This window comes from Vipera ursinii (assembly GCF_947247035.1).
Source record: "Vipera ursinii genome assembly, chromosome: 2".
Taxonomy (NCBI): Eukaryota; Metazoa; Chordata; class Lepidosauria; order Squamata; family Viperidae; genus Vipera; species Vipera ursinii.
This window is the reverse complement of record NC_139513.1, coordinates 17,544,304-17,687,135: the sequence shown is the minus strand read 5'-3', so window position 1 is coordinate 17,687,135 and position 142,832 is coordinate 17,544,304. Positions and strand designations below refer to the sequence as shown.

General features: G+C 44.9%; 5 protein-coding genes across 5 annotated transcripts in view; 3 read left to right on the top strand and 2 right to left on the bottom strand.

Annotated features, from left to right (window-relative positions):
* AGPAT1 (1-acylglycerol-3-phosphate O-acyltransferase 1) overlaps positions 1-12,451 on the top strand; it is a 47,924-nt gene extending 35,473 nt beyond the window's left edge. The window contains exons 3-7 of the mRNA XM_083355683.1: positions 1-20; positions 3,235-3,410; positions 9,101-9,196; positions 11,024-11,096; positions 12,196-12,451. The exon at positions 1-20 is cut by the window's left edge and continues 114 nt beyond it. Coding sequence (XP_083211809.1) covers positions 1-20; positions 3,235-3,410; positions 9,101-9,196; positions 11,024-11,096; positions 12,196-12,338 — 508 coding nt within the window. The 3' untranslated portion in view covers positions 12,339-12,451. The remainder of the gene's footprint in view (positions 21-3,234; positions 3,411-9,100; positions 9,197-11,023; positions 11,097-12,195) is intronic.
* Positions 12,452-17,534: 5,083 nt separating this feature from the next.
* EGFL8 (EGF like domain multiple 8) lies at positions 17,535-37,677 on the bottom strand. Its single transcript, XM_083352906.1, has 9 exons — positions 37,609-37,677; positions 36,652-36,788; positions 33,485-33,604; positions 31,441-31,553; positions 30,137-30,232; positions 27,526-27,690; positions 21,677-21,753; positions 19,276-19,417; positions 17,535-18,301 (listed from the first exon to the last, which is right to left on the bottom strand). The coding sequence occupies exons 2-9, from the start codon at positions 36,750-36,752 to the stop codon at positions 18,252-18,254; spliced, it is 864 nt and encodes a 287-aa protein (XP_083209032.1). The 5' UTR covers positions 36,753-36,788; positions 37,609-37,677; the 3' UTR covers positions 17,535-18,251.
* A 3,992-nt stretch (positions 37,678-41,669) lies between these two features.
* GPSM3 (G protein signaling modulator 3) lies at positions 41,670-69,295 on the top strand. The gene is made up of 5 exons (XM_083355684.1): positions 41,670-41,787; positions 46,691-46,844; positions 49,825-49,972; positions 59,473-59,648; positions 66,644-69,295. Exons 2-5 carry the CDS (start codon positions 46,764-46,766, stop codon positions 66,821-66,823), a joined length of 585 nt encoding a protein of 194 aa, XP_083211810.1. The 5' UTR covers positions 41,670-41,787; positions 46,691-46,763; the 3' UTR covers positions 66,824-69,295.
* A 3,560-nt stretch (positions 69,296-72,855) lies between these two features.
* On the top strand, positions 72,856-79,913 carry LOC310633759 (vesicle-trafficking protein SEC22b-B-like). Its single transcript, XM_083351632.1, has 5 exons — positions 72,856-73,077; positions 73,880-73,989; positions 74,587-74,747; positions 78,077-78,223; positions 78,952-79,913. The coding sequence occupies exons 1-5, from the start codon at positions 73,003-73,005 to the stop codon at positions 79,107-79,109; spliced, it is 651 nt and encodes a 216-aa protein (XP_083207758.1). The 5' UTR covers positions 72,856-73,002; the 3' UTR covers positions 79,110-79,913.
* Positions 79,914-81,211: 1,298 nt separating this feature from the next.
* On the bottom strand, positions 81,212-141,016 carry NOTCH4 (notch receptor 4). The gene is made up of 26 exons (XM_083353287.1): positions 140,673-141,016; positions 133,335-133,410; positions 130,765-131,033; positions 127,203-127,583; positions 126,229-126,351; positions 124,647-124,802; positions 123,661-123,846; positions 121,055-121,162; positions 118,899-119,100; positions 117,030-117,175; positions 116,774-116,926; positions 115,796-115,944; positions 113,216-113,320; positions 112,089-112,176; positions 111,272-111,505; positions 109,299-109,411; positions 104,883-105,301; positions 103,199-103,525; positions 101,505-101,668; positions 100,723-100,948; positions 97,457-97,547; positions 97,234-97,363; positions 88,570-88,811; positions 86,166-86,313; positions 83,419-83,516; positions 81,212-82,536 (listed from the first exon to the last, which is right to left on the bottom strand). The coding sequence occupies exons 1-26, from the start codon at positions 140,713-140,715 to the stop codon at positions 82,189-82,191; spliced, it is 4,725 nt and encodes a 1,574-aa protein (XP_083209413.1). The 5' UTR covers positions 140,716-141,016; the 3' UTR covers positions 81,212-82,188.
* Positions 141,017-142,832: the final 1,816 nt, after the last annotated feature.

Below are 142,832 nucleotides of genomic sequence, written 5' to 3'. Positions count from 1 at the left end.
GAGCTCCCTTGACTTGCTTGGTAAGACCAGAAGGAAGGTGGGGAGGATGGGAAGGAGCTTAAGAATTTGTTCCGGGCTCTGCCAGTTCATTTCTTGCGGTTAAGTTTGCAAGTGGAGGTTGCCCAGAATCGTTGCATTACAGGATGGGCAGCAAATAAATTGGATGGATGGATGGATGGAGAGATGATAGATAGCAGTAGCGATTTATAGCTTTTATCCATGGGCTGTTAGGCTCTTGAACGGGAAATAATTTTATAAATTTTATGTATGATTGACTTAAGAGGCCGGTGTGTTGTGCAATTAGCTCACATGGTTTAATAAGATGGAGGGTTTGTTGTCACTGTGATTTGTGGGGGAGGCTCAGCCAATCTCAGTTTATACATGGTTGTACTTTGACAATAAAAGGTTCATTCATTCATTCATTATACTTATATACTGCTTCACAGTGCTTTACAGCCCTCTCTCTAAGCGGTTTACAGAGTCAGCATTTTGCTCCCCAACAATTTGGGTCCTCATTTTACCGACCTGGGAAGAATGGAAGGCTGAGTCAACTTTGAGCCAGTGAGATTCAAACTCAAATGCAGTACTGCATTCTAACCACTGCACCACGATGGCTCACAGATGGATGGATGGATGGATAGATAGATAAAAGATAGATAGATAGATAGATAGATAGATAGATAGATAGATAGATAGATAGATAGATAGATAGATAGATAGATAGATGATAGATAGATGATAGATAGATGATGGATGGATGGAGATTTAGGTAGATAGATATAGATCAGACATGTCAAACACAAGGCCCGGGGGCCGGATCCAGCCCATGAAGTGGTTTCATGCGGCCCGCAAAGCCATCCTGGAAACAGTGAGGGAACGCCCCCCACTGCCTTGCCCCTGGCCCAGAGACCCTCCTCCTGCCAGAGACCCTCAGATCTGTCCCACTCCTGCCCAGGCCCCCATAGGCACCCTTGATGAGAAGATGTAGAGCTCGCCACGCCCACCCAGTAGGCCACACGCACTCTAGCCATGCCCACCCAGTAGGCCACGCCCACCCTGGCCATACCCACCCGGCCCCCTGAGGGCAACTGCAATGCTGATGCGGCCCTCAATGAAATTGAGTTTGACACCCCTGATATAGATGATAGATAGGTGATAGAGATAGATGATAGATAGATAGATGATAGATAGATAGATAGATAGATAGATAGATAGATAGATAGATAGATAGATAGATAGATAGATGTATATATAGATGATATAGATAGATAGACAGATAGATAGATAGATAGATAGATAGATAGATAGATAGATAGATAGATAGATAGATAGATAGATAGATAGATGATAGATGATAGATGATAGATAGATGTATATATATAGATGATAGAGATAGATAGATAGATAGATAGATAGATAGATAGATAGATAGATAGATAGATAGATAGTCTGGCATTTTTCTACTGTTTCTTTTGTTTAAACTCCTCTAATAAGCATTAGTTAATAAAAAAAGTTGGTTTTCCACCACTTCCTAAATTGAAAATTGCCCAACTTAATCTAGGTAATTAAAAAAAGATATATACAGGTAGTCTTTGACTTACGACCACAATTGAGCCCAAAATTTATGTTGTTAAGTGAGACATTTGTTAAGTGAGTTTTAACGACTTTTCTTGCTCCATTTTACGACTTTTCTTGCCACAGTTGTTCAGTCAGTCACTGCAGTTGATAAGTTAGTTACCCGACTGTTAAGTGAATCTGGCTTCCCCTTTGCCTTTGCTTGTCAGAAGGTCACAAAAGGGATCACGCGATCCCTGGGGCACAGCAAAGGTCATAAATATGAACCAGCTGCCAAGCGTCTGAATTTTGATCATATGACCATGGGAGATGCTGCAAAGATCGTAACTATGAAAAACAGTCCTAAGTGACATTTTTCAGTGTTGTAACTTGGAATGGTCACTAAACGAACTGTTGTAAGTCAGGGACTACCTTTATTCTTTCTCCACTTTGTGGTTCCTTCACTTGAAGCCGTGGCCGTCTGGTTCAAGGCAAATATTTTTGACAGGGATGAGCAATTATGGCCCTTTTATGACTGTGACAGGAAATCTGGGAGTTGAAGTCCACAGGTCATAAAGGGGCCATGGTTACCCACCCCTGATCTATGACTTCTAGAGCAGGGCTTTTCAACCAGTGGTACGGGTACCACCTGTAGTACATTTATTTTATTATTTTAATTCCATTTATATCCCGCCCTTCTCCGAAGACTCAGGGCGGCTTACAAGCTTAGCAGTAGCCTTCATTCTATGTATATGCCTGCTTGTTAGGGCTTTCACACACACCCCAAGCGGCATTATTACAAAGTCAGCTTAATTGCCCCCAACAATCTGGGTCCTCATTTTACCTACCTCGGAAGGATGGAAGGCTGAGTCAACCTTGAGCCTGGTGGGATGCGAACCTGCACTAATTGCAGGCAGCTGGTGTTACTTAAGGAGGCATTAGCCTTGGCATCTAGCAGGTGGTATGTGACCATTCTAGAAAAGTGGTAGTAGGGGAGGGGAATGAGCTGGACCAGTGGCAGCACCACACAAGCCTGAGCGAGAGACGGTTGTCAGGGCTGTCAGGGCTCAGCGGAAGCGCCAGGATCAGTGCCAGGCTCCAGCTGGAGCTTGGCACTGATCCCGGTGCTTCTGCTGAGCCCAGAAGAAGTGCTGATCAGCCGGAATGTTGCAGCATCTCCAGGGTCTTGTGATTTACATTCAGATGCTTGGCAACTAATTCATATTCATGACGGTCACAGGGTCATGTGAAGTGACCAAAACCTGCTGCAACCACCCAGCAGACTGGGGGAGGGGAATAAAAACCAAACACCACCCCACCCCACCCCCACTGCCAATCCTCAACAGAAATGCTCACAACAATGAAAACCTCGGACAGGAGGAAGAGCGCAGCAGGGTGGGCAGCAGGTGTCTTGCTCGGCTGTGGCTTGGGGGGGGGCACTTTTTTCACTGCCATTGTAACTTCGAACAGTCACTAAGCGAACTGTTGTAAGTCGAGGACTACCTGTACTTCATCCCTTTTTTCCTTTTTTTTTGTCATCAAGTTTTTTGACACCTTGCTAGGCGACTGGTGGTACTCGGATGTTGCCATATCCTAAAAGTGGTACAATGAGTGAAAAAGGTTGAAAAGCCCTGTTGTAGAGTAGCATAGCTAATCCTTATTTTATTTTTTTCTGCACAGGTTTAATGGAGGTGTTGCCAGATCGGTGTGTGCCAATTGCCAAGAAGGAGCTGATGTATATGGGCACGGTGGGGTTGGCTTGCTGGCTGGGGGGCATCATTTTTATCAACCGCAAGAAAACCCACGATGCCATCAGCGTTATGTCTGAGGCTGCCCAAACTATGCTGAGCCAAGATGTGAGGGTCGTTGTTGTTTTTTTTTCGAAAGGGAATTGCAGAACTGATGAAATGGAGTGGGGAGGCTGGTGGGATGGAGTTGCGTTTGAGCTAGGGCAATGCCATATCCAGATGGCATTGAACATGGTGAATCGGGATTGAGAGATTGAGGAGTGGGGAAGGAGGGATTGGAGAAAGGGCAGAGAAGAGCAACCAAGATGATTAAAGGCCTGGATAAAACATAGGAAGAATGGTTGCAGGAATTGGGATATGTCTAATTTAATGAAAATGGGACGCGGTGGCTCAGTGGGTTAGGACGCTGAGCTTGTCGATCAGAAGGTCGGCAGTTTGACGGGTCGAATCCCGAGTGCCGCGTAGCAGAGTGAGCACCTGTTACTCTTCCCAGCTTCTGCCAACCTAGCAGTTTGAAAGCCCGTAAAAATGCAAGTAGAAAAATAGGGACCACTACGGTAACAGCGTTCCGTGCGCCTTTGGTGTCTAGTCATGCCGGCCACATGACCACGGAGACGTCCTCAGACAAACGCTGGCTCTTCGACTTTGAAATGGAGATGAGCACCGGCCCCTAGAGTTGGAAACGACTAGCACGCATGTGCGGGGGAACCTTTACCTTTACCTTTACTAATTTAATGAAGAGAACGACGAAGGGGGACATGATAGCAGTATTCCAGTATTTGAGGGGCTGCCACAAAGAGGAGGGGATCAACTTATTTTTCAAAGCTCCAGAGGGCAGGACAAGAAGCAACGGATGGGAATTAATCAAGGAGAAATGCAACCTGGAATTAAGGAGAAACTTCCTAAGAGTGAGAAACAATTAACCAGTGGAACAAATTGCCCCCAGAAGTTGTGAGTGGTCCATCACTGGAGGCTTTTGAGAATAGACTGGACGGTCACTTGTCTGGAATGGTATAGGGTCTCCTGCCTGAGCAGAGGGTCAGACTAGAAAACCTCCATGGTCCCTTCCAGCTCTATTCTGAAACTGAATTTGAGACACTTTTGCCAAATTCTTAGAAGGTTTGACTTGGGGATTTTTCCCCCCCTATTGAGAGTGTGAATTACCAAGTGTATTTTACGTACAGATAAGTCTTTACCTCACAACCATTGGTTTAGTGCAGGGGTAGGCAACCTCGGCTCTTTTATGACTCGTGGACTTCAACTCCCAGAATTCCTGAGTCAGCATGCTGACTCAGGAATTCTGGGAGTTGAAGTCCACGAGTCATAAAAGAGCCGAGGCTGCCTACCCCTGGTTTAGTGTCTGTTCAAAGTTACAATGGCGCAGGAAAAAAGGGACTTATGGACGTTCTTCACCCTTACAACCATTGCTGCATTCCATGGGTCACATGACAAAATCTGGACACTTGGCAGCTGGTTCATATTTATGATGGTTGCAGTGTCGCCGAGTTGTGGGGATCACCTTTTTTTGACTTTCCGATAAGCAAAGTCAGTAGAACGCTACTAACTTAACAATAGCAGCGAATCACTTAACAGCTGTAGCAATCCAGGCGGTAAAAATGGGAGAAAGCTCTCTTCACTGCCTCATTTAGCAAAGGAGATCTTGGACTCAATTGTGGTCGTAAAATGAGGACCACCTGTAGTGAATATGTTAAAACGAGGCCTCCCCGCAACGCCCCCTGGCCACAACTGGTGGATATTCGGCCAGTCCTTCCCTCTCAGCCCCACAGCCAATGTGGGATAGCAGTGAAATGCTGGGATTAGACTCCGACCAGCTTGTAGTCTACCCTCAGTCACAGAAGCCCCTCTCTTTCTGCCTACCCCACAGCTGTGTCGTCGTGTGGTTAAAATGAAATTAGATTCCCATGTAACCTGACTTGAATTCCTGGAGGAAAAGTCAGGTTATAGTTCCCCTTGCTGGCTGAGGAATTCTGGGAGTTGAAGTCCACACATCTTAAAATGGCCGAGGTTGTGAAACACTGGATTACACCCCTGTGGACCGTTTTGCCAAGCAGATCCAGGCAGTTTCAGGCTGAATACAGGTAATCTTCGACATGCAACAGTTTGTTCAGTGACGTATGACCGTTTTTCACACCTAATGACCGTTGCAGCATCCCCACGATTATGTGATCCAAATTCAGATGCTTGGCAATGGATTCATATTTACGACCGTCGCAGTGTCCTGGGGTCATGCGATCGATCACGTCTTGCAATCTTCTGACAGGCAAAGTCAGCGGGGAAGCCAGAGCCACTTAACAACCTTGTTACTAACTGAACGGCTGCATTGATTCGCTTAACAACTGTGGCAAGGTAGACGGGGCAAAATTCGCTTAACAAATGTCTCTCTTAGCAACAGAAATTTTGGGCTCAATTGTGGTCGTACATCGAAGACTATCTGTATTTGCTGGAAACTCCAAGGCTGAATCTACGAGTGGCTCAATTTCTGTCATTAGTTATTGCAATGAGGCAGCAACTTCTGACGGAAGGTCTCTTTCACAGGGAGGGCTATTTTGGGAAATTGGGTTGTATTTCTGTACTGCCTGTTTACTCGCGGCCAGATTTTCGTTGCATAATTCATAGAAGCAGAATTGGACAAGACCTCAGAAGTAACAGAATAACAGAGTTGGAGGGGACGTTGGAGATCTTCTAGCCCAACCCCCTGCTCAGGCAGGAAACACTATACCAAGTGATTGCAAACTTTTTAGAGACCACACCAAGTGCCCCAACTGCAACTCAAAACCCTCTTAGGTATCGTCGGGTGCCGGGTGGGCGTGGCCCATTAGGAGGGCGTGGCCCATTGGGTGGGTGTGGCTGCAGTGGTAATGGTAGACTGGGTGGGATTAAAAAGTTCAATCAATCAATCCCAACTTTGTAAGATCTTTTTTTTCCTGCGAGAAGTTGAAATTGATTGATTGATTGAACCTTTTTTAAAAAAGCAAAAAGGTTTTATGAAACCCAGCTGAAGACCTAGGACTGGGGCGATGGTGCGTGTGCCCACAGAGAGGGCTCTGCGTGCCACCTGTGGCACGCGTGCCATAGGTTCGCCGTCACAGCACTATACCATTTCAGACAAATGTTTGTTCAGTCTCTTCTTAAAAACTTCCAGTGTTGGAGCTTTCACAGCTTCTGGAGGCAGGTTGTTCCACTGGTTAATTGTTCTGTCAGGAAATTTCTCCTTATTTCTATTTTGCTTCTCTCCTTTGATTAGTTTCCATCCATTGTTTTTTTTCCTGCCTTCAGGCACTTTGGAGAATAGCTTGACTCCCTCTTCTTTGTGGCAACCCCTGAGATATTGGAAGACTGCTATCATGTCACCCCTCACCCTTCATTAGACTAGACGTACCCAATTCCAGCAACCGTTCCTTGTATGTTTTAGCCTCCAGTCCCCTAATCATCTTTGTTGCTCTTCTCTGTACTCTTTCTAGAGTCTCAACATCTTTTTTACATCGTGGTGACCAAAACTGGATGTAGTATTCCAAGTGTGGCCTTACCAAAGCATTGCAAAGTGGTATCAACACTTCACGTGAACTTGATTCTATCCCTCTGTTAATGCAGCCTAGCACTGTGTTGGCTTTTCTGGCAGCTGCAGCACACTGCTGGCTCATATCTAAGTGATTGTCCACTAGGCCTGTGAGATCCCTCTCACAGTTGCTACTATTGAGCCAGGTACTCAGTCACCCAGGCCAGTCCCCTGCTTGGTACAGAATCAGCTGAAATGTGTCAGACAATTGCTATCTGGACCTCCAGTGAAAGGGGCCATACCGGTTCTGCTGCTTGACAATTCCAGATCTCGGGACATTCTTCCCAAAAAAACTAAGCTGAATATGTTCCTCAGGAGTTTCAACCCTTTGTTCTGTCCTCCATTTGACATCTTCAAATATGTGAAGTCTGCTACGGTTATCTCACTTCAGTCTTCTCTTCTGTGGAGTAACATAGAAGGAGTCCTTGATTTATGACCCCAATTAAGCCCCAAATTTCTGTTGCTATGCAAGACAGTTGTTAAGTGATTTTTGCCCCATTTTATGACCTTTCCTGCCACAGTTGTAAAGCAAACTGCAGTTGTTGAATTAGTAACACAGTTGTTAAGTGAATCTGGCTTCCTTATTGGCCAAGAGCCTGCAATGCAACCGTGGAGCATGGCAACCAACTATAGCACACATAGTTCAATAATATCCCCTCAGGAAATCTCAAGGCACCTTCGATGATGTCACCTCAGCTACACCAGAAGTAGTTAGATGAGGGGTCTTCAAACTTGGCCCTTTTATGACTTGTGGACTTCAACTCCCAGAATTCCTCAGCCAGGCACGTTGGCTGAGGATTTCTGGGAATTGAAGTGCACAAGTCATAAAGGGGCCAAGTTTGAAGACCCCTGAGTTAGATGGTTAGCTTCCTTAGATAATGAGTTATAACATCTATCCCATTGCAGTTCTGTGGCCCCATATTATGATTCTTAATACTTTATCTCCAGTGTGTGTGTGTGTGTGTGTGTGTGTGTGTGTGTTTGTACACACAGGCATAAAAACGTTTATTGATGCCTTATTTAAACTACATTTGTATATCAGAGATTGCAAGACCTCTATAAATGCCATACACCCCATAAATAATAATTGACTTTGCTTGTCAGAAGGTTCCAATCGGTGATGACATGACCCTGGTGCACTGCAACCATCATAAATATGAGTCAGTTACCAAGCATCCAAATTTTGATCACTTGACCGTGGGGATGCCACAATGGTTGTAAGTGTGAAAAACGGTCATAGGTCACTTTTTTCATTGCCATTGTAACTGAACAGTTACTAAACGAATGGTTTAGATTCACTTTACAACTGTGGCTGCTAACTGAACAACTGCAGTGATTCAGTTAAAGGTGGCAAGATGGGTTGCCAAAATGGAGTCGCTTAACAACCATCTCGGCAACATAAATTGTGGGCTCAGTTGCGGTCGTAAGTCGAGGACTACCTGTAGCTGTAACGGTCTGTGAGAATGACCTTGGGAGACTAGTAGAAGAAAGCTGCGGCCTAGTCTGGCAGCCCTCAACCTTTTGGGCACCAGGGACCGGTTCCATGGAGAGAGGTTTTTTTTCTGCGGACTGGAAGGAGGTGTAGTTTCGTGTGCTGCCGGCATCCCTTTAGATCAGGGGTCCCCAACCCCTGGTCTGTGGACCGGGGCCAGGCCGTGGCCTGCTAGCAACCTGTGTGCAGAAAAAGCAAAGCCCCATCCCTAGGATGCAGGCAGCACACAAAACCAGGCACTCTCTAGTCCGTGGAAAAACCTTTCTCCATGAAACCGGTCCCTGGTGCCCAAAAGGTTGGGGACCTCTGCCTTAGATGGGGCATCGCTTGTTTGCGTGGGCCGGTCTCTGGCATGCCATGGACTGCTGCCAGTCCACAGACTGGAGGTTGGGGAGCCCTGGCCTAGTTGATGGTCTGATAAATGAAATCTTGAGTCTGAAGGAAGAACGAGGATGGAGAAAATGTCCCAGAAGCCAGTCTCTGGTTTTCACAAGAATAAAAGGAAGGTAGGGGAGAGAGCTTGCAAGGCTGTGTTACTGTAACTTTACAATAAGGGTAGTGTTGGCATTTCTTGACCGGACTACCTCGAGCGGCTGACCGGGACCCACTCTCGAAACACCCATTTCTCACGGGACTCTTTGCTTAACCCTTGTGCATCTTCATGTGAAGCCAGAGATCTTCAATAAAAGGGACTCAGTTCTTCTTCCTTTTCTTGGGCTCCCTTTGCAGGTTCGGGTCTGGGTGTTCCCCGAGGGTACCAGGAATCACAACGGCTCCATGCTGCCCTTCAAACGGGGCGCCTTCCATTTGGCAGTGCAAACCCAGGTAAGGGGTGCCCTTCTCTCCCCCTCGCCCAGGGGATGGCTGCCAGCTCCTTGACAGATACACCCAGCAAGGCTAAAATATTGGGGAGTTTGGGGTTCGTTGCTATTTGAGCCCTTGATACAAACCAGATTATCCCACTGAGCCTTTGGGTTGTTATATATTATGTCAAGGGATGCGGTGGCTCAGTGGGTTAGTATGCTGAGCTTGTCGATCAGATGGTCGGCATTTTGGCAGGTCGAATCCCGGGTGTCGCGTAACAGAGTGAGCGCCTGTTACTTGTCCCAGCTTCTGCCAACCTAGCAGTTTGAAAACACGTAAAAATGCAAGTAGAAAAATAGGGACCACTATGGTGGGAAGGTAACAGTGTTCCGTGCGCCTTTGGCGTCTAGTCATGCCGGCCACATGACCACGGAGACGTCCTCGGACAAGCGCTGGCTCTTCGGCTTCGAAACGGAGATGAGCACCGGCCCCTAGAGTTGGAAACGACTAGCACGCATGTGTGGGGGAACCTTTATCTTTTATATTGTGTCAAGACAACCATTGTATTTGATTACCTTGTATTTGGTTTAACCCAGTTAGGCCTTTTCTGTGGCCTGACCATTGTACTGATTATCCTGGTTAGTCAAGCTTTTGCAAGCTCAGAGCAGGATCTGAGGGTTTAGATTGCCACAACTCTTGTATGTCTCTCTCTGTGTGGTGTGTGTGTGTGTGAGAGAGAGAGAGAGAGAGAGAGAGAGAGAGAGAGACACTTTACAACAAGGTGGAACTCTGTCTTCATTTGGGGGGGGCCTATAGAGAAGAATGTCCCTGCCATTAGAAGCCCACCAGAGAAATGGTTTTTGAAATTCTTAGCGTGGGGAGAATTTTAATCCTCATTGTAAAAAAATAAATAAATAAAAATAAAATAGTTTTACCCTGAATGCAAACTTAAGTCCTCCAGAGCTGAAATTCCCAGATCAGCTGAAAAGGGAGTAGATACTTCATAAAAGACAGTGGCAGACAGTAGCAGATGACAACACAGAGTAAATTAGCCTTACTGTTAACTAGGAAAGGAGGGTTTTCGCGCCCTACATTCTTCCCATTTTTATCAGAGCTAAAATAAATTGGACGAAGCAGATTTGCAAAGGGTTTGGCACCCCTATGTGGTGCCGAGAGAAGAGAATATTTGTAACTCAAGAGTTGAACTGTGATGCTCTCTTGAGTTTGGCTGTTTGCTTGCAGACCATCTCATTACCCAACTAGGCCTCAAGGATTCCAGAGCAGATTTGCTTGATCTGATACGCTTGTTTAAAATAAAAAAACAACTCCGTGTAATATAAAAGAGAGTTTTGCCTTCAATTAGATACAACAGAATGGAGAGAAAAAGCTCTGACTTCACTGTCTTCCTTTAAAAAAAACAAAAATACAGGAACTTAAGCATTGTTTTGTGTGTTTTTTTAAAAAAAAAATCGTATCGCACCCTGAGATCTGTTGAAATAAGCTGTGTTATAAATGTGTTTACAACTGAGCAATAAAATAAGTGGCTTGAACCCCGTGCAAAATGAGTAGGCAGAGACAATGTCTTTAGAAATATTTTGCTGGAGGTGCATTAAAAATACAAAGCGGTTGGGGAGGTGGTTTTCCACCTTTAATGGCAGCTGGCAGTTGCTAGGCCCAGCCCAGCCTCTTGTTTCAGGGGCAAAATGGTTTAATAATTTAATATAATAATTTGATTTCTATACCGACCTTCTCCCGAAGGACTCAGGGCGGTGAATATGGTTGACACATATTGAGCAATTTCCAGCTGCTTCCGCCCTCTCTGTTTACTTTCTTCTCTCTCCTCACAAGGTTCCTCTCATTCCTGTTGTAATCTCATCGTATAGAGATTTCTACAGTAAGAAGGATAGGCGTTTCACTACAGGTAACTCCATTTCTGATTTCTCGTTTGTTTGTTTGTGGGGAGCAGAAAGACCTCCTTCTGATAACAATGAGCCTGGCTATTTTCTGGTACTTTCCATCATGGTTTACCTCAAGGTTTTACCCACAGGCATAGTGGAGACTATACAGGTAGTCCTCGGCTTAATGACCACAGTTGAGCCCAAAATTTCTCTAGAAAGAGAAGGCGATTCAGTGAAGCTTAAAAAGCTTTTTTAAAAAATAAAGATTTATTTGGACCGTCTGTGACCTTTCTAATCCAGCTGCTTCTCAAGGATTCCAGGAAAAGTTTAAAAAATAATCTAAATGTGACAAGTTAAAAAAAAAACAAAAAACCTGGTCCTGAAACATCGGTTAACAATCCAGTTTGTCAAAAGAGATAGGTAGTCCTCAGTTTACAACCACAACTGAGCCCAAAGTTTCTGTTGCTAAGCGAGTCATTTGTTAAGTGGATTTTGCCCCATTTTGCAACCTTTCTTGCCAAGGTCGTTAAGTGAATTGCTGCAGTTGTTAAGTTAGTAACAGAGTTAAGTGAATCTGGCTCCCTCATTGACTTTGCTTGTCAGAAGGCTGCCAAAGGGGATCACATGACCCCTCCAGGTCACTGTAGCCGTTATAAATATGAGTCAGTTGTCAAGGGTCCAAATTTTGATCATGTGACCATGCTGCAATGGTCATAAGTGTGAAAAAAAGTCATAAGTTGCTTTTTTCAATGCCGTTGTAACTTCGAATGGTGATTAAATGAATGGTTGTAAGTCAAGGACTACATCAGAGGTGGAGAACTATGGCCCCGTTACGATTTGGGACTTCCTGGCTCAGGAATTCTGGGGATTAAAGTCCCAAGTCAAAATGGGGCTATAGTTCTCCATCTCTGATGTAGTCCTTGACTTACAACCATTCATGTAATCGCCATTCAAAGTTATAATGACAGGAATTCTGGGAATTGAAGTCCACAAGTCATAATGGGGGGTCATAGTTCTCCACCCCTGGACTACATGTCCCTCTTGTGCGATTTGCTGAAGTGGGGAATGCCTTCGCTTACACTCTTGCTTTTTCAAACACCCTGCCTTTCTCTCCTCATGCAGGACGCTGCATTGTTCAGATCTTGTCCTCCGTGCCCACCAAGGGGCTGCGAGCCGACGACGTGCCGGCCCTGACGGATCGGGTGCGCCAAGCCATGTTGGTTGCGTTTGAGGGGCTTTCCGCAGAGCTGGGTTCCCCGCAGTGATCTCCACCGCCGCTTCCCCCCAAGGTCTGGCCCAGGAGCACTGCGGGGTGCGACTGGGAGCAGCTGACACCCACGGGCCATCAACCTGAAGATAACGGGACCAAGACAGAAGAGGGCAGCGCTTGGAGGGGAGGGGACAGGGGAAGAGGAATCGGAACCGGTTCTGGCAGAAGAGTGATGGGCACAGCACCTTGCAGCAAAGGAGGGGGGCTTGAAATGGGTGGGGAGGGGGCTGGATTCGGCTCCATGTACAAGGAGACCTGGGAGTGGAGTTGATCCCAGCCACCCTCATTGCCCTCTTTGCTTCTGGACCAGAGTTCTGACTCCCCCAGTAGAAGGTACAGTCCTATCCCAGCCTCCATCTCCTCCTTGCTCCCCCGTTTTGTTCATGTGGACTGTTCCATTTAAGTTTTTTGGACTTGGCCAGTGTGTGCTCCCCCTTCCAGGAAGTTTTTTTTCCCCGGGCTGAACCACGGACCCCCCCACAGCAACTGAGCCGCCCCTGGGAGCCTGCAGAGGGAGCCATGGACCAGGTTTACCCTCGCTTGCTTCAAGGACCAGGGGAATTTTGGCAAACTTCAAGCTCAGAGCAATGCAATGCCGTGGGCCGGCAATGCCCCAGCTGTTTGTGGGGCCTCTGCGTGCGAGAACTCCGGACCCGCCGTCGCCTGGGGAAGGAGGAAAAAGAGGGAGCCACTCTGGGGAGGAAATGCTAACCAATCCATCAGAACAATAGCAAAGGGCCTGGGCTGCTCAGCTTGACTCAGTTCCAATCATGGACCGGACCTGTTTCCTTGCAGGGAGGGGAAGGGAAGGAGAAAGGGAAGGGAATCACCCTCTTTTACTTCCACCCGACAGGTGAAAAAGGAGCCAAAGGGATCTTCTAGGAGACAAAGTAGAGTGAGATCGCTTGGTTGCTTGCGGGTTTGGGTGGAAGATGTAGAGGGGAGGAAAAAGGATGGATTTGGGTGGGGAACGGGCAGAGAGCAGGATATGGGGGCTCCGGTTGCTTGTCTGCCGTGCTTGGAAAGGCTGTTTCTCTCCCCCTCCCCCCTCCCATTCAGTGTTGGGAGAATACCTTAAACCCTCCTCTCCAAGGTGAAGATGGCCTAACCCTGAGAGCTGGATCAGTTTGCCAGACGGAAAATTGCAGGAAGGGGAGCTGGCATCATCGGCCTCCTGTCTCAGTCCCAATGGAAAGGGCAGGAAGCCTTGACTGGGGAGGGGAGGGGAAGGGAAGGGAAGGGCAGGGTGAGCAGGCAGGGCTTGTCCCCAGGTCAAATTAAGCAGCGAGGGTTGCAAAAAGCAGGGGGGTTTCCGGCCTCAGGCTGGGGCCTTTGAGCCAGGTATTATGGGACGGGATGGAATTAACACGGGGAGGGGTGGGGTGCCTCCTGCATATCTGATAAAGCTGGTGTGTGTGTGGGGGGCATTGGCATCCCAAGAGCAACTGGGGAGGGCGTTTGCAACAGGCCCTTTCGGGGAACCAGGAAGAAGAGGAAATTGTTGCCCCTTCCAGGACGAGAGATTGAGAGGTACAGAGGTGCTGAATCGGGGACGGCTAGTCTGGTTTGTGGGGTGGTGAGCTTTGCAGTTCCTTGAAATATTCCGTGTACTTCTCTTCTGCCTTCGGATTTTCCCGGAAGGCTTCTGTCCTCTCCCTCGGATGGTGGGTGACCCAGGGAGCTTGTTTTCCTCTTTCCAGACGCTCCTTGGGGGGAGGAGAAAAAAGAGTTTCGATCTGGGGAAGGGAGGGATGAAGAGTGAAGAGACGTTATCAAGTCCGTGTTCCCAAGACCTTCCTGCTTTTAATAAAAACCCTCGAAAATTAATCCCCTTCACACGTGCTGTCTTTTCCTCAGTCTTCGTAGCTGATTGGCAAGGTGTGTGTGTGTGTGTCTCTCTCTCTCTCTCTGTGTGTGTGTGTCCCCGCTACCATGCCTGCCCTTTCAGGAGCTCTTTAGAGCATTGTTTCTCAAATTTGGCAACTTGGAAGTCTTGTAACCTTCAAATCCCAGAATTCTGCAGCCAGGGAATTCTGGGAGTGGAAGTCCGCATGACTTATTATTACAACGTTTTTTTTTCCCTCAAACTGGTGTGTATTTCCAGTTTCTGGCAAAAAAAAAATCCTCCCTGGTGAACAATGGGTTTGTTTAACAACCACAGTATTTGCTTAACAACTGCTGCATTTCCGTTTAATTGTCAAAAACAAGGTCGTGAAATTGGGTGTGGTCACATGATAACCTCCTTAATGACCGTCACAACTTACAACCGTAATTGCAAGCTCAATTGCAGTTGCAGTCAGACACAATTTAGTACAATAAAATTAATTAAATTTTGGGAACAGATGGCAAACTATAATAAATCAAACGTGGGTGTGTTTTTTTTGGGATGATCTGATGGTACGTGGGCACTTGCATTTTTCAGTCCATAACTTGGAATATTCCAAATAATAGTTATTTTGAAGAAAGGCATGACTTGGATTCAACAGAACTAATGCCTCCTGAGATTTTGTCCTAATTGAAAGTGATCTTATCCCACTAGATTCCTTTTGTTGAAGTGGAAAAAACTTCTGCTTTAAAACTTCCTGTTCAGGAGCAGTATAGCTAGTATAACTACATCTGTGATTTGAGGACCATTGATGATCCATGAAGACATTGCAAATGGTCCTAGGGTGGGCACTAAAATAAAAAGATGAATGAAAGAGGCCAAAATCTCACAAGATAGTCTTGTTTCCAAAATTGCAGGAGATTTTGGTTGGAACACTAAAACCTCTTGAGATTTGATGATCCTAAATGTAATGATTCAGTCATTACATTTAGAAAAAAATAATAATTTTAGAGTCCTGTTTTGTTTCCTCAGAGTCAGCATATCGCCCTCAACAATCTGAGTCCTCATTTTACCGACCTCGGAAGTATGGAAGGCCGAGTCAACCTTGAGCTGGTCAGGATCAAACTGCTGGTAGTCGTCGGAGTTAGCCTGCAAAACTGCATTCTAACCACTGCGCCACCTTTGTAATGTAAATATAGAAAACTGGGGAACTGCTTAAGTATATCATAACTCATAGTTTACAAACTACAGTGAAAAAGCCCAAATCAAGTAAATATCATTAGATTTTAAGATAGCGCATTATGGACTTGATTATGTGACTTAACACATAACACAAATGCAGTTATTGTGGTTTGTTAACTGGTTCCTGGTTTAATGTCTTGTGTGAATACAGCCTCTATCTTAGGCTGTTATGTGCTATATGTGACCAATTTTTGTGCCGGATGCAGCATTAGCCAAGACATCTTGTTGGATTATGGGAGTTGAAGTCTTACACACCAAAAGCCAGCAGTGTGCAGCAGCCGCCAAAAAAAGCTAATACAATCCTGGGCTGTATAGAATCAAGATCATGCAAAGTATTAGTATTATATAAAAAACTAGTAAGACCACACCTGGAATACTGCAGCCAATTTTGGTCAGCATATCACAAAAAAGATTTTGAGAGTTTGGGAAAAATTCAGAGAAGAGCAACTAAGATGGATCAAAGGCCTGGAGACTAAAACATAATAACGACTGCAGGACTTGGGTCTGGCTAGTCTAAAGAAAAGAAGAAATAGGGGAGACATGATAGCAGTATTCCAGTACTGCCACAAAGAAGAGGTCACGTTATTCACCAAAGCTCCAGAGGGCAGGACAAGAAACAATGGTTGGAAACTGAACAAAGAGAGAAGCAACCTAGAATTAAGGAGAAACTTCCTGACAGTGAGGGGAATTAACCAGTGGAACAGCTTGCCTCCAGAAATCGTGGGCGCTCCATAACTGGAGATTTTTAGGAAGAGGCTAGATAGTCACTTCTCTGAGATGGTATAGGTCAGGGGTCAGCAACCTGAAACAGTGAAAGAGCCACTCGGAACTGGTTCCCTCACAAAAGGAAAAACTGGGAGCCGCAAAAAATGTGTGCACATGCACGTATATGTGCGCATGCGCAGAACAGGGTTTGACTGAAGAGTGGAGCCAAGGCGAGATATGCACCTACCCTGCATATTTGAATTGATTGGTTGAACTTTTTTAGTCCCAACTTTTTTTTTTTTTTTTTTTTGGACTGCACATGGCAGAGGCCTGGGAGCCGCAGGAGACGACTGAAAGAGCCGCATGTGGCTCCGGAGCCGTGGGTTGCAGACCTGTGGTATAGGTCCTCCTGCTTGAACGGAGGGCTAGACTAAAAGACCTTCAAGTTTCCTTCCAGCTCTATTGTATTCTAAAAAAAGGTACATGTTGAGGATAATCAATAATGTAGAAGACAATTGCCTGCAGTTGAAGAGAACAGTTGCAAATCACTGTCTAAAATAGGCTTTAATCTGGTGGTTTAAATATTAGGACTACAACTTCAAGAATTCTCAACCAACCCAGCAATAACAGTTCTGTGGTCAATAATAACACGAACTATCATGCAATCTTACGTTGTTAAATCCAGCAATTTTATTTATTTACTTGCATTTCTAATTTCCATTTTTTTATGGCTGCTCACCCACACTTGGCTTTAGGCAGTTTAAGAGTTAAAAACAAGTGAAAGAAGAACAAAAACAGCCCGCCAAGGTAACAAAGCCCATCACAACTCAAAAGTTGTTTGCCATCATAAGTCAACTGACTTGTTGGGTCTTTTTTTTAAAAAAAAATGATTTAGTAAGTCTAAAAAAACTAGTATCAGTGAATTCTAGCGTGACTGGAAAGAACAGGAACAGCAGGGAACTTCCTTATTAAAATTCAGTGTTCAGTAATCAAATAAAAATACGCAAAAAAAGATAGATCTTCGTAAGAATTGAGTCCTTTCAAACCCAAAGGAAGAAGTTTAGACGCACAAACAATTCCTTTAGAGCAGGGGTCTTCAAACTCGGCCCTTTTATGACTCATGGACTTCAACTCCCAGAATCCCTCAGCCAGCGTGCCTGGATGAGGAATTCTGGGAGTTGAAGTCCATGAGTCATAAAAGGGCCGAGTTTTCAGGGGTCTTCAAACTCGGCCCTTTTATGACTCATGGACTTCAACTCCCAGAATCCCTCAGCCAGCGTGCCTGGATGAGGAATTCTGGGAGTTGAAGTCCATGAGTCATAAAAGGGCCGAGTTTTCAGGGGTCTTCAAACTCGGCCCTTTTATGACTCATGGACTTCAACTCCCAGAATCCCTCAGCCAGCGTGCCTGGATGAGGAATTCTGGGAGTTGAAGTCCATGAGTCATAAAAGGGCCGAGTTTGAAGAGCCCTGCTTTAGAGTAACTGGCTGGGGATTTTTGTGAATTGTAATCCCACCCATCTTTCTGGAAGAGACAGAGGAGGGCAGAGGTCTGTTAGCACAAAGTGGTCTGTTTACACAACTCACCAGAAAGGAAGTCGAAAAAGATGACAAAAGAGGCACGGATCCCTCGCATGAATGGCATGTACATTTCAGTAAGGAAATGTAATGGGGAGAAAATTAAAAGAGGTATCAAAACTCTGTTGGCTTAACCTGGTTTCTTGAATCCATTTTGGAGCTCCCAACAGAACCCAAGGAGCCAGGCTTGCAGAATATACCAAATCTCCCAATTTCCCATCCCATCCTGAGATTAAACTTGCCAAAGTCTTTAAAACAATGTTTCTCTCTCCCACTAAAGCAGCCAAAAGGCTTAACTCTGGATGGACACCACCGGCTGTCCCGGGGGGGGGGAGCATCTGGAGGTTTCGGTGGGATTTGAAGGCAGCTTTTGTTCTGTAATTAATCCAGCAGAGTTGCAGCCCACTTGCGCTTGGTTTTCAATTAATAAGCCATGCCCGCTAGCATAAATAAAGGGAATTAATTTGAGCTTCAAACAACAAGAAGCACCAGCGCGGAGTAAGGAGGGAAAAGATACGCTGGTTTTCTGCCGATCCAGTTTCAGTCCAAGATTCGGGCATCACCGGGTGAGATCGTACCCAAAGCCATTTTTATCATTTTGACAGGCACCTGCGTGTAAGGACACCAAAGGAAACAATGAGGCCTAGGAACTGAAAATACTAGCTTAAGAATGAAACCAAACCAAGCTTTATTTTGAAGAGGGATTTGATCTACACCCGGGCTGTGCCTGCACCAGAACTACTATCAACACAGTACTGTAGTGACATGACTCCAATTGTTTAATAAAGCCACTCAAAGCTGTGGTTTCTGAAAGGCAAGTAATCTTTTGATGAACCAGAATGGACTTCACCAGACAGGTGAAGCGTTTGCCTTCGTCAGCCAGTCTAAGGTGAAGCCGAGCAATTGGGTAGGACAAGTGGACCCACACAATCTCAAGTGAGTCTTCTGCTCGTAATAGCAGTATACATAGTCCTCGACTTACAACAGTCTATTTCTCCTAGGATTGCCAGCCCTGTGACCCAACGGTCAAGGCAATGAGAGTCGGAGTCTTAACGTCAGCTGAATTATTGTTAAGTTTCCCTCCAAACCCAAATCAGGACTGTGTGTGTTTAAGGCTTGGGTTCTCTCGCAAAATTGCCAACCCGCAAGGCAGCTAACATAGGTTGTCCTCGACTTACAACCACAATTGGGACTGGTTCTACCGTCACCAAGGAAGGTAGTCATTAGGTGAGTCACGCTCAACTTTATGACCTATTTCGCTACACTCTTTAGGCAAGTCACTGCACTCATTAAATGAATCCGGCTTCCCCCATTCACTTTGCTTGTCAGAAACCAGCCGGAGAGTCACAAATGACGGTCAGGTGGCCCCGATATGGTGCAACCATCCTCAATACATGACGGTTGCCCAGTGCCCTAATTTTGCTCATGGAGCCACGGGGACACTGCAAATGGTGATGAATCTGAAGACTTATCTATTTTTTTTTTCTTCAGCGCCATGGTAACTTTGAACGGTCACTAAATGAATGATTGTTAAGTCGAGGGCTGTCTGTAATTATTTGTGGGTAGGGTGTTTCGATACTCACAGTCTCCCAGTTTCTCCTCCAGAAAAAGGAGCTGCTCGCTGAGGGATTCCACGTGGTCTAAATAACGAAGACGATTCCACATCTCCTTGATCTGGGTGGGCTCCACAGAAGTTGGCAAAATAGAGATGGCAAGCTCCAAGCGCTGAGAAAGGGGAAAGGCCCAAGTCACCTATTAAGAATCAGGTACTACCTTGGCTTGACAAGCTCCAGAGGAACTGTTCCTCTGATTTTTTTTCCACCTGCAACTCCACCTATGGAGTAGATAGGGTGGGTTGAGAATATGGTGCCGGATTTAGAGAGTTACCATGGCTTAGGATTGGTCTAGAACAGAGTTGGGGCACTCTGGCCTCCTTTATGGTTTGTGGACTTCAACTCCCAGAATACTTGAGCCAGCATGGCTGACTGAAGAATTCTGGGAGTTGAAGTCCACAAGTCATAATGGGGGGGCATAGTTCTCCACCCCTGGTCTACAACCTGCATCTTCCTACTTCTAGCTCAACCCCCTTCACTATTTCACCATACTGGTTCTGGGGTGAAAGAGAAATGGGGGGACTGGATAGGGAGATGGACAGCATATAAATTTAATACATAAATAAAATGATAAGAGAGTAGATCCTTGCTTCTAGAGCAGACATGTCAAACACAAGGCCCGGGGCCCAGATCCGGCCCGCGAAGTGGTTTCATGCGGCCCGCAAAGCCATCCTGGAAACAGTGAGGGAACGGCCCCCACTGCCTTGGCCCTGGCCCAGAGACCCTCCTTCTGCCAGAGACCCTCAGATCTGTCCCACTCCTGTCCAGGCCCCCATAGGCACACCCTTGATGCGAACGATGTAGAGCTGGCCATGCCCACCCAGTAGGCCATACACACTCTAGCCACGCCCACCCAATAGGCCACGCCCACCCAGGCCATACCCACCCGGCCCCCTGAGGGCAACTGCAATGCTGATGCAGCCCTCAATGAAATTGAGTTTGACACCCCTGTTCTAGAGGGATACCTTAGCCACTACACCACACTGCACCTTGGAAATGCATAATTCTCACCCTGAAATTCTACCACTTTTTAAATGCATTTATACCTACCCTTCTGTCTTTTTTCAACACATAAAACAGTTTCCAACAATGAAAAGTACTAAGGATCAAACAAACTAATAGTGGGTTATATATTCCTCCAGGCAAACGGAGGGGGGGGGGAGAGAGAGAGAATGAAAAATGGACACAGATGTTCACCAAAGATGATTAAATTCTAGGGGAAAAATGTGTTTTTTACTCTCTTCCTAAATACCAGAAAAGGGCAATACCTGTGCCACACCTGAGAGATCCACTGAAGTTCCTTTCCCACATATCCTTAATACTTATAGAGGCCTCTCCTGCCAATTAAAACAGGCTGGTTCTTGGCAGCAGAGGCAGTTCTGCCATACAGTAGACCAGGGGTCTTCAGACCTGGCCCTTTTATGACTTGTGGACTTCAACTCCCAGAATTCCTCAGCTAGTGTGCCTGGCTGTGGAATTCTGGGAGTTGAAGCCCACTAGTCATATAAAGTGACTAGTGGTTAGAAGACCCCTGCAATAGACCTTGGCTTATGACCAGTTGCTTAGCGACCCAAGTTACAACAGATCTACCTTGGGACTACTTACAACCCAGATTTAAATTTGCAATGGTTGTCCTCCCCCCTCCCCCCCACCATATTTTATGATGATTTTCCCCAAAAAACGGCATTTACTTCTACTTTACTTACTGTTTTCAGCCAAACCAAGCCCATAGCAAAACAGGAACGACCGCCACATACGTTTAACCACCCCAAAAAAGGTCATAAAATTTTGCAACCATCACCACTTACTAACCATGATGGGCAGGGCTCCGTTATGGTCATAAGTTGAAAACTACCTTTGTAGGAGGTTTTTATGAGGGTGTCAGATTAGCCTGTGGAGGCAAGTAATATAGCCAGTGCAGCCTATATATTTCGGTAAATTTGCAGTAGTTAGCAGTTTGGGCTGCTTCAGTTTGGGCCAATTGCAAATTCTGGACACTTCAAGAATAGCCTCTGGCAAAAGTCAAGCCTCTATTTATCTGGAAAACAAATGCAGTCTAAGAGTTTTAGAGCAAGACTGCCAAGCTTGGCAACTTTAATTCCTGTGGACTTCAACTCCCAGAATTCCCCAGCCAGCATGGCTGGCTGGGGAATTCTGAGAATTGAAGTTCACAGATTTTAAAGTCGCCAAGATTGGACATCTCTAGTTTAGAGCAATATTGTTCCATTTTGGTGTCTTTAAGATTGTGTGGACTTCAACTCCATGCTGGCTGGGGAATTCTGGGAGGAGAAGTCAGCACTTCTTAAAATTCTCAAAGCTGAGAAAAGCTGCTCCAGATAGTAATACAAATGTTTTAGAGAATAGGACTCACCTCTTCCAGCTGTTCTACTTTTGCTTGAAGTTCCTGGATCTCATTGGGAATTGTCTCCTGAATCCCTAAAGTTTGCACTGCAAGAGAAACATGAAGAAAATGTGAGTTGAGCTGTATCAAAGCAGATACATGGATTGTTTTATCTATGGATAATTGACAGATCTTAACCTGGTCTCAGGACCCTGCAAGTGTAATCCCATGTGAGCTTTATCAAACCTCAGACTGGCTGATCTAGGAGTGCTCCATTTTCTTGCAAATATACCGGTATCTAGAATTGCTTCTTTTTTCTTTTCTTTTTCTGCAAAGCAATTTTATTTCTCTCTCATTTTTATGCCCAAGCAGTGCCTTCACTTCCTTCTGAGAATCCAAAGCCTCCAGAGGAAAAGCAGACTAGAAACTTAACAAAATGAAAACGTATACACGAGCTTTGTGAAATCTTAGGGGGTAGAAACTTGTTTCCGCAAAAGAAAACAGGTTCTTCAACTACTACGCTCAACACCCAGTCAACCTTATTTATGCAGCAGTTGCAAATTACACAAGTCTAACAATATCCAACTGTAATGTGAAACTCTCGTCGCTGGGGAAGAGCATTTCCTCTTTCCATGGAGAAAGGTTGTGAAACTGAATGCATCACCTTCTCACCGCATTTCGGCCCTCATGATCTGCACCTCAGTGCAACCAAAGAATTGGGTATGTCTAGTCCAGGGGTCAGCAACCTGAAACAGTGAAAGAGCCACTCGGAACCGGTTCCCTCACAAAAGGAAAAACTGGGAGCCGCAAAAAATGTGTGCGCATGTGTGTACATGCATGCATGCGCAGAACAGGGTTTGACTGAAGAGTGGAGCCAAGGCGAGATATGCACCTACCCTGCATATTTGAATTGATTGGTTGAACTGTTTTAGTTCCACTTTTTTTTTTGGACTGCACATGGCAGAGGACTGGGAGCCTCAGGAGATGGCTGAGAGAGCCGCATGCGGCTCTGGAGCCGCGGGATGCAGATCTGTGGTCTAGTCTAATGAAGAGAAGGGCGAGGGGTGACAGGATAGCCGTGTTCCAATATCTCAGGGGCTGCCACAAAGAAGAGGGAGCCAAGCTATTCTCCAGAGCACCTGAGAGCAGGACAAGAAGCAACGGATGGAAACTAGTCAAGGAGAGAAGCAACCTAGAACTAAGGAGAAACTTCCTGACAGAACAATTAACCAGTGGAACAGCCTGCCTCCAGAAGTTGTGAATGCTCCAACACTGGAGGCTTTTAAGAAGAGACTGGACAGCCATTTGTCTGAAATGGTAAAGGGTTTCCTGCCTGAGCAGGGGGTTGGACTAGAAGACCTCCAAGGTCCCTTCAAACTATTATTATTATTATAAAACTTTTATTCGTAAAACATGAAACTCAGTCAACTGAACACTCAAATTGACTGGCACTAATGGTTGACACGGGTTGCTACCAGCATCCTAGATATCAACCAGGTATCTCTTTAAAATGTAAGATGTTCCGAGTAGCGCAGTTTTTTGTAGCTGGAGTTATTGCAGGAAGCTGCAATTTCTTGATGTATTTTGCAAAGTTTTTGGACATAGTTCTCAGTGCCCCGATGACAATGGGTCTAACTGTTACACGTTTCATCCATAATTGCGCAGTTTCAATGGCCAGGTCGCGGTATTTCATAATTTTTTTCAGTTCTTTTTCTTTGACTCTGGCATCTCCTGCTACAGTGATATCAATAAATTGTACGCTTCGGTTCTCTACAACTGTGATATCTCGCGCGTTGTGTTCCAAATGGTGATCTGTCTGTATTTGGATGTCCCATAAGATCTTCACCCTCTTATTCTCAACAACTTTTTCCACCCTATGTTCCCACGACTTTTTGGACACAGGCAAGTCGTATTTTTTTACACAATGCCCAGTGGATTAGTTCAGCAACTTGTTTATGTCTAGCTTTTTAATCATCATCATCATCATCATTATCGTTATCGTTATCAGTGTTGTTGTTATTATTATTATTATTATTATTATTATTATTATTATTATTATTATTATTATTATTATTATGCAACAGATGCAGCCTGGGCTGTCATAATTCTTGTTGTGCAGCTAAATGACACAGACTGGAGTATTTAAAACAAGAACAAGGTGATGCCTGCAGTGTCAAGGTTCCGACTGCCGAACCCAATCAAGCAAATACCTTTGAGACATTCCGATCTCTTAACGTAAAATTTTATTGAGTACATCACTTTGGCACTACTGAAAGCACAATTGCAAAGCTTTCTAGGGTTCGCCAATTTCTACCGCCAATTTATCCCAGAACTTTCAAAAACGAGCCCGGGGCTGGTGGTGGTAAACCCTGACCCAACAAGCCATTGAATTGGACATTGGAATGCCAAACAGCGTAAACAGATCGTGCCAAACTAATCTTATTTCATTCTTTGATAAAGTGACCAAATTAGTAGACCAGTGAAACGCTGTGGACATAGTATGCTTGGATTTCAGAAAGCCATTCAACAAAGTAGACCACAATCTACTGCTTGGTAAGCTACAAAAAGGTGGACTAGACAACATCACCACCAGATGGCTTTGTAGCTAGCTGACAGACTGTACTCAGCGAGTAGTCCTCAGTGGTACTACATCCACATGAAGTAAGCAGTGGAGTACCATAAGGCTCCGTCTTAGGCCCAGTACTCTTCAATATCTTCATCAATGAGTTAAATGAGGAAATTGAAGTGGAACTCATCAAATTTGCAGATGACACTAAACTGGCAGGAATAGCCAAAACCCCAGAAGAAAAGCTCAAGATTCAAAAAGATCTTGACAAATTGGAACAATGGGCCCCATCCAACAAAATGAGTTTTAATGTGGAGAAAAGCAAAGTTTTACATTTGGGCAGGAAAAATAAAAAGTATAAGTACAGGTTAGGCGAGACCTGACTCAAAAACAGTACTGTGAGAGGGGCCTTGGAGTCCTAGTGGACAATCACTTGACTATGAGCCAGCAATGTGCAGTAGCAGCCAAAAAAGCTAATACAATCCTGGGTTGTATAAACATAGCCACAGAATCAAGATCATGCAAAGTATTAGTACTGCTTTATAAACCCTAGTGAGACCACACCTGGAATACTGCAACCAATTTTTGTCACCATACTACAAAACAGATTTTGAGACCTTGGGAAAAGTTCAGAGAAGAGCAACTAAGATGATCCAATGGCTGCAGGACTTGGGTTTGGCAAGTCTAAAGAAGAAATAGGGGTGACATTATAGCAATATTCCAGTATTTGAGAGACTGCCACAAAGAAGAGGGGATCAAATTATTCTCCAAAGCACCAGAGGGCGGGACAAGAAACAATGGTTGGAAACTGAACAAAGAGAGAAGCAACCTAGAATTAAGGAGAAACTTCCTGACAGGACAATTAACCAGTGGAACAGCTTGCCTCCAGAAACCGTGGGCGTTCCATCACTGGAGATTCTTAAGAAGAGGCTGGATAGTCACTTGTCTGAGGTAGTAGACAGGTTCTCCTGCTTGAACAGGGGGTTGGACTAGAAGACCTCCAAGGTCCCTTCCAGCTCTATTCTATTCCTGAGACTGTTTGTTGGGGAGCATGTCCTAAAGCATGACATTCAAAGCCCTTTGAGATTCTCCCTTGTGCAGCTCCATGACAGCTCTGGGTGTTTGTGCCATTTCCTCCTGTGCCCTACCTCAACCAGGAGCTGTTTGCTGAGTCCAAAGGAAAGTCTCAGCTCTTGGGCGAGGTTCTGCTCTGCCGTGAGATGAGGATGTGAAAGTTGGTAGAAATATGAAAGAGGCACTACTAAGCAACTCAGCTGCTTCGGAGTTTCACTAACACTTCAGCCATGCAGAAAAGGAATTCAAAATACGTTCCCAAGGTCATCAGCTGGCTGTTGATGGCCCACATGAGACGGTTCTCGTAAAGCAGGGGTAGGCAACCTTTGGCTCTTTTATGACTTGTGGACTTCAACTCCCAGAATTCCTGAGCCACCATGGCTCAGCTTGGAAACCTCTCCCTTTTCCCTCAGCGTGGCTGGCTCAGGAATTCTGGGAGTTGAAGTCCACGAGTCATAAAAGAGCCAAGGTTGCCTACCCCTGTCCTAAAGCAAAGGTCAAGAGACACAAAATGGATGGACAGAAGCCATCTGGTTGGGCAGGGAACAAAAGTTTAATTTCAGCCATCGGGAATTATTAACATTAATAATTAGCAGAGGCATTAAATCAAGATCACGCGAGGTACTAATACCACTCTATAAAGCTTTAGTAGGACCACACCTAGAATACTGCATCTAGTTTTGGTCACCGCATTATAAAAAAAGAATGTTGAGACTCTAGAAAGAGTGTAAAGAAGAGTAACAAAGATGATTAGAGGCCTGGGGGCTAAAACATATGACTGCCAAAGCTGATCCTCTGTGAGGGGACTTTAAGGCATGGTAGAGCCGGCCCAGCCAGTCTCAGCCCTTGGCAACAACAACATAACAACAACAACAATAATGATGATGATGATGATGTTGGAAGGGACTTGGAGGTCATCTAGTCCAACACCCTGCTCAGGCAGGAAACCCAAATAAGCCCAGATTGCAGCTGACAAAGATTCCATACTACAAATTTGAAAGTGTCTAAAACAAGCAGAGCTAGCTTGGTGTCATGGTGTGTTCTGTACCAGCCTGCTACCGGCCCTGCAGAAAAGGCAGGGACAACCCCTTTACAAACGGCAGGAGGCTGGAATTACGCCTGCCAAATTTATAGCTACAAAAACAAACAAGACACGAACCAAGAAACAGGAGCTTTAAGAAACATGAACTATCCAAGCGGTTGCCTTCAGCAAACCAGCCCTCCCCACACATTCCCCTTATATAGAGTTCAGGGCGTGGCTTCTCTCTGCCTCCTTCTGAGAAGCCCCATTGCCTTCCTCTGTTTACTCCTAATTGACTGCCTCCTGCGTCGGGCGTCCTTGAACAGGGCCAGCTGTGGGTCATCTTCATCCACGCTGTCAGGCTCACACAGCTGGGTCTCCGTGGTGACCAAGTGGGAGGGGCCTGGCTGAGGGCTCTCATCAGCAAGATCTTCAACCCCCTCAGCAAGGTCTTCAACACCCCCCTCCTCCTCCTCTGAGTCATCCGACCCAACTGCCGAACCCACAGGCTGACCCTGAATCACAACATGGTGAAGGTCTCAGGGTCTAAAGTGGGAGACTGAGTTCTGGTCCCACTTGAGGCCCAAAGCCAGCTCGTGAACCTTGGGCCTGTACATCTCTCTCTCTCTCAGTCCTAGGAAAGAGCCAAAGGCAAACCACTTCTGAGGAACCTTGTCCCAGCTGTTTCCAAAAATCAGACACGACTAGATGGAAGGGAAAAAAATATATATGGAGAAATGGAAAACTTGACATGAGTCCATAGGTGGCTGTATAAGCCTTTTACTGGCCTTTAAAACTCTAAAGCAGGGGTTTCAAACTTGGCCCTGTTATGACTTGTGGACTTCAACTCCCAGAATTCCTCAGCCAGGCATGCTGGCTGAGGAATTCTGGGAGTTGAAGTCCACAAGTCATAAAAGGGCCAAGTTTGAAGACCTCCGCTCTAAAGGAACTTTCTCTAGGCTCAGTTTGCTGGGTTTGCAGATTTCAAGTCATCCAGTACAGGTAGTCCTTGATTTACAGCACTTCGTTTAGTGACCATTCAAAGTGGAAAACCTCCAGTGTTGGAGCAGCCACAACTTCTGAAGGCAAAGCTGTTCTACTGGTTAACTGTTCTCACTGTCAGGAAATTTCTCCTTAGTTCTAGGTCGGTTCTTTTCTTGGTTCATTTCCATCCATTGCCTTTTCACACTGCAAGCTCTCGGTCATCTTAATACCCACCTTTGGCGTCGAGCAGAGGGACAGCCTGGCCGGTGGGAAGCAGACGACAGCTCTTGCCATCTGGCTCCAGGGCGTACCCAGCCCGACACTGGCACTTGTAGCTGCCAGCAGTGTTAAGACAGTCTTGTGCGCAGCGAGCAAGCGGTGTGACACACTCGTCCACATCTAAACAAACCAGAACCACAAATTAAAGAGTGATCAGAATGGTGAGTTTTGATTGGGATATCCATATCTGGTCAAGTCTTGGTCAAATCTTTGCCTCCGGGGCGATATTCTTCCTGATACATGCACCATTCTGACCAAGAATGGTAACCATTGTATTTCACTAGTAGGCCTTGCAGGGGTAACAACCTTGGTCCTTTTATGACATGTGGACTTCAACTCCCAGAATTCCTGAGTCAGCATAGCTGGTTCAGGAATTCTGGGTGTTGAAGTCCACAAGTCATAAAGGAGCCAAGGTTGCCTACCTTTGGCTAGGGCATTAAGGTACCTTCACCAGATACCACCCCCATTCCCTAGAATGCCCTTGTTTTAACAACTGTACTGTTTTTAATCCTTGTTACAGGCAGCCCTCGACTTACAATCATTCGTTTAGTGACCGTTCGAAGTTAAACCGAAAAAAAGTGCCTTACAACCATTTTTCACATTTACCACCATTACAGCCTCCCCAGGGTCACATGATCCAAATTTGGAACCTTGACAACTGACTCACATTTATGACAGACGCAGTGTCCTGGGGGAGGGGGTTTCCTGTGATCCCCTCTTGCGACTTTCTGTCAAGCAAAGTGAATGGGGAAGCCGGATTCACTTCACAGCCGTGTGACTGACTTAACAACTGTGGCAAGAAAGATCATAAAATAGGGCAAAAGCAATAACTGTCTTGTTGAGCAACCGAAATGTTGGGCTCAATTCTAGACGTAAGTCGAGGACTACCTGTAGTTACCCAGAAACATAGACAAGTAGTGGCTGGAAAAATTGAACTGATTGAAAAGAAAAACACTTCATAATATCCGTTTTGACTGCAGGAAAAAAACAACCCCACCATGTCGTGATGGGTAAAGGGATTGTATGTCATTGCTCAAACAAAAACCACTTGTGGGAAGAATCCAGAGAAAGAAATATTTTGGGAAATATTAAAAAGACAGAATATATTTGCCCAAAGGATTTTAAAGGCAGAAACCAAACCCCCCCACCCCACCCCCAATCTCTCTGCCCCAGACAGAAACCAGGTCTGCAGAAATCCAGGCTCAAGGTTGACTCAGCCTTCCATCCTTCCGAGGTAGGTAAAATGAGGATCCAGATTGTTGGGGGCAATTAAGCTGACTTTGTAATAATGCCGATTGGGTGTGTGTGTGAAAGCCCTAATAAGCAGGCATATACATAGAATGAAGGCTACTGCTAAGCTTGTAAGCTGCCCTGAGTCTTCGGAGAAGGGCGGGATATAAATGGAATTAAAATAAAATAAATAAATAAAATAAATTATTATTATTATTATTATTATTATTAAAGCTGACTTTGTAATAATGCCGCTTGGGGTGTGTGTGTGTGAAAGCCCTAACAAGCAGGCATATACATAGAATGAAGGCTACTGCTAAGCTTGTAAGCCGCCCTGAGCCTTCGGAGAAGGGCGGGATATAAATGGAATTAAAATAAAATAAATAAATAAAATAAATTATTATTATTATTATTATTATTATTAAAGCTGACTTTGTAATAATGCCGCTTGGGGTGTGTGTGTGTGAAAGCCCTAACAAGCAGGCATATACATAGAATGAAGGCTACTGCTAAGCTTGTAAGCCGCCCTGAGCCTTCGGAGAAGGGCGGGATATAAATGGAATAAAAATAAAAATAAAATAAATAAAAATAATCTTCTCAGAAAGATTGGAGCCAGGAAGCTTGGATTAGAAAGACAAAGATCCCTAGAATCAACAATCCCTCACACCAAAAATCCAACAGTCATCAGCCCCAGCCCCAGGGAAGCAGGATATGACCTTTGGGACGTAGTAGGATTAGCCCACCACCACCATCAGAATACCAGAAAGGCACACTCAGACTCATGACACAGGAAATACAAAGCCTCAAACAGGAACAGGAAACAACCTCAAGAGCTCCAGAAGGTATAAACGCCCACCACTCTGCTCCAGGTGGTCTCTCTTTCCAGAGCCATTTTTCTGTCTGGCTCTCCTCTTCAATAAACTACAACCTTCTTTCTAAAGCAGTCTCCGTGTTGTTTATTCCCCGCTTGGACTGGACCCTGATGAAGTTTTTTTTTTCCCCCTTCAACACACTTTTACTCAATTTGGGGTAATTTACCCTGGTGGGGGAAGCACTGCGCTAAGGACTGTAGTTGTGCAAGAGGCACTCGATCCCTTCTACGCACGCTGGTTGTATCTTCCGATCATAAACCCTCAACCGTCATAAGGACTAGAAACCTTTTTTATTTTTTAATCCACCGCTCACTCGTCAGATTTTCACCCGCATGAAACTAGAAACCTGCCTATCAGCCTGGTATGAGAAGAAGGGAGACCCAGAAAAATCTGAGCAAAGAGAGAAGAAGCAGGACCAGAAACCAACCCCACCCCGCCAACCCCGACTCCTGCCTTCCACTCACCAATCTGGCAATACCGTCCACCCCAGCCGGGCGGACACTGGCACTTATTTGGTTGGATGCAGCTACCTCCATTCTGGCATGACTTGTGGCAAGTGGCTGGTGGGAGAAAGGAGAGGGGAAGGCTCAGCGCGTGCACAAAGCATATTCATTAGTCTCAAGAGATGTTGCTTTGTGTTCCTGTGTGGAGAGAGACTTTTTTTTTTGGAAAAATTAGTTGGCTAAGCTGCGGTACAGATAGTCCTTGATTTATGACCATAGTGGAGCCCGAAATTCGCGTTGTTAAGCTGAATCAAGGAACTAAGAAGAAAACCCTCAGCCGTTCTCTTCTAGTGCTGATGACGTTACCTAGTTTGGGTAGTGAAACGTTTGCAAGAAAACAACCAAGCTCAGAGAGCACCAAGGACCCCTCATTTCAACCAGGAGCTACAAATATTCTCTTTTTATTTAGCTGGGAACACCCAATGTTGAAAAGCTTGGATAGCTCCGATCAGCCAGCACCGAAGGGGTTTCTTTCTTCCTCCCTAATGGCGCGCTGGAAATTGTTCTTTTGTGTTTTTTACTTCGTTTTATCATACAAGGCAAAATACAAGCCAGAAAAGCAAACCAACAAAACAAAACAAAAACACACGTCCTGTGTTAACAACAATAACAAAATTGGTGTGCAAAAAAAAGAGAGAGAAAAAGGTAATCCAAATACCCCCAAAAATTAACATTTAACATATAGAATCCACCCAGGCTAGATGCTGAAAAAAACCCCAATAAATTTTCCCCTTTTACACACACACACACACACACACATATGAAGAAAGAACAGTCAACAGGTTAAGCTCATAGTGGCAAAACTATGGCATGGGTGCCACAGGTGGCACGCAGAGCCCTCTCTGTGGGCATGCACGCTGTCGCCCCAGTCCTAGGCCTTCAGCTGGGTTTTATAAAACCTTTTTGCTTTAGGCCTCCACTGACATGCGCAAAAAAAAGGTTCAATCAATCAATCAATTTCAACATTTTGTGGGGGGAAAAAGATCTTGCAAAGTTGAAATTGATTGATTGAACTTTTTAGTCCCACCCAGTCTGTTATTACCACCACAGCCACGCCCACCCAATGGGCCACGCCCACCCGGTACCTGACAATACATAGGGGGGGGTTGGGTTGTAGTTTGGGTACTCGGTCTCTAAAAGGTTCGCCATCACTGGGTAAAGCTAAACATTCCACTCATCTTCAAATCCCTCCGTTGACCATCTATTGTTTTATTTAGCACATAGAAAGTCCATTGGAAATTGTTCTCTGGGATTTGATCGCTCACCTTCCTCGCACTTCGTGTCCCCCAGGTGACGTTTCTTCCATCCTGGGCAGCAAATGATGTTGGCCTGTAGGATCTCTTTCCGCACCTGTCGCGTGGCTACCCGGTAGGTCGTCCTACAGAAGAGAAGCCATGTTCATTCTCCTGAGCAGAGTAGACAGAGCAATAGCAACAGCACTTAGACTTATATACCGCTTCACGGTGCTTTGCAGCCCTCTCCCTAAGCGGTTTACAGAGTCAGCATATTGCTTCCCCAAAACAATCTGGGTCCTCATTTTATCGACTTTGGAAAGATGGAGTTCGGTCAGGATCAAATTCCTGGCAGTCGGCAAGAGTTTGCCTGCAATACTGCATTCTAACCAATGCACCACCCAAGTCTCCTAAGGTCATTTTATGACACTTCTCTTTTTAGCCGCAGTTGTTAGGCAAATCCCCGTTGACTATGTTTGTTGGAAGGTGTTTTTTTTTAATCCCATTTATATCCCACCCTTCTCCGAAGACTCAGGGCGGCTTACAATTTAAAGCACAAATCAATGTGCTTAGCACCTTCAGCTAGGAAGGTCACAAATGTCAGAACATGTGACCCCAGCATACTGCAACCATCGTAAATACTCACTGGTTGTCAAGGGTCCAGGTTGCAGTCATGTTCCTGCTGGGACATTGCAATAGTCGATAGTTGTGAGTAATTTTTCCCCCATGCCATTGTAACCATTAACAGTCTCTAAACCAGGGGTAGGCAACCTTGGCTCTTTTATGACTCGTGGACTTCAACTCCCAGAATTCCTGAGCCAGCCAGCATGTCATAAAAGAGCCAAGGTTGCCTGCCCCGGCTCTAAACAAATAGCAATAGCACTTACACTTATATATCACTTCATAGTACTTTACAGCTCTCTCTAAGCGGTTTACAGAGTCAGCATATTGCCCCCAACAACCTGTGTCCTCATTCTACCGACATAGGAAGGATGGAAGGCTGAGTGAAACTTGAGCCAGTGAATCGAACTGCCGAATAGCTGGCAGCCGGCAGTCAGCAGAAGTAGCCTGCAGTACTGCACTCTAGCTACTGTGCCACCACGGCTCATATGGTAATAATGTCTGTCCAGATCAAGCAACCAGGATCATGGGACTCCCATTTCTGGGTTCTTAGCAATCATGCCACAATTGGCAAAGAGAGGGATATTTAATTGGTACCTTAAGCAATCCTATATAGAAGCACCACCTATTTACATCCAAACGAAAGTAGCACAGGTAGTTCTCAACTGGCAGCGGTTCATTCAGTGACCCTTCGAAGTTACAATGGCCCTGGGGAAAAAAGTGACTTATGACCGTTTTTCACACTTACGACCGTTGCAGCATGCCCATGGTCACATGATCAAAATTCAAACGCTTGGCAACTGCTTCCTATTGATGAGGCTTAGCTTGGGTCACGCAATCCCCTTGGGTAACCTTCTGAACAAGCGGAGTCAATGGGGAAGCCAGAGGCACTCGGCAACCAGGTCACCAAGTTAACAACTGCAGTGATTCACTTAACAACGGTGGCAAGAAAGGTCGTACGATGGAGCAAAGTTCACTTCACAACTGTCTCACTTCGCCACAGCATGGCCTCAACTGTGGTCGTAAGTCAAGGACTCCCTATATGTCTCTAAATGGATAAGATTTGAAAAAAGAGGCAGCAATTATTACGTCAGACACAAAACAGCATAGCTGGCTCGATAAGACTGCCTTCCTTGGCAACCTGAAACAGGCCCAGCACACTCCAAAATGTCTTTTCACTTTCAGATCCAAAACGTTGCTCAGTCCTTACATGCAATTCGGAGCCACTTTAGACTGCTCCCTCTTGAAACACCTGAAATCCATTTTTAATTGGAAATATTACTTGGGAGCGGCAGATGACAAACACCTAGACTTGACAAGCATCAGGGGGAGCTGATCTTAAAAAACTGCATTGAATAGGAATGCAGTGTTGTAGCTCTCCCTCTCCTCGGCCGTAGATTTAGGACCCACAGATCTTTCTGGCTCTTTGTCAGACCAAAACTTTGATCATTCATACCTGTAAGTACTGCACACTCGAGGTCCTGGGCACAGCGTCAAATATGGATGGTGTTGGGGCTTGGCGTACGTCTCATTGTAGGCTAAGGGGATCCTCAACATATTTCGGGCACACACTCGGCTGCGGGTAGAAACGGAAGGAAACTGAAAAAGCAAATTTGTCTCTTCTAATCCATGCAGAATTGACCAGAAAAAGCCTAGAGCAGCTGGAGTTGGTTTTATCCTTGGCTAATTTCTGTTGCGTAACCAGTCTGGTATAGTGGCGAAGCCACCAGCCTAGAAACCAGGAAACTGTGAGTTCTAGTCCTGGAAGGAGACTGTGAGTTCTAGTCCTGCCTTAGGCACAGTGCCAGCTGGGTGACCTTGGGCCAGTCAGCCCTTCTTAGCCCTACGAAGAAGGAGGGATGGGCATACCACTTCTGAAACCTTAGCAAGAAAACCGCAGGGGCTGGTGCACACAACCTCCAGGAGTCAACCTAGAAACAAACGAACAAAACCAAAACCACCCACCCTCTCCTCCAGCAATTCATCTTCTCTTTCCCACCTCAGCAAGATAAGGGGGACACTGAACCCAGGGGAGTGGTTTGGAGCAGAGAAAAGCAGGTACAGAAAGAGGAATAAAGTCTGCCATAAAAAAGACGGGAACAACCTATTCTCCAAAGCGCCCGAAGGCAGGACAAGAAGCAACGGATGGTGACTAATCAAGGAGAGAAGCAAGCTAGAACTAAGGAGAAACTTCCTGACAGTTAGAACAATTAATCAGTGGAACAGCTTTGCCTTCAGAAGTTGTGGGTGCTCCAACACTGGAGGTTTTTAAGAAGAGACTGGACAGCCATTTGTCCGAAATGGTATAGGGTTTCCTGCCTGAGCAGGGGGTTGGACTAGATGACCTCCAAAGCCCCTTCCAACTTTATTATTATTATTATTATTATTATTATTATTATTATTATTATTATTATTATTATTATTAAGAAAGTCCAATTGCCTCCTGAAAAAGCACCTTTGAGACAGTACTTCTATTTGCCACCTATGAAATAAAGCTTGATTAGTTACCACACATAAAGTTTATCAAAGTCTCTTGAAGAGGGGAAAAAATCCGTTTTCAACTTTAGGCAAACCAGCTGTCTTGATTTGTTCTTTTTTAAATATCCAGTTGCTTCGACTCAACTTTTTCGTAGCAAGTTGCAGTTTATGTATTTCCAACTACTTCTATTCTGATAAATCCATAACAGAGAAATAAATATTACTGTTACTCTATGAGCATCAGATGTGCTAATACGAAGTCAAATTAGTAGTTGTGGGTAATAGTCAACAGAGAACTAACATTTTTTTTTTGAGCAGAATTTTTTTTCTACCTTTAAATAGTTGCCTGCTGGGGAGCAAAGTAATATAGAGCAGTTTCCATGGGTATCATTACCCCAGGTAGTCCTCGACTTACAACAGTTCACTTAGTGACCATTCAAAGTTACAACAGCACTGAAAAAAGTGACTTATGACCATTTTTCACACTTACGACCTTTGCAGCATCCCCATGATTATGTGATCAAAATTCAGATGTTTGGCAACCGACTCATATTTACGACGGTTACCGTGTCCCTTCTGACAAGCAAAGTCAGCAGGGGAAGCCAGATTCACTTAACAATCGTGTTACTAATTTAAGAACTGCAGTGATTCACTTAACAACTGTGGCAATAAAAGGTCGTAACATGGGGCAAAGTTCGCTTGAGAAATAATTTTGGGCTCAGTCGTGGTCATAAGTCAAAGGCTACCTGGGTTTCCGAGAAAAAGTCTATCTATGGAGGCCACCAAGAGCTGACACCGATTTGATGGCACAGAATCAATAATAATAATAACAACAACAACAACAACAATAATAATAATAATAATAATAATAATAATAATAATAATAATAATAATAATTATTATTATTATTATTATTATTATTATTATTATTATTATTATTATTATTATTTTATTTATATACCGCCCTTCTCCCGGAGGACTCAGGGCGGTGAACAGGGCATTATTATTATTATTAATTATTAATCATTAACTTAAAAAATTACCACTGTAATGAAAGCCGTAATGGTGTACAGCATTGGTCCAAGTTGCTAGATTGAACAGTGAGCGATTGTGAGTTCAAGTCCTGCCTTAGGTAAAAGTCACCTGACTGACTTAGGGCCAATCACTCTTTCATCTCTGGGAAGAAGGCAAGGGCAAACCACTTTCAAAAAACTTTCCAAGAACACCATCAGTGGATTGTAATATTAACAATTATCACTACTACAGGTACTCCTCAAGTTATGGCCATAATGGACTCTACCCATCAAGGTCCTAACTCATGACAATTGTAAAGCAGACAAATAACTGACCTGATTTTTTTGCGATGGTCGCTATGCAAATCACCCCAGTCATTAAGCAAACAATGCAGTCCTTAAGCGGACTAATGGTTTGCTCTGGGTGTGAATTTGCCAAAACCAGAAGTAAAAGCCAATTTTTGTCAAAACTGTCATAAAACGTGATTACGTGACTGTCAGACACTGCAAACAGCTGTAAATGGAGGCTGGTTGCTGTGCACCCAGAGTGCGAGCACATGACTGCAGGCAGAGTTGTTCATAAAAACTTCAAATCTAGGTTTTACGTAACCTCCAGCTAGGTCCACAAGAACTTCAAATATTCGCCTAATTTGAGGACTACCTGTATTCAAAAAGCTGCAGAATTTAGCAAGAGCTGTGCCACGAGACGAAAAAAGAACAACTAAGAATTATCAGTACTTCTCCTATTTGATGAATCTTTTTTTAAAAAAAAAATAAACTGCTGCAATCCTCAGGATATTCTTGTGGCAATGAGTTCCACAGATACCATACTACGTAGTTCCTGTCAAAAAGCACAGGACTTCATTTTTATTTTATTTTTTGCATCTTCACTCTCATTCGCTGAGTTAGCACAGCGCACCGAGTTCAACCGTAGCCAACCACAGTGTTTAATTCAATCCAGGCTTGTGTTTTTACGCAAACATGTCTCTAGATTGTTTTGAAGGCATGACTAAATTTTTCAGATGCTTCCCAAGAACAAAAAAGAGGAACTGCTCAGTGCTTGAACCTTTTGACTGCGGCAGGAGCTCTGTATTGTTCACCATTTTGTTCCCTTCTTTCTAAATCGCCTTACCCCTCTCGTTGCTTGCTTTGGCTGAGCGTTTCCTTTAGAAGGAAAATTACAAGGAATTTCCCACAAAGCAGGACAATGGGAACGGTGGCTAGCTTCCCCATTTCCCAGCGCGCAGGAAAGCCTCCAGAGCCTAGGACCTGTGGGAGCGAAGAAGAAATGTTTAAGCAAGGCAACAATAAAATACAATAAAGTCAAAGGAGTGTGTGTGTGTGTGTATTTCCTGTGTGTATTTCCTGTCTCTTTGGACCCCTCCTAATGCTTGGCCAGCCGAAAGGGGTTCTCCTGGGACCCTCCCCCCCTCCATTCAGAAGGGCCTCCCAGTCATCCCTCGGCTTCTCCAGAAACCACAGCTCAGCAGTTGGGGGGAGGTGTGTGTGTGTGTGTCACAATTTGCAAAACATACCCAGGAAATTTGATGACAACACAGAGCATCCTCTGCAGGATCTTACTCAAAATTCACATGATGCAACCAGCTGAGATTTTCCCCATGCTACTGCATAGACAAAAGTTTTGCCATCCCTGATCTATGACTCAAATGCTGGCAACATGTATGCACATGCACACACAGACACAGACACAGACACACACACACACACACACACACACACACAAATAGAGCATAGGGTCTTCCTTCTGCAGCCAAGAATAAGCCCCCATTTCAAGCTCTCGAGCTCCCATTAAAGGCAGAATTGCGGAGAGGGCAGGAAAACAGGGCTGAGCTGCAAGGCTCTGGATGGCCCCTAGATGGCGCCACAGCCAGGGAGAGTACTCAAAAGTTGCTGCCCCCGCTGGTGATCCAGAGATTTGCAACTCAGATCCCTAAAACAGGAGCAGCTCCTACAGATTACAATTTTTCTGCCCTCTTCACAGTGCAGTATACATGCGTGATCAGGATCTATGTCCTAAAAGGCTGTCCAGCAGCTCATCCATGCTCGCAGACTCTCTTGCACTGGCTACCTGTTTCCGTGGCTCTCCGTATCCTCAGCCAGCCTGGAGACTCCAGAGCAGAAGCTGCTGATTGCAGTGAAGTTGTTGGCTCAGGCTGGCTTGGATGGTGGCGGGGTGTGTGTGTGTGTGTGTGAGAGAGAGAGAGAGAGAGAGAGATCTGGAGCTGCCAAGTCCCCACCTCTCTTGGATGGCTTCCACACACCCCTGCAGCATGGCAAAGCCCCCGTGCCCCCTGGCATTTCATCCCCTGGCATGAGTCACGGCCCTCCGACCCTGGTCCCGCCGAGGAGGCGAGTGGCCCAGACAGGGCCCCATTGTCCCCTCCGCCCCCTTTGAATTCCTCACCCCCCACGGAACACATGGGCCCATTGTCACGCTCGGGGGCTCAGGGAGGGGGTGGCAGGGCGTTCTGGGGGGGAAGGGAGCCCCCCCCAGGCCGAGATATTTGGGGTGTGAGGAGAGGGAGGTGCGAAATGGCATGGCAGGGCGTCACCAGTAAGAGACAAGGCCTTGCGAACTGCGGTGGCTTTCCACAATAGGACAAAAGCAGGAACCGGTTTCAGGCCCTGACGGAAAATATCACCCACAGATGTCGGATTTAAAAAAAAGAAAAAAGGAAAAAAGGAACCAGCAGATCTCAGGCCAGACGCTTTGACTCCCACGAGCCCTCCCAACACAAGAAACCGGGGGATGTCTGGGTGGGCCAAGCTGCTAAGCCTCAGCATGGCTTCAGGCTTCCTCTACCATTGCCTGGAATTGCCCTCTCGCCAACCCCCAGACCTGGCAGCACCCCAAAGCTGGACCATGAAGCCTTGGCTGGATTGGAGCAGCAAGAGGGACCGTATGGATTCTGAACCACGAGGAGGATCTGGAGACCTCAGTCGCCCAGGAGGCTGGCTCGAGTCCTGGGCATCTTCCAACTTCATCTCTGTTCTGCCAACTTTATGGAGAGTTTTGAAAATTTTGCACGGGGGTAAAGAAAAGAGATTGCACAGTTCGTTGTGGGTCTGAAGGAATTTTGCACCTGTTCCTTAAGGGGAAAAGGACAAGAGGGCCACCAAGAGAGAAAAGGGGGCACCTGGCCGGTTTTTGACCTCTACCCCCCCCCACCACCACCACCATGTGCCAGAATATTTTGTGTGGAAGCCAATGTTCAGATTTGCAACCCACACAACTCACCCCGCTCAAGCGTCAAGCTCTTGGGCTCAGCCCCAGGGCATTGTTTCATTCACACCCAGTGGTGTGTGTTTTGAGGGGCACATATGTGAAGCCTCTCTCCAGCCGTTTCCACACCCCCACGCACAGATGGCAGCCAGAAAAAACACAGCAGCCGGTTTGGGTGCTACGAGGCGTACATGTGTGGTGGCTGGCCAGCCTCATCTGCTTGACACCCTGTTGCCTTTCTCGAAATCGGGAGATGGAAAATCAGCACGAGAGTCACCCTCTGGGGAATGCAGAGAGGGGGATCTTCAGAGACCGTTAACCTGGGTTGTTTTGCTTCATTGGCCCAACAGCTGCTCAGAAGGCAGAAAGTCGATAGTTTCAGTGGTCGGCATCTAAGTTAATAGACAGACTAGGAGTGGGGAGACTCAAGATTGTGGGTCTCCACTTCACCCCTCGGAGCTGGCTGGGGTCCCTGCACCCGTTCCTAAGTTGTGGATGTCTTTGCCAGAAAAGAGGAGGAGGAGGAGGAGGAGGAGGAGTAGGAGTAAAGTTTACTACTTTGGTAGCTAACTATCTTGGTTGAGACCAGGAGAAGGAAGAAGGGTTCCCACTGCACTACTTTGCACTTCAAGCATACCTCAAAAATAAATAAGAGTGCATGAATGTGTGTCTGAGCGTGGGTTTGTTTTGCTCCCGTCTATTTTAAAGACCTCAAGTGAGGGAATGGGGGATAACTGGGAGTAAATGTGCAGGCTGGAATTTGAGAGTATTCAATGAATTTAGAGCAATCGATACAGTTATTTAATGAAGAGCCACTCCTCCTGCATTTATGAACTTCTGGGCAGCAAAACCTGTCAGGTGGTTGCATGACCCCGGGACATAAGTATGAGTCAATTCCAAGCCTCTGAATTTTGATCAGATGATCATGGGGATGTGTTACAACGGTCGTAAGTGTGAAGGATGGCCATAAGTCCCTTTTTTTAGTGCCGTTGTAATTGTGAACAGTCGCTAAACGACTGCTTGTAACTTGAGGACTACCTGTAGTGCATTTTAAGCAATGTTTGTAAACTGCCCAGAGTTGCCTTTGGTGAGCTGGGCAGCATACGTAAATAAACAAATCAAGTCACAACACTGATTTACATGACTGATATTAATGCATCAACTTAGTACTGAAAGACCAACGGCAGAGGATCAGAGTAAACATCTATTTCTCTTTTTTTTTTACTTCCTGGAATAACCAGAAATAGCAGAGATCACCCTGGACGCTAATGTCATGAGCATGGAAAGAGCTTAGCAATAGAAGTGACTAAAAAAGTTTCCTCTTTGACCTTTGCTTTTCTATGTTTTCTCTGCTGATACACTTCTGTGTTTTGCTAGGCTGTTTTCTCTTTTGGTACTATACCTTTAGCTGAAAAGTCCTCCTCCCCATCAAACTTTCTCGACTTCATGGTTGGCTGGGGAATTCTGGGAATTGAAGTCCACCCATCTTAAAAGTTGACAAAATTGAGAACTACTACTCCACACAATTAATCAGGCTTGCCTAATGGAAGCAGATGGGCTGTTTTCTGGCCCAGCTTTGGGGTGGGAGCTATAGTTTAAAATTCAGAATGTTTTCCTTTGTATATGTAATCAGAATAGACCTGGAAGGGACACTGGAGGTCTTATAGTCCAACCCCCTGCTCAAGCAGGAGAACCCTATACCAACCCTAATTTCCATCCATTGCTTCTGGTCCTGCCTTCAGGTGCTTTGGAGAATAGGTTGACCCCCCCTCCCCCTTCTTTGTGGCAGACCCTCAAATATTGGAACACTGCTATCATATCATTGATAGAAAGTCCACAAGTGGGTGGAAGGTGGCTGACTGTCCATCAGATCCATAAAAGCGAACTCTGTATTAAAAGGGGAGGCCTGGAGAAAGGCTTCCCTTGAAGACCACTCGGAGGCTCCAGCTGGTACAGAATGCAGCCGCGAGAGTTGTCTTGGGAGTTTCCCGGTACTCCCATGTTACACCTTTGCTCCGCGAGCTGCATTGGCTACCAGTTGTCTTCCGGGTGAGGTTCAAGGTTTTGGTAATGGTTTTCAAAGCCCTACATGGCATGGGTCCGGAGTACCTCGGGGATCACCTGCTGCCGGCGTCAACTTCCCTCCGCCCTGTGCGTTCCCACAGAGAGGGCCTCCTCAGGGTGCCACCGGTCAGAGAATGTCGGCTGGTGGCCCCCAGGGGGAGGGCCTTCTCTGTGGGCGCCCCGGCCTTATGGAATCAGCTGCCGGTTGAGCTCCGGATGGCACCTGACCTTAGCTCCTTCCGATGCGGTCTGAAGACCTACCTGTTTGAACAAGCCAGCCTGGCCTGATGGGGGATGGGCTGGGATTTTTATTTGGGATTTTTATATTTTTTACTGTTTTAGCTTGGGCTCTTATTTAATTCTTTTTTAATTTTTGTATTCTGTACTTTTATATGTGCCCTGTTCACCGCCCTGAGTCCTTCGGGAGAAGGGCGGTATACAAATATAATAAATGAAATGAAATAAAATGAAAAGGGGAGGCCTGGAGAAAGGAAAAAAAACAAAAACCAAAGCTCAAACTAAATCCAGCATGTTGCAGGTATGCCATAGGAAGGATGCAGACTCTCGCTAGCCATCTTCCCCCAGCTGTCTGCAACAGGGGAAGTGGTTGCAGAAACTGAAGGTTGAGCAAGTCAAGGGACGCACCTGTCTCTTTTCTTTGCTGCTCTAGCCAGCCAGGGCAGGGTAGGGGGTGGGGTGGGGGGTGAATAGGGAGGCACGAGAGATGGATGGCTGCCTGGAGCCGAGCAGCAAGCCAGAACAGGAAGCCTGTGGTTTCCCGTGTAGAAATCGAGGCGTAACCAGGCAAGGCTGAGAGAGAGGCAGCGGAAGCAGCCGTAAGAGAACGAGCTGAGATGGAAGAAGGCCAGACGCCAGCAAAGCCTGAGTGAGAGCGAAGGGGATGAGAAATGGGGTGCTGCCGGAAACTCCCAGCGGCCTGAAGGCAAGGGGACCTGAAAGGTGAGGGGTGGGGTGCCAGAAAGAGTTGCTTCATGAAGTTGATTTTGTTTAGAGACAAGGAAGTCTTCTGCGTAGGAGGTGGCTGTCCAAGTGAGAGGTTCTCAGTAGGCCTCCTGGCCTGGGACCTTAAACCAGGAGTTTCTCCACTTTGAAGATGGGTGGACTTCAACTCCCAGAATACCCCAGTCAGCATATGGGATTTGGGGAGTAGGTCCACCCATTTTCAAGCTGCCAAGACTGAGAAACGCTGCCTTAGATATTGCTCCAGCCTGCCATCTTCCAAATACTTTTTGGGTCCAACCCCATAACTCCAGGTCAAGACCCCAAACCTTCCAAACTAGTGAAGACTTGGGTTTTCCTGGGTAGGATAGGGGATGTGAGGATGTTTGATCTGATGCCTGGGGGAAAGGTACCTTTATTTCTAACCATGTTTTCAGGATTGTGGTGAACTGCCTAGAGTCCTTGTATGAGATAAGCAGCCATATAAGTCCTGTAAATAGATAATAAGTAGACAGAACCAGACCGTGGAAGACTGGCTGAAAGAGGGCTTTCTGGATAGGGCGGACTACAGAATTCCTAAGAAGGAGGCTGACTGGAAATTCTGGGAGTTGTACCCCAATATATGGTGGAGGAACAGACTGAGGAAAGACTGGCAGAGTCAGTCATAATGTACTGGAGGCTTTTATTGCAAACGCTGACACAGGGAATCAAAGAGATAGATGTGGGTTTTGGTTGTTGATAGCCATGGCTCCTTATTAACCAGGTTGCTAATATGAGGAAGGAGAAACTGGGACAAACTGGGAACATGGTACTAGACGTAGGAACTGGAAATCTTTGCCATGTTGTGACTTCCTCAAATCTAGGCTATTTCATGTCCTTAATTTATAAAGGAGAGCAAATGCCAGAGTATTGTAACATGCTAGCTGGGAGGAAGACTGGATTTGATCACGCTTAGGGCAGAGGAAATGGCTAGATATCTCCTCCCGTCGATATTGACCAAATGAGGGGCTCAATTATCATCTTCATTGCAACAAGGCCAAACAAGCCACTAAGATGTCCCCAGTAAAATTGTCACGGCTAGAACTTACTAAGTGGCAGGGCGGTTGTGAAGCCACCCTATTTTGAGAACGAAGCAAAGGGAAAATTCTGAACTCTAGGGTTCAAAAACCTGGCAGTTTATGCTGAATACCCTCTCAGCCAAGATCCCCTCTCAAAGGAGATGTTTGTGGCTGTTGTTAAGATCAAAGTGATTCCGATCATGTTCAGGAAACATTTCACTTTCATAAAAAATAAGGCAGTAAAAATGCAAATATTTCTTGCCGGGACGGTCTATATTTGTGGCTGTTTGGAGTATTTTAAAGAAAATCCAAACATTGGAATCTTTCTGGTCACCTACACAAACCTTGGTTTACAAGGAAATAAGCAACCTAGAATTATCAAAGGAGGGAAGCGATCTGGGATTAAAGAGAAACTTCCTAACAGTCAGGACAGTGGAACAGCTTTGCCTTCAGAAGTTGTGGGTGCTTCGTCACTGGAGGCTTTTAAGAAGAGACTGGACAGCCGCTTGTCTGAAATAATATAGGGTCTCCTGCTTGAGCAGGGGGTTGGACTAGAGGACCTCTAAGGTCCCTTCCAACTCTGTTATTCTGTTACACAGCCTGCATAGCCATTTGAATGAACATCATTGATGTTGTAGTCCAGCAGAGCCAGACAGGATTAGATTGAGGAAGACTGGCTTAACAAGGAACTCATTACATTTGAATGTGACTCCCTAATGTGGGCAAAACAACACAATCTAGGCCACAACAGCTGCTATTTTGGAGAGGAACTGAAGGTTTGCAGGACTAATTATCCATCTATAAAAAGGGAAGGCGAGAGAATTTAACCAGAAGAAAAATCATTTAAAAATCTTATTCTATTAAAACTAGTCTTAAACTAGCAAGAGGAAAAAAGAGAATTGAACAGATTAGCATGGAAGGGGATATTTTTCTGCAGTACTGCTGATTTTGCAACAATATTTTATACTGCAGGATCCAATCTAGGTTGGTTCACTGGAGCGAGAACTTTAGTCTCCTGAGCTTAGGGGATATTTTATACTGCAACGTGTTGTGGCTGTTCCCCTTTTTATGATATATTTCCATCCTTGTCACTGTCTGTATTGCATACAGCAATATCTGCATAAGTAAACAGGGTGAGAGAGAAGAAAGTAGGCAGTTTGCAGAGAACCATGTGTGGTGTTGTGTTCAGAATACAGTACTATAGTCTATAGCCTTTGTTTAATAATACTAATCAGGACCAGAAGCTTCATCATTAAGTAATGCAGTCATAAATTTAAAAATATGGCTGTACATACATAAAGGCAAAGGTAAAGGTTCCCCCGCACATGCGTGCTAGTCGTTTCCGACTCTAGGGGCCGGTGCTCATCTCCGTTTCAAAGCCGAAGAGCCAGCGCTTGTCCGAGGACGACTCCGTGGTCATGTGGCCGGCATGACTAGATGCCAAAGGCGCATGGAACGCTGTTACCTTCTTACCGTAGTGGTCCCTATTTTTCTACTTGCATTTTTACGTGCTTTTGAACTGCTAGGATGGCCAACCTAGTACATACATACATCTACACATATCTGCATACAGACACACACAGTGTTGTAACACAACCTACACTTACAGATGAATGAAACTCCTTGGACATATTTTACTCTTAACTAGAGAGAAGAGTCACGACAGGAATCAGGCTGAAAAACTGTAGTAGTAGGAGTCCAAGCAACAGCTAGACAAGCAGAATAACAGAGTTGGAAGGGACCTTGGAGGTCTTCTAGTCCAATCCCTTGCTCAGGCAGGAGACCCTATACTCAGGGGTCTTCAAACTTGGCACTTTAATGACTTATGGACTTCAGCTCCCAGAATTCCTCAGCCAGGCATGCCTGGCTGAGGAATTCTGGGAGTTGAAGTCCACAAGTCATAAAAGGGCCATGTTTGAAGACCCCTGCCCTATACCATTTCAGACAAATGGTTGTCCAGCCTCTTCTTAAAAACGTCCAGTGTTGGAGCATTCACAACTTGTGGAGGCAGGTTGTTCTACTGATTTAATTCTTCTAACTGTCAGGAAGTTTCTCCTTAGTTCTAGGTTGCTTCTCTCCTTGATTAGTTTCCATCCTTTGCTTCTTGTCCTGCCTTCAGGTGCTTTGGAGAATAGCTTGACTCTCTCTTTTTTATGGCAACCCCTGAGATATTGGAACACTGCTATCATGTCCCCCCTTGTCATTCTCTTCATTAAACTAGACATACCCAATTCCAGCAACTGTTCCTTATATGTTTTAGCCTCCAGTCCCCCAATCATCTTTGCTGCTCTTCTCTGCATTCTTTCCAGAGTCTCAACATCTTTTTTAATAACATGATGACCAAAACTGGATGCAGGATTCTGAGTGCTGTCTTACTTAGTTTGAACCCTTAGTAAAGCATTCCACTAATCTGGGATGCTTTATAGTACAGGTGTGAAAAAAAACAGTCATAAATCACTTTTTGCATAGCTGTTGTAACTTTGGTCACTAAACGAATGGTGGTATGTTGAGGACTACCTGTAGCAACTACCTGTAGCAACTTTAGATAGGCAGCTTTAACAGACAATACTTTTTTTTTTACACATGCTTCAAAAAAACTTGGCTGCTGCTGCTTTTCTCCCAAGTGAATCACTAATAAAGCCCCAGAAGCAGGAAATGACTTTTTTTTCCTTGCTAAATTGGCAGCCCAAATTCCATTTCTTTGCAGATTTGCCTCTCCCTTCCATTAATTGTCTAACTAATTGTTCCACTGGTAAATTTACAAGACAAGGAGCCAATTTCTTTGTGTATATTTCTCTCCCCCACCCTAAGCAGAGAATACGATTTCTGTTTATGTTTAAATGCCTAAGTGCTGATGGTAATATATATGCCTGAATTAAATGCACTTCAATACAGTTCTGATGTATTCAGAGCCCGCTTTATCTTACTTTTTTAAAAATGTATGTATTTATAGCCTGCCTTTCTCTACTCTGTAAATTTAATATATTTGTTAATTATTTTAATTAAAAATAATTTTAACTGCGTAATTTTTTTTTGATGATTTTCTCCACTCAGTCGAGTCTGACTCTTGGTGATTTTGTGGGCCAGGCCTCTCCACATCTTGCATTTCTTTGGGTTTTTTCCCTATGTTGGGTGTCCAGCCACTGCCTTCTTTGATGGCATGCTTTTCTTTTACCACTAACTCTTCCAAAAATAATTGCTTTCTCCGGTGAATTTCCACCAGATGACAAGGCCAAAATAAGCGAGACGTCATTTTGTGATTTTGCCTTCCAGTGACGTGTCTGGTGTTATGCGTACACATTATTGTTTGTTAGTTACCTTTGCAGTCCAAGTAATACACAGGGGCCTTTTCCAGCACCAGATGATCAAATGAGTCGATTTTCACTCAGAAGTCCTATTCCTGAAATTCTCAGAGGTGTCAACGCTGCTAACGTTGGATGTTTTTGCATCTGACAACAGATGGAAATGTAGCCATTTTTCCCCCTTTCCCTTTTAGAGTTAGAGGATGCTAGACATAACAACACTAAAACTTAACGTGAGAATCAAGGTTGTTGAACTCAGAGCTGATAAAGAATTGGCGGGCTGGAGAGCTGGAGAGGAAGCCCGGGCTTCAAGCTAATTGGGGAATGTGATTTATGACTGTTAATTGGAGGAGGGAATTGTGCTTTGATACTATGTGCCCAGGGGAGGGGAATTCAACTTTGAGCTTCAATTATGTCAGTGCCGATATTCTGCTACTCGAATAAAAAGATCCTTTAAGGTAAACAATGCCTTGAAATTCTTTTGAAGAGTTTCATCTGTCAGAACCCTGACAAGAGGACTGAATCTGTTTTTTTTTCTTGTAGCAAACCAGAAAATCCTTCCACATAGAAGAGTCTTCAGACAATCCATTTGGAGCAAGTTAAAAAACAAACAAACATGGAGCACGAAATGGATGTAATAGGAAAAGAACAGACACCAAAGAGTAATGCTTCAGATGCAGGAACAGCAGGAAAACAGGTAAGGGGCCTATCTATGAAGCAAAGGAACCATATGCATACATGGTCAGTCCCTATCACTTAGAGCAGACATGTCAAACTCTCCATGTCACATGACGTCGCGAACGTATTGGGACGGTTTTGCCATTGCCGGCAATGGGGTGGGCGGGGCTTCTGGATGAGGCATCCAGCCCGCGGGCCGGCAGTTCGACACCCCTGACTTAGAGGGAAGCTGTAAGCATAGGATCAACCCCAAGGATGCAAAAGCACAAATTAAAAACACACAAAGAAGGAACTTTTCTCTGAACAGTAGTTGGGAATGAGCCAAGTGGGAGAGATGGAATGCAGCTGGAAAAGCAGAAAGAGGAGGAGAATGAACTGGCCCTTTAAGAAAAAAACATAGAACGGCCTTCCTCAGTGCCATGCCTTCCAGATGTGGCCAAATGCAAATTCCTGTAATTCTTCAGTCATCTGGTGATATCAGCCCTAAAACATCTGGAGCAGTGTTTCCCAATCATGGCAATGTTAAGATGTGTGGACTTCAATTCCCAGAATTTCCCAGTCAGCATGCTCCTGGCGCAGCCTGGAAAAAAGAGGCACCTGTTTTAAAGAGGCTCAAGAGCTTATTAAAGCATCCGTATCTTTTTTTCAGACTGATGTAGAAAAGAGGTGTTGTGCTCCTAACAATGGTCTAAAGACTTCTCCCAAACTATTTTTAAAGCACACACAGCCCTGTAAATTGGGGGGGGGGGTCTGCAAAAGAGTTTATTTTTAGATTAGATTAGATAACCTTTATTGCCATTTCCCTCCCCGCCCCCCGCCCCCCGTGGGCACAACAGCACACATTAAAAATGAAATTTACTTGCTTGCTGTCAAAGTGTACAGATACATAACACACATTTAAAACGTACTATATGCAACATATCTATAGACCTACACCCTTACATATAAGTAACATATAAATAACACCTTTCCAAGTGCAAAGCCATGCAAGATCCTGAGCATTTTGGACGTGTTCCAGGCTCAAGCAGTTTTGCATGGTGAGTTAATTGAGTTTTTCACTCGCAGGGGTTCAGAATGATGCATCACCTACTACAATGATTAAGATTAGAGTTTTGTTTTGTTTTTTAAATCTGTTTTGTTGCTTCCAAAAATTGTGCCTTTAATAACAATACAGCAGATGGAACTGTTGCTGATTTGATTCTCAAGTGGTTTCTCCTTTATCTATTTTGAGAGGAGGAAGGAACCTGAGGCCTTCCGGGTGGGATTAAATGAGAAGTCCTAGCGGCTTGGTAGAACAGGATGATGGAACCTGTTGGAAGAGGTAGTTTGGGTCCCTGAGGGCTTGTAGGTTCCTGAGGAACCTCTCTTGCTAGTCACCCACCCATGTCTTTCCCGAGCCTCTGAGCTCCTTGGCTGAGGTGATAGGAATTGCAATGAAACACCATTGCAAGATGGCAGCTTCAGGAGAGCCTTAACCTTTTATATTTCCCTGTAGAAAGGATTAATCCAGGGGCCCTCAAATGTGGCCACTTTAAGACTTGTGGACTTCAACTTCCAGAATTCCCCAGCCACCCTGGCTGGGGAATTCTGGGAGTTGAAGTCCACAAGTCTTAAAGTGGCCAAGTTTGAGGACCCCAGGATTAAGCTATGGCAGAGATCCAAAGGCGGCTTTAACAGTTGTCTTCTTACATAGATATCTTTGCTTGTGCTCTTCCTGTTACAGAGCTAAACAGAAACCTTGTTTGCTCCAAGGGCCATTGATTGGGTGCTGGTCCTACACTTTGATGTGCACCCAGTAACAGTTGCTCTGTTTTTACCACATTCTTCCTTTAAGACAGGGGTGTCACTCAACTTCACTGAGGGCCACATCAGCATTGCGGTTGCCGTCAGGGGGCCGGGTGGGTATGGCCAGGGTGGGCGTGGCCTACTGGGTGGGCGTGGCTAAAGTGCATATGGCCTACTGGGTGGGCGTGACCAGCTCTACATCGTTGGCATCAAGGGTGCCTATGGGGGCCTGGGCAGGAGTGGGACAGATCTGAGGGTCTCTGGCAGGAGGAGGGTCTCTGGGCCAGGGCCAAGGCAGCGGGGGCCGTTCCCTCACTGTTTCCAGGATGGCTTCACGGGCCACATGAAACCACTTTGTGGGCCGGATCTGGCCCCCGGGCCTTGTGTTTGACATGTCTGCTTTAAGACGTTTAGAAAAGGACAGTTGAGGCTTTCTCAGCGCCCCCATCCCAACCTTCACCGAGGGCATATCTGCCTTTTTTTTTACTTTTAGGTTTTTGAAATGGGCGTCCTGCCTTTCCATACTAGATTTTTCCCAGGCACTAAGACTTGCTAGAAGACATACAGGTAGTTCTTGACTTACAGCCACAACTGAGCCCAAAATTTCTCTCGCTAAGCAAGACAGTTGTTAAGTGAATTTTTGCCCCATTTTTACAACCTTTCTTGCCACAGTTGTTAAATAGATAACACAGTTGTTAAGTGAATCTGGCTCCCCCATGGACTCTGTTTGTCAGAAGGGGATCCAATGACCCCAGGACATAGCGACGGTCATAAATATGAGTCAGTTGCCAAGCGTCTGAATTCTGATCACGTGACCATGGAGATGCTGCAATGGTTGTAAAGTGTGAAAAATGGTTATAAGTCACTTTTTACAGGGCTGTTTTGATTTCGAATGGACACTAAAAGAATGGTGGTAAGTCGAGGACCACCTGTAGTCCATCAAAATTCTAAAACAGTTAGAGCATACAACAATAGTCTAAATAAAATGCAACCCGTTAGAGCAGTGTTTTTCAACATTGGAAACTTTAAGATGCATGGACTTCAACTCCCAGAATTCCCCGGGTACCGCCATTCTGACTGAGGAATTCTGGGAGCTGAAGTCCACACGTCTTAAAGTTCCCAAGGGTGAGAGGCACTGTGCCGGACCCAATTCAGAAAAGCATCCCATTCCACTTGTGTATATTTTCCTTCTCCTGTTTTTCCCCCCCATCCAGAGCCTTCCTTCTCAAGTTGAATTCAGCGCTCTTCCAAGCCAGGGTCCTGTTCTGCGCTCAAAGCAACGAATTCCGAAGCACCTGCTTGTCCGTCCCTGGAAATCGCTGCCCCCTACTCCTTCGGGATTACTGGAAAAAGACCAGAAAGGTAAGAAAGATCAGCATACTTGCCCTCTCTTATTTCCTTATACAGGTAGTCCTCCACTTATAACATTTCATTTAGTGTCTGTACAACAGCACTAAAAAAAAGATGACTTATGACCATTTTTCACACGACTGCTGCAGTATCCCCACGGTCACGTGATCAAACTTCAGATGCTTGGCAACTGGCATGTATTTAGGACGGTTGCAGTGTCCCAGGATCATGTGATCCCCTTTTGCGACCTTCTGACAAGCAAAGTCAATGGAGAAGCCGGATTCATTTAACAACTGGGTTACCAACTTAAGAATTATAGAGTAGAATAGAATAGAATAGAATAGAATAGAATAGAATAGAATAGAATAGAATAGAATAGAATAGAATAGAATAGAATAGAATAGAATAGAATAGAATCTGGAAGGGACCTTGGAGGTCTTCTAGTCCAGCCCCCTGCTCAAGCAAGAGAACCTATACCATCTCAGAGAGGTGAATGTTTAGCGGTTCTAGCCTCTTCTTAAAAATCTGCAGTGATGGAGCACCGACGATTTCTGGGGGCAAGCTTTTCCACTGGTTAATTGTCCTCACTGTCAGGAAGTTTCTCCTTAATTCCAGGTTGCTTCTCTCTTTGATCAGTTTCCACCCATTGTTTCTCGTCCTCCCCTTTGGTGCTCTGGTGAACAACCTGGCCCCCTCTGCCTTGTGGCAGCCCCTCAGATACTGGAACACTGCTATCATCTCTCCCCTATTTCCTCTTGCAGTGATTCATGTAACAAGTGTGGCAGGACAGGTTGTAAAATGGGGGGAAACACACTTAACAACTGTCTCACTTAGCAACAAAAATGTTGTGCTCAGTTGTTAGGAGATGAACCAGCTGAGCCCAATGGGGAAGGGGTCAAAGACATCATAAGTCCCTGAGCGTCTGCAAGAGATCTAAGTCCAGCCCACCTTGAATGACTCTTTCCTATCACCCGCTCATTTTCCTTGACTGGTAGTAGCTCAGATTTTTGTAGAGAGCTTAAGCTTGCAATAAATCTTTATACTCGTTAGAACTGCCTGAATCTCCTGATTTCCCCAGGGTTTGCCAGTTGTGGTTGTAAGTCGAGGACTTATCAGGATTGCCATCAGTTGACAAATCTGAGCTATTTTTATATTATTTAGAATTAAAATATTATTACAGGCATCCCTCCAGTAATGATCAAAATTGAGATTGGCAATTACGGCCGCTAAGTCACAGCTGTTGTAAAGCAGTTCACTATACAACCTGATCTGATTTAATGACCTTTTGTTTTGGCGGTCACTAAGCGAATGTGGCCATTTTTAATGGAACCCATTGTTTCCTATGTTTTTCCTGGAAACCAGAAGTAAATACCAGTTTCAGGCAAAACCATAATAAATCATGGTCACCTGACAGTGGGGGTCACCTGACCTGCAAATGGACATAAATGCAGGCTGCTTGCTGAGCACCCAACATGCAATGTGATTTTGAGGGAGAGGGCCAATGTGGGAACTTCAAAACCAGATCATAAGTAATTTTGCACAGGTCAGTTGTAACTATGAATGATTGCTAAGTGACCAGTCGTACTTTGAGGGCTACCTGAACTATCATTTTATTATATGAATAAGAACTGGTAGGTCATATTAAGGCGGAAAACTGATTGCAGTAACGCGCATTCGAAGAATACGTCCCCTAATACTTATTCTGCTATTAAGTAAGAATTCCTAAGAAAAAAATAGAGTGGGTAAATAAAATGGCATTTTGGGGGGAAATGCCCAGGAAAAAAAAGACACAAAAATAAAAAGTTTTTATAGAGATGGCTAGATGGCTGGTTAGGGAGGTTGGGGAAAAAAAACCTGACCCATATGATTTCTGGATGTTTGGGGATTAGCTAGGCCCATTGTGACAGCCATTTTGTGAGTGTGCCCACAACGCAATCTCATCTCTCTCAAATAGGCCAGCTGGTTGCAAAAGTTTGCTTATCCTCGTTCTGTAGCCCTTCATAACACAAGCTTGCTATTCCTAATAGGTGGATGTTGCTTTGCGGGTTTGCTTGCAATTGAAAGACCTGCTTCAGGAACCATTGAAGCAGGAGAGGAAGTTATGTTACCTCTTTTTTCTTAACCAGTTGATGATAACAACAGCACTTAGACTTATATACCGCTTCATAGTATTTTATAGCCCTCTCTAAGCGGTCCCTAAATTATAAAGCTCTGGGATCAGAGGCTATTGTCCCAGGTGTATTTATTTAATTATATTTGACCGAATACAAGTAGCCATTGACTTATGACCCACAACTAAGCCAAAATTTCCATTGCTAAGCAAGATAGTTATTAAGTGGGTTTTGCCCCATTCTATGGCCTTTCTTGTCACAGTTGTTAAGTGAATCACTGCAGTTGTTAAGTTAGTAACACAGCTGCTAAGTGAATCTGGCTTCCCCATTGACTTCGCTTGCCAGAAGGTTCCAAAAAGTGATCACATGACCCCCTGGACCAGGGGTAGGCAACCTTGGCTCTTTTATGACTCGTGGACTTCAACTCCCAGAATTCCTGAGCCAGCATGTTGGCTCAGGAATTCTGGGAGTTGAAGTCCACGAGTCATAAAAGAGCCAAGGTTGCCTACCCCTGCCCTGGACGCTGCAACCATCATAAATACAGGCCAGTTGCCAGGTATCTGAATTTTGACCATCTGACCACGGGGAGGCTGCAATGAGTGTGAAAAACAGTCATGTTACTTTTTTTCAGGTCATTAAATGAATGGTTTAGTGCTGGCTGGGGAATTCTGGGAGTTGAAGTCCACACATCTTAAAGTTGCTGAGGTTGAGAAACACCGATTTATAGGTTGAAAAAGAAGTTTCTGGCGCTCTCTTAAGCAAAGGCTCTGTCCGTTAAATATACAGCAGTATACTTCCCCTATTGTAATTTTCACTTTTTTGTGGGGTTTACTGTGAAGTTTCAATAGTTTCTGTCTTATTCGTAATCCAATGTGTTTCACTAATTCTGAAAATGGCGGGATTCCAGAATTCAAGTTTATAGAGCAAAGGTCCAATCAGGGTGCTCTGTCCACTTATTTTATTTCTTTTTTCCCCTGTAGCAGAGAAAAAAAATCAGGGCACCCCCTTTGTTGAGTTCAGTAATTGATGCTATGGATGAGTATAGAAGTTTGACGCTACTTTAAAAATCATGAAACGGAAGGGTTGGAGTGATAAAATAGTGCTCGGTTTCCAAAGGCAGATAAATCTGGCATTCCTCACTCATTGGACCTTCTGTGTCATATCACAAGAACGAAGCATATAGAAAAGTTGTGTACTTAGGTTGTATAAGTCTATGGTGGTTCATTTATTTCCCCTAAGAAATTGAATGTCTGTTCAGCACTGCCCCCCTGTGGCAAAGAACAAGACCTCCCCCAAAGCTCAACTTTTAACCCAAACATACTAGATCAGGGCTTTTCAACCTTTCCACCCACTGTACCACTTTTAGGATATGGCAACATCCGAGTACCACCAGTTGCCTAGCAAGGTGTCAAAAACTTGATGACCAAAAAAAAAGTAAAAAAGTGATGAAGTACAGGTAATCCTCGACTTACAACAGCTCACTTAGTGACTGTTCAAAGTTACAATGGCACTGAAAAAAGTGCCCCCCAAGCCACAGCCGAGCAAGACACCTGCCTGCCCGCCCGGCGGTGCTCTTCCTCCTGTCCGAGGTTTTCATTGTTGTGAGCATTTCTGTTGAGGATTGGCAGCGGGGGTTGGGTGGAGTGTGTTTGGTTTTTATTCCTCCCGTCTGCTGGGTGGTTGCAGCAGGTTTTGGTCACTTCACATGACCCTGGGACCCTGTGACCATCATAAATATGAATCAGTTGCCAAGCATCTGAATGTAAATCACAAGACCCTGGAGATGCTGCAACATTCTAGCTCAGACATGTCAAACACAAGGCCCGGGGGCCGGATGCGGCCCGCGAAGTGGTTTCATGTGACCTGTGAAGCCATCCTGGAAACAGTGAGGGAACTGCCCCCACTGCCTTGGCCCTGGCCCAGAGACCCTCCTTCTGCCAGAGACCCTCAGATCTGTCCCCACTCCTGCCCGGGCCCCCATAGGCACCCTTAATGCGAATGATGTAGAGCTGGCCACACCCACCCAGTAGGCCATACGCACTCTAGCCATGCCCACCCAGTAGGCCACGCCCAGGCTGGCCATACCCACCCGGCCCCCTGAGGGCAACCGCAATGCTGATGCGGCCCTCAATGAAATTGAGTTTGACACCCCTGTTCTAGCTGATCGGCGCTTCTTCTGGGCTCAGAAGCACCAAGATCAGCATTGAGCTCCAGCTGGAGCCTGGCGCTGATCTTGGCACTTCCGCTGAGCCCTGACAGCTCTGCAGCTCCAGCCATCTCTTGTGCGGTGCTGCCACCAGTTCAGCTCATTCCCCTCCCGCTACCACCTTTCTAGAATGGTCATGTACCACCTGCCAGATGCTAATGTACCACAGGTGGTACCCGTACCACTAATAGTCTAGCCCTGTACTAGATCAGTGATGGCAAACCTTTTAGAGACCGAGTGCCCAAACTGCAACCCAAAACCCACTTATTTATCGCGAAGTGCCAACATGGCAATTTAATCTGAATACTGAGGTTTGAGTTTAGAAAAAAACAACTCATACATTAACATCTTTTGCCTTAAAAGAAAAACACAATAACGAAGCTTTCAATGATACAAACAACTTTTTACTGAAAGGTAAAAGTTTGCATTTGATGCCAAATGCTTTTGAACAATTAATGTGATTTTTGCTGTTGTATGCTTGCTGATAATTTGTCTTGGCTTATACCCTGGCTTATACTTTGTAAGTTTGAGAGCAATACATGCAGCACTCAGGTCATCTGTTTCTGGTGTCAGATTTGATATAATTCAAAGATGAAAAAAGTGCGCTCACTCTGGAGGCTTGTTTTGGCTAGGAAGGGGCTTGAGAAATGGTTTTTCCTGCGAAAACTTAGCCAAAGAGCGAGGCGCGCGTGCCCACAGAGAGGGCTCTGGGTGCCCCCCTCTGGCACGCTTGCCATAGGCTCACCACCACTGTATTAGATATTAAAACACCCAAGGAGTCAAAAAAGTCAAGATGGTGGTCATAACAGTGTTACAGAAGCCCCACCCCTTTTACGTGCATGATGGATTTCCTTTTGATTTTCGTTTTTGCATTTGGTATCTGACAGAAGCCAAAAGCCAACGGCCCGACAAAATAAGCCACAGTTATTTTCTTACTTCCTAATTATAGCATAAGCTCAGTTCATTTTTTTATTATTATTTTTTTTAAAAAAGAACTTTGGGGAACTCTCTTCAGTTGTGCAACAGAAGCTTCCAGCACTTGGTATGAAATGTGGACTAAGCCAAATTAGTTTAGAAGGGGCAGGGATTCAAATTTCCACACGATGCAACTTTTAGGCTAGTTTCAGCAATTGTTCTTGCACAATTGTTTTTCTCGAAAGAATGTGTTCATGTGCAACAAAGTAAGTGGGTGTTGTGATTCAGGGTCAGCCTGTGGGTTCGGCAGTTGGGTCGGACGACTCAGAGGAGGAGGAGGGGGGTGTTGAAGAGCTTGCTGAGGGGATTGGACAGCTTGATGAGAGCCCCCAGCCAGGCCCCTCTCATCTGGTCACGATGCAGACCCAGCTGTGTGAGCCTGACAGCGTGGATGAAGATGACCCACAGCTGGCCCTGTTCAAGGACGCCCGACGCAGGAGGCAGTCAGTCAGGAGTAAACAGAGGAAGGCAATGGGGCACCTCAGAAGGAGGCACAGAGAGGCCACGCCCTGAACTGTATTTAAGGGGAATGTGTGGGAGGGCTGGTTTGCTGAAGGCAACCGCTTGGATTGTTCCTGCTTCTTAGCTCGTGTTTTATGGTTGGTGTCTTGTCTTGCTCTGTTTTATGTGAATAAATTTGGCAGGCGTAATTCCAGCCTCTTGCCGTTTGTAAAGGGGTTGTCCCTGCCTTTTCTGCAGGGCCGGTAGCAGGCTGGTACAGAACAGTGGGTTTTTAGTGTCTGAGAGCTGTATTTAAGGCTTTGGGGTGGAGGTATCTCAGACATCTGGGGCTGAGATTGTAATTTATTTTTTTTGTCGTCGCAGGCAAGGCTTGTAGAAACATTATGATTTAAATCTTGAGATACGTCTTGGGGATCCGTGGCCGTGGTCTGTGGCCACTTTTTCACAAAAAAGTGAAAATTACAATATGGAAATGATACTGCTACATATTTAACTGACCCAACCCTTGCTTAAAAGGTATTTAAAGGGGGTCCATGTGAAGAAAAGGTTGAGAACCACTGACCTAGGTCAGGGGTCAGCAACCTGAAACAGGGAAAGAGCCACTCGGAACCGGTTCCCTCACAAAAGGAAAAACTGGGAGCTGCAAAAAAAAATGTGTGCACATACGCATACATGCACGCATGCGCAGAACAGGGTTGGACTGAAGAGTGGAGCCAAGGCGAGATGTGCACCTACCCTGCATATTTGAATTGATTGAACTTTTTTAGCCCCACTTTTTTTTTGGGGGGACTACACGTGGCAGAGGACTGGGAGCCACAGGAGATGGCTGAAAGAGCCGCATGCGGCTCCGGAGCCACAGGTTGCAGACCTGTGACCTAGCTAAAAGGGCCCAAAACATTTTTGAAGTCCAGAGCAACGAGATAACATTCAGAAACACCTCAAGCAGACACTTTCCTGATTCACAGGTGTATAAGAGGGACAGGAGGGATAACCCAGATACTATTATAGCCCATCTCAATAAAAACTAGTCGTAGCCTTCTTATTGATTTCCTGATCTGGTTTGCCTAGTAGGGCTGGCAGTTTGGTAGCTCAAAATGTAAAAAGCCAAGGATTTGATTTTTGACAATAGGATAGTGTAGAAAAAAAAATCTTCATCAGGGTCCAGTCCAAGCTGGGAATAAACAAAATGAGACTGCTTTAAAAAGAAGGTTGGAGTTTATTGAAGAGCAGAGCCAGACAGAAGCATGGCTCTGGGAAAGCTGGCCACATGTTGCTGGGAGTGGTGGATTTTATACCTTCTTGGGCTTTTGAGGTTGACTCCTCTTCCTGTTTGAGGCTTTGTATTTCCTGTGTCTTGTACTTTGACCCACGTCTGAGTGTGCCCTTTTAGTATTGGTGGGTTAATCCTATTATGTCCCCAAAGGTCATGTCTTTTAGAGTTTGGGTGGGGTATGTAGATTTTAGAGGTCTTTGTCTTCCTAATCTCATAGCTCCTAACTTCCTGGTCCCAACCTTCCTGAATGGATTATTGAATTTGCATTTCTAAAAGCTGGCCTCTGCTTAGTTTCTGCTTGGGGCTGTTAAGAAAACTGGGCTTGCTTTTCTGCCTTTAAGATCGTCTCCATTATTCCTTTGGATAAATATATTCTGCCTTTTTAATATTTCCCAAAATATTTCTTTCTCTAGATTCTTAATAGAATAGAATAGAATGGAATAGGAATAGGAATAGGAATAGGAATAGGAATAGAATACTTTATTTGGCCAAGTGCAAGGAATTTGCGTAGTCCAAAGTAATCCACAATAGTCCACAGAAGGAGTCCAGGACCACAGAAAAAGAACTCAGAGGGTGTATTCTCTGCCCCTCCCCCTAATATATTAGTAGGAATTTCTGAAATTAAAAGGAGAGGCTGTTTTTATTTCTAGTGCAATGGCATCTATGAGTTACAGGTAGTCTTCAACTTATGACCACATTGAGGCCAGGATTTCTTTTGCTAAGCGAGGCAAGTTGTTAAGTGAGTTGTGCTCAGGTTTATGATCTTTTTTGCCACAGTTAAGTGAATCACTGTGGTCGTACAGTGAATCATGCAGTCATTAAATGAATCCAGCTTCCTCCATTGACTTTGCTTGATCTTGTGGCAAGATCACAAGTGGCGATCACATGAACCCAGGATGCTATATAACCATCAAAAAAAATACATGCTGGTGCTAAACACCCAATGTTTGATCACGTGATTGTGGCGATGTTGTGTTGGTCTTAAATTTGAGGACTGGTCATAAATCACATTTTCCAGTGCCTTCATAACTCAAACCATTGCTAAATGAAAGGCTGTTAACTGAGGACTACCTGCATCTCTTTTAATAAGATATGTTGGTCTGAAAACTCTCCTGATTTTGGGGTACCACAGAGAAACACAACTCTTCTTTTATATAAATGTCTTACTTTTAATGCAAATTGTTCAAACAGGGTACAATTTTATTGATTGTGAATGCTCTTCACTGTAAATATCAACCTGGGCTCTGCAATAACCTTCAAGGATTTAATGGCAGTCACTTTAAGGGGCAGGTGAATGTTAGAAGCTCAGAGATGTCCAACTCACTCTTCCGTATTTCTTTCCAGAAATCATGCTGAGGAATAAAAGGTCATTTCCCTTGAAATGTCCTTCTCTTAGGAAGCCCGGAAATAGAGTGGACTCCCATTTTTCAAGGAGATGCTCTACACGCACACGCACCAAAAAACCCTCCCGCAGATACTATTTTTGTTGAAGGGGATTCTTTGAAAGGAGTTTGAAATCCTCACCTAGCGCCAGTTTGGCTTGGCTGCTAGTAGGTCAAATTCTTCTGTAGCAATAGCGTAAAATAAACTTGTAGTGCTTTGAACTCTGCTCCTGTTCCTAGTTATTCTCTCTCAGAGCCCCATGAAGGAGGAAATGGCAAACCCCTTCCGAAAAATCTTGCCAAGATCTCTGTGGGCCTTGCTGCCCCATCCTTGTAGGCCCAGCCAAGCGGCCTACAACTCGCTCAGTTCTGATAGAGTTTTGCAGGTGGTTGTGGTGTGCAGAGGGGACAAGCAGAATCGGGGTGGGGGCTGCTGGAGGTCCGCCCCCCTTCTTGGCTAGGGATGGGAAGGAGGAGTGTGGAGGAGAGAAAGGCAGGGGTGCTGTCGGAAAACTCTCCTCTGAGGGAGGGTCCCTCCTTGTGCACGGCTGTTCAGGAGAGCGGCTCTGATTCCCTGTCCAGGATTCCCTCAGGGTACAATTTCAGCTGTGTTGCCTACAACACAGAGAACTAGTTGGTTTTAACCTGGTTTGCTGCTTTGCTTTGTGTAATGTGCAGATCCAACCCTTTGGAGAAATGCTGGTTCAGGTGGGTTATGCAAAATCAGAAAAGGGGTGAACTTGATAATTGTGTGGCACGAATTCATGCAAGGTTGTTGTTTTTGTTTCCTCCTCTGCTTCTTCTTCCTCGTCTTCCTCCGTTTTCTCCTTCTTCTCTTCCTCTTCTTCCTCCTCCTCCTCCTCCTCCTCCATTTTCTCCTTCTCTTCCTCCTCCTCTTCCTCCGCTACCTCCTCTTCCTCCTCTGCTTCCTCCTCCTCTTCCTCCTCCTCCTCCATTTTCTCCTTCTCTTCCTCCTCCTCTTCCTCCGCTACCTCCTCTTCCTCCTCTGCTTCCTCCTCCTCCTCCTCCTCCTCCTCCTCCTCCTCCTCCTCCTCCTCCTCCTCCTCCTCCTCCTCCTCCTCCTCCTCCTTCGTTTTGCACAGTCTTTTTCTCTTCTCTGACTTCCCTCCAGGCTGAAGAGTTTTTTGACATGGTGGCCACAATCCAGGCCCGGAGGCTCAATGATCAGCGGGCTGATTTTGCAGGGCCTGAAGCTGCAAGTGAAGAGAATCCTGGGATATTGGAAGACCAACTCTATGACACTATTCTAGCTCACCAGGTACGTGCCATTGATCCTCCAACCTCCAGTCCTCCCGGAGGACTCTTTTAACTTTCTTGGGTCATCCTCCTCCCAAACACTCAAATTGTAGATTTAGGATTTAAGCTGTTGTAATGAGATGGTTTTACAGCTTTATAAATCCTAGTTTTATGGTTGCAATTCCCTTGTGAGTTTCTCCTTTAGAATTACCGTGGTGCAAAGCGAACTGCCACTTACGCATAAATAATAAAATCAATGAATAATAATTCCAGGGTCAGTATTTATTTAATCTATTTCTAAGGCTTCCCCCTCACCAATTACTCTGAGCAGTTTATGAAAGGATAAATTAAACTGACTGTAACAATACAAGGCATGCACTTTGGGAAGGAAAAGCAAAATCAATATAGAATGGTTAACAGTGACAACTACATAACTACCTAGCCCATTCAGGATGGAAATGCCATTGTTTATTTAAACAGAATTTGTGTGAGCAGGATCTATCAGGAGTATAGTTTCCGGAGATTTGGTGAAACTTCAAGTTTTGCAGAAAAACTGAAGAATTTTTGAGAGAGAAAAAAAACAAAAACAGCCAAAAGCTGATCCAAATGCCCAAATGAGGTGTATCTACTCAGCACTTTAAAGCATTCCTTAGGTTTTCATTTTATTGCAGTTTTCATTTTTTAAATTTATTTATTTATTTTATTTAATACTATTTCTATACCGCCCTTCTCCCGAAGGACTCAGGGCGGTGAACAGGGCAAGAATAAAAATACAGATTACAAAAGTTAAAACAAGATTAAATAAATGCCCACATACTAAAATACATCTTTAAAACTCAATAAAATAACCATAACAACCCCCCCCCCAATCCCTTCATCAGGCCAGGCCAGCTTGTTCAAAAAAGTATGTTTTTAGCTCGCGGCGAAAGGAGCGAAGGTCGGGCGCCGTCCGGAGCTCAACCGGTAGCTGATTCCATAGCTCCGGGGCGCCCACAGAGAAGGCTCTCCCCCTGGGGGCCACCAGTCGACATTCTCTGACCGGTGGCACCCTGAGGAGGCCCTCTCTGTGGAAACGCACAGGGCGGAGGGAAGTCGATGCCGGCAGCAGGTGTTCCCTCAGGTATGTCAGGAGTATATTAAGGGAGGCATTAACAGCGCAAATTAGAAAAGAAAAACATTGTCAATTGTTGCAGCAAGAGACAATGAATTTGCTGCAGGAAGTTTGAGAGCAGACTCTGCTTCTCTGATTATTATTATTGTGTGTGGGTAAGCTACAATTAGGGACGTGGTGGCTCAGTGGGTTAGGATGCTGAGCTTGTCGATCAGATGGTCAACAGTTTGGCGGGTTGAATCCCGAGTGCCGCGTAACAGAGTGAGCGCCTGTTACTCGTCCCAGCTTCTGCCAACCTAGCAGTTCGAAAGCATGTAAAAATGCAAGTAGAAAAATAGGGACCACTACGGTGGGAAGGTAACATTGTTCTGTGCGCCTTTGGCGTCTAGTCATGCCGGCCACATGACCACAGAGACGTCCTTGGACAAGCGCTGGCTCTTGGGCTTTGAAACGGAGATGAGCACCGGCCCCTAGAGTTGGAAACGACTAGCATGCATGTGCGGGGGAACCTTTACCTTTAAGCTACAATTAGAGTCACATCAATTAAGGGTGAAAACTTAATAATTCAAGTCCACTAAGGACCTAAGAATGACTAAGGTAGCAGCTGAGGTTCTAGCCCAGACATGTCAAATACAAGGCCCGGGGGCTAGATCCGGCCTGCGAAGTGGTTTCATGCGGCCCGCAAAGCCATCCTGGAAACAGGGAACGGCCCCCACTGCCTTGGCCCTGGCCCAGAGACCCTCCTCCTGCCAGAGACCCTCAGATCTGTCCCACTCCTTCCCAGGCCCCCATAGGCACCCTTGATGAGAACGATGTAGAGCTGGCCATGCCCACCCAGTAGGCCATATGCACTCTAGCCACGCCCACCCAGTAGGCCATGCCCACCCAGGCCACACCCGCCCGGCCCCCTGAGGGCAACCGCAATGCTGATGCGGCCCTCAATGAAATTGACACCCCTGTTCTAGCCAGTTCCAATCAGGGTAAATTTTGTTGTAAAATTAGGGTGTTTGTCTCTGGTAAATTCAACATTTCTCTCCAATATTAAACCTTTAGATATTTCTCCAAGGATTCTGATCATGATTGGTATAACAGAGAATTTATTTTTCCATAAAGTTTCATTATTATTAATCCCTAAGTATTTGGTCACACACTCAGCCAGTTTTTAGATGTCATTCATTCATCTGATGTTTTTACCATATGGCGTAAGGTAGGGATTTTCAAACTTTTTCAGGCCACAAAAAATTTAAGATAATAATAAATAATAATAATAATAATAATAATAATAATAATAATAATAATAATAATAATAATAATAATAATAATAATAAAAAACCCCAGTGAGGCACTACCTTGACATGGTTGTGGGGCTTGTGTACTCTGAGGAAGATGAGAGCTATGCCAGAGGTTCAACCATACTGAACAGGTCTCATCAGAGGAGTCAGACAAAGAGTGTCTCTCCCATAAAAAATATGGTGAGATGTAAATTTCAGAAAGCCATAGCGGCTCGGATGTTGCCCAGGTTAACAAGGTCCATACTAGATGCTGGAGTTCCTGGATATCTGGTGAAATGGGTTACAGGACTCAGAACTGTTGTGTTCTGTACCAGCCTGCTACCCGCCCTGCAGAAAAGGCAGGGACAACCCCTTTACAAACGGCAAGAGGCTGGAATTACGCCTGCCAAATTTATAGCTACAAAAACAAACAAGACACGAACCAAGAAACCGGAGCTTTAAGAAACACGAACTATCCAAGCGGTTGCCTTCAGCAAACCAGCCCTCCCCACACATTCCCCTTATATAGAGTTCAGGGCGTGGCTTCTCTCTGCCTCCTTCCGAGAAGCCCCATTGCCTTCCTCTGTCTACTCCTAATTGACTGCCTCCTGCGTCGGGCATCCTTGAACAGGGCCAGCTGTGGGTCATCTTCATCCACGCTGTCAGGCTCACACAGCTGGGTCTCTGTGGTGACCAAGTGGGAGGGGCCTGGCTGAGAGCTCTCATCAGCAAGATCTTCAACCCCCTCAGCAAGGTCTTCAACCCGCTCAGCAAGGTCTTCAACACCCCCTCCTCCTCCTCTGAGTCATCCGACCCAACTGCCGAACTCACAGGCTGACCCTGAATCACAACATGTTGGCTGAGCAACCAGCAGCTGCAGAACTACTGGAAGAAAGGTGTTATACCATCAAACATCCACATCTGCCTATCCCAGGTCCTTGGTAAGGACTCGATAGGTAGACAAAAATGCCAAATCCAGTCTGAACATCTGGCTGACTGTGCAATGGTTAATAATAATAATAATAAAAGATACAAGCAGTCTTCAACTTACAACCATAAGGGACCCTCCCCATTGCAGTCATAACTCGTGATGGACATAAAGTGGGTCAGACAAAGGACCAACCTTTTTTGTGGTGGCCACTCAGCGAGACTATTGTTTGCTATGGACTGCTTTTGATGAAAACCTAAAAACCTATAGATGACCATGGGGATGCTGCAACGGCCGTGTGAAAAATGGTCAAAAGTCACTTTTTTCAGTGCTGTTGTAACTTTCAACATATGTATGATTGTAAATTGTGGGTTTTATGAGTCTCTGTAATATTCTCCCACCTCTCTGGATTCCAGTTTCTGGTTCCGCTGATTTTTTTTTCTTACAAAAGCCTCTGGATTCCTTCTCTGAAGTCAACCCCTTGGCTCCCTACGCACAGTCAGAGTAACCCAATATAAACTATGTATGTCTGAAGCCCCACACAAGGTGGTGAATAAATTAAACTTATCTCACATCAATTTCTTCCTTGGGGAGGATTCACTAACCAATAAAATTAGTCGGGTGTGGGTTTTATTGGTTGAATTCATAGGCTGTGCAAATGTTTAGTTTTATGATTCAGTGGGCATGAGCTAGAAACGATTTCAGGGTCGTTGTCTTCATCTAATAGCAGTGAATTTTAGGAAACGAGAGGATAAGCTAAATGTAGCTGTATACAATAAATATAGCTACATAACGGTTAGAGGAGTTTACTGCTTCTTGGAGATTTATCTGTCTCGGATGCATATATCCACCTCTTTTAAGAAGCTTACAACTAACATGAATTGCACTTTGGGGACACTGTATGTTTCTCTCTCTCTCTCTCTCTCTCTCTCTCTCTCTCTCTCTCTCTCTCTCTCTCTCTCTCTCTCTCTCTCTCTCTCTCTCTCTCTCTCTCTCTCTCTCTCTCTTTCTCTCTCTGTGTGTGTCTGTGTGTGTGTGAGTGTAAAACACATATACATTCACCCCTGCGTTTCCCCCCTTCTTTTTCATCGGCTGAGGGCAGTCGGTGAGGGCTATGAGAAAAAGGCCACAAGAAGATGGAGACTCTTCTTACATTATCATCTAGATTAAGCCTGTGGGTGGCCCAGTTTAGGGACATTGCTGGAGGGGGTCAAAAAAAAGTCAAGAGGACAGCTTCGATCACGTGCTTGGGGCTGTCCACTGGATTTTATTTGCATCTACCTTGGAGGACAATCTTAGCCTGGTTCATCCCTTCGCTCATTTCCCAATTTAAAAAAAATCCCACAGTGAAATATCAGGGGTCCGAGTGGGACGGAGAGAAGGAAAAGGGACCTCAAAGAAGAGACAAACGGGTTGGTGGCTAAAAGGTTTGATGACCAACTTCTGTCCAAGCCCTTAGAGAGTTGTGTGAGAATTAGAGGTAGATCAATTATTCCCCTGGATCAAAAACGTAATGGGATCATTCGCTTCCCTTCCCCTGCAAGCCATTTTCTCCTCCAGGAACCAACATGCAGGAAGTCCTCAACTTACAACAGTTCGCTTAGTGACCATTCGAAGTTACAACCACCCTGAAAAAAGTTACTTATGATTATTTTTCACACTTAGAGCCATTGTAGCATTCCCATGGCCATGTGATCAAAATTCGGATGCCTGGCAACTGACTCATATTTATAATGGTTGCAGTGTCCCGGGAGGGACCTGTGATTACCTGTTGTCAGAAGGTCCCAAAAGGTGATCACATGACCACCGCCACCACCCCTCCTCTGGGACACTGCAACTGTCAATGGGGAAGCCACGTTCACATTACTAACTTAACAACTGCAGTAGTTCACTTAGCAACTGTGGCAACATGGGGCAAAATGAACTTCCAATAGCTCAGGGGTTGCCACAAAGCCAAACTATTCTATGGAGCACCTGAAGGCAGGACAAGAAGCCATGGATGAAAACCAACCAAGGAGAGAAGCAACCTAGAACTAAGGAGAAATTTCCTGACAGTTAGAACAGTTAATCGGTGGAACAACCTGCCTCCAGAAGCTGTGAATGCTCCGACACTGGAATTTTTTAAGAAGAGACTAGACAGCCATTTGTCTGAAATGGTATAGGGTTTCCTGCCTGAGTAGGAGGTTAGACTAGAAGACCTCCAAGTTCCCTTCCCATTATTATTATTATTATTATTATTATTATTATTATTATTATTATTATTATTATTATTATTATTAACCATTGCACAGTCAGCCAGATGTTCAGACTGGATTTGGCATTTTTGTCTACCTATCGAGTCCTTACCAAGGACCTGGAATAGGCAGATGTGGATGTTTGAATTGAAGGTGCAACAGATATCATCACAGGATGGAAGCTGTTCCTAGTAAAGCCACCTTTTGCAATTGACTGATGGTGAATTTGTCAATGCCAAGGGTGTCTAAGTGGTGCCCCAGTTGTTTTGGGATTGCACCCAAGGCGCCTATTACTATTGGTGCTACCTGTTGTGATTCAGCGTCAGCCTGTGGATTCGGCAGCTGAGTCGGACAATTCTGAAGAGGAGGAGGAGGAGGGGTTTGGAGAGCCTTTGGTGTCAGAGGAAGGTTCTGATGCACTGCAGAACTCTCAGCCTGGCCCCTCCCGTCTTGTTCCTCCTCAGACCCAGCTGTGTGAGCCTGAAAGATTGGAAGAAGACAATCCACAGCTGGCTCTGTTCAGGGACGCTAGGAGCAGGAGGCAATCCAGCAGAACTGAGCAAAGGAAAGCAGTGAGGCAACTTGAGAGAAGGCAATGAGAAGCCACGCCTTGATACTGCTGTTTAAAAGGGGAATGTGTGGGAGGTGCTGGTTGCTGAAGGCAACTGTTTGAAGAGCTTCTGATAAAGTCTTGGTCTGTATTTGTTTAACTTTTGTTTGAATTTTTTCGTTTAGCTTTTGCAAATAAATTTGGTTGGATTAGTTCCAGCCTATTGTTTATAAAAAGGGGTTGTCCCTGACATTCCAACAGGACCGGTCATAGGCTGGAACAGAACACTACCCTTGCTTGCCTTTGCCACAGTCTTTCTATTTCTATTTGTAGGTATTTGTATTGTGTAATCTTCTCCAGTTCTTTCTCGTCTATTCTGCTGTCTCCAGGCACTGCCACGTCCACTATCCAGAACTTTTTGTCTGTCTTATCAACAATTGTTAAGTATGGGGTGTGATGTTGCAGGTTTGAATTCTGAATTCCCAGAGCAATTTAACATTTTCATTTTCTATGACTTTCTCTATTTTATGGTCCCACCAGTTTTTGCTTGCAGGCAAATGATATTTCTTGCAGATCTTCCAATGCACCATTGTTGCTACTTTGTCATGCCGCTGCTTGTAGTCAGTCTGTGCGATCTTCTTGGAGCAACTTACCAGGTGGTCCGCTGTTTCTTCAGCTTCTTTGCATAGGCGTTTATTATTATTATTATTATTATTATTATTATTATTATTATTATTATTATTATTAGTAGTAGTAGTAGTAGTAGTAGTAGTATTTATTAGTATTATATTATTATTATTATTATTATTATTATTATTATTATTATTATTATTATTATTATTATTTCTTCATAAATGTCTAGCTTAGCAACAGAAATGTTGAGCTCAGTTTTGATCCTTTAACTCCTTCTCCCTCGTCTGCAGAGCCAGCGTCTTGAAGATCAGCGTACGGAGCCTCCTATCCCGGTTGGAATTCAGGGGCTGCTGGATTTGCTGCTCTCAGCTCAAGGAACCCGGATGGAAGACCAGCGCTCTGCACTTCCTCCGGGCCTCGCTGTCCCACCCTTGCTAGGAAGACAGCCCTCTTTTCTCCATGGAGTATGAAACTCCGCCTTCCTTCACCATTTGGGAGCTCAAAAGATTTTTTGACTTGGTCAGAAGCTGGAACGGGGTGGACCTCAAAGTATAGTTTCAAGGAGACTGAGAAGTCAAAACGGTGTTGGAATACTTTGTGCAGGACAGGTACCACGCTTTGCGAGAAAAGGATGAGCAAAGCTCATGCTCCAGCACAACCCAAGCTTTGCAAATGGCTAATTTTCACTGGCTATGACATGTATGAGGTTCTTGATGCTGTCTGAGCTTGGTGTCTTTCTGGCAGACGTTTCATTAACAAACTAGGTAACATCATCAGTGCTGGAAGGGAGCGGGGTTGAAAAGCTATCCTTTCCAATGCTTGGTGAAAACACCTTCCATCCTTCTCTGCCTCCTCCTTGCCAAAAGCCTATGGTGGTAGTACAGCTACTCTGCGACTTAGAACCATAATTGGGACCGAAGCTTCTGTCGCTAAGCGAAATGGTCATTTAAGTGAGTCGTGCTTGATTTTACCTTTTTTTGCCATAGTCATGAAGCAAATCACACGGTCACTAAGCAAATTTGGCTTTTTCCCATTGACTTTGCTAGCCAGACGTCCCCTGGGAAGGCAATCGTGTGACCCCAGGACTCTACAACTGTTGCAAAGGAATGGCTTGCCTTTAGATGTGTGGGTGCTCCATCACAGGAGGCTTTTAAAGAAGAGATTGGACAACCATTTGTCCGGAATAGTAAAGGGTTTCCTGCTTGACTAGAAGGGGGCTGGACTAGAAGACCTCCAAGGTCCCTTCCAACCTTATTACTCTGTATTCTGTAAACCTGTTGGTTCCTAAGCACCCCAAGGTTTGATCACATGACCACAGGGATGCTGCAATGGTCACGAGTCCTTTATCAACGTTGAATGGTCATAATCTAAAATGATTGCAAGTCGAGGACTACCTGTGTATTTAGAGGGACAATGAAAAGTCACAGCGGTGCCATGATTTTAACAGTTTAGGGGCAACGTTGAAAGGAAACTACTGCTGATAAAGAGCAAGGGAAAAATCTCTATTTGCAATATCCGACAGTCTTAAGAAGCTACAAGACTGGATTTAAGCTTAGCACGTTCATCCCAAAAGCACAATGCACGACGTCTCAGCTAACGCGTCCCTGCAGCGAAAGAGCTCTTAAGTTAGCACTTTTCCTAAATGATTTGATATATTAGTGCAATGTTTCTGAATCTGGAGCCCTCCAATTGTCCCGTGCAAAGCCATCCAAACTAAGAGTTAGAGAAAGAGTTCGATAGGTCTAGCAACTTAAGAGCTAGAGTTTATTTGAAAACGACAAAATAAATGTAGCTGCTTTCATTTTATTTTTGCAAAAAAGAGAGAGAAACAGGTTGATGGTCTTCTAATTCTTAAAATATTATGGATCCCGTTTTATTTAAGAACTGTGCTGTGCTGGATCCAGCCATCAACCCATGCAAACCTGCATTCTGAATCACATAGTGGCCTATTGACTATGTTGAGGAAGTTCACAAGCCTAGATTGGAGAGCCTTCTTCTCCTCTTTCTCCTTAGTCATGGGACTTTTCAGACCTTGGGCCCCATGGCAGTCTCTCACACAATGTCTAGGTACGGAGTCCCTGCTGTGAGATGGACAGCCACGTAAATTCTTTAATAATTAAACTATAGGTACATCCCATTCCAAATATTGAAAAAACTAAAGAGCTGTCGAAAGTACATACTGTAGTATTCCTGTTTGGGGGGGATACGGTGTTCATGCACAACTTGGCTACACATAGGAATTTGTAAAATTTGAAGGGAAGGCATTAGAACAGGATTGCGCAACCTTGCCAACTTTAAGATGTGTGGACTTCCAACTCCCAGAATTCCACAGCCAGCATGGGTAGCTAGGAATTCTGGGAATTGAAGTCCACAAGTCATAAAAGGGCCAAGCTTGAAGACCCCTGCTCTAATTCAATGCAATGTATTGCATGCAATTCAGTTTTTTTGTTTGTAGCCGTGTTTCTCAACCTTGGCAACTTTAAAATGTGTGGGCTTAAATTATCAGCTGGGGAATTCCGGGAGCTGAAGTCCACACATCTTAAAGTCGCCAAGGTTGAGACCACCTCTATTAGAATTAACATGGGAGGTATTATGCATATCTCAGCACCTCCTATGTTGCGAAATCTTATTCTACAGTCTGCTGAACTCCAAAAGGTTGGGAGTATAATTCCCCAAATTCAGGGTGGTGTTGTCCTGATTTATCTAGATTTAAAGGATTTGTGGTGTTGCTCTTCTGTTCCACATTCTCTGTGCACATTTGCGCTTGCCTGGAAGTGGAACCATAATTGAATTTTCTCACCAATTAAGCTACTTCCACACACACACCCAATAACATATTTAGCACATAAAAGCTAACAAAACCTGCAGCAGTTGACTGCTTCTCGTTCTTCATGCACAATTGCGCTTTTAATGTGGTTGTAATAAATTTTGTTGTGAAGCTACCGTATTGTGCTTCTGTGCGAGAGAGATGCATAGGCTGTTCAAGAACAGGTGAGTGTGTTGCAGGAAAGTGAATCAGAAAGAAACCAACAGGTGATACTGTCTACTAAAAATTCCCGTAACTTTTAACTGGACAAAATGGCACATAGTAGGTATCTCAAATGGGCTCACTTACAGAATGCATCCAAAATCCAGGACCCATGACTCCTGTGGATTTGGAATTGGAAAATTTTATTCAACGTTTTATGACATGAAAATGATCATAAAAGTTTAGGCCACAATACAAAATGTCAGAAAAATATATCTCCTCTGTTAATGTTTGGCTGCTGCATAGTTCGGCAAGGTCCACCTTCAAGACAGATAACGTCTCTGAATGTCTCCCTGGATTTTTAGGAATTTTCAAAGTCCATTAAAAAGGTCTGCCATTGTTGAAGACATTGAGAGATTTGGCAAAGGAATATCTCTGACATATAACAATATCATTGTTATTTTTCTGTTAAGACAACTAAGGTGCCATAGGATGTTTAATACAGAGGTCCCAAATGTTTGTGGCTTTGTGGCCTGGGAGGGGGGGGAAGAGGTAAGCCAGGCCACGTGAGCAGCGGGGCAGCGGGCACACGCAGCTCAACTTGTGCAAGCGGTGGGCCATTGTGCATGCGCATGCGGGCACAATTCGACTTGTGCAAATTGAGCTGCCTGTGTGTGTGTCTGTGTGTATACCAGCCTGCCACTCACATGGGCCAGTTCCAAATAGGCCACAGCCCAGTAGTGCTCTGATCTAATAGAAGGATAACTGTCAGGACCCACCTCAATCCACATCTTAGGAAATAAGAACTCTTGGATGCAAGTTTAGTCCAAAAGGAAAATGTTTACTAGGATGGAATCGATTGTGGGAATACAAGACGGAATCTGAGAAAAGTTACATTTCAATCCTATATAAACCATTCCCATTCCAGCCCCTCCCCTCATCCATTTTGTCAGGCTGTCGTCAGTTGCTAGGTGTCAGGTCCTTCCATGGGAAAGGGAACTCTCCTTGGTTTTATGGTTATTGCTTTCCTTTTCAGTTGTAAATGAAGATACAATCCAGACCTGTCTGTCCCCCCTCCCTTCCCCAGTAAAACATCCCCTGTTGTTTGAAAATCGCTTTAGTAACCATCCTCTCTCCCCCCCCTCGGAGAGATGGCAGAATCCCCAGAAATAGCACGTTGTTCTACCTATACAATTATGAAATGTGATATAAATGGATTCTGACAGATCTAATAGAAGGATAACAATGGGTAAACAAACACCACTTGTGTTTGCTAAGAATTATACAAGGCCTAACTCCTGATTTGTTTTGAACGAGTGATGTATGGGTGTAAGCAAACGATTCTCATTTTGTTCCAGATAAGCTAGGGACGGCTTGCTTAGAATTATATCTGAACCTGGATTCCTCTTTTTAAAGAACAAGCTGGGATTATGAACAGAATTAATTTAGGGATAGCAAACCAAGGTGATGAGTTGATCATAACTCTGAATTATATCTGGTTCCTTCATCTACTTGCATGAATGAGAGATGTAAAACAAGAATGAAAGGGCTCTGTGGACTATTTTATCCAAGGACATCTGAAATAATTTAGGTTTATTCTATCTGAGTGTGGCCCGTTAACACACATTTAGAAACAGGCAGAGTTTCAATCATATTGTTGCCTTTTTTGACCATATCCTGTAGCAGCTCTTTACCTTTATGTAAAGAAGATAGGCACTTGCCACATATTAAGGTTTGTGGATTATTGCTGGCTACAGAGAGTCCTCAATTTACAGCCACAATTGAACCTGGAATTCTGGTTGTAAATCAGGGTGATTATTAATGGAGTCACCATGCGACAACACTCAATTTTATAACCGTTTTTGCAATGGCCATTAAATGAAGCCATTGTGCCCATAATGGTTGGTCATAATTTTGAACAGTCACTAAGCAATTGGTGGTAAAGCTAGGACTACTTGTACTTGACAAAACCACTTTTGCTGCATCCCGATCATGTGTCTGCAAGTTATGACATTTTTTGTGTGTGCAGAAAACCAGTATTTACTTCCTTTTCAGCAAAAACAGCCCATAGTGAACGATGGACTTGCTTTATGACTGTAGGGCAGGGGTGTCAAACTCAATTTCATTGAGGGCCCCATCAGCATTGCAGTTGCCCTCAGGGGGCCGGGTGGGTATGGCCAGGGTGGGCGTGGCCTACTGGGTGGGCGTGGCTAGAGTGCATATGGCCTAGTGGGTGGGCGTGGCCAGCTCTACATCGTTCGCATCAAGGGTGCCTATGGGGGCCTGGGCAGGAGTGGGACAGATCTGAGGGTCTCTGGCAGGAGGAGGGTCTCTGGGCCAAGGGCCAAGGCAGTGGGGGCCGTTCCCTCACTGTTTCCAGGATGGCTTCGTGGGCCACATGAAACCACTTTGTGGGCCGAATCCGGCCCCCGGGCCTTGTGTTTGACATGTCTGCTGTAGGGGTTTGCTTACTGACCCCAAAAAAAGACGATTAAAAACAGGTCCAGTCACATGTTGACCCCACTTTATAACTGTCCTGGCATCTAGTGGGATAGGGGATAAAATTGAAGCAGGATGAAGACCAGTCAAGCATTCATTTCTTGTTGATATTCTTGAAACACAATCAGTCACGTTCTATTTGTCAGACTTTGCCTTGTGGAAAAGCTAATTAAGCTTTTGACGCAGCAGAGCTTACATTTACCAAAACAACCTAGGTTGGATTTTTGCCCTTCGCGATCTTGGGGTGGTTTCTTACGACGCGGCTCTCTCTCCCTCTCCTCTTTGCGAGGTGGGGGGGGCGGGGTGGGAAGAGCGTTTCACAAATGCGATTGTGACGTCACAAACGGAACGTTCCTTTTTTTTCCTTTTCTTTCTTTCTTTTTTTTTTAAAAAAACTTTGACTTAAAGCTTTCGTTGTACCGCGAACCGGCTTCGAGTTCTACGGGCGAAAGCGGCGCGCACATTGTTGCGTAAAGAAATCGTCGCCCCCTCCAAGCTCCACAAAAGCAAAATAAATAATAATAATAATAATAATAATAATAATAATAATAATAATAATAATAATAATAATAATAATAATAATAATATAATAATAATAATAATATATAATAATAATAATAATAATAATAATAATAATAATAATAATAATAATAATAATAATAATAATAATAATAATAATAATAATAATAATAATAATAATAATAATTCCGAGCGCAATGAAAACAATGCAACTTCTTAATCGAGCGAAGCGCCAGGGCAACCCGCAGTTTTTCCCAGTTCCAGTTAACGGCATTTTCCGAAGGCGCTGCCGGGGAGGATCGCCCCGATGCTCCAGGGGACGCGGAGAAGAAAGGAAGAAAGATCGGGAGGGACACTTGCCGTTCCGCTTTTCCTACTACACACTACACACGCACAAACACGCAGACGTCCTCCCAAGTTTGCCAAAGTAAAAAAAACTTCTCGGCTCTCTCGCTCCGCCCCTTTCTACCGCCACCCCCACCCACCCACCCTCCCGCCCCCGCCGGATCAGCCACGTCAGCGGGAGAATCAAGTCCGGCTGCAAGAGTTGACGGAGGGACGGAGGTGAGGAAGAGGAGCGGGGGGGTGTGTGGGACGCTGCCCCCTCCCCGCTCTGAGCCGAAGACCCTCCTTTTTCGCTCGCCCCCTTTTCCTGCCGCTAACATGGTTCTGCTAACCATGATCAGCCGGGTCCAAGACGGGCTACTTTTGGCTGCCTCCATGCAAGAAACGGAGCAGGTAAGTGGAGGGGCAAAGCGGGCGAGGGGCGTCCTACACACACACGCAAACACACAGAGAGAGACCCGAGGCTGTCTCTGTCTCTCTGTCTCTCTGTCTCTCTCTCTCTCTCTCTCTCTCACACACACACACACACACACACACAAACACACACAAACACACAAACACACACACACACACACACAAAATTGCTCAGCCGCCTCGGTTGCTCTGCAGCGCACCTGCGATGGGCTTAAGGTGCGCGGTTGTTTTAAGAAAAACAGGTGACAGTTTTTTATTGGAAAGGATGGCTGGGTTTCTGCCCTCGTTTTATTTGGCTTTTGGAAGCCCGTTCTGACCCAGTAAGGAGGCAAGGCTTGCTTTTACGAACTTTGGGGGAAAAAATAATTTGCTTGGTTTTGTTTGATATCTCCCCTCCTTCCCCCTCCCCCCCACTCTTTCCCCACTATTTTATTTGCTGGCAATTTTGGGGTTTGCCTCCTTAGGCAGAGTTGCAGGAATAGAATAATTAGCAAAAGGTATTTTATTCCTGGCATATTTTCTTTGCTTAAGATTTCTGTTAGGACCAAGGAAAGTTAGAGGGCCTTGCTTTTCTTGGCTAAATAGAGGAAGTCCTTGACTTATGATCAGGCGTCTAAATACTGCAAAAGCAGAGTTTGTAATTTCCCTCCATCACTTAGGTAAGGTGAAATTACCGTAGAATTCTCCAGCTCGCTGCTGTTCTCAATTATGAGGAATTACAATTTCTACTCTGAGCTTTTGAATGACAAACCTTTTTTTATTTTTATTTCCTCCTCTGAAGTCAAATCGGAACTTCCAAGAATATCACAATCAAGCCAAACAGCTTTTCCGAAAAATTGGGGATCATTCGCCAAATCGATGTTCTCTGGAGTCTGGAACGATGACTTTTCAGTAAGTTTTTCCGATTCATGGTGATGTGGAGAAGAAAACTATTATTAAATTTATATGCTACCCATCCCGTGCTGAAGGAACACAGTGGTGCAATGCGCCTATTCTATCAGCTTGAAATTTTTTGCAATGCCCTCTAGGCCTAGGCTTGAATTATGTAAAGAAAAAAAATGAGGGAATTGCAGCTAGATTATAAACTCACATCAATATTTGGTAACTTCTGAAAAATGATCTGACCTTTTACCTGTCAAATGCCTTCTAACAGAATAATAGAGTTGAAAGGGACCTTGGAGATCATCTAGTCCAGCCTCCGGCTGAAGCAGGAGACCCCATATCTTTCTAGACAAATGGCTGTCCAATCTCTTCTTAAAAACCTCCAGTGATGGAGCACCCATAATATCTAGAGGCAAGGCTTTCCACCAATTGTTCTAACTGCCAGGAAATTTCTCCTGAGTTCTAGGTTGGGTCTCTCCTTGATTATGTCCTTGAATCTCCATGGACATCTGCCGTTTACAAACTTACGTGCTGATTTACTTCTCAAATCGTACCTTTTTTCTTCTCGTTTCCCTTCATTTCTGCTGCATTTTTTCCCCCCTACAGTTACCTGATCAGCCAGGGAGTTTGTTACTTGACACTCTGTGAAGCTAACTATTCCAAGAAGCTGGCCTTCTCTTTTCTGGAGGAGCTACAAGCGGAATTCTGGGAACTTTACGGGAAAAAAGTGTCATCGGTGTCCCGGCCTTACGCCTTCATTGAGTTTGGTAGGTGTAAAGGTGAACAGGTTTCTGACAGTGAATCCCACCCTAAAGAAGTCTGCAACGTGGCATCCCTGGGCCCCAGGTTGTCTGTCCCCATCCCCAAACATCATTGGAAGGCTCCAAATGATCCCGCCTTGATTTTGTTGTAGGTAAACGGGAGCAGGGAAGGTTTGGAATGGGTTTTCATGGTCCTGATGTTCTACTTTACTGCAATACAGATAGTCCTCGACTTACAACAGTTCATTTAGTGACCGTTCAGAGTTACGACAGCACTGAAAGAAGTGACTTATGACCGTTTTTGACACTTACGACCATTGCAGCAACCCCATAGCCGCATGGTCAAAATTCAGAGGCTTGGCAACTGACTCATATTTATGACGGTTGCAGTGCCCCGGGATGATGCGATCGGCTTTTTGCGACCTTCTGACAAGCAAAGTCAACGGGGGAAGCCAGATTCATTTAATAGCCATGTTACTTAACGACTGCAATGATTCACTTAACAACTGTGGCATGAAAAGTTGTAAAATGGTGGGGGGGGGGAAATCACTTAATATTTCACATAGCAACCAAATGTTTGGGCTCAATTGTGGTCGTAAGTCAAGGAAAGAGCATTCCTAGAATTCTTCCCATGTTTGGTTCTTGATTTGGTCTACCTCAAAGAGATGATCGTTCCTCCGTCCCCATAATGTCATGGTTCCGACAGATGAAACTCTTCAAAGAACTTCAAGGCATTGTTTACCTTAAAGAATCTTTATTCAAGAAGCATAACATTGGCGTTTACATAGTCGAGGCGAAAATCTGAATTCCCTCCTCTGACCATGTAGCATCAAAGCACAATTCCCTCCTCCAATTAACAGTCATAAACCACATTCTCCAATTAGTTTGAAATGCAAGCTCTCCCTCCAGTTCTCCAACCCGCCAATTCTTATCATCTCTTATTTCATTAACCTTGGTTCACACACTAGGTACAGTATTGTTCTGTCTAACAATATGTCCCATGCACATTCCTCTTCCCACCCCCACCCAGTATCATCTAATTCTAAGAGTAAAACATAAGAAGGAAAATGGTTGCATCTCCATATGTTGTCAAAGGAAAAACATCTGATGTTAGCAGCGTTGACGCCTAATTTCATTGTGTTGGATCAAGTTTCTCAGTCTGGTAACTTTAAGATGTGTGGACTTCAACTCCCAGAATTCCTCAGCCAGACCTTTAGGATGGGGACAGATCTCTTGATGTCCAGAGATGCCACTTTGCAGAACTCTTTATGGTGGGATCCATTCCCAGAAACACGTCTTAAAGTTGCCAAGATTAAGAAACACTGTGTTGAATATTTCTCCTCACTTCCTTCACGGGGTGCAAACTTTTATCTGCCACAATCATCTGTTGCTCTTAGAAGAAATAAAATAACACCACCACCACCCCCAGTGTAGTCTTCACAAAGTTGTAGTCTAGGCCCCAAATAATTTTCGATGAGTCTTTCCTGCATCTCTGTTTCTGAATTCCCATTGTTGCCAGGGCAAAAGAGCATGGAGGCAGTGTAGAGTCATGAAAGTTGGATCTTGGTCAGATGACCAATTGCCTAAATAGCTGAAAGAGTGAAGGCTGCCTACAGTGACAGGCTGCAGATTGATTTGGCTTTTTGGAAAGGGGGTGTGGATTAGCAGGTAAATTCACCCAGGTTCATCCCGATCATTATTTCTCATCTTTATCAACCTGTTAGGACTGTTTGGGGATAAAAGAGTGGAAGGATTTGAGGTGGAAAAAACTTTGCCGTGTTGACCTCTGGAGGAATATCAGGACCATGAATACATGCATAAATCACAAATCCATGTTTAAGTATGGGCTGCTTTGAAATGCTAAAAGATTAGGGCCAGACCAAGTTGGTTGCACTATCTTTTCCCTTGCAATCAATGGGATTGATGTTGTAGGAGTCATTTGCCCATTGAATTCAGTGGGACAAAATGGGAACAAAACTCCATTGGTATCTAACACAGATTCTGCCCACTATGTTGAGAACTTGCCAGGATACTCAAAAGTGGCCATTTTCCCAACTTGAATGCCCTCTGGGTGACTATGCTGCTTGGGGGGGATTCTGGGATTTGAAACCCACACCCCCGCCTTGAATGTAGGCCATGCCATGCTTTGAGCAGTTGGATAAGAGCAAGGAAGGAAGAGTTGTACACATTTCAGTCAGGGATCTTTAAAGCTCATTTGGAGGGAATATAGAAACTTAGAACCTACGGCAACACCTGCGGCCGGCGTCAACTTCCCTCCGTCCAGTGCGCTCCCACAGAGAGGGCCTCCTCAGGGTGCCACCGATCAAAGAATGCCGATTGGTGACCCCCAGGGGGAGAGCGTTCTCTGTGGGCGCGCCAGACCTTTGGAACAGCTTACCGGTTGAGCTCCGGATGGCCCCCGACCTTCGCTCCTTCCGGCGCGATCTCAAAACTTTCTTTTTCGAACAAGCTGGCCTGGTCTGATGGGATGGGGCTGGGTTTTTATAAATAGTTTTAATTGTAATATGTATTAATTTTAAGGGCATAATGTTTAATGACTTTTTAATTTTTGTATAATATTTTTATTGTGTATTGCCCTGTTCACCGCCCTGAGTCCTTCGGGAGAAGGGCGGTATAGAAATCAAATTATTAAATTAAATTAAATTAAATCTGCAACTTCCCATGCTGATTTTTATTGAAGATTTTTGTAAATGTTATGCATTGCTTCTTCCCAGGTTTTTTCACCACTTGGGCTGCCATTTTTGATAGGTGAAGGTAAAGGTTCCCCTGCACATGCGTGCTAGTCGTTTCCGACTCTAGGGGCTGGTGCTGATCTCCATTTCAAAGCCAAAGAGCCAGCGCTTGTCTGAGGACGTCTCCGTGGTCATGTGGCCGGCATGACTAGACGCCAAAGGCGCATGGAACGCTGTTACCTTCCCACCGTAGTGGTCCCTATTTTTCTACTTGTATTTTTACGTGCTTTCGAACTACTAGGTTGGCAGAAACTGGGACGAGTAACAGGCGCTCACTCTGTTACGCGGCACTCGGGATTCGACCCGCCAAACTGCCGATCTTCTGATCGACAAGCTCAGCGTCTTAACCCACTGAGCCACTGTGTCCCTATACAAGTCTAACAAATCAATAAAAGGAGAACCATTTTTTTCTTGCTCTTCGTGGTGAGAGGAATGCAAGGTTGGGCCACAGCTGAATAAGGAATCTCATGTGCCATGGTGGGTTGGGAAAATTTGGGGGTACCAGGTTGTAGAAGGCTGATCTAGATGAAACAAAATACCTGTTAAGGCAAAGATATGACTTGTTTTATTTCTCCTTGTTAGACATTTACATCCAGAAGCTGAAAAAATCCTACCTAGATACTTGGTCAAAACGCCATCTAAGCAGCATCAACGTGGAGCTCCAGGACGTTCAGAAAATCATGGTGACCAACATTGAAGAGGTCCTTCAAAGAGGGGAGACCTTATCAGGTACAGGAGGGAGACCTACAGGAAGTGTGTGTGTGGTCAGACGTGACCCTTGCCTGACCGTGAGAATGTAGCTCCGAGAAGAGAGGTGATACTTGTAGAAAAGTCTCTTGATCTTGAAGGAGTAGAAACGGAGACAGTGATTGGGTGGTAAAGAGCATTGGGATACACACCCACACACACACACCCACACCCACACACACACCACAGCAACGATCATTAATTTTTTTTATTTTATGTTTTTTAACTTTTTATTGTTGTGAGCCGCCCTGAGTCCTTAGGGAGAAGGGCGGCATATAAATTTAATAAATTCAGTTAAATTCAATAAGAGTCAGTTGCCAAGAATCTGAATTTTGATCATGTGACCTTGGGGAACGCTGCAACAGCTATAAGTGAAAAACAGCCTAAGTCAACTTTTTCCAGTGTTGTTGTAACTTTGGTCACTAAACAAACTGTTGTAACTCGAGGATGACCTGTGTTTTTATCTTTTTTTTTTAATTGTAATTTTGAATGAAATTCCTATTAAAAAAGAGGGGGAGCCCATGTAATGTGTCTGGGGAGGCCATTCAAAATGGCCGATGCTGCTCTTGAACCGCTTCCTTTCTGAGCCTTGCCTCTTCCCCCCCTCCTCCAACCCCCAGAAATGGGGAGCCACCAGCCGCTTTTCCTGGCAAAGTTGAACAGGAAGACAACAGAAGCCAATTGTGTTTTCTTTGTCTTCTCTCCTTCAGCTCTGGACTCGAAAGCTAGCAACTTGTCAACCCTCTCCAGGAAATATCGCCATGATGCCAAGCTCCTCAACAACCGTTCTGCTTATGCCAAAGCTGCCGCCACCGGCCTCATCTTCATGGTGCTCCTGCTCTACATACGCTTCTGGTGGCTGGTGTGACTGAATCTCTCCCTCTCCGTTTCCAAGGCCCCACGTGACTTGTGCTTTTCCTTTGAGGAGAAACGGGAATATCCCCAAATTCGTCACTCGGAACAATGTTACTGTTTTTCACCTCACCCCCTTTTGCCAGTTCAGGGTTGGCCTAAAATGGCAGCTACAAGATGCCGAGTGGACCTGCGTCTGTTTATAAATGGAGAGAAAGCTGGTCGACCTGCCTTCGGAAAATGAGGAGAAATTCATCGCTTTCCATAGCTCAGTTTTTGTTTTTTCCCTCCAACAAAGCCTTACAGCATTGTCAACGGCCAGCAGGTTGATAGTGGCATCGGCTCCTGCCACAATAAATCTGTAGTTTTTATATGTGCTTTTTTAAACATACCCCAAGTCTCCAAGTATGTGTGTGTGTTGCTCTCAGCATGCTGAGCCTCATGGATGTAAATTTTTCCTCCCATAAATTTCCCCCCAATATCTCCACACTGAAACATCGAAAACGGACAGCAGAAAAAGACCTACTGGGCCATTGAATCTATTTATTTATTTTTATTTATCAAATTAAATATTAAACTGTATCTATTAAATTTATGAAAGAGGTACCCTGTGGTAAAATGGCCGTTCATCTTACCACAGGGTAACTCTTTTGTTTTCTTTTTAACTTCTTTATTACTTTTAATTGATTTTTTTATTCTATTTATTTTTATTTTAGGTCTTATTTTACTTTTTCAGATGGCAAGACATGTATTTATCCTCAGCATGTTTAAACTCAGTTACTGACGGTCGACCCACTACCTCCGCTGGAAGTTGGTTCCCAGCTTCCCCTTCTCTTTCTTTGAAGTAATACTTTTTAACATTTACTTTTGAGCTTCCCTCCTGTCAGTTTGAGGTTATGCTCTCACGCTCTTAATAATAATAATAATAATAATAATAATAATAATAATAATAATAATAATAATAATAATAATAATAATAAGTTGGAAGGGACCTTGGAGGTCATCTAGTCCAACCCACTGCTAAGGCAGGAAACCCTATACCATTTTAGACAAATGGCTGTCCAGTCTCTTCTTAAAAACTTCCATGGTTGGAGCATTCACCACTTCTGGAGGCAGGTTGTTCCACTGATTAATTGTTCTGTCAGGAAATTTCTCCTTAGTTCTAGGTTGCTTCTATCCTTGACTAGTTTCCGTCTGTTGCTTCTTGTCCTGCTCTCAGGTGCTCTGGAGAACAGCCTGGCTCCCTCTTCTTTGTGGCAGCCCCTGAGATATTGGATCACCGCTATCATGTCCCCCCTCACCCTTCTCTTCATTAAACTACACATACCCAATTCCAGCAACCGTTCCCTATATGTTTTAGCCTCCAGTCCGCCAATCATCTTTGTTGCTCTTCTCTGTCCTCTTTCTAGAGTCTCGACATCTTTTTTACATCTTGGTGACCAAAACTGGATGCAGTATTCCAGGTGTGGCCTTACCAAGGCATTGTAAAGTGGTGTTAGTACTTCATGTGATCTTGATTCTATCCCTCTGTTAATTTTTGCTTGATCTTGAAAATAGTGCCTTCTAGGACCTTATTTGCACCCTTAATATTTTTAAAGGTTTCCATCACGCCCCACCCCCCTTGTTTCTGTCCCCCAGGCTGTACATACTCACTTTCTCTCATCTTTCCTGATATGTTTTGTCCATCAGACCTTGCCCCATTTTTGTTGTCCTTCTTTGGACTCACTCTATCTTAATATCTTTTGTTAAGTGAGGTCTCCAGAACTGGACACTTGAGAGATGCCTAAGGCAGGAATGGGATAACCTGACACAGCCAACTCACTGGGGGACAATTTAACAATTCTAATTATTTAAAATTAAATTAAAAAGTATTTTAATTTTTACCATTCACATTTCATCCTGTCCTTCCTTTTGCATCCTTTCTTTAACGATTCTTTCCCATCATTTCTTTGATATTAGTGTAACATTTGTCCTGCAACGAGTTGGCCCTGGCGAGTGACCGTGGCAAATTTGTCATAGACCCAACTAAAGCCCTATATAGCAGGATTAGGATCTTCTTGCCGGTGATCCCTCTAGTGATGCATTCCAGATATGACATTGTTTGCTTGCAAGGAAGTTGGTTCAGGGGTAGGCAACCTCGGCTCTTTTATGACTCATGGACTTCAACTCCCAGAATTCCTGAGTCAGCTATTCCATGAGTCATAAAAGAGCCGAGGTTGCCTACCCCTGGTGTAGTTATTATTGTGAAAACAGAGATGAAACTCCCACCTAAGGTGAAAACTTCCACCTAAGGAATCTTTTTACACAAATGAAATCGCCGGGAACTGAGTTCAGTTTGGGGGGAGTTTTAACTTTACTTCAGGTTTCTTGGCTTTTGCACAATGAGTATAATTGGTAACAATATTCCATTCTTTAGACCGGTTGCCCTGACACGTTCTCAGTGGAAGGTGAGCTGACTTGCACAGTGGAATTAACCAATTGGGAAAGTGTGGTGGAAGGTTTGATTAAACCTTCTAGCTTGAGATTATCCACTTCCATTCTATATCTTCTTTTTCCAGCTGAAGAACCGCCCTTTGTGTTGGACTTCAACTTCTAGAATTCTCAGCAGCCTAAATTGCCAGGTTATTCAATCCCTCGCTGCAAAGAGACCAACTCTGAAGACAGCTCTAGGAAGACAGCCTACTAAGTCTTCCTCTCAAGTCAATGGTCGTATAGTGGTCTTTTCCATTCTCCTTGCTAGATGGGCTGAAATCCTACTGCTGGGACCACCAGCCCGTATTCCGAGAGTTGAAATCCCAACACATCTGGAATATATTCTGGGGATGATGTAGCAAGGTGGGATGAGCTGCCCTCTACATGCTTCAGATTTTCTGAGATGACCTCAGGATCCAAGTCATGTTGCATTACATCCCCACATGTGACAGCAGAAACATCTGGAGCTCTTTGAGGTCACTGCTAGAATTCATTTCTCCACACTGCCCTTGGATATTCCACCAATCCAAGCCACTGCCCTGCAAATTTCACTGGGGAAAGCTATGCCCTTGGCTGAGGCTGTCATCACTGACCCACAGTGTCCTCATGCAGAGGGCATGGATTCACTCCGCCGTCTGCCCCATGGCCTCTTCTGATGGGGTAGCGTCCTTAAAAGGTCCCTCGTTCTCTGGAACGGGAGTGAGCTGGGAAGGCTTGGGTGGGTATGGCCATCTGTGCAATTTGGATGAAGGCTGTGGGCGGGGCCTGTGTGGCGAAAGCTGCCCAGTCCCAGGAGGAAGGCCAGGATTGTCCAGCAGAGAGAGGATATCATGATGTAGACGCTCAAGTGCCACGTCTTTGGGGAGATGACCCATATGATTCCGGAGGTTCTGCTTGGCACCATGTTGCAGAAGAAGAGATGCCACTTGATAGCTTCCCTCCCGGGCAGCCAGAAACAGTGGGGTCTGGGCCTGTAAATAGAGTGAAACAGGACCAATAAAAGAGGCCTGTATGATCTTGGGACCATTATTAGTGTCATATGTCCTCACATTACCAAGCCCAACGTCAACCATCCAGGTTGGGAACAAATGAATTGCTCAATGGTTCAAATAAACAAAATCTCAAGTCTAAGCAATTTTATTGCATGGCATTTTTGCTAAACGTTCTCAAGAGCCAAACTTTTATTTGTTCACCTGTGGGAAAAGACCGTACCATCAAGCAGAGCACACTACTCCAGTTAGCCCAGGAATAAAGGACGTGTAGTCCTCCAGCTTTTGCTGAACTACGTCTCCCAAAGCCCTATTATCTTTGGCTGGAAATTTCACGTCAAACAATCCCACCATATATATGAGTTACTGGAGGGCCAAATTAGGGCTCAATTAATTTAATTTTACTTTTAACTTTTGTACGTTGTATTTTATTGCCTTGTACACTGCCCTGAGTCCTTTGGGAGAAGGGCGGTATAGAAATTCAATAATAATAATAATAATAATAATAATAATAATAACAACAACAACAACAACAACAACAACAATAATAATAATAATAATAATAATAATAATAATAATAATAATAATAATAATAATAATAATAATAATAATTGGACAGGTCCAACTCTGCCTCAAACCGTTTCACTTGCTTCTAGTGCCAAACCTGTCATCTCCTCTTTGTGGCAATCCAGATAGGGGGAACTACTTCTGTCATTCCCAACTAGGCTGGAATAGTGTGAAGAATGTTAAGTAGTAGATTTTGATGCAAGGCAACTTTATGTTCTAGTGCTTGAGGAATCCCTTTTTCACGACTTGGCAGCCTTCTAGAGAAGGCTCCACCAAAAGAAATCGAGTGTACATTACCTGATTGTCTAGAATGTCCTTGTCAGCTCCATTCCTGAGCAGAATGAGGGTGGCCTGAAGGTTGTTGACAGCTGCAGCCCAGTGGAGAGCACTTTTCCCTGTGAGACAGGAGAAATCCAAGGATGAAGCAAAGAATTGGACTCTAGGATGGTGGGTGGGGAAACTGGACTTCATTCAGTAATGGTGGGCAAGCCATCCCCCATTTTTTCCTCCTTCCATTACTTTAGGAAACTCTGAGAAACATCAGAATCCTGACCTGGATTCTAATGTAAAATAAGTAGATAATGGGAAATGGTGGCCCCCTAGGCCAGGGGTAGGCAACTTCGGCTCTTTTATGACTCACGGACTTCAACTCCCAGAATTCTGAGAGTTAAAGTCCGTGAGTCATAAAAGAGCCGAGGTTGCCTACCCCTGGCCTAGGCTGACCATTCTGAACTTGGTCACCCCAGAGAGGTTGGCCTTTGAAGGTCACAGCTCTTACCCAAGTATGTGTGTTGGGTAGACCTTCAATCTGGTACACTCCAAATGGCTCTGGCTTCAGATGCCATAATGCTAGGCCAACCATAATTTCAGTCTAAGAGTTGGGAGAAGTGAATAGAGATTTGATTTAATTTAATTTAATTTAATTTATTAATATTTCTATACCGCCCTTCTCCCGAAGGACTCAGGGTGGTGTACAGGGCAAGAATAAAACACAGAGTTACAAAAATTAAAAGGTAATTAAATACATGCCCATAAAAAAATTGTCCTACTCTGTTCTCCTGAAGCTCTGTTAGGTTCCACCTTCAGAGACAGCAACATTCAAAATTATTGGGGACGGTATTTACATAGATTAGGGATGGGTTTTATTTTCTGCCCCTGATAGGCAGAAAGAGATTTAATGGTTTTACATTATATATACAGAATAATAGAGTTGGAAGGGACCTTGGAGATCTTCTAGTCCAACCCCCTGCTCAGGCAGGAAGCCCTATATACCATCTATTCACAACATTAATAGAACAACTCATTTGGCTGGCTCTGGAAAGTACACATGAGGAAAACAATCCAGAACATTCCAGCAATTTATAAAGAAACAAATTTATAACACAACACATAGGTTTCTCTAATAATCGCTGTAGGATACCAAAGCCCATTGAAATAAAACTGTTTAAAGACCTTCCTAGATACAAGGGAGTAGATGTTAATCACATCTTCTGGGGAGGTATATTCCATAATAGGGAGGCTACTACCAAGAAAATCTGCCTTCAGCTCCACATCATCTTGTGGAGGTAAAACATACCAGAAGCTATTTACTTATTGGATTCAATCTTCTTCAGCTTACATGTCCTCCAGGGTACGGACTTCAATTCCCAGAATTCTGAGTAAATAATGTGTTTTCTTGGAGAATTCTGGGAGTGGAAAGCTAACACATCTGCAGCATGCCATAATTGGAGAATTTGATCTTGACAATACAAACTACTGAATAACTGAATACTATTTATGCACTAGACTTGATAGAGATATTTAAGCCACAGACGAGCAACCTTTTGCCAATGATCTTAGATTGCCTACTGAGGCAAAACTACAAGGACTTCAGTGCCAGTTCCAACTCTTGAGGTTTTGTTTAAAGGTAGTCCTTAATTTATGAGTGGAATTGAGCCTGGAATTACACTATAATAAGTGGTAGCACTCATTAAGTAGGTCACATGACCATGCCTGATTTTTACAATCATTTTTGTGGAGGTCATTAAACATCACAAATGCTAAACAAATGTGGTCTTCCAATGCCACCAGTTTCTGGCAAGGTGACTGCAGGATTCTGCAAATGGCCATAAATCCCAGCCTCCTGGCAGTGAGCAGAGTTTGCCTGCAATGCTGCATTTTAACCACTGCTCACTGCCAGGAGTTCGATCCTGACTGGCTCAAGGTTGACTCAATCTTCCATCTTTCCGAGGTCAGTAGTAAGTTGAGGACCCGGATTGTTGGGGGGAGCAATATACTGACTCTGTACACCGCTTAGAGAGGGCTGTAAAGCGGCATATAATTCTAAGTGCTCTTGCTATAAATGCTTGTTGACTGCCAAGCACCCAATATGTGATCATGTGACCATGGGAAGATGAAACTTCAAAACCAGGTTGTAAGTAACCCTGAGGAGGTCCATCGTAACCAGTTGTAAATCGAGAACTACCCGTAGTCTGACATCTTACATCTCATAGGGCATGAAGACAGTAACTGTCCCCTGTGCAATTAGAGAATAACTGGTTTCTGTGGATCAGAACAGAGTTCACCAACCTTCCTGGCTTTGCAGACCAGCTGCTAGGGGGGTGGGGAGAGAACAGAAGGGATGGTTTTGCATGAGAGGCAGGCAAGTGAGTGGCCACGCACAGGTCGATTTGCATGAGTGGCAGGCACACATTCCCGCAAATGGAGCACACGTGCCCGTGGTTATACACTGCTCACACAAGTGGAGATGCTCACAAACATACAAGTGCACTCGCCCGTTACTTCTGTGGCCTGGTTCTGAAGGGCTTGAGGCTCGGTAATGGGCCACAACCAGGGGATTGGGGACTCCTGGATCAGAACATCAATAGCCCCATCGTTTCTCTGGTGCTTCTTCCAAGTATATTTCCCTTTCTTAGTCAGAAATGTACAGATCTCTGAACTGCAGTCCTTTGGTCATTTCCACCATAGTTCCCTGGAAGAGTTGTCATTAATACTATCTCAGGTTATAACTCAGCCAGTATCTTGGAGCCACACATGAGCCTCACCTCTCTTATCTATGGCATGGAGATCAGCGTGGTTGGCCACCAGCTCTTCCACCATGTTTTCGACCCCAAGTCGTATGGCAAGAATGAGAGGGGTGGTGCCATCCTCTGCCGAAGCATCCAGATCTGTCTGCCTCTGCCGGAGAAGGATCTGCCAGAGGCCATTTCACCATCAGGAGATGCAAAAGCAGAGAGCAAATAACAACGTTTGAGCGATGAAGTTTTAGTGCTAAACCCCCTTGCCCCATGAAGAGCTAGCCTCTCAGTGAAATTTTCAGCAAATTATTCACTTTGGCATTTATTCTCTGAAGGTAATCAAATTACAAGTAGTCCTTGATTTGCGACCACAGTTGGGGGGGGGGGCAGAATTTCCATTGCTAAGTAAGACGGTTGTTAATGCATCATATCTAACTTTGTGACCATTTTGCAGTGCTTGTTAAAGAGAACCATTGCAGTTTGTTAAGTGAATCCCGCAGGCATTAAGCAAATCCAGCTTCTCCCATTGACTTTGTATAGGGTCTCCTGCTTGAGCAGGGGTTGGACTAGAACAGGGCTTTTCATCCTTTTCACCACTTTTAGGACAAGGCAACATATGAGTACCACCAGTCGCCTAGCAAGGTGTAAAAAAAAAAGTGAAGTACAGGTAGTCCTTGACTTACAACAGTTCGCTTAGTGACTGTTTGAAGTTACAATGGCCCTGAAAAAAGTGCCCCCCAAACCAGAGCTGAGCAAGACACCTGCCTGCCTGCCTGGCGTTGCTCTTCCTCCTGTCCGAGGTTTTCATTGTGAGCATTTCTGTTGAGGATTGGCAGCGAGGTTGGGGGTGTGTTTGGTTTTTATTCCCCCCCCCCCTCTGCAGCAAGTTTTGGTCACTTCAAATGACCCTGGGACAGTGTGACCATCATAAATATGAATCAATTGCCAAGCATCTGAATGTAAATCACAAGACCCTGGAGATGCTGCAACATTGCAGCTGATCAGCGCTTCTTCTGGGCTCAGCAGAAGCACCAGGATCAGTGCCAAGCTCCAGCTGGAACCTGGCGCTGATTCTGGTGCTTCCGCTGAGCCCTGACAGCCCTGAAGAAGCACTGATCCTGGCAGTTCCGCTGAGCCCTGACAGCCCCAGCACGTCACAACTGTTGTGAGTTCATGCCAGTTGCCAAGCACCCAAATTTTGATCAGGTGACAATGGAGAAGCTGTCATAAATGTGAGGACCGGTCATAAGTCACTTTTTAAGTGCTGTTGTAACTTGAAACAGTTGCTGAATGAATATTGTAAGTCGAGGATTATCTGCACGCATGCCCAAAGCAACAGACTTTCTCTTTCCCTGCCCCGCAGCCCCGTTTGCAGAATGATCTCTGAGGAAAAGCAAAAGTTAGAGCAGGGGTAGGCAACCTTGGCTCTTTTATGACGCATGGACTTCAACTCCCAGAATTCCTGAGCCAGAGTTGAAGTCCATGCGTCATAAAAGAGCCAAGGTTGCCTATCCCTGACTTAGAGAATCTTTTAAGAGTGGCATCAGGTTGACCTGCTCAAGAAACAGATATCACAAGATTTCATTGTTGTAGGCCAGACATATCAAACACAAGGCCCGGGGGCCGGATCTAGCCCGGGAAGTGGTTTCATGTGGCCCGCGAAGCCATCCTGGAAACAGTGAGGAACGGCCCCCACTGCCTTGGCCCTGGCCCAGAGACCCTCCTTCTGCCAGAGACCCACAGATCTGTCCCACTCCTGCCCAGGCCCCCATAGGCACCCTTGAAGCGAACGATGTAGAGCTGGCCACGCCCACTCAGTAGGCCATACGCACTCTAGCCATGCCCACCCAGTAGGCCACGCCCACCCAGGCCACACCCACCCAGCCCCCTGAGGGCAACCGCAATGCTGATGCAGCCCTCAATGAAATTGAGTTTGACACCCCTGTTGTAGGCTATAGGTAAGTCCTCAACGTGCGACAATTATGGAGTCTGCCCACTAGAATTGTCAGTCGTGATGGTCACAAAGTGGATCATCATGTGGCTGACCCAATTTTAGGAACTCTTTTTCCGCAGCAGTCATTAAACGACCCCATGGTTTACTGTGGGATGGTTTTTTTTGCCATAGAACTGGAAGTACCTGCCAGTTTTTGGTAAAAACATTGTCAATCAAAGGCAGGTAAATGTGAGCTGGTTGCCAGGCACCTGAGTTTTGGTCATGTGATTGCGAGGGGGTGTGGTCCAGCCATCAGAACCTCAGAACCAAGTCATAAGCACCTTTTTTTGGGGGGGGTCCATTGTAATTTCAATCAGTCGTTAAGCAACTGATTGTTAAGTCAAGGACTATCGGTAGATATAACAACAGAATCTGGAAAGCCTGGTCAAGTTTCTTTCTGTTTCATATTATATTATTCCTAATTTCTCTTTTTCTGACCTGGAATACCCCCAAAGCATCGGCTGCTATGGCACTGTGCAAGGGGGTCCGTCCCCACTGGTCCCGGGCATTAACATCAGCTCCAGCTGTCAAGAGTCTGCGGGCAGCATCTGCGCGAGAGTATCGAGCTGCTAAGTGTAGAGGTGTCTCTCTAAAGTTCTCCATTTGCTTGTCTGTCCAAGAACTCTCCATCTTCAACCCCGAAGAACAAGCCAAGGACATCGGTGGAGTCAGGCCACAAACTGGAAACATAAAAAGCATACAGTAGTGGCCAAAATTGTGGAAACCTTTTGGGAAAAAGTGTATTTTTGAGGTTTGATGGCTAACCACAGCACTTTTGGGGGGAGTAGTACCATAAAATTATATATCAATGGAAAGATAATTTAATCAAGAATGTAATGCAACATAGTTTGTTCAATTATCTGTACCGTATTGTATGAAACGTTATAGCCAAATAACCGGAAAAAGGAAGCACAAGTTGCTTAGGTTGATATCAGATAGCTTTCCTTCCTCTGATTGTAGCCAATGAGCATGAGTGCTTAGAGAGCCAATCAGGTGTCATCTTGTTTTGTCAATGAGCCAATCAGATCACAGTAGGATTCAGTTACTGATGTCATGTATTGAAGCTGAGAGGAGGACATTTGTCAGTGTGTTATGTGATCATTTATCAAGTTGGTTAGGTTTTTTTTTCCTTTCCTTTAGTGAGCTTGTAAAACGTAATAAAATTAAAGTAATGGTGCAAACAGTTGACTGGTTGCCCAGAAAGCGATGTAAAATAGTATTATTAAGTGAACAAGGCTACAGTTATAAAGAAATTAGAAGAAAAAATGGTGGAAACTTAACCAAAGGTGGCACATTTGTACTGTACACTTTTCCCAAAATTTTGGCCCCTTCTGTACATGAAACATTCATAAAGACAGGAAGATGGACTGGAGACTAAAACATATGAAGAACGGTTGCAGGATTTGGGTTTGACTAGTCTAGAGAAAAAATGGGACGCGGTGGCTCAGTGGGTTAGGACACTGAGCTTGTTGATCTGAAGGTCGGCAGTTTGGCGGGTCGAATCCCGAGTGCTGCGTAACAGAGTGAGCGCCTATTACTTGTCCCAGCTTCTGCCAACCTAGCAGTTCTAAAGCACGTAAAAATGCAAGTAGAAAAATAGGGACCACTACGGTGGCGTCTAGTCATGCCGGCCACATGACCACGGAGACGTCCTCGGACGAGCGCTGGCTCTTCAGCTTTGAAACGGAGATGAGCACCGGCCCCTAGAGTCGGAAACGACTAGCACGCATGTGCGGGGGAACCTTTACCTTTTACTTTTTTTAGTCTAGAGAAAAGAAGGACTAGGGGGGACACGATAGCAGTTTTCCAGTATTTGAGAGGTTGTCACAAAGAAGAGGGTGTCAACTTATTTTCCAGAGCCCCAGAAGGCAAGACGAGAAGCAATGGATAGAAACTAACCAAGGAGAGAAGCAACCTGGAATTAAGGAGAAACTTCTTAAGAATGAGAAAAATTAACCAGTGGAACAGCTTTGCCTTCAGAAGTTGCGGGTGCTTCAATACTGGAGGATTTTTAAAAAGAGACTGGACTGAAATGGTATAGGATCTCCTGCTTGAGCAGGGGGCTGGACTAGAAGACCTCCAAGGTCCCTTCCAGCTCTATTCTGATTGAATATAACTTGCGTGAAGGTTTGGCTATTTTAGCTCGGTTTGCAAACTTTAGCCAAGTTTGAATGATTTTGGAAAGAGAGCATTCTGATTCTGATTGGATCAGATCTCAATCCCTTGAAGTAGACCAGATCAAGAATTTGATTCTATTGTTATAAGGGTATAACAACAGATACCCGAATTTCTCTCTGCTACCTCGTATATTATTGTTTTCTTTCTCATACTTTCCCTTTCCCGAGAATTGTTTCTTATAGGTAGTCCTCAACTTATGACAACATTTGTGCCCCAAATTTTCATTGCTAAATGAAACATTTGTTAAGTGAGTTTTGCCCAATTTATGACCTTTTTGCCACAGTTGCTAAATGAATCACTGAAGTTGTTAAGTCAATAACACAGCTTATTGTTAAGTGAATCTGGCCTCCCCATTGACTTTGCTTATCAGAGGTTTGCAAAAGGTGTTCACGTGATCTCAGGACACTGTGACTGTCACGAATATGAGTCAGTTACCAAGTGTCTGAATTTTGATGAGGTGACTATGAAGATTTTAATTTAATTTAATTTAATTTAATTTATTGAGATTTTTATACCGCCCTTCTCCCAAAGGGACTCAGGGCGGTTCACAGGGCATAAATATAAACACCAATACAAACATTAAAAAATAATTAAATTAATGCCCAAGTTAAAACCAGAATACTAAAACAAACCAATAAAAAACCCAAGTACCCCCATCAGGCCAGACCCGCTAGTTCAAATAAATGGGTCTTCAACCCGCGACGGAAGGATCGGAGGTCTGATGCCATCCGGAGCTCGACCGGCAGTTGATTCCATAACGCCGGAGCACCCACAGAGAAGGCCCTCCCCCTGGGGGCCACCAGTCGACATTCCTTGACAGGAGGCACCCTGAGGAGGCCCTCTCTGTGGGCGCGCACAGGGCGGAGGGGAGTCGACGCCGGCAGCAGGTGGTCCTCGAGGTATCGCGGACCCATGCCATGTAGGGACTTAAAGATCATAACCAAAACCTTGAACCTTACCCGGAAGACAACTGGCAACCAATGCAGCTCACGGAGCAAAGGTGTAACATGGGAGTACCGGGAAACTCCCAAGACAACTCTCGCGGCCGCATTCTGTACCAGTTGGAGCCTCCGAGTAGTCTTCAAGGGAAGTCCCATGTAGAGAGCGTTACAGTAGTCTAGGCGAGAGGTCACGAGCGCATGAGTGACCGTACACAAGGCCTCCCGATCCAGATAGGGCCGCAACTGGCGCACCAGGCGAACCTGGGCAAAAGCCCCCCTAGTCACGGCCACTATGTGATCCTCCAAAGTGAGTCGTGAATCTAGGAGGACTCCCAAGTTGCGAGCCCTATCCACAGGGGGTAAAAGCTCACCCCCCATAGAAAGAGGTGGAACATCCCAGGTGTCTCGGGAAGCCGGAATGTACAGCCACTCAGTCTTGTCAGGGTTGAGTTGAAGTCTGTTCCTCCCCATCCAGACCCGAACCGCCTCCAGGCAACGGGACATCACAGCGAGGGCATCACTGGGGTGGTTTGGGGTCGAAATAAAAAGTTGGGTATCATCAGCATATTGATGATACCCAACTCCAAAACCACGAATGATCTCACCCAGCGGCTTCATATAGATGTTGAACAGGAGAGGCGAGAGGACCGACCCCTGAGGAACTCCACAAGCGAGAGTCCTAGGGGTCGACCTCTGCCCCCCTGCCAACACCGACTGCGAGCGTCCCAGGAGATAGGAGGAGAACCACTGAAAAACCGTGCCTCCCACTCCCAATCCCCTGAGACGCTGCAGCAGGATACCATGGTCGATGGTATCAAAAGCCGCCGAGAGGTCTAATAGGACTAGGACAGAGGAATACCCCCTATCCCGAGCCCTCCAGAGATCATTCACCAGAGCGACCAATGCCGTCTCCGTGCTGTGCCCGGGCCTGAAACCCGATTGGTAAGGGTCCAGATAATCCGCTTCATCCAGGACCAGAGGGAGCTGATGCGCCACCACACTCTCAACAACCTTCGCAAGAAAGCGAAGGTTGGAGACTGGACGGAAGTTGTTCAATACAGCTGGGTCCAAGGCAGGCTTCTTGAGGAGAGGTCTCACCACCGCCTCCTTCAAGACGGTGGGGAAATAACCCTCACTCAAAGAAGCAGATATAACCGCCTGGAGCCAGCCTCGTGTCCTCTCCCTAGCTGCGTAAACCAGCCAAGAAGGGCACGGGTCCAATAAGCATGTGGTGGAACTCAGCTTCCCCATAATCCTGTCCACTTCATCAGGGGTCACAGAATCGAACTCCTCCCAGATAACATTGACAAGACCGCCCGTGTCCTGATCGTCAGACTCTGCCCAGCTGGAGTCCAAACCGGTCCGAATCCGAGCGATTTTATCCAACAGATGTTGACCAAACTCCTCGGCACGACCCTGCAAGGGATCCTCCCTCACCTCCTGATTAAGAAGGGAGCGAGTCACCCTAAACAAGGCGGCCGGGCGATTGTCTGCGGACGCGATGAGGGTAGAGAAGTAATTACACCTCGCCTCCCTCATCGCAGCGAGATAAGACCTAATATAGGTTCTTAACCGCAATCGGTCGGGTTCAGATCGGCTGGACCTCCAGCAGCTCTCTAGGCCCCGTTTCCGCCGCTTCATCTCCCGGAGCTCCGCGGAGAACCATGGAGCTCGCTGGGATCTGCGCCGGGTCAGGGGCCGCAAGGGTACAACCCGGTCGAGTGCCTCAGTGGCTGCCCTTTCCCAGGCTTCCACTAAGGCATCCGCCGAGCTGTGAGCAATGGAGGCAGGTGGAGACCCCAGCGCCGCTTGGAATCTCTCAGGATCCATTAGGCGTCTGGGGCGGTACCATCTAGTTGGCTCCGTACCTCCACGGCGAGGGGTGGCAAAATGGAAGACCAGCCGCAGGAGGTGATGATCGGTCCATGACAGGGGCATAGTAAGTGGAAAGCCCCCACCAAGATCATCCAACCACCGTCCAGATAAGAAAATCAGGTCAAGGGTGTGGCCTCCCTCATGAGTTGGCTCAGAAATTACCTGCGTCAGGTCCATGGCCGTCATGGAAGCCATGAACTCCCGAGCAAGCTCAGATGAACCTCCCAGGGATGGTAGGTTGACGTCTCCCAAAACTATAAGTTTGGGGAACTCAACCACCAACCCTGAGAGGACATCGAGCAGCTCGGGCAGGGCTGCCGCTACGCGACTAGGCGAAATGTACACGAGATACTGCAATGGTCATAAGTGTGAAAAATTGTCATAAGTCACTTTATTCAGTGTGGTTGTAACTTCTTGGTATTACTCTTAAATTTTTCTTTTTGAAGCAAAATTATAAACATAAACATTTTTTTTTACTTTTATCCTTATGAACCCCTTACAGATTTGCCCGTTTTTCAGGTCTGTCCCTGATTTTTTCCAACAAAATATGGTCACTGTAGAAAAAGGGGAGGGATGCGGTGGCTCAGTGGGTTAGGATGCTGAGCTTGTCGATCAGAAAGTCGGCAGTTTGGCAGGTCGAATCCCGAGTGCCACGTAACAGAGTGAGAGCCTGTTACTCGTCCCAGCTTCTGCCAACCTAGCAGTTCGAAAGCACGTAAAAATGCAAGTAGAAAAATAGGGACCACTACAGTGGGAAGGTAACAGCGTTCCGTGCACCTTTGGCATCTAGTCATGCCGGCTACATGACCACGGAGACGTCCTCGGACAAGCGCTGGCTCTTCGGCTTTGAAACAGAGATGAGCACCAGCCCCTAGAGTCGGAAACGACTAGCACGCATGTGCGGGGGAACCTTTACCTTTATCTTTTAGAAAAAGGGGGAAGCAGGCTTCTGACAAGCAAAATCAATGGGGAGAACCCAGATATGTTTAACAGCTGGATGTTTCACATAACAACTGCAGTGCTTTGCTTAACCACAATAGCAAAAATGGTCATAAAATCAGAAGTTTGCAAAAGTTGTTCGTTCACGTGACCTCAGGATACTGCGACCGTCATAAATAGGAGTCAGTTACCAAGTGTCTGAATTTTGATCACGTGATCAAGGAGATGCTGCCACAGTCAAAAGTGTGAAAAATGGTCATAAGTCATTTAACAACTACCTTGCTTAGTCCCTCAGGGAGAAGGGCGGTATAGAAATCTCAATAAATTAATTAATAGAAATTTTGTTCCCAGTTGTGGTTGTAAGTCAAGGACTGCCTGCATCCTTAACAAGGTATTTCCATGTGGAGCTCAGCCAAAATCCATAAAATTACAAACCACAATATTTGTTTCACATCTAGCTCTAAGCTAAAGTCTAATCATATCATTACTTAGCATGGGGAGTGAACAAAATCATTTGCCTGTCTGGCTATTTGAAGTATAAAAGCTAAACAATTTGTTCTTGAAATTATGCAACTCAGCGGGTGCCAATTTCCTGAGATTTGCCAGCGGCAACAATAACAACAAAATCCAGGCTCAGACCCACCCATTCTAAGCACACACAAACAAACAAACCAAATGTCCCTAGGCAAATAAGGTATGGTTTGATCTCATCTAATTGAACTAGGCAGTGATCCTATTTTATAGATCTGATCTTATCCCCATTTGGTATAAAAAGAAAAGAATTCAAATGTAAACATGATTTTGGGGGGGTTTTTTGATGGAGAAGCAAGTTGACCTTCTTTTTCCTTGGCCACTGAGCAGGAAAATGAAAAATGTAGCTGGCCTTGTCAGATATATATATAATTATACCTGAAATGCTGGCTTGTTACCACATCATCAGCAAGAGCTGCCACATTTGGCACGCTAGATAATCATTCAGTTTGCACAACTCTTCCTTTGGTTCCTGAATTCCCAATAGGTTTGGATCACAAAGGGGTTTGAGCAGTGTCAATCAATCAGAATAGAGCTGGGAAGGACCTTGGAGGTCTTCTAATCAAGCCCCCTGTTCAAGCAAGAGACCCTACACCAGGGGTAGGCAACCTTGGCTCTTTGATGACTCGTGGACTTCAACTCCCAGAATTCCTAAGCCAGCATGGCTCAGCATGGAAGCCTCTCCCTTTCCCCTCAGCATGGCTGGCCCAGGAATTCTGGGAGTTGGAAGTCCACGAGTCATAAAGCGGCCTAGACCAGGGGTAGGCAACCTTGGCTCTTTTATGACTCGTGGACTTCAACTCCCAGAATTCCTGAGCCAGCATGGCTCAGTTTGGAAACCTCTCTCTTTCCCCTCAGCACAGCTGGCTCAGGAATTCTGGGAGTTGAAGTCCACGAGTCATAAAAGAGCCAAGGTTGCCTACCCCTGCCCTACACCATTTCAGACAGATGGCTGTCCAATCTTTTCTTAAAAACCTCCAGTGATGGAGCTCCCACAATTTCTGGAGGCAAGCTGTTCCACTGGTTAATTGTCCTCACGTTTAGGAAGTTTCTCCTTAACTCCAGGTTGCTTCTCTCCTTGACAATTTCTCAACCTTGATCATTTTGAGATGTGTGGACTTCAACTCCCAGAATTCTCCAGGCAGCATGTTCCTAGATCAGGGTATTGTTTACTTCTTGGATTGTTGAACTGGCAAACAAGCTAACAGTAAACAGCCCAATCAAAGAATCTCTAAGACACACCCCCACCCACACCCACACCAACACTGAACAGGGCAAGACACCAGAATATAAGCTGACAGCAACCCACACTCCTTACTAGCACTAATGATGTTACTGTCGTGGTTCCGATAAATGAGACAATTCAAACAAATTGCAGGCATATTATTTATCTAAAAAGTCTTAGTAATGAAACATCGGCACTCATGGAGGGATGCCAGAATCTGAAATCTCCTCCCCCCAAACCCATCATAACACACACACAATCCCTGCCCTTATCTACATGTCATAAATCACATTATCCAATTAGTTTTACATATGAGGTCTCACTTCCCATTCTGTACCCGGGCTTTTGCAATCTTATCACAACTTCTGGGTGATTTCCTCCCTCCCAAATGAAGCAATTAAAGTAACAGGCTGTCTCTTATATTGTCAGTGCAAAAACATGTCAATGTTTGCAGCATTGACAGTTACCTCGTTTGGGTAATGAAACATCTGCAACATCTCCTTGACTAGTTTCCATCCATTGCTTCTTGTCCTGCTTTCAGGTGCTTTGGAGAATAGCTTGACTCCCTCTTCTTTATGGCAGCCTCAATATCTCAGGGGCTGACACAAAGAAGAGGGAGCCAAGCTATTCTCCAAAGCACCTGAAAGCAGGACAAGAAGCAACGGATGGAAACTAGTCAAGGAGAGAAGCAACCTAGAACTAAGGAGAAACTTCCTGACAGTTAGAACAATTAACCAGTGGAACCACCTGCCTCCAGAAGCTGTGAATGCTCCAACACTGGAAGTTTTTAAGAAGACACTCGACAGCCATTTGCCTGAAATGGTATAGGGTTTCCTGCCTGAGCAAGGGGTTGGACTAGATGACCTCCAAGGTCCCTTCCAACTTTATTATTATTATTATTATTATTATTATTATTATTATTATTATTATTATTATTATTATTATTATTAATTATTATTATTATTATTGTTGTTGTTGTTGTTGTTTTGTTATTGTTGTTGTTGTTGTTGTTATTATTATTATTATTATTATTATTATTATTATTATTATTATTATTATTATTATTATTATTATTATTATTAAAATGACTTCACCTTTCCTTGGCTTTACAGACCAAGGAAAGGCTGTAAGCGTGAGAACTGATTGCAAAATTATTATTTGGGGGGGGGTTTCCACCATTGAAACTTCTTCTTCTTCTCATTCTTATTCTTATTCTTATTCTTATTCTTATTATTATTATTTATTATTATTATTATTATTATTATTATTATTATTATTATTATTATTATTATTATTATTATTATTATTATTATTATTATTATTATTATTATTATTAAAACAATCCAGCTCTGAGAGCACCAAGGACTTCTCATTTCAACCCTGAGCTCCGTTGCATTAGCTTTCTTCTTTTACCTGGCTCTTGATTTCTGCCTGCTTTTTGCCTGGTCTCCTTCCTCAGGTTTGGGACCGAGACATTGCCCAACATCTGGGTTTTCGGTCTCACGGGGCCTTGATCTGAGATACGGACGGAATCAAGATCCTCCTGCACAAAAGGGATGATTGTAAAGAGAAGAGCACCCCAAAAAACATCTGTGGCATGGACGTTTCCCACAACCTCTTCATCCAGCATAAATACCTTTACATCTTTGGGATTCAAAGACTCGTCGAAATGGGGGTTGGAGAAGGTATCATGATCTTCTGCAAACTCGGTACTGAGTTTCGTTGGCCTATGGTCGTAAGGAGAGAGCAAAAGAAAGTGAGAAGAAAGATTGTTATTTTACGACGGCCAGAATGGTTCTCACATAGCAGAGCAGTTGCCCGGGGCAACAAAGGCCGAAGGGTGGCCCAAAAAATCTGCAAAAAAAGATCTCTAAATCCTGTGATTTCCACAGAGCCCCTAAATCTGCTTGCTGCCTGCAGATGTAATGCGGAATATCGGAAGAAAAATTCCAATATTTCAGTCAGCTTTCATACATGGAATGGGATCAGCACCATCTATCTGTCTCAGTTTAGAACAGTGTTTCTCAGTCTGGTCAGTCAATCAATCAATCAGAAGGGAGCTGCAAGGGACATTGAAGGTCTTCCAGTCCAACCCCTGCCCAAGCAAGAGACCCTTGGCTCTTTTATGACTTATGGACTTCAACTCCCAGAATTCCTGAGCCAGCATGGCTCAGCTTGGAAACCTCTCCCTTTCCCCTCAGCATGGCTGGCTGAGGAATTCTGGGACTTGAAGTCCACGAGTCATAAAAGGTTGCCTACCCCTGCCCTATACCATTTCAGACAGATGGCTGTCCAGTCCGTTCTTAAAAACCTCCAGTGATGAAGCACCCACAACATCTGAAGACAAAGCTATTCCTGGGGAATTCTGGGAGTTGAAGTTCACATGTCTTCAAATGGCCAAGGTTGAGAAACCCTGGATTAGAAGATTTGAAGCCTCCTTAATCTAAGCCAGATCAACTTCAAACACTAGGAGTCCTTTCCATCAGGGTTACTGGAGACTCTTCCAGCGGAAATTGCTCAGATCTGAATCTGGGAAACTCTTAAAGCATCTTTGATGCCTCTTCTATTTTTCTTCCACCATCAAAAAGTAGAAGTACCAATAGGTTGCTTGTAAACAAACCCTGCATAAGGGACAACTTGATCAGGCCCTGATTTTTTCTGAAAACGTGTTTGCAATGTGGTGTCTATTATTTCATTCCTTCCGGAAAAAAAGTGTTCACTTTCTTCTTTAAATACCAGAAATATTAAGTCATTCGTGGTAGCTTTATTGTTTGCCACTATTAAATTAATTATTTGGGTTCTGCCTTCCCCAGAGAGATGTTTTCCAGCTGATATTGACCAGACTTATTATAGGACTTAATAGTCCAACCATGGGGGTGGCTGTGATTTGGGAGTCAAACTGCAAATGTGTTTAATTTTAAATGGAAAAAAATAATAATACTTTGCATGCTCTCAGCCTGCCCAGCTGAGTAGAAACAGTGGAAGTAAATGAATTTATATCTGATCTGGAAAATACAGGTAGTCCTCGACTTACAACAGTTCATTTAATGACCGTTCAGAGTTACAACAGCACTGAAAAAAGTGACTTACTGTATGACCATTTTTCACACTTATGACTTTTGTAGCACCCCATGGTCACATGATCAAAATTCAGATTCTTGGCAACTGACTCTTACTTATGACCGTTGCTGTGTCCCAGGGTCATGTGATCACTTTTTGACCGGCAAAGTCAATGGGGAAGTCTGATTCACTTAACAACTGTGGCAAGGAAGGTTGTAAAATGGGGCAAAACTCACTTCAACAAATCTCTTACTTAACAGCAGAAATTTTGGAGTACCTGTAATGGTTATTACTTGAATGGAAAACGAACAAGAAATTGCAGGTCTGGTGCAATTTTTTTAAAAAACCACAAGGGGGCAATATAGCCGCAATCCCAGCTAAGGCCAGACAGGAAACATACCAGATTAGAAAATTTTAGGTTGTTGTAAAAGCTACATTAAGTCATTCCTCTGATAGCCTGAGGAACGAGTGAGGGTCTCTTATGAGCTTCTTGCTCCACCCACTATCCAGCTGCGGGCTTTGCTGTCTATTATTTGATTATTCCCTAGGCCAGGGGTGTCCAATCTTGTCAACTTTAAGACTTGTGGACTTCAACTCCCAGAATTCCTCAGCCAGCATGACTCCCTGGGGATTTCTGGGAATTGAAGTCCATGAGTCTTAAAATTACCAAGGCTGGACACCCCTGCCCTAGGCAGCACTTCTTGGTCCATTGTTCCAAGGCCATTCCCACCTACTTTTACAGCCACTGCCTTACGGGTGTCAAGAAGACATGGACACATGTCCAAAGTCACCAGGACTTGCATTCAGTTGGAGGGAAACTTTGAATTACAGGTGAATCTCAGATTGTGATCACTCATTCAGCAACCAGTCAAAGTTCTGACAATGTTGAAGGAGGTGGACTTACACCCTCCTTTCAGCTATTATAGCATCCCTACGGCAATGTGATTGTGATTCAGGTTCTCGGTGCCCAACTCGCAATTACAACACTGCAGTGAGATGCGGTCACACGGTTACAATTTTCCCCTGGCTTCCAACAAGCCAAGACAAAGGGGGGGGGCCAACAGGAAATCGGAAGTCGCAGTCCTCGCTTAACAACCTTAACGACAGCGCTACTTGACGCAGTCATGAGACGTCATGGTTCACAACTGTGTAACTTAGCAACATCTATGGAGATTCTAAGTCATTCAGGTCATAGTTATCCCAAAGATGCTTTTTCAGAAGGCAACTGGACTTTCCTGTTTTTCTTTGAAGACATTTTGCTTCTCATCCAACAAGCTTTTTCAGCTCTAACTGCATGGGGGGGGGGAGAAATGGAAAGATTTATACTCCTTGCAGACAGCTGGCCATTTGCATTCTTTTAGAGAGTTGTTGATGCCACCTGGAGGTTTATCTGTGTTGTCTGGGTCACCTGAGTAATGCAAATGGATGTGGAGCCTTCGTGGAGGGATCCGACATTCTCTATCTCTAATCTACAACACAGTCCTTTCAACAGTTCCAAGAAGGCTGCACACCCATTTGCCCTACCCAGGTGACCCTGAGGACACAGTTAAACCTCACAAGTGGCTTCAGGGGCTTGCTAAAAGAATGCAAATGACCAGCTGTCTGCAAGAGATATAAATCCTTCCATTCCCCGCCATCCAGTCAGAGCTGAAGAAGCTTCTTGGATGAGAAGCAAAATGTCTTCAAACAGTAAAATAACAACAAGAAAGTCCAGTTGCCTGGTGAAAAAGCATCCTTGGCATACGTTAGCAATGGCAAATCTGGTCCCAATTGCTGTCGTAACCTAAGGACTGCCTCTGCTCCAGTCAAAGCAAAGCCTCCGCTCCACTTCTCAATACTCACTTCAGTCTGATTGCATCTTCACCCACCGGATCCCTCCGACAGCGACGGCGCTTCTTGCCTTGGCGTGGTGCAAATCCTGGCGGGAGCCAAAGAGATCCATGCTCCCGATGCTGAGGTCGACGGATCCTCCACACCCCGATAAAGATAGCCAGAGCCAGCACAAGCGCCCCAACACCCACACAATAAATGAGGGGCCCAGAAAAATGGGAGATGGAGGCTTCGGGTTCTGGTTGAGGAAAAAGGAAGACTGTCAAACGTACACCTCATTCTCTTCCTTGCTGCCTCCATTTTTGAACCCATCTACACTGCAGTCTTTAGACCAGTTTCATATCAGTTCAAAGCTTCTCCTTCTCAAGCCAAGAATTTGGGTTTGATGGACACGCCGAGAATTCCCTGTCAAATATCCTTGTTGACTTTCCACATATAATGAAACACCTGTGCAGATAGTCCTCAGATAACAATCTTAACATAACGTCCTTGTTGTGACTCTGGGCCAGTCCGTCTCTCTCAGCCCAATCCACCTCACAGGGTTGTTGTGGTGGGGAAAATAGGAGGAGGAAGGTGTGTTGGATATGTGCGCAGCCTTGAGTTAATTGTGTTATTATCTATCTATCTATCATCTATCTATCTATCTGTCTATCTATCTATCTATCTATCTATCTATCTATCTATCTATCTATCTCACTGGTTCCCAACCTTTTCTATACCCCACGCCCCTAGAACACTTCTGATATATTCTTGCATGCTATCACTCAGAAATTCCTATTAATGTTCCTACATACCATTTTCGATAGCTTCAAGCCAGGCTGTGACCACTTGGTGCGGGATCAGGGATGACAAAATCCCTTTGGCCATCAAGGAGCCCAAAAGGTTCAGGGCAGATGTGGCAGACGTGGGGCACTGCCCTTGGCATGAACTCCCCTCCACAACCAGAAAGACGGTATACCTGGAATCAAAGGAGAAACAAAGGTGGCCGATAGGTAGAGTGACCATATTTTCCTGGAATTACTTCCATCCATCTATCACCCAAATGCCTGTCCTTCCGACTGCTGGAGCAGCCAGAGCGATGGGGTTTTCCACCCCTATTCCGAGAAGATTTCTGTAGGCTGATAGGCAACGCTTGTCTCCCCACAGAGATGAAATTTTGTCATATTTTGCAGAACTTGGAGAACCTTATAAAGATTTATCTGTGTATAAAGAGCGTTGCTCTTTATAAAGGATTGAGAATGATGAGATCCTGAAAGGAAGGTCGACGTGAACTTTATTGTAATCGCATCTAGCTAGGACCTAAGGACACGGTTTGATCGAACACCCATGCGAGTATTTCATGATCTTCTGCATTATAACAAGGCTGAAACTATATGAACTTGTTTCTGATCTGCTTCAATATAGTTCAGTGTTTCCCAACCTCAGGAACTTTAGGACGTGTGGCTTTCTTTTGTATGATGCCAGCATCGTATGGACAAGAAGCGATGGATGGAAACCAATCAAGGAGAGAAGCAACCTGGAATTAAGGAGAAACTTCCTAACAGTGAGGACAATCAACCAGTGGAACAGTTTTGCCTTCAGAGGTTGTGGGTGCTCCATCACTGGAGGCTTTTAGGAACAGACTAGACATTCACCTGTCTGAACTGATATAGGGTCTCCTGCTTGAGCAGGGGGTTCGACTAGAAGACCTCCAGGGTCCCTTCCAGCTCTATTTTCACTGGCTGATATTTAATTTTTCAACTACAGGTAGATCTCACTTACCAACCTCCTCATTTAATGACTGTTCAGTTGCAATGGTGGAAACCCCCCCCCCCCAAAATAATAATTTTGCAATCAGTTCTCACACTTACAGCCTTTCTTTGGTCTGTAAAGCCAAGGAAAGGTGAAGTCATTTTAATAATAATAATAATAATAATAATAATAATAATAATAATAATAATAATAATAATAATAATAATAATAACAACAACAACAACAACAACAACAACAACAACAATAATAATAATAATAATAATAATAATAATAATAATAATAATAAAGTTGGAAGGGATCTTGGTGGTCATCTAGTCCAACCCCCTGCTCAGGCAGGAAACCCTATACCATTTCGGACAAATGGCTGTCCAGTCTCTTCTTAAAAACTTCCAGTGTTGGAGCATTCGCCGCTTCTGGAGGCAGATTGTTCCACTGGTTAATTGTTCTAACTGTCAGGAAGTTCCTCCTTAGTTCTAGGTTGCTTCTCTCCTTGACTAGTTTCCACCCGTTGCTTCTTGTCCTGCCTTCAGGTGCTTTGGAAAATAGCTTGACTCCCTGTAAGCACAGGGAGTTTTGGTTTCACTTAGCAGCCGCTTCACCTAATGAGTGAGTTGCAGGTCTTCATTGTGGTCACTAAATGAGGAGTACCTGTAAAAATAATTCTTTAAGTGGCAGGCATCCCGAGGGAGTTTAGGATAAAGATATCGAATAAGAGAAATAAGAGAATTCATCCTACCCGATGGTCTCTGCTAACTCTTTTGTCCGAATCCCTGTCCAGTTGCTCTGGCTCCCCAGCTCTTCCTTCCCTGTGTAAGGGTAAATCCGCTCCCGCTGCTGACGGTCCCGTTGAATTCGTAGCTCTGCCCGCGTAGCGACGACCAGGGAACGCAGGAGCTCTGGCACGCTCTCCCGGGAAAGCAGGACCACCAGCGCCAACGCGGACTCTGCCGGTGGAACAGAAGAGGCGCAGTCCCCACCATCCCAACCACAGGATGCCGAGTGGCAGCCTCTGTCGCAGTGTCCGTCCAAGAAGCGGTCCCAACAATATCGCGCGTAGGAAGGGCTGAGGAGAAGGGGTCCTTAATGGGGCGCGCACTGGGCAAAGGCAGACATACATCTTTTCTGTTCCCTCCTCTACAACCTGGGAAGTAGGCAGTGGGGGCTGCAGGACAGGAGCTGGAGTGGTGGTGGTGGTCTGGGACCCCCTCCGTAGAAGGAGCAGGAAGAACCCCCAACACAGTTAGCCCTTGACTCACAACCACAGTGGAGCCCCACATTCCCATTGTTAAGCAAGACCCCTAAATGATTGTACCCCGCTTTGCTATCTGTTTAGCCACCGTTGTTAAGCAAATCCTTGCAGTCGCTAACTGAGTCATGTGGCCATCAAGTGAATCTGGCTTCTCCCCTTCACTTTGCTTGTTGGAAGCCAGCTGGGAAGGTTGCAAATGGCGATCATATGGCCCCAGGACAGTGCAATTGTCATAAACGTAGGCCAGTCGCCAGGTGCCTGGATTTTTGATCATGTGACCATGGGGACGCTACGACAGTTGTAACGTTGAAAACAGTCGTAAGTCACTTTTTTCAGTGTGGTTGTAACTTTAAATGGTCACTAAATGAATGGTTGTAAGCCCAGGACTAGCTGTGCCTCAGAAGGACCAGCTTTATAACTGTCAAAGGAAAAGAAGGGGGACTCATATCAAAGGAGAGGAAGAAAACCATTTTAACATCAGAGACAAGACTAAGTAGGTGGGTGGTTGAAGGCAGGAAAGATGGGCCAGCAAGGTCTACAAGGGATGACCCTATCCTTTCCCCCTGCTTTTGGGGAGTGGGAGTGGGCCAGGCTACGTGATTTAGGGGTTTTACTTAACCAGCTGATTTTTGCAGCAATGACCATCCGGGGGCTCCTGGGATTGCAAGAAAGAAGTTTGGGGACATAGTCCTAAAGTCTGAAGGCTGCCCCTTGTGTTCTAAAATGGGTTAACAGCAACAGGGTCACAAACAGCAAAATTGATTCTCAGCGGTTAAAGATTGTCAGCTAGAAAACTGACAGTCTGGGTTCGAGACCCAGTAACCGCGCAATGGGGGTGAGCTCCCGTTCCTTGCCTCAGCTCCTGCCCACCTAGCAGTTGGAAAGCATGAAAATGCAAGTAGATTAATAGGTACCACTTTGGTGGGAAGGCCACAGCATTCCGTGCGCCTCCGGCATACAGCCATGTCGGCCACATGACCACGGAAGAAATTTTTGGATAACGCAGAAACAGAGATGAACAACCTGCCCTAGAGCCAGACATGACTGGACAGGGAAAGCTTTAACTTTACCTTTACACAGCAACAGTGCGTGCAATGCTTTGTTTCCTGCTATGCATCAGCTACCCACCTACCCCGCCCCCAATTCATGGTACCATCTGGGGATAACTCACTTGCACTCCTTCTGTGGGACACAGTCAAATCCATCGTACAGGCACTCCTCGTTGTCACAAGAGGGCTGGCAGTGCCCATCTCGGAAAACCCGCTGGCACAGGTCTCGCTTCAGGCAGTTCTTCCAAGGATCGAGCAACCCCAGGGCACAGTCTCCCCCATCCCAGCTGGTCTCTGGAGAGCTGCAGATCCGGTCACAGTGGGCATCTCCTGCCAAGGATGGGCACCTGGAGAGCATGGTGGCATTGGCGGCAGGGCAGGGGGCTGAGGAACATGGAGGCAGGTGGCAGTCTAGCCCAGAGAAGCCTTCCTTGCAGAGACATCGAGGTCCAGATGGGCGAGCAATGCAAGTTCCTCCATTGTGACAGTAGGAGGACCCACAAGGTGGTGCGGGCAGATCACAAGTCGATCCATCATATCCCTGGGGTAGAGGGGATCCTTTCTTAGTCTTGTTTGATTATTTTCATTCAAGTCACTGGCAACAGGGTGGCACCTCAGAATTTTTCCCATTTATTATTATTATAAATTTAATTTCTATACCGCCCTTCTCCTGAAGGACTCAGGGCGGTGTACAAGGCAATAAAAATACAATAAAAATACAGTATACAAAATTTTAAAATAAGATTAAATAGAACTAGCCCATTACAATAAATAATTAAAAATTACTAATTAAAATACCCCAAACCCATTAGACCAGGCCGGCTTGTTCAAATAGGTAAGTTTTCAGATCACGGCGGAAAGAGCGAAGGTCAGCGAAGGTCAATTTAGCTCTTGGTGGGGGGATGCAGAAGCAACCTTATGCTAGATCAGATCCTTGGGCCGTTCAACCAAAGAACATCACATCTTCTTACCAAACATTTACTCAGCATTCCCTAAGCTTAGACCTCTGTCTGGGTGATGAAATCTCAAAATGAAATTTGACATAGAGAAAAGCAAGGTCTTACACTTAGGCAAGAAAAACCCAAAGTACAGGTACAGACTAGGTGAAACCTGGCTCAATAGTAGCAAGTAGCTGAAAGAGGGATCTTGGAGCCTTAGTGGACAACTATGAGCCAGCAGTGTGCTGCAGCAACCAAAAAAGCCAATGCAATCCTAGGTTGCATTAGCAGAGGAATAGAATCAAGATCACACAAAGTCTTACTATCACTTTATAAAGCCCTAAAGACCACCCTTAAAATATTTCATCCAGTTTGGATCACCCCCAATACAAAAAAAGATGTTGAGATTTTGGAAAGAGTTCAGAGAGGAGCAACAAAGGATGATTAGGCGGCTGGAAGCTAATACACATAAAGAACGATTGCAGGAACTGGGTATATCTAGTCTAGTGAAAAGAAGGGCCAGGGGTGACATGATAATAGTCTTCCAATACCTGGAGGGCTGCCACAAGGAAGAGGGGGCCAATTTATAGAGCCTTGGTGGAGCAGTGGGCTAATGCCTCCTTAAGTAACACCAGCTGCCTGCAATTAGTGCAGGTTCGCATCCCACCAGGCTCAAGGTTGACTCAGCCTTCCATCCTTCCCAGGTAGGTAAAATGAGGACCCAGATTGTTGGGGGCAATAAGCTGACTTTGTAATAATGCTGCTTGGGGTGGGGGGGGGGCGAAAGCCCTAATAAGCAGGCATATACATAGAATGAAGGCTATTGCTAAGCACATTGATTTGTGCTTTAGATTGTAAGCCACCCTGAGTCTTCGGAGAAGGGCAGGATATAAATGGGATTAAAAAACTAAAAAAAAAACCTTATTTAACCAAAGCACCAGAAGGCCAAACAAGAAACAATGGATGGAAACTAATCAAGGAGAGAAGCAATTTGGAACTAAGGAGAAAATTCCTAATGGTGAAAACAATCAACCAGTGGAACAAATTGCCTTTGGGAGTTGTGAAGGCTTATAAGAAGAGACTGGACAGCCATCCATCAGAAATAATATAGGTCTCCTGAGTGAACACAGGGTTCAACTACATCAAGGCTTTTCAACTTTTTCACCCATATGGCAACATCCGAGTACCACCAGTCACCTAGCTCCAGCCATCTCTCGCTTAGGCTTGTGCGGTGCTGCCACCAGTTCAGCTCATTCCCCTCCCCTGCTACCACTTTTCTAGGATGGTCACGTACCACCTGCCAGGTGCCAATGTACCACAGGTGGTATCCATACCACTGGTTGAAAACCCCTGGACTGTTGTGATTCAGGGTCAGCCTGTGGGTTCAACAGTTGGGTCAGACGATTCAGAGGAGGAGAAGGGGGGTGTTGGAGAGCCTGCAGAGAACAGCCCTGAGGCTTCGCAGAGCCCTCAGCCAGGCCCCTCCCATCTGGTTACGACGCAGACCCAGCTGTGTAAGCCTGACAGCATGGATGAAGATGACCCACAGCTGGCCCTGTTCAAGGACGCCCGACGCAGGAGGCAGTCAATCAGGAGTAAAGAGAGGAAGGCAATGGGGCACCTTGGAAGGAGGCAGAGAGAAGCCATGCCTTGAACTGTTTAAAAGGGGAATGTGTGGGAGGGCTGGTTTGCTGAAGGCAACCGTTTGAATAGCTCCTGTTTCATGGTTCGTGTTTTTGTTTTGCTCTGTTTGCTCTGTTTTGTGTCAATAAATTTGGCAGGCTTAGTTCCAGCCTCTTGCCTTTTTGTAAAGGGGTTGTCCCTGCCTTTTCTGCAGGGCCGGTAGTAGGCTGGTACAGAACATGGACTAGATGACCTCTATGATCCCTTCCAACTCTGTTACTACTATTGTTACTGTTATTGATGAGCAGCTGCCATCATTCCCAGTCAGCACAGATGTGAGACTGTGTGACTAGGAGAGTAGGGAACTGGAGTCCAAAATATTTAGTAGGCATCTGGTGAAGCTTCTTCTGAGAAAGTAGCCCTTCCCAGTTCTGTGTGTCCAATGGCCTCCAACCTTGTCTTTTCAAGAGTTTTTTTGTTGTTGTTTCACCTCCCTCCTTTCATGGTTTCGCTCGTTAATCTCCATCTGGTCCTCAGTGTTAATTAACAAAAGTCAACCACCCAGGAAAAGTTTCATTAGCAAGCAGAATTAGCCATGATTTATATCCGTCTGGGTAAGGATGAAACCTGGACTGTTTTGTTTGAGCAAAAGGATGCTAGAAAATACTCTAAGAGCTACTGACACGGTCCATACAACGTGCTTAACTTTAAACCCAGATTATCCAAACAGCATAGCTGTGTTCATGTCCACATTAAAGGTAAAGGTAAAGGTTCCCCCGCACATGCGTGCTAGTCGTTTCCGACTCTAGGGGCCGGTGCTCATCTCCGTTTCAAAGCCGAAGAGCCATCGCTTGTCCGAGAACGTCTCCGTGGTCATGTGGCCAGCATGACTAGACGCCAAAGGCGCACAGAATGCTGTTACCTTCCCACCGTAGTGGTCCCTATTTTTCTACTTGCATTTTTACGTGCTTTCGAACTGCTAGGTTGGCAGAAGCTGGGACGAGTAACAGGCGCTCACTCTGCTACGCGGTACTCGGGATTCGACCCGCCAAACTGCCGATCTTCAGATCGACAAGCTCAGCATCCTAACCCACTGAACCACTGCGTCCCTATGTCCACATTATGCCGAAACAAATATTGTAAATCTGTTTGGCATTCTTGCATGATGTCTTATGAGATTTCAGAATTTTAAGAGATTTCATTGATTTATTTCTCAGTGATTGACTGGGCCTCTGGCAAGCTTGATTGACTGAAAAGTTACTAACTTTTGTATTCAACTTTAACCTACCCCACCATCTAACTTGACATAATAAGAGAGTTGGAAAAGTGTCAAGCATGAGACCCTAACCCATTTCAGGCAAATGGCTTTCCAAACTCTTCCTGGAAACCTCCAGTGATGGAGCACCCATAACGTCTGGAGGCCAATCATCCCAATGATTAATTGTTCTCACTATCAGGAAATTTCTCCACAGTTCTAGCTTTCCTTCATAGGTTTCCATCCATTGTGTCTTGTCCTGCCTTCAGATGCCTTGGAGAATAGCTTGATTGCCTCTTCTTTGTGGCAGCATCTCAAATATTGGAAGACTTTTGCTCTTCAATCCTACTTTTTTTTGGGGGGGCTCAACCCCTTTCATACCTTGGTGGAGCTCAACCCCTTTCAGCCTTGGTGGAGCAGTGGGCTGATGCCTCCTTAAGTAACACCAGCTGCCTGCAATTATTGCAGGTTCGCATCCCACCAGGCTCAAGGTTGACTGAGCCTTCCATCCTTCCCAGGTAGGTAAAATGAGGACCCAGATTGTTGGGGGCAATAAGCTGACTTTGTAATAATGCCGCTTGGGGTGTGTGTGTGTGAAAGCCCTAACAAGCAGGCATATACATAGAATGAAGGCTACTGCTAAGCTTGTAAGCCGCCCTGAGTCTTCGGAGAAGAGCGGGATATAAATGTAATAAAAAAAATAATAAAATAAATAAAAATACCTGTGGACAATGGCAGATGAATTCAAGAGAGTTCTCGGGCAGCAGGCTACAGCGTCCACCATTAAGGCAAGGATTTGATTGGCAGCTGTCAATCAAAGAGTCACACAGACGTCCTGGAGGGAAGAAGAAACACAGTCCCAAGGGGGACAAGAGTTCATTTTCATTTTTACTTCAGTTGGTTTTTTTTTTCTTTGCAATCTGCCAGCAATGTCCCTTTTTTGTGTGTGAAACCTGCGGCAATTGGATCGTAGCAGTTTCTGCCACAAGGTGAGTTTCTGATGATTGGTAGGCAGCTCTCAACATAAGACCAGAATGGATCCCAAATTTTGGTTGCTAAGCAACATAGTTATTAGGTGAGTTTTTGCCTCATTTTAGGACATTTCGTGCCACAATTGCGAGGTGAAATCCCTGCAGTTGTTGAATTAGTAACACGGTTATTAAGTGAATCCGGCTTCCCCATGGACTTTGCTGGTCATAAGCTAGCAAAAGGTGATCATGTGACCCCAGGACATGTCAACCGTCATAAATATGAGCCAGTTGCCAAGAGTCCAAATTTTGATCACGTGACTTTGATGATGCTTCAGCAGTTGTAAGTGTGAAAAATGGACTCATAGGTTACTCTTTTCAGTGTTGTTGTAACTTTTAAGGATCACTAAACGAATTTAATTTAATTTTAATTTAATAATTTTATTTATATACCGCCCTTCTCCCGAATGACTCAGGGTGGTGAACAGGGCAAATATATAAAAAAATACAAAAATACAAAAGTTAAAAGAAAATTAAACATATGCCCGACTAAAAACAGTAAATACAGATATTAAAAATGACCATAAAACCTAACCCATCCCCCATCAGACCAGGCCGGCTTGTTCAAATAAGAGTGTCTTCAGATCGCGACGGAAGGAGCGAAGGTCGGGCGCCATCCGGAGCTCAACCGGCAGCCGATTCCATAAATCCGGGGCGCCCACAGAGAAGGACCTCCCCCTGGGGGCCACCAATCGACATTCTCTGATCGGTGGCACCCTGAGGAGGCCCTCAAGGATTACCTGTACTAACTTTCTGCTTTGACAATATACAACAAACACAGCTGAAATTTGACACACAGTCATTGTGGGAATCAATATTATTTTGGGTGAAAAAGTACAGGTAAACCTTGACTTACAATCATGATGGAGCCTGCCTATCACAGACACACAAGTTGTGACAGTCGTAAAGCAGGTCACCCACGTGACTGACCTGATTTTATCACTTTTTTGTGGCAGTTGTCAAGCAAAGACCACAGTCATGAAGCAAACGCCACATTCTTCAAGGGAGAACCGGAGTAATCAAGTGCTCATCATTGTTCGGTAGGGCCCAGTTTTGCCAAAAGACTGGAGCCGTGTTGGCACAGTGGTTAGAATGCAGTATTGCAGGCTGACTCTGCCAACTGCCAGCAGTTCGATTCTGACCGGCTCAAGGTGGAATCAGTCTTCCATCCTTCCAAGGTTGATAAAATGAGGACCCAGATTGTTTTGGGGATAGGGGGGCGATATGTTGACTCTGTACACCGCTTAGAGAGGGCTATTAAAAAACTTTGAAGCAGTATATAAATTAAGTGCTAAGTGCTAAATGCCACTTTTGGCAAAACTATTGTAAAATGCAGTCATGTGACCGCAGGGCACTGCAAATGGTCATAAATGTGAGCCAGCTACTGAGCTCTCTCACTTCTGTTTCTCACCTCTCTCTCTTTTAAGAGCTGTGGTGGTGCAGTGGTTAGAATGCCATATTGCAGGCTAATTCTGCTGACTGCCAGCAGTTCGATTCTGACTGGCTCAAAGCTGACTCAGCCTTTCATCCTTCCAAGATAGATAAAGTGAGGATTCAGATTCTTGAGGGACAATAATTTGACTCTGTAAACTGCTTAGAGAGGGCTGTAAAGCACTGTGAAGTAGTATATAGGTCTAAGTGCTGTTGCTATAGTACTATTACCTTACCTGAATATCCAGGGTTGCAGAGACACTGGAAACCATGTTCATCAGATTGGCAGCTCTGGGACCCGGGCCGGTGGCAAGGCTGGGAGAAACAGGCATCCACCACCCCCTGACACCTCTCTCCCACATATCCAGGGGGGCAGATGCACAAAAACCCCTCAGGCTGAGCCACGCAGGTCCCACCATAGTAGCAGGGGGGGCTGGCTAGAGAGCAGGGATCCAGGTGACAATTGGGTCCTGGAAGGACAAAAAGAACGGTCAGACTGCTCTGTCCTTCGCCCACACACTCAACCTCACTAGCTTTCATTTTGCTTTAGGCAAAAGGTCCTTACAGTTGAAATGATGAGAGGCTGGGTTGGGAGAAGCAGTGTGGGTCCAAGTTTGCAGCACAGTTGTGTGATCCAGCACAAAGAATGACTCTGATCCAGTGTCTCTCAACCTCAGCCACTTTAAACCGTGTGGACTTCAACTCCCAGAATTCCCCAGGCTTAAAGCGGCTGAGGCTGAGAGACACTGCTCTGATCACTCCAATAAATCACTGTGGATGGATACAAAATACTTGTAGCCATAACAGTTTGACTATTGGCGATATATCCCCCTCTGGGTTGACTCTTTCGTATTTTGGGGGGCACACCCCATTTTCCTTGGGTTGACATGGCAGCTCCTTCCCAGCACCATATGCCATTTAGGGCCATAGAATTTATTATTTCAGTGTGGGATGTTCCACCTGGGACTTGCCCCCCCACTCCAAGCGTTCTGCCACTTTGATTGTTCCTGGCTGTGTGTGTGTTGCTCAGGTCTACACAGTTCTCCCCCTCACCTTGTGTTCCTGGTGGACATAAGCATTGAAAACCGTCTATCGTCTTGGTACAGCTTCCTCCATTTAGGCACTTTTGTGTTGGCAGGCACTGGAAGAAGAAGAGTTGTCAGCAGATTCGTCACTACTGTATTACAAATGAAAAGGTCACCAAGAGGTGATCTTCTCACTTCGTTTTTTTGGGGGGGGGAATTTAGAGTTTACTGTAGCACAGCAATGGTCATCTCTGCTCCAAAGAATGCCTCAGTTGGCTGCTGATTTCACTACAAGCAGTTAGATCAGAGTATGTGTAGTCCCTGACTTATGTCTGATCGCTTAGTGACTGAATTGTGATGGATTCCCTGGAGCTTTTTACGACACACTTTCTGAGTTCTGGTGGCCACCCCTGCGTGGCGATCGCATTTTGGGCACTTGGCAACCAGCCCACTTTTACAGCCATTTGCACTGTCCTGTGGTCACATGATCGTGATTTACAGGGTTTTTTTGGCCAGAAATCAGGGTTCACCTCCGATTTCTGGCAAAAAGTGCCCACTGGGGAAAATGGATTTGATTTATAACAGCAATGTTCACTTAACGACCGCTGCAAAAAAGGTCATAAAATCAGGCATGTTCACCAGGTGACCCATTTAACAACTGCCATAACTTACAAGTACAAGTCCAGGCTTATCTATAGTCATAAGTCGAGGACTATCTATAAGCAAGCTGTGCCTTTTGCTATACAGGTACTCCTCGACTTACAACAGTTCATTTAGTGATGGTTCAAAGTTACAACCATACTGGAATAATGACTTGTGACCATTTTTCACACTTATCACCACTGCAGCATCCCCATGGTCACGTGATCAAAATTGGCAACTGACTCATATTTATGACCGTTGCAGTGTCCCGGGGTCATGTGATTCCCCTTTTGCTAACTTAACAACTGCAGTGATTCACTTAACAAGTGAGGCAAGAAAGCTCGTAAAATGGGGCAAAATTCACTTAACAAATGTTTCACTTAGCAACAGAAATTTTAGGCTCCATTGCGGTCGCAAGTCGAGGACTACCTGTAGTAGTAATAAAACCTGAGAACCCCCGACCTGGCACTGCACTATTTAAGCAAACAAGTCCAATTCACTTGCATCACTTACAGAAATCTTGTCAGCTTCTCCAAGAACACGTCCAGCCATGGGGATCTCTTTTCCCTTGGTGTTGGGTTCCTGTGTGGAACTGATCTTAGGATTCAGATGTTTTACCTAAAATTTAAGCCAAACTGAGCAAGACGAACGACTGGCAAGGCAATCAAGTCAGAAACGAGGACTGAAAAATGAGGAAGTGGATGTGCTCCCGGGGTGGAACAGGGCAGGTAACACCGCCAGCCTGTGCATTTTGAAACAGCAGCTGGCTTTGCAGGTCTACATCAAAGGTCCTTGAATGGATTTCCATGCAATGGCATTTTCTCTGCTCATTCCTGAAGGGGCAGCTACTGTTAAAAGGGATTTCCCGCCCCCAACCTCTGATCGGTTACATTCCCTCCTTGAGAGTTTAGTTTAGATTGGATAACCTTTACTGTCTTTTTTTTTACTGTGGGCACAACGGCACACATTAAAAATGAAATTTAGTCGCTCGCTCTCAGAGTGTTTCAAGGATCTGTCACAATGATGGCGAAGCTATGGCACGTGTGTCAGAAGTGACACACTACCTTTTTGGGTGGACGTGCCGACGATCACCAAACAGCCAACGACGTTTCTCAAAAGCACCTACTCATGTGATTTTTGGAGGCTGTGGGGGCTGTGGGAGAATGGGGTGCACTCCAGAGCCTCTGAAAATTATGTGAGAATGGGGCACGGCTTTGCACAATTTTTGGAGGCTGCGGAGGCCACGTGAAAATGGGGTGTGGTCCAGCACAGCCTTCAGACCCTCCAGAATTTGTGCGAGAGGACCGTGTTCTATATGCAACTTCCAGAGCCCTGAAAATGGATTTGTTTTAGCTATATGTCATTCTTGTAATTGTTTGATATTTCTTTATGTAGTACATAACACAACAAGATTGGCTGTATTTTTTTAAAATAATAAATGAATTTGTAAATAATTAATAATAATAATAATAATAATAATAATAATAATAATAATAATAATAATAATAAATAAAAATAAAAATAAAAATAAAAATAAAAATAAAAATAAAAATAAAAATTGGAAGGGATCCTGGAGGTCATCTAGTCCAACCCCCTGCTCAGGCAGGAAACCCTATACCATTTCAGACAAATGGCTGTCCAGTTTCATCTTAAATACTTCCAGTGTTGGAGCATTCACCACTTCTGGAGGCAGGTTGTTCCACTGGTTAATTGTTCTAACTGTCAGGAAGTTTCTCCTTAGTTCTAGGTTGCTTCTCTCCTTGACTACTTTCCATCCGTTGCTTCTTGTCCTGCTTTCAGGTGCTTTGGAGAATAGCTTGGCTCCCTCTTCTTTGTGGCAGCCCCTGAGATATTGGAACACTGCTATCATGTCACCCCTCACCCTTCTCTTCATTAAACTACACATACCCAATTCCAGCAACCATTCCCTATATGTTTTAGCCTCCAGTCCCCCAATCATTTTGTTGCTCTTCTCTGTACCCTTTCTAGAGTCTCAACTTCTTTTTTACATCGTGGTGACCAAAACTGGATGCACTATTCCAGGTGTGGCCTTAGCAAAGCATTGTAAAGTGGTATTAGTACTTCACTTGATCTTGATTCTATCCCTCTGTTAATGCAGCCTAGCACTGTGTTGGCTTTTTTGGCAGCTGCAGCACACTGCTGGCTCATAATGAAGTGATTGTCCACTAGGACTCCGAGATCCCTCTCACAGTTACTACTATTGAGCAAGGTACCACCTATACTATACCTGTGCATTTGATTTTTCCTGCCTAAATGTAGAACCTTACTTTTTTCACCATTGAATTTCATTTTGTTAGATAGCGCCCAGTGTTCGAATCTGTCCAGATCCTCCTGTATCTTAAGCCTATCTTCTGGAGTATTGGCTATTCCTGCCAGCTTGGTGTCGTCTGCAAATTTGATGAGTTCCCCATCTATCCTCTCATCCAAATCATTGATTATCTTTGGTTTGTGTGTGTGTGGGGGGGGGGGAAATGACAAATCAGCAGTATTCCAAGTCTGGCCTTACCAAGAGATTATCTACCACTTTACAATGCCTTGGTAAGGCCACGCTTGTCATGCTGCATGCAGTTTTGGTCACCTCAATGAAAAAAAGATGTTGAGACTCTAGAAAGAGTGCAGAGAAGAGCAACAAAGATGATAAGTGGATTGGAGGCTAAAACATATAAGGAACGGTTGCTGGTATTAGGTATGTCTAGTTTAATGAAGAGAAGGATGAGGGGGGACATGATAGCAATGTTCCAATATCTCAAGGGCTGCCACAAAGAAGAGGGAGCCAAGGTATTCTCCAAAGCACCTGAAGGCAGGGCAAGAAGAAACGGGTGGAAACTAACCAAAGAGAGAAGCAACCTAGAACTAAGGAGAAATTTCCTGTCAGTGAGAACAATTAATCAGTGGAATGACTTGCTTCCAAAAGTTGTGAATGCTCCAACACTGGAAGTTTTTAAGAAGAGATTGGACAACCGTTTGTCTGAAATGGTATAGGGTTTCCTGCTTGAGTAGGGGGTTGGACTAGATGACCTCCAGGATCTCTCCCAGCTCTGCTATTCTGTTACCTTTGCATTCTAAACTCACCTGGCAACCACCTTCTGCAGTCCGGTCTGTGCAGTTGTCTCTGTTCTGATTGGCCCTTTGTTGGCATTGGGGGCCACCCCATCCCGGAGGGCAGAAACAGTGGGGTGCAGATTCCTTCACTCTGCATTGGCCTCCATTTTTGCAGGGATCTGTGGCAGATGGTGAAAAGAAACAGACTGGAAAACCCAAATAACAGGCATTTAGCTCAGGAAGGGTTTTGAGATGCCAACTGCTCATTCAGCAGCATTCTGTAATGCATGGAAAAATTGCCCAAAATTAGGAAATTCAGCATCTCTGAGCCTTTCTCTGGGTGACTAATGCCATAATAAGAAAAGTTTTGCCTACTCTATTTCTTCCTCTTACGATGGGTGTAAGGTCGCGTGCTTCACATAGAGACGGACACAGAGCTGGGGTAAAGATGAGTTTATTCTGAACAGAATGAACTGGGGAAACAGGGAAGCCTGGCGTCTATTTGTACCTGCCCAGGTGGATGGCATCCAATCAGTTCAAACCTGGGCTTCCTGCCAGTGCAGGTGACAATGGGTGTAGATCCTAGCTTCCCACCAGGCTGACCATGCCTGGGGCTGTCAACAGCTTAACTCATTAGGCTTATCCTGAGTGAGCAGTTATCGCCCAGAGCTGTCCAACCCCTCTGCTGATCTGCACCATCAGCCTCCTGCTGTGCTGTCCCTCTGTGTATGCTGGGAGGCATACACTGTAATGGGGTTAAAAGATACAGGAACGGAGAGGCCCGAAGGAACTTCGAGAATTCCCCAGCCAGCATGGAGGTGAGGGCCAACCATCCTTAAACGTTGCCCAGTTTGAAAAACACTAACATCGAAGAAACTAACATCAACAAACTTTGGACTCTCACTTTTGCATTTTTAACGTGTACTTTTGCAGGACAGGGAGGTGTGAGAGAATCAACCAAGAGGATCTTTTAGAGATTGTGCAGAGCTGGTGCTGCCGGATACTCACAGTCTGAGCAAAGGTCCAGGGTAACCTGACATTTGAGTCCTGAATAGCCTCTGGGGCAGAGGCAGTGAAAACTACCAGGGCTGTTAAGGCAAGTTCCAGAATTCAAACAGGGGCTCGAAGAGCATTCGTCCACCTCTACATCGCACACTGCCCCTGCGAGGGAGGGAAGAGTCAGTGATCCAGGCAGGAAGAGCGCAGTTGTGTCTGAGAGCTGCTGGGCTGCCCAAAGGAGGACCTGAGGTTCAGACCAAGTTACCTACGTAGCCGCTGGGACAGACGCACTGGAAGACTCCCTGGCGGCTCAAGCAAGTAGCCCTCTGGTGGCATGGGCTGGAATTGCAAGCATCCACCTCTGTGTCGCACTTCTGGCCGGTCCATCCAGGTGAACATATACAAAGTGGCCTGGGAGAGAAGCGGAAGGGAGTGGGGAGAAAGAGGGGATTGTTTTGCTTTGTTTTTATATTTTATTTTTATTTAATTTTATATTTTATTTCATATAATATTTAAATAATAATAATAATAATAATAATAATAATAATAATATTAAGAAGAAGAAGAAGAAGAAGAAGAAGAAGAAGAAGAAGAAGAAGAAGAAGAAGAAGAAGAAGAAGAAGAAGAAGAAGAAGAAGAAGAAGAAGAAGAAGTTGGAAGGGACCTTGGAGGTCAACCCCCTACTCAAGCAGGAAACCCTATACCATTTCAGGCAAATGGCTGTCCAGTCTCTTCTTAAATACTTCCAGTGTTGGAGCATTCACCACTTCTGGAGGCAGGTTGTTCCACTGGTTAATTGTTCTAACTGTCAGGAAGTTTCTCCTTAGTTCTAGGTTGCTTCTCTCCTTAACTAGTTTCCATCCGTTGCTTCTTGTCCTGCCTTCAGGTGCTTTGGAGAATAGCTTGACTCCCTCTTCTTTGTGGCAGCCCCTGAGATATTGGAACACTGCTATCATGTCACCCCTCACCCTTCTCTTCATTAAACTACACATACCCAATTCCAGCAACCGTTCCCTATATGTTTTAGCCTCCAGTCCCCCAATCATCTTTGTTGCTCTTCTCTGTACCCTTTCTAGAGTCTCAACATCTTTTTTACATCGTGGTGACCAAAACTGGATGCACTATTCCAGGTGTGGCCTTACCAAAGCATTGTAAAGTGGTATTAGTACTTCACTTAATCTTGATTCTATCCCTCTGTTAATGCAGCCTAGCACTGTGTTGGCTTTTTTGGCAGCTGCAGCACACTGCTGGCTCATATTGAAGTGATTGTCTACTAGGACTCCCAGATCCCTCTCACAGTTATTACTATTGAGCAAGGTATTATTTTATTATTATTATTCATTATTTTATACAATATTTATATAATATTTCATCACTTTATTATTTATTTTATTATTTATTTTTATATTTTATTTATTTTATTTTTATTATATTAAATTATACACAAGCGAGCTTGTCACGAATATAACACACCCACATTCCACAATTTGACCGTTATTGTTACCATATAAGTGTATGTACTGACTCCCTTATCATTCAGCCCTTGCTCTGATGATGTCAACAGCTTATTGACGAAAGCTCAACAATAAAGAAGAATTTTTTCTTATATCCCAGAGTTCATCGTTTTTATTTTTACTGATTTCAAATATATAGTTATATATTCATGCTGTTGGATTCTTGTATAAATTAACTCTCTTAATTTGAAGAAGGTGATCTACAAATTTTGGTATGTTCTAGTTCTCACAAGGTTGGAAGGAAGGACGGAAGAACTGTGCTGAGACTTGCAGTCCTTTTACTATAACCTTACAATAAAAGTGTCCATGGAGATTCTCGGTCACCGCAGTCATGGTTGTCCCAAAGGTGCTTTTTTCACGAGGCAACTGGACTTCCTTATTTTTGTGTTTCGCTTCTCATCCAAGAAGCTTCTTGTCTGAGCTGAAGAAGCTTCTTGGATGAGAAGCAAAACGTCTTCAAAGAAATACAAGAATGTCCAGTTGCCTCGTGAAAAAAGCACTTTGGGGATTACAATAAAAGTATATTTATTTTACTTTACTCAAAGTAGATTTATATTTACATGCACGACTTTGGTTTCGCGGTCTGGTCCACTTTGAAGAACTGACGGATCCATCCTTACCCGGATTCTGTCCTGCGGCAACTGCCTCCATTCAGGCACTGAAACTCCCAACAAGGGTCAATGAGTTCCTCACAGAGGGATCCTGTGAATCCCGGAGCACAAACGCAGGTGAAGGAGCCGGGGACATTCACACAGGTGCCATGCTGGCAAGGGTCACCGTGACAGAAATCAGCATCTCTCTCGCACCGAAATCCTTCAAAACCTGGGGACAAAGTCTTGACACCATCAATCTTCTTCTGCCTTTTACCTCACTCTTGTCTATTCCAGAGCTTGTCCTGCACCAGCTCAGACTGCCCCAATTTTGATCACGTGGCCATGGGGATGCTGCCACAGTCATAAGTGTGAAAAACAGTCATAAATCACTTTTTCAATGCGGTTGTAGGGTTGAATGGTCACTAAATGAACGGTTGTAAGTCAAGAACTGCCTGCTCTTTTCTTTGACTGCGTAGTTCTCAATATATATACATTTACTTTGGGGATCAGTACAATGGAGTTGGCTATAAGATGAGTGGCTATATAAAGGTAAAGGTAAAGGTTCCCCCGCACATGCGTGCTAGTCGTTTCCGACTCTAGGGGCCAGTGCTCATCTCCGTTTCAAAGCCGAAGATCCAGCGCTTGTCCAAGGACGTCTCCGTGGTCATGTGGCCGGCATGACTAGACGCCAAAGGCGCACGGAACGCTGTTCCCTTCCCACCGTAGTGGTCCCTATTTTTCTACTTGCATTTTTACATGCTTTTGAACTGCTAGGTTGGCAGAAGCTGGGACGAGTAACAGGCGCTCACTGTGCTACACGGCACTCGGGATTTGACCCGCCACACTGCCGACCTTCTGATCGACAAGCTCAGCATCCTAACCCACTGAGCCACCGCGTCCCTTCGAGTGGCTATATAAATCTGCTAAATAAAAGCTTAACCCCAGCCAACCTTAGTCTTGATTTGTTCTATTAGAAGAAGACTTAGTCACTCTAAGAGGGAGGCGTTCAAAGGGCTTCCAGGGTACAACTCTCTCCCTCTGTTTCCTGCCTTAAAATGGAAGGAACTCTGTGACTTTTAGCCACACAAAGCCACATGCCACTAGCCACTGGCACTTAGCAATAGTGCTTAGATTTATATGCATAGTGCTTTACAGACCTCTCTAAGCAGTTTTACAGAGTCAGCATATTTTCCCCCAACAATCTGGGTCCTCATTTTATCGACCTCGGAAGGATGGAAAGCTGAGTCAATCTTGAGCCGGTCAGGATCGAACTCCTGTCCATGGGCAGAGTTAGCCTGCAATACTGCCTTCTAACCACTGCGTCACCATGGCCCATACCACTAGCACTGATGATACCTACTTTGGGCAATGAAACATCTGCAAGAAAACCATCAAGCTCAGAGAGCAGCCAAGGATCCCTCACTTCAATTCTGAGCTACAGCCAGGGGTGGGATTCAGCCGGTTCACACCAGTTCGGCAGAACTGGTAGCTAATTTTTTGTCGCCCAGGCCCAGAACGGACTTCTGGAAGCGTCATCCACAGAGAGAACTGCTTGTTCACCTATTTGAATCCCACCACTGGCTACAACTGTTCTCCTTTATTAGTACAGAGCCCTGAAGCAGAGGCTAGAGCAGTGATGGCGAACCTTTTAGAGACCGAGTGCTCAAACTGCAACCCAAAGCCCACTTATGTATCGTCGGGTGCCGGGTGGGCGTGGCCTATTGGGTGGACATGGCCCATTGGGTGGGCGTGGCTGCGGTGGTAATGGCAGACTGGGGGGGGACTAAGAAGTTCAATCAATCAATTCCAACTTTGCGAGATCTTTTTTTCCCCACGAGAAGTTGAAATTGATTGATTGATTGAAACTTTTTTTTTTGCACATGGCGGCAGAGGCCCAAAGTGAAAAGGTTTTATAAAACCCAGTCGAAGGCTTAGGACTGGGGCGACGGTGCACGTGCCCACAGAGAGGGCTCCGCGTGCCACCTGTGGCACGCGTGCCATATGTTCACCACCACAGGGCTAGGAGGGTTCTAGATGGCCCTGGGAATGCAGGTTGGGTCTATGTGTGGTTGGGTACAAAGCTGGAAGATGGTGGCCTAAACAGGATGCTCCATAGGGAAGATGGAGGAATCGATGCTCTATGAACCATGTTGCTGGGCTCTCTCTTCATCGTTCTCACTCACCTGGAGGACACAGGCAGGCAAAGCCATAGCTCTGGAGTACACAGGTTCCCCCGTTGAGGCAATGGCCTTGGGGACACTCTTCAACTTCGCAGAACAGCCCGCTGAATCCTGTGTAAAGGAAAGATCTTAAGGCAGGGGTCCCCAACCCCTGGTCCGTGGACCAGTACCAGGCCATGGCATGCCAGAAACCTGGCCACGCAAACAAGCGAAGCCCCATCTGCAGGATGCAGGCAGCACACAAAACCACACCTCCTCCAGTCCACGGAAAAACCTCTCTCCACAGAACCGGTCCCTGGTGCCCAAAAAGGTTGGGGGCCTCTGTCTTAAGGGACCAAGAAGAAGGAGGACCAAACGAGCATCCGTCAAATTGTTGTGCAGCATGCCTGCCTATCAGTTAAATCTATAACAGGAGAGCCATATTGTCTAGCAAAAAACCAGGAGCACCTTTTCTAACTAACCAGGTCCTAAACCTCCGTGTGTTGCAGCTTAGGCTTCATAATAAAAGCTTACTGAGTACAGTTAGGACCACAACTGAGGCCCAAATTTCTGTTATTAAGTGAGAAATTTGTTCAGTGACTTTTGCCCCATTTTTGCGACCCTTCTTGCCACAGTGAAGTGAAGTGAATCACTGCAGTTGGCCAGTTAGTAATCTGGTTGTGAAGTGAACCTGGCCTCCCCCATTGACTTTGCTTGCCAAAAGGTTGCAAAAGGGGATCCCACGCCTGTGGGACACAACAGCGGTCATAAGTATGATGTCAAGGCTGCTAACATTGGATGTTTTTGCACTGACAACAGATGGAGATGCAGCCATTTTCTTCTTTTTGCTTTTAGAGTTAGATGGTGCTGGGAGAGTGGGGGGGAATCTGCATGAGAGTCCAGCTAGACATAATAACACTGAACCTAGCGTGAGAACCAAGGTTGTTGAAATAAGAGATGATAAAGAATTGGTGGGCTGGAGAGATGGAGGGGAAGCTTGTGCTTCAAACTAACTGGGGGATCTGATTTATGACTGTTAACTGGAGGAGGGAATTGTGCTGTGATTGAGAATCCAGTTTTTGGCTTCAATTATTTATTTATTTATTTATTTTATTACATTTATATACCGCCCTTTCCCGAAGGACTACAGGGTAATTAAAAAACCAAGATACAAAAGTTAAAACAAATTTAAAAAATATATATTTGTCCCTGCATAAATAAAACCCCAGTTAAAATAAGATTAATCCTCAGCCTGGGCCAGAGAGCTCGAAGAGCCAGGTCTTCAGGCCCCAGCGGAATGAACGGAGGTCGGGGGCAGTCCTCAGCTCCACTGGCAGCTGGTTCCAAAGGGCAGGCGCCCCCACTGAGAAGGCCCTATCCCTGGGTGTTACCCGCCGGCAATCTCTTACCGGTGGCACCCTGAGAAGACCCTCCCTGTGGGAGCGCACTGGACGAAGGGAACTTGATGCCGGCAGCAGGTGTTCCCTCAGATATCCCGGACCCAAGCCATTTAGGGCTTTATAGGTCATCACCAGCACCTTGAATCTCACCCAGAGGGCAACCGGAAGCCAATGCAGCTCGCGGAGTAGAGGTGTTACATGGGAGTATCGGGAAACCCCCATCACAACTCGCGCGGCCGCATTCTGCACCAGCTGAAGCCTCCGAGTGGTCCTCAAGGGCAGCCCCATGTAGAGAGCATTGCAGTAGTTTAGACGGGAGGTCACGAGCGCATGAGTGACTGTGCGTAGGGCATCTCGGTCCAGATAGGGTCGCAACTGGCGCACCAGGCGAACCTGGGCAAAAGCCCCCCTGGTCACGGCTCCTATATGGTAATTATGTTAGTGCTGATGCTATGCTACTCAAATAAAGATTCTTTAAGGTAAACAGTGCCTCAAAGTTCTTTGAAAAGTTTCATCTGTCGGAACCATGACATATGAACCAGCTGCCAAGCATTTGAATTTTGATCACATGATCATGGGGAGGCTACTAAGGTCGTAAGCGTGAAAAAGGTCAAAAGTCACATTTTTTCAGTGATGTTGTAACTTTGAACAGTCACTAAATGAAATGTTTTAAGTTGAGGACTTGCAACTATAACTGAGCCTGGAATTACAGCCATATGTCATGAGGGGTCGCTAAGTAGATCATCACATGACTGACCCGATTTTACAGCGTCTGTTGTTAAGCAAACAGGGTGGTCATTAAATGAACACGGCAGTCATTAAGTGAACCCATTGTTCCCAATGGGCGTTCTTTGCAAGAAACCAGAAATAAACCCTAGGTTCCAACAAAAAAGTCATAAATCAGGGTCACACAAGTGTGGGACAGCACAAACAGCCATAATTGTGGGCAGGTTGCCAAATGCCCAAAATATGATCATGTGACTGCAGGGGTGGGGGGCAGAAATCAGAAATCAGTTACAGTCCACTGTAACTGTGAATGGTTTGCTAAGCAACCGGTTGTTAAATGAGGACTATCTGTGTTAAATGAAATTAAATATTTTAAGAAAAGCTTTTAAGAAAAGCTTAATGCCTTTAAATAAAAGTGCTGCTTGACTCCAATTTATTTATTATCTGTTCAAATAAAAAAAAATCCATGAAATTTATCTGTAGTTTGCCTAACCCAAGCCTTACCGGATGGGCAGAGGCATTGGAAACGGTCCAGCAGGTCCAAGCAGGAAGCCCCATTTTGACAAGGCTGGCTGAGGCACTCATTCAGGTTAGATTCGCACCTGGAGCCTGTGTAGCCCCTGAGGCAGGAGCAGGTGAACGAGCCGGGCGTATTGTAGCAGCTTCCTCTGTGTTCACACGGGTTGCTCCCTGGAGCAGGAGAGAGGAAGAATCCAGAGGAAAAACACCCATCACTCCAATCCTGCCAACTTTATTTCAAGGAAAAAGTTTGCCAAACATTTCCCCGGAAGAGGTTAGCATTTGAACCACATTGCACCACAAGAGGGCAGTGGTGCATTGCAAAATTTGTCTCGGCACCTCTGCCTTGGCTTCTTTTGGCTGAGGCAGCCTGAGGAGCAATTCAGAAATTTGCAGGTGTTTGGGTGACGCTTGATCTTATTCAGAAACAGGTAGTGACAACCTCGTTTAGTGCCCATTCACAATAATGCAAAAGGCAACTTGGCAACCAATCCTTGACTTCAAAGACCTTTGCAAGTCTGTAAAGCAAAGGAAAGCTGAAGTAAGATCGTAAACAGAATCACGGTTTCACTGAGCAACTGCTTTACTTAACAGCCAAGTTGCTCATGCTAATGATGGTGGCTAAACGAGGACTACCTGTATTGCTCAGTTGTGGGAATTGGGTATTTTTTTCCCCTCCCCAAGAACAACGTAACTTCTGGGTTGTGATACATATTGGACTGTGCTGCTGCTGCTGCTATTATATTATTATTGTTATCTTTGGGATGGTGGCCTTGCTTGGTGGGGTGTTTTTTCTTTTCTTTCATGAATAGGCATCAGAATTTCATTTTAAAGTGTGCTATTGAATACACAACAAAGTGACAGTAAAGATTATCTCATCTCATCTCATCCTGCCCGACCAGACTCAAACCCGGCATCTTGATCTTAATCTTAAATCTTATCTTGACTTTTATTCCCTCAGCCCATCTTACCCATCCGGCACTCGTCAATGTCTTCGTAGCACAGAGCTCCAGCATAACCCAGCTGGCATGTGCAGATGGCATGACCAGTCTGGAGATCCGTGTCGCAGTGGGCATCAGGATGGCACGGATTGTTGAGGCAGGCATCAGGTAAGTGGCAAAGAAGCCCTGGAGAAGGAGATATGGAGGATAAGCAAAGCCGCCTTGTCTCCATCTATCGGGGGCCCTTCAGAATTAACAGCCTTTGTGACCATATCCCCAAGCTCCAGCCAAGCTATCAGCAGTTATTTGAGATGTCAGAGAACGTTTACAGCAATAGTAACAGCACTTAGACTTATATACCACTTTACAGTGCTTTACAGCCCTCTCTAAGTAGTTTACAGGTTCAGCATATTGCCCCTAAGAATCTGGGTCCTCATTTTACTTGGAAGGACGAAGAAGGCTGAGTCAACCTTGAGCTGGTGGGAATCAAACTGCCAAACTGCTGGCAGTCAGCAGAAGTAGCCTGCAGCTCTGCATTCTAACCACTGCGCCACCAGGGCTGTTGTACAGGTAGTTCTCCAGTTACCACCATAACGGAGCCTGCCTATCACGGTCATAACTCATAATTCGTGACAGTTAGAAAATGACCTTAAAATGAACCATTAAAGTGGTGGTCATTAGTTAACTGAACCAATGGTTTGCCCTGGGTGCAGTTTTGCCAAAACTCTTAAGTAGTGCTTCTTTTTGGCAAAGCCATCGTAAAATGTGGTTAGGTGACCATGGGACACTGCAAATGGCCATAAATGCCCAAACTGCAGTTACGTAACTATGGGTGAGGAGGCAACCATTAGAACTTCAAATCCAGTATCCACCCCCCAGGTAGGTCCCTCAGAACTTTAAATGGCCCCTAGCAAGTGGAGATAAGTTGAGGACTACACATACTTTATTTTACACAAAGGACTCCAAACGTGGTGACTTTAAGACTTGTGGACTTCAACTCCCAGAATTCCTCAGCCAGCCATGGGGAATTCTGGGAGTTGAAGTCCACAAGTTTTAAAGTTGTTAAGTTTGAAGACCCCCTGGTTTACAAGATGGGAAAGGTCATTCGTGATCTATCGAGACAGGCCAGGCAATTCTGGTCACACGGATCAGTTTTGAATGATAAAACCTATTTCTCCTTTCCTGCTATGGCCAAGCCTCCTTCCCGCCATTCACTTTGGAAGGGAGGAGAGCCACATGCTTAGAAGAACAGGTGCTTCACCTTCACGTCAGCCACATTCCAAGTCCAGTCCTTGCTATTTCTAGCCAACAACCTCTGACAAAGATCCATACATTACATGGACTTGTCTGACCAAATTAATTGATTGTGCAGTTGTGACATTCTATTTTTGGGCCGTTTTAAATGGTTATGGCATTATGTTAATAAACAGTGCAACTTTGATCAAGAAAAAGAAAGATTAATATGGCCTCAGGAAGATTCTTCTGCAATAAGGCGAATGTCTTGCTTAGGTATTTTTAAATGCTTCTTCTATAAATCCAGAATTCAATATATATTTGGCACAGACAAAGAAACTTTGCAGATTTGCTTCTTTGTTTCTTGCTTGAGTCTCACCTGTCCAGCCTTGGATGCAATGGCAGGTGTATGACCCAATACCATCCTGGCAGGTGCCGCCATTGAGACACTGATGCCCTGCACAGTCATCTGGATTCACCTCGCAATACTGACCAGTGTAGCCTATTGGTAGAACAGGAAGCAATAAACTTAGAGTCATTGTGGAGCAAACAAGACAGTGTCATCAGCAATGACAAGGGAGGCTTCTATCTAGAGGAACAACTTGAGAGGACACAACTCTTCCAGCCTCTCACTTCTTAGGATACTTCTGCATCACACTGTTTCCACTTCCTCAAATCATCACACAACAATCTGAAAAAGACTTGGGATCATCTGCATGGCTGTTGACCTCAAAATGCTGAGAAATCAGTCCCAACTCCATTTCTTGGGTAAAGTTGGGGAGAAAACTGTGGGGGGGAAAGAAGCATGATTTCACTTACATAGAGGAGGAGGAGGAGGAGGAAGAGGAGGAGGAGGAGGAGGAAGAGGAGGAGGAGGAAGAGGAGGAGAAGGGGAGAAGGAGAAGAAGAAGAAGAAGAAGAAGAAGAAGAAGAAGAAGAAGAAGAAGAAGAAGAAGAAGAAGAAGAAGAAGAAGAAGAAGAAGAAGAAGAAGAAGAAGAATTTACTCTCACCAACTTGCCATCTACAACCTGAATTAATAGTTTGGATGCACCAATGTTTGTGAACAACCCTGTTACCAAATACTGTGGGAAGTAAACTAGTGTGTGTGTGGGGGGGGGGGGTGACACCCAGGACTTTCCCCAACCAGTGCCCCAATTGCTGGGCACATAGAGAAGAGTTTTCTCCTGTGTAGATCCCAAACAATGACTTGCTCTCCCTTCACAATCCCATTTATCCTCTCGCTTGACCTTTGAGAAAAAGCCTTAATTGACATCACCTTCCTTGGGCATCTTAAACTATTTTTTTGAATACTTTCGGGACTCGAGGTAGAGCTGCAATGGCTTTTAGCCAACAAACACTCATTAACAACAGTAAGAATAATGAATCATAATTCCCTGGCAGGCAGATGCAGCCGTGGTATCCTCCATCGATGTGATGGCAGGTGCCCCCATGGAGACAGATCTCCGAGGAGCAAGGGCCCCTTCGGTACTGGCAGAGAGGACCAGAGAAGTTGGATGGGCACAAACAGCGGAAGGAGCCGATGCTGTTGATGCAGCTGCCACCGTTGAGGCAGGGGCTGGGAGACGCAAAGCATTCATTGATGTCACGTTGGCAGGTGTGTCCTTCAAAGCCTGGCCAGCACTGGCAGACAATGACAGGGTAGGTGATGACACACGTCCCACCGTTGGCACAAGGGTTGGCAGGGCAGAAATCCATCAACTGGCAGTTCTTCCCTGAAAGAGAGATCAAAGTCAAGACAGAAAAAGATCAGAGAAGAGAAGATCAGAGGTCAAGTTCATCCAGCATCTTCTAACAACCAATGACTTCTAGGAAGTCCCCAGAAGGAAGGAGATGACCATCTTTCTTACTACAGGTGGTTTTCAACTTACAACTAGACCAGAATTTCCATTGCTAAGCCAGGCAGTTGTTAAATGAATTACACCCAGTTTTACGATTTTTTTTCTCTCTCCATGGTTGTCAAACAAATCAGTAAATGTTTTCTTGGGGCCTCAATTAGGAGATCTTCCTGGCCCTTTTCGGGTGGAAGTGACGAGGAGGTGGTTTTCCCGTTGGTTCGGTAAAAGGGGTTCATTATGCTTTTATCGGTTCAGAAAGAGAATTAATCCATGTAAGCCTGCCGATTTGTGATATCGTTCAAGAGGTTTGTAAGGTCCTCCAGAGGTGAGGACTAGTGTTTTCAGAAAGCACTTCCCTTTAAAGCTGTCTGAAATCTTTTGAGATTTGGTCAGCTCGGGGCTTTCAGCTTTTTAATTCAATGACAACGTACCGATGTCAGTCAGGAGGGTTATGAGGGCTCTCTGCCAAGCTCTTTGGTGGTTCACACATTAGGTCCATCTCCCATTCAATCTTTTTATATGGTCAGTTCTTCCCAAATGTTCGTAGGAAAATGAAGTTTTTAAAAAAGGACAGGGTTGCGACCTCCAAAATGTTATCTTTTGAATTTAAGAGGAAAAAGCCAAGCCGTGTCAATGAGCTTGACCAAGGATGGGCTTTAACTTTGTAAAGCCACCCACATTTACGTAGCCACCCAACTCACACATGGTAGTCTTTTTTGGAATTGAGTGGCCTAGAAACCAGAGTAATAAATCAATCAGTTGCTTCAAAGTGAAATCTCTTTCCACAAACTCTGGGAGAACTTAGGAGGGGGAGCAGCGTCTGGTGAAAAAAGGCAACCTGGCAATTACAGCAATACGATCTAAGGCAAGCCAGAGGTTCCCCAACCTTTTGGGCACCAGGGACCGGTTCCGTGGAGAGAGGGTTTCCCATGTACTGGAGGGTGCGTGATTTTGTGTGCTGCCTGCATCCCGCGGATGGGGCTTCGCTTGTATGTGCGGCTCAGTTGGTGGCATGCCGGGGCCCGGTACTGGTCCACGGACTGGAGGTTGGGGACCCCTGATCTAAGCTGAAGGGTCCTTGGTGCTCTCCGAGCTTGCTTGTTTTCTTGCATATGTTCCAATACCCAAACTAGGTAACATCCTTTGTGATAGTGAGTAGTGCGTCCCAAAGGTGCTTTTTTCAAAAGACAACTGGACTTTCTTGTTTTTCTTTGAAGACATTTCGTTTCTCATCCAAGAAGCTTCTTCAGCTCTGACTGGATGGCGGGGAATGGAAGGATTTATACTCCTTGCAGACAGCTGGCCATAAATCCTTCCATTCCCCACCATGCAGTCAGAGCTAAAACAAAAAAGAAAGCTTCTTGGGTGACAAGCGAAATGTCTTCAAAGAAAAACAAGAAAGTCCAGTTGCCTTTTGAAAAAAGCACTTTTGGGATAACTGAGACCTGGATGACTGCGGTTAGACTACTGCAACGCTCTCTACATGGGGCTGCCCTTGAGGACCACCCGAAGGCTTCAACTGGTGCAGAATTCTGCCGCGCGAGTTTTGATGGGAGCTTCCCGATACTCCCATGTAACACCTCTTCTCCGTGAGCTGCATTGGCTTCCGGTTGCCCTCCGGGTGAGATTCAAGGTGCTGGTAATGACCTATAAAGCCCTAAATGGCTTGGGTCCGGATTATCTGAGGGAACACCTGCTGCCGGCATCCTCTTCCCATCGTCCTGTGCGCCCCCTCAGGGAAGGCCTTCTCAGGGTACCGCCGGTTAATGAATGCCGGCGGGTTATTCCCAGGGGAAGGGCGTTCTCTGTGGGTGCACCTGCCCTATGGAACCAACTACCCACAGAACTTAGGACTGCCCCCGACCTTCGCTCATTTCGCCGGGACCTGAAAACTTGGCTCTTCGATCTATTTGGTCCAGACTGTGGGGTTGTTAATTTAACTGGGTTTTAGATTTACTCTTGGGGCTTGAATTTAATTTGTTTTAATTGTTTTTATTTTTTTGTATTCATGGTTTTAACTGCCCTGTAAACCGCCCTGAGTCCTATGGGAATAGGGCGGTATACAAATCCAATAAAATGAATAAATAAATAAATAAATCTCCATAGACAGTAAGGAGTGCCCTTTGCTATCAGTTTATATACTGGTGGCTTGCCCTGTCAGTGCTGGTGGGGATGGTCTTGGTGGTTCTTTGATTGGGATGTTTGGCACCCTGACAAATCAGCCATCAGTAAACACATAGACATTAACAACATCTCTATAGACTTTGCAAACGAGACAATCAACCAGCCAAAAAAGGGAACAAAAAGACCCAAGCACTTCCCCACCAGCAATCAGCAGCCACATCAGCGTAGATTAACTCCAAGGTTAACATCAAACCAACAATGAAGTCAACAATACCTCAATCAAGAAACTGCCAAAGAAGCCAACATTAAACAGCCTAACCCAGGGGTAGGCAACCTTGGCTCCTTTATGACTCGTGGACTTCAATTCCCAGAATTCCTGAGCCAGGTGTGCTGGCTCAGGAGTTCTGAGAGTTGAAGTCCACAAGTCATAAAAGAGCCAAGGTTGCCTACCCCTGGCCTAACCAAAGAACCTCTAAAACAGGGGTCCCCAACCCCAGGTCCATGGACCGGTACCGGGCCGCAGCATGCCAGCAACCGGGTTGCACAAACAAAACTCCATCCGCGAGATGCAGGCAGCATACAAAACCACGCCCCCTCCGGTCTGCAGAAAAACCTCTCTCCATGTAACCGGTCCCTGGTGCCCAAAAGTTGGGGACCTCTGCTCTAAGACCATCCCCACCAATATTAACAGGGCAAAGCCAGTAGAATATAAACTGACAGCAAACCTCACTCCTTACTGATGATGTTACCTAGTCTGGGTTATGAAACGTCTGCAAGGAAACAAGCAAGCTCAGAGAGCGCCAAGGATCCCTCCTGTCAACCTTGAGGTACAAATATTCCCCTTTATTAGTACAATCTAAGCTCTTCAGGTTTTTTACCTGCGACGCAACACATGACCTGGGGCAACCTCAAAGTTCACAGCTGATTGCCTTACCTGTCCATCCTGATAGACACTGGCATTGATGCTCTTTCCGGGAGATCCGCTGGCATGTCCCTCCGTGTTGGCAGGGTGACGGGAAGCAGGGATCACCAACCACGCCCTGGCATTTCTCCCCAGTGAAGCCAGGAGGGCAGGCACACATATACTCGGGGGAGGCTGGAGGAGGAAGAGCCCGGGAGTAGCAGGTGCCCCCGTTATGGCAAAGCACAGGGGTGCAGGGGTCTGCAAACTGGCACGTGTTTCCCACATAGCCAGGAAGGCACCTGTGGCAGTCAGAAGATGGGAAGGAAACAGAGAAGCCACACACAAAAAATAACTTGATAGAAACAAAACGTTTTTTTGAAGATTTCAACTTAATCTGGAGCTAGGATGGAGAGCATTAGGGAAAATATACAGTCCTCAGCTTATGATCACACATTCAGCAACTGTTTCAGCTTGAGATGACCCTGAACAAGGGAGATGTGTGACCAATTCTTGGATTTCCAACCGTTGCAGCATCCTGGGGGTCATATGATTAGGATTTCTCGTGTTCTCTGCTGGCTTCCCAGAAGGAGAGTCATTTGGGGAAGCCACCCGGAAGTCAGAAGTTGCGGTCATGCTCACTTAACACGTCTTTGCTTAACCATGGCAACCAGACTTCTGGTACTGCTGTTGCTAAGCAACACAGTCACAGGACATTGTGCCTTATGACTGCATCACTTAACGACAGCAATTCTGACCCCAACCGCCATTGTTAACTGAGGGCTAGCCTTATGGGTAATTGTAATTGAAAGCCTCTAAGACTGCACAAGGCCTGCGTATATTGCACTACCACTGTGAAGCGGTATATAAGTCTAGGTGCTATTGCTATAACTTGTTAATCAAGGTTTGCTGCTGTGCTGGTTCAGACATACTGCTAAGCCCAGAAGCTTATAAACCACGAGGGTTGCAGTAACACAACCTTAACTCAACCACATTCTGCCTTACTGCAGTGAGTGTCCCTGGACAGGCTCAGGGAAGCCAAAAGTAAACTAAATACCCTACTTAATATGGTGCTTGCAGTTGTTAGTAGGGTAGATGCAAGATATCACAGTTCAAGGTCCAAAAGATTGAGTGAGTTGGGGTGAATAGGGGTGCAAATTCATCTTGTTTGCTCTAACCTCCAGAGAGGGGGGTTTACCATATAGACTCAGAAATAAAATAAGAATTTTAAGTGCCAATATGCACTTCCCAAATTGGGCTCAGCTTATACACAAATATATATGGCAATATTTTTTAAAAGTAGCCATATGGCAACCATGGCTCTTTTATGACTCGTGGACTTCAACTCCCAGAATTCCTGAACCAGCCATGCTGAGGGGAAAGAGAGAGGTTTCCAATATGAGCCATGCTGGCTCAGGAATTCTGGAAGTTGAAGTCCACGAGTCATAAATGAGCCAAGGTTGCCTACCCCTGTTCTATACACTCACATATAAGCCCAACCATAGATAAGGTGGCCCTTGAATCTTTAATCAAGCTGCCATGAAAATTGGATAATCTGTACATTACCCACAGAAAGGCCAATTGTGAAAATTAAAACATTCAAACATTTTGAGGGTCGGCTTATCCCGAATGGATGCATTTTTCATAGTACAGGTAGTTCTCGACTTAACAACAGTTCATTTAGTGTTACAACGGCACTGCAAAAATTATTTATGATAATTTTTCACACTTACGACCATTGCACACGGTCACGTGATCAAAATTCGGACGCTTGGCAACTGACTCATATTTATGACGGTTGCAGTGTCCCGAGTCATGTGACCCCCTTTTTTTGACCTTCTGACAATGGGGAAAGCCAGATTCAAGTTCACAACAGTGTTACTAACTTAACAACTGCAGTGATTCATTTAACAGCTGTGGCAAGAAATGTCGTAAAATGGGACAAAATTCACTTAACAACCGTCTCGCTTAGCAACAGAAATTTTGGGCTCAGTTGCGGTCGTACGTCAAGGACTATCTGCATGTGGGTTAAAAAAACAGAGTCAGCTTAAACATGGATGGGCTTATACACGAGTATATAAGTTATCTCCCTGACCACTGCTGTACAATAGGCTGGAAACTATTTCTCCTGTGCATGTTTGGCCAGAATCAGCCTGAATTGAAGCTTGACCCTCTGCCTTCTTGTATTGGACAGAAATATCAGCAGCGTTTCCTGTACACAAAATCAACCCGGGGACAAATCTCTATCTGTAGAGCAGGGTTCTTCAAACGTGGCCCTTTTAGGACTTGTGGACTTCAGTTCCCAGAATTCCTCAGCCAGGCTGGCTGAGGAATTCTGGGAGTTGAAGTCCACAAGTCCTAAAAGGGCCACGTTTGAAGACCCTTGCTGTAGAGCAGGCATGTCAAACTTGCGACGTCATGTGACGTCGCGCGACGTATCGGAACTTTTTCCCATTGCCGAAAATGGGATGGGCGCTGTTTCTCTGTGACGCTCCAGCCCGCAGGTGGCAGTTTGACACCCCTGCTGTAGAGGCTCTGCTTGTCATACAATTTTAACCTTTATGGGAATCTTGACATTTTCCAAAAAAAAAAAAAAAACTTACACGCAGGAAGATGTCCCGTTGGAGTGGTTCAAACAAGTCCCGCCATTCTTGCAGGGCATATGAGGACAAGATTCAGCTGGGGAAACGAAAACGCCGAGAGATTCAGAAAAAGGCTCTTGCCTTAATATTTGCAGAGAAAAGTGTGTGTGAGTGTGTGTGTGTGTGTGTGTGTGTCTGGGAGAATTAAATGCAGAGTACAAAATAAACTACATCACTCAACAGATCGGATATGTTTGTTTTGCCAGGTATCCGAGCAAGGATCAGGTGACCCGGCAATTGGTACTTTGGGATCCAGAGACAACGAACACAGAATAACAAAATAATAGAACTGGAAGGGATCTAGGAAGGTGCTTTATAAGTCCAACCACCTGCTCAGGCAGAAGACCCCAAACAAGTGGCAGTACAGAAACAGAGCTTGTTAAGGACTGTATGATAAAATGGGCCCAAAATATCCAGGAAGTTATTACAATGGACATGTGGGAGAAGATCTGGGTGAGGAATGTGAAATTTACTCAAGCTCAAAATTTAAGAGAGAATTTTTATAAGATGTTTTATAGATGGCATTTAGATCCTAAAAAGCTTGCAAGTATGTACCCGAATTATCAGCCTAAGTGTTGGAGGTGCGGGGTTGAAGATGCAACATATTTTCACATATGGTGGACATGTAAAAAGGTTAAGGCCTTTTGGATTAAAATCTGGTGGAATATACAGAAGATCTTTAAAAGGAGGATAAAGTTTTGTCCGCAATTTTTTTTGTTGGGAATAATTGTTGATGCTACAGTGGTGGACTCTAAGTTGATGCTGAATTTAGTCACGGCAGCAAGACTTTTGATAGGACAATATTGGAAGAAAGAGGAGCTGCCGACCATAGAAGAATGGACTTTAAAGGTTTCCGACCTGGCAGAGATGGCGAAGATATCGGCTTATTTGAAAGATCACTCGCAAGAACGTTATATTATGGAATGGAGAAAGTGGATTGAGTTTATCCAGAATAAGTATAGGGTTAAGAAGTTTTATCTAGCATTCGAATAAGTCTTCTTTCGTGTTTTTTCTTTTCTTTTCCTATTTTTTTTATATATATTTAATAATGTTAAGTTTTGTTTGTTCTTATATAAGTTAGAGAGTGATGGATTTTAGAATTTATGGTTGTTAGTATATGGTTGCTTATGATTGCTTTTATATATATATACCTTGTATTTAGCTCTGGGAAGTCCGGGGGGGGGAGGGGGGTGGGGGGGAGGTAGGGGAGGGAAGAGGGAGGGGGGAAGGGGGGAGGTAACGGGGGAGGGAAGAGGTAGGGGGGAGGTAGGGAGGGGAGGGTGGAGGGGGATGGGGGTTTTTAATGGAAAATTGTATTGTAAAACTTTTCAATAAAAAAAAAAAAAGTGGCAGTACAGTCTCTTCTTGAAAACGTCCAGTGCTGAAGTACCAGCAACTTCTAAAGGCAAGGCATCCCACTGGTTAATTGTTCTCATTGTCAGGAAATTTCTCCTTAGTTCTAGGTTAGTTCTCTCTTTTATTAGTTTCCACCTATTGTTTCTTGTCTTGCTTTCTGGTGCTTTGGAAAATAAGTTCACACACACACACACCCCTTCTTTGTGGCAGCCCCTCAAATATTAGAATACTGCTATCACGTCACCCTAGTCCTTCTTTTCTTTAAACTAGACATGACCCAATTCCTGAAACTGTTCTTCATATGTTTTAGCCTCCAATCCCCTAATCATCTTTGTTTTTCTTCTCTGTGCTCTTTCTAGACTAGAGTCTCAACATCTTTTTTACATCGTGGCGACCAAGACTGGATGCAGCATTCCAAGTGTGGCCTTAGCAAGGCATTGTAAAGTGGTATTAACACTTCACCTGATCTTGATTCTATCCCTCTGTTCATGCAGGACTATGTACACACCAGTAAATTATTAGCATCAGTACACAGTACACAGAATGAAAAGCATTACATAAAAAGCATACATACCAAGCAAGGTAATATCCTAATTTCTTTTAGGCTATTAAGGTAAAGGTAAAGGTTGCCCCGCACATGCGTGCTAGTCATTTCCGACTCTAGGGGCCGGTGCTCGTCTCTGTGGTCATGTGGCCGGCATGACTAGACGCCAAAGGCGCACGGAACGCTGTTTCCTTCCCACCATAGTGGTCCATATTTTTCTACTTGCATTTTTACGTGCTTTCGAACTGCTAGGTTGGCAGAAGCTGGGACAAGTAACAGGCGCTCACTCTGTTACGCAGCACTCGGGATTCAACCCGCCAAACTGCCGACCTTCTGATCGACAAGCTCAGCGTCCTAACCCACTGAGCCACTGCGTCCCTCTTTAGTTCTAGGTTACCCTAATTCCTCCCCCTTCTACTTTATTCAGTAAACAAAAGGGGGGAGGAAAACCACGCAGGCTGGCTCAGAGTGAGCTGTAAACTTCTAGACTTTTCTTAATAGGATGGAGAAATCAAAATTTGTCACTAAGTTGCTAGAAATAACAATGGTCTTCGGGACTGGTGCTAGAAATAACAATGGTCTTTGGGACTGGTGCTACAGGTGTTGATAGGCTCAATTAGACTTCATTCTTCTTTCGTTCATGGAAAAATCTGTAAGGGCCCAATAAGATCACATGATCCTCAGGACGAAGAATGATGAATACAAGCACATTTCCTGCAGCCAGAAATCTAGCACGTCTAAGAGGAAGGTTTAAATCTAGCCAGAATGATACTTTTCCCCAAGAGATTTCCTGTCCCATGCAAAAAGGAATTATTAACCTATTTGTTTTTGCCCGCCTCGGAGATCAGACAAGTGATCTTCTCAAAAACCAATCTCTTCTTAAAAACCTCTAGTGTTTTTGCAGACTTTTGTGAAAAATAAGGAGGGAATGTATTGTTAAATGTTAGAACCAACATTTGAATGTAGAAGGAATCAAGTTAGGTCTCTTACTTGGTATGTCTAGCAAAAATAAGATTTCTGCCCACAAAATTACACCAAAAAAGTTTTTTATTGAATATACAGTTAAAAAAGAAGAAGTTGCATGATACAACTTCTCTGGCTTAAACAATACTATAGGATTACCTTGTAAAAAGAAAAAAAAGTTTCTTTACATTATAACAAAATATGCATATACAATCTGTGAACTTCCTAGTAAACATTTCTTTCGATCATATACATTGTGGTTAAATAACTTTCAATTCTATCTTATAGAGAATACTAGTATAAAGATTTCTAAACTGTCAACTTATCAATCAACATTCATCCCAGCATTCCTCCTTGACTCTATCCCTTTTCTTTGAAAGCCGATAACATTCATTTTTTCTAACTTTAAATTTAAAGTTACAGCAAATTACAGCAAATTTTGCACAACCACAACCCAGGTGAATCAAACCAATGGAGTATAAAGCATAATAAATTAAGACAGGGCAAGGCCCTCTCTCATCTGCCCCTAATTTTGGCACAAACACATCCTGACAATTTAGGATCTTTCTTTCTTTCTTTCTTTCTTTCTTTCTTTCTTTCTTTCTTTCTTTCTTTCTTTCTTTCTTTCTTTCTTTCTTTCTTTCTTTCTTCTCTGTGCCTATCTGAGCCTGGTTGTTTTCTTGCAGACATTTCATCACCCAAACTAACAGAATAACAGAGTTGAAAAGGAACTTTGAGGTCTTCTAGTCCAACCCCCTGCTCGAACAGGAAGACCCTATATGAGTCCAGACAAGGGGCTGTCCCGTCTCTTCTTAAAGCCTCCAGTGATGGAGCACCCACAACGTCTGAAGGCAGTTGTTACACAGGTTAACTTCGTGGGGCTGCCCTTGAGGACCACCCAGAGGCTTCAACTGGTGCAGAATGCAGCCACACGAGTTGTGTTGGGGGTCTCCCGATACTCCCATGTTACACCTCTGCTCCGCGAGCTGCATTGGCTGCCAGTTGCCCTCCGTGTGAGATTCAAGGTGCTGGTTATGACCTACAAAGCCCTACATGGCATGGGTCCGGATTACCTCAGGGATCACCTGCTGCCGGCATCAACTTCCCTCCGCCCTGTGCGCTCCCACAGAGAGGGCCTCCTCAGGGTGCCTCCGATCAGAGAATGTTGATTGGTGGCCCCCAGGGGGAGGGCGTTCTCTGTGGGCGCGCCAGACCTATGGAACCGCTTGCCAGTTGAGCTCCGGATGGCTCCCTACCTTCGCTCCTTCCGGTGCGATTTAAAAACTTATTTATTTGAACAATCTGGCCTGGTCTGATGGGTTTGGGGTTGGATTTAGTTTTAACACAGTTTTATTATTGTATTATATTGGGCATAATTATTTAATTCTTTTTAACTCTTTAACTTTTGTATTTACATTTTGATATTTATTGCCCTGTACACCGCCCTGAGTCCTTCGGGAGAAGGGCGGTATAAAAATGTAATTAATAATAATAATAATAATAATAATAATAATAATAATAATGATTAACTGTTCACTGTTAGGAAATTTATTCTTAGTTCCAGGTTGCTTCTCTCTGGTTCTTGATAACTTCCTTCCATTGTTTCTTGTCCTGCCTTCTGGTGCTTTGGAAAATAGCTTGACTCCCTCTTCCTTATGGCAGCCCCTGAGATATTGGAACACTGTCAACCCTGGTTCTTCTTTTCATTAGACTAGACCAGGGGTAGGCAACCTTGGCTCTTTTATGACTCGTGGACTTCAACTGGCTCAGGAATTCTGGGAGTTGAAGTCCACGAGTCATAAAAGAGCCGAGGTTGCCTACCCCTGGACTAGACATACCCAGTTCTAGCAACCATTCCTCATATGTTTTAGCCTCCAGCCTCCTAATTATCTTTGTTGCTCTTTTCCGGACTCTTGTCCAGAGTCTAAGCATCTTTTTTATAATATGGTGACCTGAACTGGATGCAGTATTCTGAGTGTGGTCTTACTAAGCTTACTAAGTGGCAGGGCTTTTTTTCTCATAGAACGCTCAGAACGGAGTTCCGGCACCTTTTTTGGATGGAACCTTGTAGGGTAGGCAAGGCGGGTGACATGTGTGAGTTCCGGCACCTTTTTTTTTTTTTTTACAAAAAAAGCACTGCTAAGTGATATTAATACTTCACATGAACTTGGCTCTATCCTTCTGTTGCTGCAACGGAGGATTGCATTGGGTTTTTTGGCTGCCACTGCACACTGCAAGCTCATATTTAAGTGTTGCAAATGATGGTGCACTGATGATGTTAGCAGTCTAGGTAATGAAACATCTTCAAGAAAACAACCAAGCTCAGAGACCATCAAGGACCCTTCAGTTCAATTCCAAGCTACCAGTATTCTCTGTTATTCATCCTGAGCTTTTCAGTGCTAAAAGAGTGCTTTTGCCTTTAAACAGACAACAAGTCACAAATGTTTTCCCATGAGCATTCTGAATGAACATCATCCACAGGAGGTAGCCCTCAACTTATAACCATTCGTTTAGCGACCGTTCAACATTATAAAAACTCTGAGAAAAGTTATTTACAACCAATCTTCACACTTAGAACTGTCAAAGCAACCCCATCTGCCTTACTGTGCAATGAACCGTAATAAAATATAACAATTGATGATTATAATTATTGTTAATAAGAAAGTAACAAAATTCAAAGACCAGCAAATAGAAATAGAATGACAGTGGCAAAAGAAAGCAAAAGTAGCACCAATAATAAATATGTGCCTAGGGTGCAAATCTCAAAACATCTGGAGCATCACTTGAACACCATCGGCATTGACAAAATCCCCATGAGTCAATTGCAAAAGGCAGCTTCACCTGGAACAGCTTATAGCCTACGGCGATGTCTTTTAACACCAGCAAGAATTAACATCTGTCTATCTCAGATCCCTGGGAAGGACTCGTTGGGTGGATAAAATTGCCAAACCCAGTTTAAACATCTGGCTGCCTGTGCGTCAAACCATCACGATAATATCAATATTTCGAATTCCAAAACATTGTAACCATCCAAGAGAACAGGAGGATTTAAACTTCACAAGAAAGCAAGAAAAATCTGCTGCTAGGTATGTTTTGGTAAGAAGATTATTTCAGAAACAATCCAGAATCACCCCAATATCCCTTTTTTCAGGTTGCTCAGTTCCATATCCTGCCAAACACTTTTTTTACCTAGCAAGCAGATGCACAATTCTACACAAGTCTTTGCTCATACAGAGAGGTGGACTGCCATCCATGACATTCATACAATAACAACTGTGCCAGTCCACAAATTACCATAAAACGGTTAACAATGGAGAGACCCAGCAAGTTCGTTGTAGACATCAAGACTAGAAAACACAAACACACACACACACAAACACAAACCTGCTGAAAAACTGCATTGAAACTGCTCCAAGGTCTGATGAGACATTAGCAACTAAAATCTGTCCTCTCTGGTGATGTGCATGCAATATACTTAAAACCTGATATTCTTAATATTCTAGAAGTCCCTCAAGATCTGGTTATGTCATTCACGCAAGGGATTCCCAGGAAACAGAGATAGCCTTAGATGGCTCCATAGCAAGGTACTCATTATATATCATGATATTGCCTAGTTTTACAGTATGTTATTATTTTATTGCTGTACGCCGCCCAGAGTGACGTTTTATGAGATGACCGGCTATATAAATTAGATAAAGTCATAAATAAACCAACCAGATCAGATCAGAACAAGATTTATTGGTTTTACTTTTGCAGCATACTATTTATTTTATTATTTTATTATTATTTTTTATTCCATTTATATCCTGCCCTTCTCCGAAGACTCAGGGCGGCTTACAAGCTTAGCAGTAGCCTTCATTCTATGTATATGCCTGCTTATTAGGGCTTTCATACACCCCCCAAGCAGCATTTTTACAAAGTCAGCTTAATTGCCCCCAACAATCTGGGTCCTCATTTCACCTACCTCAGAAGGATGGAAGGCTGAGTCAACCTTGAGCCTGGTGGGATGCGAATCTGCACTAATTGCAAGCAGCTGGTGTTACTTAAGGAGGCATTAGCCCACTGCTCCACCAAGGCTCTTTCATACTAAACGTGATTATTTAATTAAACAGTTAATATGCCACTTATCTCACTGTTGAGCAAGTCTAGGTGTCCCATCGCATCATAAAAACAAGAATATAAAAACACTAAACTGTTAAAAACATTGAAACTTTAAGCCTTAAGAATTAAGAAAAATTGGGCAGATTAGAAGCCAGGAAACCAACAGGGTGGTTAGTTTTTCTGATGGCAGGAAATCAGCCCTTAAGATGAGTTGAGGCTTCAGGGTATTGGACAGACCCAGAAAATGAGATAATTCATTAAGGATGCTACGGAAAGCCTACGTATAAAAATCTACATTCTATTCCGTTCTACTTCTGTTCCTCATTTTAACTTACCTCCAGCAAACGGGATCAACATGAGCAGTAGCAACGGTTTCATCCTCCTTTAGATCCTCCTTCCACACCCTCATCACTCTTCCCAACACATATGAGAGGACCTGGGAGGCAGAATCCAGGTGCCCCCCAAAAAGTGGGGTCAAACTGAAGCCCGGGCTGTGGATGATGCTATTAGAGTGGGCACCCCGGGGAAGCACCCCAGTTTCTCCAGACACAACCTAGGAGAACCTCTGTGTGTGACACCCCATCACGGCCCTCCCTTAAAAAAATGCAAGACACATCCTGCCGTTTCTGTTCTCCATTGTCGAAGATTTCCTGCCCCACACAATGCCTGGGACGGGAAAGACTTCCTGTTACCCAGGGCGCTGTTGTCAACACTGGACAAAGGGTGGGAATGGTTAGGGTGGGTGGCTGATGAGGAAGAAGGGAACAAAAGCAGGGTAGAATAGTAGTAAAAGATGTTGTACTGCCCTTAGGCTGGAAACAGGGGTATGAAGGACAATGACCCGTATTCAGGTCAAGGAGGTGGGCAAAGAGTGTGCAGCTGGGGAAGTGATGGAGATCTGAGCTCAGCTCATGGGGGATGCATACAACTCTACCAGATCTTCTCGTTCATCAGGGCTCCTTGTGATGGTTCTGCTGGTGTGATCTCTGCTGACACAACGCTCCTTGTGATGGTTTCTGGTGGAAAAATGGACTTCGAAGCAGCATCTCAGAAGCCACTCAAGGATTTGGTGGAATGTTTGTTTGTTTGTTTTTAAACTCCTGCTGCCTCTCTAAGATACTGCTCTCAAGCTTGACAACTTTAAGATGTGTGGACTTCAACACCCGGAATTCCCCAGCTGGGGAATTCTGGGCGTTGAAGTCCACACATCTTAAAGATGTCAAGTTTGGAAACCATTACTCTAAGAATTCTCCCCCAAGTCTTTCTGTTGCCTTTCTTCCAAACCAGCACAGGGGTCTTCAAACTCGGCCCTTTTATGACTCATGGACTTCAACTCCCAGAATTCCTCAGCCAGTGTGCCTGACTGAGGAATTCTGGGAGTTGATGTCCATGAGTCATAAAAGGGCCGAGTTTGAAGACCCATGACTAAGGCTTGACTTCTCTGCTTTTCACAGTTTGCTGCTACTAACCCCTAAGAAATTAACTTGACCTGCTTAGTAGTTGAAATGAAGGCCACTAGGAAATCACAGGTCCATAGGGTAGATTGGGAAGTTGAACACGCATTCTAGAAGAAGGAAAAGGCACATTAATTCCATATTGGGGGGAGGGGGTGTAGAGAACCCACATAGAGTTACTAGGAGTTGGCTGGGCTCTAAACACATAATAATTATTTAAAGTTTTCCCTTTTAACTCTCCTGTATCAAAAGTTTGCTAATCTGTCAAATCTAAACACTCGTTTGATAGGGGCAGAAAAACTGCCTGGAATAACACACTAAGTCTTACTACAATTTGACTTTGTAGGCTGTTTGAAATCAGATCATGAGATAGAATACAGAATAACAGAGCTGGGAGGGAGCTTGGAGGTCATCTAATCCAACCCCCTGCTCAAGCAGGAGACTCTATACCATTTCAGACAAATGGCTGTCCAATCTCTTCTTTAAAACCTCCAATGTTGGAGCAAATAGAACTTTTGGAGGCAAGCGGTTCCACTGGTTAGAATAGAATAGCAGAGATGGAAGAGACCCTGGAGGTCTTCTAGTCCAGCCCCTGCTCAGGCAGAGAACCCTACACCATTTCAGACAAATGGTGATCCAATCTCTTTTTAAAAGCCTCCAGTGTTGGAGCACCCACAAGTTCTGAAGGCAAACTGTTCTACTGGTTAATTGTTCTCGCTGTCAGGAAATTTCTCCTTAGTTCCATATTGCTTCTCTCCTTGATTAGTTCCCGTCCACTGCTTCTTGTTCTGCCTTCAGACGCTCTGAAGAATAGATTGATCCTCTCTTCTTTGTGGCAGCCCCTTAGATACTGGAACGCTGCTATCAGGTCACCCGTAGTCATTGGTGGGATTCAAATATGTGAACAACCGGTTCTGTGTGGATGCCGCTTCCGGCAGTCCATGCTGGGCCTGGACAACAAAAAAAATAGCTACTGGTTCTGCTGAACTGGTGCGAACTGGCTGAATCCCACCACTGCCCAGAGTCCTTCTCTTCATTAAA

Excerpts from the sequence above, each read along its gene's own strand:
- GPSM3 (XM_083355684.1), top strand. The coding sequence starts at position 46,764 with ATGGAGCACGAAATGGATGTAATAGGAAAAGAACAGACACCAAAGAGT. Across the intron at positions 46,845-49,824 it reads CAGGAACAGCAGGAAAACAG|AGCCTTCCTTCTCAAGTTGA; the intron begins GTAAGGGGCCTA and ends CCCCCCATCCAG. Across the intron at positions 59,649-66,643 it reads ACACTATTCTAGCTCACCAG|AGCCAGCGTCTTGAAGATCA; the intron begins GTACGTGCCATT and ends CCTCGTCTGCAG.
- LOC310633759 (XM_083351632.1), top strand. The coding sequence starts at position 73,003 with ATGGTTCTGCTAACCATGATCAGCCGGGTCCAAGACGGGCTACTTTTG. Across the intron at positions 73,078-73,879 it reads CCATGCAAGAAACGGAGCAG|TCAAATCGGAACTTCCAAGA; the intron begins GTAAGTGGAGGG and ends CCTCCTCTGAAG. Across the intron at positions 78,224-78,951 it reads AAGAGGGGAGACCTTATCAG|CTCTGGACTCGAAAGCTAGC; the intron begins GTACAGGAGGGA and ends TCTCTCCTTCAG.
- NOTCH4 (XM_083353287.1), bottom strand. The coding sequence starts at position 140,715 with ATGAAACCGTTGCTACTGCTCATGTTGATCCCGTTTGCTGGAG. Across the intron at positions 121,163-123,660 it reads CCAATGCCTCTGCCCATCCG|GATTCAGCGGGCTGTTCTGC; the intron begins GTAAGGCTTGGG and ends TCCTTTACACAG. Across the intron at positions 88,812-97,233 it reads AGGCAGAAATCAAGAGCCAG|TTTGTGGCCTGACTCCACCG; the intron begins GTAAAAGAAGAA and ends TTATGTTTCCAG.
- EGFL8 (XM_083352906.1), bottom strand. The coding sequence starts at position 36,752 with ATGGGGAAGCTAGCCACCGTTCCCATTGTCCTGCTTTGTGGGAAATTC. Across the intron at positions 27,691-30,136 it reads TGGACGGTATTGCCAGATTG|ATGTGGACGAGTGTGTCACA; the intron begins GTGAGTGGAAGG and ends TGGTTTGTTTAG. Across the intron at positions 18,302-19,275 it reads GGAGGAGAAACTGGGAGACT|GTGCCTGTCAAAATGATAAA; the intron begins GTGAGTATCGAA and ends CCTTACACGCAG.